The sequence below is a fragment of the Hippoglossus stenolepis genome, chromosome 1, assembly GCF_022539355.2.
Source record: "Hippoglossus stenolepis isolate QCI-W04-F060 chromosome 1, HSTE1.2, whole genome shotgun sequence".
NCBI classification, from domain to species: domain Eukaryota; kingdom Metazoa; phylum Chordata; class Actinopteri; order Pleuronectiformes; family Pleuronectidae; genus Hippoglossus; species Hippoglossus stenolepis.
The window spans coordinates 15,291,530-15,416,581 of NC_061483.1; the positions used below are offsets into that span (position 1 = coordinate 15,291,530).

The following is a 125,052-nucleotide window of genomic DNA, read 5'->3' on the forward strand; positions in this document are numbered from 1 at the left end:
CGTTTTCTCACAGTTGCTCCGCAAGCTCTTCACCTCCTCTCTGGTGTCCAATCTGTTCTGACAGTTCTCCAGAAGGGATTTCTGCAAAGGAGACTTCTTTTACTCATCAAGCCAACCCTTCGGTGATGGAATGCGGCCGTCATCCAGAAAGACTTCACAGGCTCGGCAACACTGATTTGTTACCTGCAGGGTGATGTTGTCAGATATGAGAGAGCTGTTCATCTGATCGAAGCTGTCCATGGCCGCCGTCCGGACCCTCACCTCTGACTCCAGACTCCTGCGATGTGAGTTTGCAGACTGCACAAACAAATGATGCAGATTTATTCACAGCTCACAGACAGAGAGAGTTTGATGAGGGAGTTATTTGTTGTTATGATGCTGCATAACTAATTACCCTGATTTCCTGTGAAAGCTTCTGCATGGATTGCTGCATTCCTCCAAACTGCCCATACATCCTCTCTCTCACCTTTTCCAGAGAATCTCTCACCTGTGTACACACAAAACAGATGGATATTATCAGTGCATCAACCCACACAGCCTTGCATTGTTGGTGGGATGCTGAAAACTGCCTCAGGGCTTGTTGTTGTTGTGTTAGTCTCCACTCACCTCCTTGATGTACTTCATCTCATCGTTAAGGTGAGTGACCGTCCACTCTCGCGCCATCACCTCCTGCTGTCTGTCCGAGCCCGCCCTCTGCACCACGCCGTACACTTTGGGCCCATGATGCTGCGCCGAGGACTCTGTCACCCCATTGGTCGTGTCTCCAGTGTGCTGAGGGAGACAGGATAGCACCGGTCAGGTTTCTGTAGCCACCCCTCCACCACAGCAAGACTGTCACGGTGTCTGAGTATCTGTGTGTTTATGCTTTTACTGTACAGACTTGCAGGCGGATCACGTGTTTGTGTACGGATGCTCATGCCTGCATATGTAAACTTGATCAGGTATTTCCAGCCCTACTGCTGCTGAGCACAGGAAACAGGAGGTCGGCAACAAACAGCTAATAAAAGTGCAGGGTGTATTGAAGGTGTCATGTTTCTGCAACCCAGTACATGAGCTGCTGCCGTTTCTGCCTATTGTACCTCTGACAGCCTGGACACCGGTGGAAACAGATGCAGAGCAGCACAGGAGCAGAGCAGCACTTTACACAATGAAATTACTAAACAACAAATGACAATTGTTATCGTGACACAGATGAATGACTTTGGCCTAGGAGTTTAATCTATAAGAATATATACTTCAATTAAAATCCCAGAGGCAAAGGATTTATTTTGAAATAATAAGTAATAATAATAATTATTATTAGAACTATTAGAACTATTTATCACGGCTGCATCCAATACTTACTAAGTTGACTTATTCAAATTTTCTGAGTTGTCCAACAAACAGCTTAAAACTTAAACATTTACTGGACAATGGAAGACAAACAAAAAAACAAATATTTACATTTTAGAAACAGGGACCAGATGATTGATGACATCTTTTTTTTGTCTGTTCTTCATTTTTACTCAGATAAAAAAAAAAACATTTTCCTGAACCGGTGAGGATGGATATTTAAAGTTTAAACTCAAAAACCTCTACCAACATCTGTTCATGCTGAATATCTATGAGAAGATTATTAATGACAGTCTGGGAGTACATGCACAGAGTCATGTTTTACAGAGGCATGTCAGTGACACACTTGTGTCGCGGCGTCGTGCCTATTACTCATGTGGTGGATGAGGCTGCCTACCTGCTGAGGTGACTCCCTGCCAGCTGGCCTCCCTCTTTGGGTCAGCCCATTCTTCTTCTTCTTCCAGGCGCCACTGACGTCTTTCTCTCTCTGAGCCTGCACACAAAACAACAACAACAAATAGTCAACACTGATGTTGTGTGCGGACGCTACAAAGTTAAACCACAGACACCTTATAATTAGCAAAGCCTTTGTTGTGATAATGTCTTCGAGTCTGTCGTGCGACACATGGCAAAGACTCAGAAATCATGCAAACACAGTTTCCCTCATGTTTGTTCTCCTCCTCTTATTATTATTTTTTCCTTTGCATGTTTGTTTTGCCCTCCTTTTATCTCTCTATCCTGCAGTAACATGTATACTGTAAATGTATGTGAAAGATTTGGTGATGGATGGATGGATGGATGGATAGATGGATAGATAGATAGATAGATAGATAGATAGATAGATAGATAGATAGATAGATAGATAGATAGATAGATAGATAGATAGATAGATAGATAGATAGATAGATAGATATATAGATAGATAGATAGATAGATAGATAGATAGACACTTTTTAAAAGCCTCTGCTCAGACTAAATGTTCAGATCTATTACCAAAGAAACAGGCGTCCACCTCCACATCTCTCAGAGATAAGAATGAGGAGAAACCAGAACAAAGACGCCAGTGTTGTCTCGGGGAAGGAGCTGAGCCTCACATTTTCTGCACCGCTCAATCTACAGAGGACATTCTGCAGAGAGACGCTGATATGTGGACGTGAGTTCCAGCCGATGGGAGGGAAGAACCTCTCCACAGTCATATTTAAGTTTTAACAACACTGCGGCGCGCTTCTCTGAGAGCTCAGAGTTTTAAAAGCTCTCTGTTCTTTCCATTCAGCTTTGGATTTTACAGTGTTTGACTAAACTGTGGGAGAATGTTGACCAGGTTTTTGTCGTGCAAACTGCAGCATAGTAATTTTGGTGTAAAGAGCACACAGGGTTCCTTTTGTGTCGTTCATAACCAACGTCACCAATTACCTTAATTATGCACCTGAATGACGTCCCTTTGGAATAATCACATGTCAGTGCATTGTCAAACATTTCTCTGTGTCATATATGAACTAACTGCTCCGTCCAATGACTTCATTGTGAAGGAGTCAACTGACTGGATTAGCTCCTGATTTCCAACACACACAAGGGTTGTATTTGCAGTCAGAACACAAAGACCCTCTCGTGTCGCTCCTTGGGATGAGTCGTGTTCACATCGAAGAGACATTCGGCCATTGTACGGACGAAATCTAATCCTGCAGGTGGAGAAACATCTAAATGCAGCCACTGTGCCTTTCCCTCCTGCGTGTCATGGCGTAGATCGTCTCATCCAGGCCATCGTCACTGGCTGGATTGTGTCCGTGACGTTTCAGATTGCAGGGACACACCCTTTCTCATTTCTGAGAACCGCGTTAACCAGCGTTTCTACAGACACACAATCTCTCTGCTTATCTCCATCAGAGGATGTATCAGTATCTTCCTTCCTCCTTGATTAACTTCCGCTTTCCCATTTCTGTTTGCTTCAACCCAAGTGACCTACGTTTGACCTTCGCTAAAGATCCAATGTACGATTCAAGATTGAGCAGCTTGTATGAAATCTATATATAAAGTATAATTAAATCTATATTTAAAGACGAGGTGGAGACTCAGTAAGTAAGTAAATGCAATAAAAATTGGACTGTTAAATCATGTTTAAACACTGTGTGAGTATTTGAATTGAACGAGTTGTAATTAACAGGAGCACCTGCACTCTGAGCTCAGTGCTGCACACACAGTGATCAGATAACTGAACCCTGATATTCCTCTGTCAATTCCTCTGTAAGGGGCTTTCCTACCTGTCTGTAGTTATCTTTGTGAATCACTATGTGAATATTTTCATGTGAAATATTTTTGTAACTTTAAGATCCCAAAGCAGAATGTGAGTAAGATGAGAAGACTGATTGCGGTCCTGGCTTAGCACAAAGACGGGGACACAGAATCAGCCAGTCTGGATCTGTCCAATGTGTTTTTCCTAATCCTCTCTCTCTCGCTCTTTTTACAGATACAACAAGTGACGTTCACAGTTGCTGTTTGTTTGATTCTGTTGCCTTTGCACAAACCAAAATATCCTGGATACAAACGCTGCCATTTTGCACATTTGGATCCAGAGTCTATGCGGTAACGATCGGGGGATGGAGCCACTGTAGCAAGATCCTGTTGATACTCAAGCTCAACCTATCACGAGACAGTGTCAGCTGTCAATCATGATGTTTCACCCTGTTTTTATCACAACAAATTCACTTGAACAATCATCACTATGATGAGAATAACTTAACATGACAGAAACGATCTCTGAGATTAGTTTAGTTGACGTGTTTTTTGACTCTTTATTTTAGTCCATGTCCCAGCTGCTATCATGGTGGAGGTGGGATTTTTGGGCTTCACTTTTGGTGGAGCAGTCATGTCGGCCATCTTTAGTCTATGGTTTCTTTATTCTAAGACGCATGCTAACAAGCTGATGGCGTTGATCTTCTCGTGAACAAAGTTATTAAACAAATGTACCAAAGTGGTCTTTTTCCTCGTAGGCCATTTCTTACCATTCGGTTTTCATTTTCAACGCACCATTTCTATTTACACTTTACATTTCCTCTTTTTATTTTCTCTTCACCTGAGGCGACTGAGTGTCTGTAAAACCAGCCTCTCTGCTGGTGATTGATTGGGGGGGGTGACTGTCAGAGACACACTGTCTGCACAGGGCTGAGAGCTGCATCCTCACTGAACACACACTGAAGTACACGTCATCGCCGAGCACATGCGATACTCTCCACTTTTGTGCGCGCTCTTGACCGGACTGTCCTCTGTCATCGGTTCCAGTAGTAGTGGGCACGCCCTCCCTGTCAGAGTTTAGGACAGCGTGCTATCTGTGGAGCGAGTGGAGGAGAGATAACTTGACGAACACCACACTCCTTGGCCAAGGTTCATTGAAAACATGCCACCAGGCCTCTGTCAGGATCCTGCGTTATTGCAAGCACCAAAAGCACCTCCTCAGGGCCAAGAACAAGTGCGGTATCACTCTCAGTTCTCACACTCTCACTGAGAAACTCTGGCATCAGCCTGTGGACCACAGATCCTTAACACAAACAAAGAGCGGTGCAGAGCCACCTACAGCAAACACCCTGCAGCGTGGACTCACAATTATCATTTCACACAGCAACAATGTGCAACAACAAACATGGATACTGTGGACTTTGAGCAAAAGCCAGTGAGCTTTGCTTGATAAGTTACCAGAGTGTGTTTTTACAGTTTCAGCTGAGCTGTCAGGTGTTTTTTAATATTTTCTATGGAATAGATTTAAAACACAGAGTCATGGAGGAGGTTTGATGTAAATTTGAAACAGCTGTATGTGCATTGTCTCTCACACACACACACACACACACCCTCCTGTCATGATTACGTAACTGCACCAGATGATAAAAACACATAAATCTCAGATGCGGCACCGTCTTTCTTTCCAGGTATCATGAATGTGTGTGTTATCTTTGAGAGACACACCAATTCACTTGGTCTGTTGAGTTGAATTCAGTTTACCAAGAGACAACATAAGGTTGAACTCTTTGCATTAATCGTGTACTTATCTGAGTAGAGCTGTCGAGCAGGATTTATGTGCAGGATGCAGCTTGATTAATAGCAGCGTTTCAATAAGAGCGAGATATGTGACTTACTGTGTCTGAGTTAGTTGTTTTTGGCTCGTTGCTCCCATTGTCTGCCGCATGAAGAGTCAATCTGAGACGTCTGATCCTCCTCTGAGAACAACAAACACACAAAAGGCAAATAAATGATCTGCGAGCACATTCATATTTGTTTTGAGATGTGTTGCTATGAGAAACCATTGAAGAGTTTACATGGAAACAGCAGCACAATGTGTTTTATTTATAGAAAATAGTTACAGAGCTGCAAACAAACTTCATGCAAATGCTGTGAGACGTGTTTGGTTCTGTACTATGCAAAAACATTTTTACAGTTGTGTATTTTGAAATATCTCATTTCAAAACATTATTTAAAATGACTGCATTATACTCCTCATATCATTCCCAGTGTAAAAATATGAACAGGTTCTGTCTTCATTTACAAACAATGGGGGTAACTTGAAAGTACAAAGGCCTGTTTTATCAGAGAGCTGTTCAAATAAACATGACAGCCTCCTGCACACTCAGCTCCCATTACACGCTCCTGTTAGTGAACACATCCCATAACAAACATGAACTTTCACAGGATCAGGGAACAGAAAATATTATCTGGAAGTGAGGCAATTTATCTCACAGTTTACAGATGAGAAAATCCACAGAGCCAGTACAACAGGGGACAAACAGAGGAGGAGGGGGAACAACCACTGAGCTGTTTTCAAAACACAGAGGAGGAGAAAGAAAGAGACACAGGGAGAGTTCCAGTGTCCTGACTTCTCTGGGACTTCTTACCTCCGAGTCCGGAGATTCCTCTGTTGTGGTGGTGGTGGAAACATTTCGTCCTGAACCGTAGCGAAGCATGTCTCCTCTTCTGTCCACTCCTCACTTCTCTTACTCTCTCCCTGTCCAGCCCTCCTCCCACCCTTCCTCTCCTCTCACTCTCCTTCCTGTGTCCTGCTCAAAGTCTGAGAGCGACCATATGCCCCCAGCCCCAGCCGGGGGGAAAGAGAGGAGGGAAATTCCACTCTGTCTAACCTGCTGCTGCTGGTGGTGCTGGTGGTGCTGGTGGTGCTGGGAGTGCTGGGAGTGCTGTTGCTGTAGCTTTGGTGGTGGGAGTCCACAGGACCCTGAGGTACAATCCAGACCCTAACTCAGCAAAACAAACACAAAAATGTCACTGTCTTGATTCCAAGCAGACTGCTCCTCTAATCCACTGGGCTGACAGGCTTGTCAGTCACTCAGCGAGCTCTCTGCCTGACTCTCGACTCTCCCTGTGTCATTCAGTTTTCTCATCAGACCTGTCGGGCCACATTTCACCTGCCTCCCTGGTCGCTCACAGGGCGGGTCCTGAGACAGGTGGAACACTTCTTATCTACAGGGGTGGATGAGAGGCGGAGCTGCGTCTCTCTGTGAACTTCACACTGAAAGCACTGGATAGTATCTCCCTGTTTTGCATGTTTCTGATAACTACAAAATGTATTTCTACTACTTGGTCACAGGCAATAAATCTATGATTTTTGTCCTTTTATCAAAAGATTGGTCTCCTACTTTGCAGTGGTGGAAAGTAACTAAATATTAGGAGGTTTTTGTACTTTACTTTAGTAATTCCATTTTATGCTACTTTATACTGCTAGTCTGGAACATCTTTTTTATATACGTACTCAGCAGTAATAGTTACTACATAAAAATGTGACCTATAGTGAATTATTACAGATTAAAGTATCAAACGTTTTTATTCAAGATAATGTTGTTTTATGTACATTTTGCATATTATTACATCATGGCACTGAGCAGAGCACATACCTCCACTTATTCCACACACTCATAGATATCAGTTCCCTAAACATCTCAGATTCATCAAGAGCAATGAATTAACAAATATGAAATCAACAAAATTGTCAGAATAACACCTTATCCCACCATGAGAGAGTGAAAGAAGAATTCCTGGATCTGCCCCCTGCTCCAGATCTGCTGGTGTCATGGATGTGTCATGGCAATTCGTTAATAAGTAATTTTTGTGTAATCTTACTAACAATCAAACTGACAGGGGTGAAATCATAAATCAACCGTGGAGGTAATTATGATCCAATTATATGAAAACATAAATACAACACTTTTTTTAGATACAAACATTTTGATGGCAGGACTTTTGTTGTAGGGAAATTTTTATGTGATACTTTTATTTAAGTGAATGGTTTGAATCCTCCATCTTTCCACTAGAAAGTCTGTAACATACATGCACATTTATACTGAAGCTGCAGGAGGTGTCTCACATACAGGAGTTGCCATGGCCAATCAATTATTGATCTTGTTGATGTTAGATAGCAAAAAATGAAAAGGAAGAATGTGTTTAATTCTACTCTCTGAAAAAGACACTGTTATTCATACACATCCGTTTAAACCTACTCATCCTGTCAAATACCTTAAAGAAGCTGACACACAATCCTCATGACAGGCAGATCACATTCCTCGTATGAATGACCTGCAGTCACTCCCTGCTCATAGAAACCAGAGACGCAGGGCAGGGAGAGAATCAAGTTGCCTGTTAAGAAGGTCGGTCAGCTGTAAAGTGTCCTTCAACAGAGCTCTGCTGTTATATCGTCAAAATACGACAGTATATAAAGAAAAGAAAAATTCTCGGGACAATGCAAAAGGTATGTTTACTGGGCCGAGGAGTTAATGAGTAGCCAGACATCAAACAAATAGTGTTTCTTTGCTTTTGCAATCAGAGAGTGAGTCTCTCAGCCAGGCCTCTGTCAAAGCCAATGTCATGGAAACCCACTCTCAGTTTCATATTTACATGTATTAATCTCTCATCCGGTCTGGATTCAGTATTTGATTCATTCCCCTGTGGTCAGTCTTACAAGATTAAGCAGCTTTAATTATCACATATGATTAAATTCAAACTCATGCACTTTGCTCCTTAACAAAGCTCCTGTATATTAACAATGAAAACCAATAAGCAGATAAACAACACGTAGACAACAATGATGGAATGTCAGCAAGTATTTTTGGACAAAAGTAAGAATTATAGGATTATTTGAGTCTTTCTATTTCATTACACTTTTGGTGTAGTTACTCCTCACGTTAACATATTAAACATATAAAGTACCATTATAAGATATTGCTTTTGGGAAACTGCACTTGGGTCTTATTAGAGCTGAAACGATGAGTAAGACAGTCGGTTATTTGATCAGTACTAGTTTGGTAACTCAGTTTCGGTCGTTTCAGTTGTTTTTCATGTAAACATGGCAGATGTTTCATGATTCCAGTTTCTTAACTCTGAGAATTTTATGCATTTACGCACTTGTAATTATAGTAAAGATCTTACAATTAAAGTAGTTTCCATGCGGCACTTTTAATGGAGAGTTCTTGATCTGCAGTATAAAGTTTAGTATCTGCTTACAGAGATAAATACGACTTCATGTTGTCCCAGGATTAAGATTGTTTATTTGCCGCGTGCATGTTGCAGTACAACTACCTGAGCTTCTCCCTTGTCTGGGACCAATTGTTTCACAATGAAAAAGGTGTTTAGAGCAACAACAACAGCATTTTTCTGCTCCGTGTCCCTGCAGCTGTGGAATTTAGGTTGGCCAGTGTTGTAGTGATTGCTTGACAGAGAAGAGCCATCACAACTGTTGACAGATACATGTGCTGCTGTAGTACAATGACACAACCTCACAAAGCTGCACTGTTTTCAGAAACATGTGACAAACTTAAAATACACCTCGTAGATGGGATTTGTCAACATTGTTTGTGAAACCTCGGACTTTAAGTTGATGGACAACTTTCTTAAGTCTTAAGCTGCACCAGTGAAAAACCTCCTGCTGTTTCTGTGTAAAATGTAGCTGGAGTGGATTTGGCTGAATTTATTTGAGGGAACATGTCCGCTGTGCGAGGGATCAATGATCTTTTTCTCCCTGTGTCTCTTTTATGATTCAGTTCTATGATAGAGGTTATGATTATGGTCTGATTGTTATAATGCATTCAAAATAAAAATTATTATGAAAACATATCGCTAACTGATGCGACACAAATCTGATGATCTTCTATTTCATCTGAATCTGAGGATTGTTTTACTTTGGTGGAAGAATTTACTATCATTTCTGAATGCTGTTCTGAAAACACATATGTTATAAAATATCAATTTCATTTGATACTTTACATCAAATGACTCAGCTGTGATAAAACACATAGTTCAAATCCAAGTGTAAAGAGTTACACCAGGACAGTGACCAGTACGTTCATTTACTCAATTACTGTACATTTGTAAGACACTTTAGGCAGAAGTGAACATGCAGCCTATGGAGGACTGAAGCCTCAGTACATGGGTTCTGCCAGGTAAGCTATACAGCGTCCTCAGGTGCTGTGCATTTTGATGTATTTCCATTTTATGCCACTGCATTTCAGATCAGACTATTTTGTTTTTTATTACACTACATAACTATGCATTACACAAATACTCACTCGACAGTTACATTTTATCGTTAGATTTACAAAGAAAACATATGAAAAGCTGATGAATTACAACATTTGTTTTTACTATTTTACTACTACTCAGTAGGTGATAAAATACCTAGAATTATAAAATAAAATAATAAAAAAATGGTAACATCAAGTAACATTATCTAATAATTACTTATATAACATGCAGGTATATACTTCCACTTCCTAATACTCTCAGTACTTTTTGCTAATTAAACATCATTAAGTTTACTTGACAGCAGGAATTAAACTTGGAGTGGATTTCTTTCTACATTTACTCAAGTGAAATATGTAGGAACTTCCTCTGTCACTGACTCCAGTGACACAGCAGCTGAAAGCAGGTTCATCCTGCTGCTCCGACACATTCACTGCCTCAGGCGTCCACTGGCTGTTTAGTTTGTGTTTGGGTTTCTGAGCCTGATTCATGTTGTTAGTGTCACTGAAAACAAAAACACAGTCAAACGTTGTGGGTGTTGGTCTAAAAACAAGCATACGAATGTGACTGTTAAATTCAGACAATAGAGCCCACAGGATGTGAAGGCGTCTGAATGTACAAACAGGTCTTCTACCACAGGTCTTCTACCATAATCTCCCCATCGTCACAATGAAAGCGTTTTAAGGGGTAAACAGGTATATAGACTTTGACCCCCTCATGTCGCTGTAGGTCTGCAGAGCACTGACTGGTGATAGAAACCAGTCTCCACTCCCACATACAAACCATGACATGATCACTTCTTCATTAGAAATCCTCGGATTTCTAATCAATCCTCAAATCAATCAAATCCTCGTACCAGGAGAAAACTAATGAAACACAGACGTGCCTCTAAGAATTCAGTCAAACACCACAGATTCTCTTTTTACTCCACTCAGTCTACTTGTCAAACAACAGTGACATTTTAAATGTATCTATCTATCTATCTATCTATCTATCTATCTATCTATAGCATCTGTCTAGCTATAGCATGAACAATGACCATTGCTGCAGCTAGGGGGCAGCACAGTACTGCGACACACGCACATAATCAGCAGCAGTTAATACTTTTCATGTCTGAGTTGTTTCTGGATCCTTGTAAGACTCGTAGAACTTGTTTTATCTGTGAATCAGTGAAACAGAGAGATCCGTGTGAAACAGAGAAGCTCCTCACAGGAGAAACCCCTGCACAGCTCTATCCATCCGTCTGTCCTCAGCTGTTGGGCCTTTCATTTCCCAGCAGTCTCTCTGGCTGGACTCACTCAAGCACATGAAGGAATCCCAGGAATGATCACCTTGTTAAGCACACACAACCTTTCCCTCTTAAGCCCTGCAGCCTGCGGCCTGTGTTACTGCCTGGCCCGACACACAGGCAGATCATGCTGCAGCAGTTAAGAGGTCGATTTGTCCGTTCCACACAGAACAGCAACAAATCAAGGTCACACCCCGACAGCATCCAATCACACTGCAGCAACAGAGCTTCATCTGTGCACCTCTGACCGCTGCATGTGATCAGCTGAGGATCTGAGTCTGGAAGAAACGTTTTTACATGCAGGTGAACACTGATCACAGAAAGATTTTATTCAAACAAACGCATTTTAACTGTGTGCACTGGACCCAGTGTCTCTTCTCCTTCTGAGCACATTACTGCTGTAACTGTCCTGACGTTCTGTGCAAGGAAGAACATTTGACTTCAGGGGATTTCCTGTAGAATAATAATGGAGCCCGTCCCGCGTCTGCATACGTCGTCAGAATGTGGAAACCATCCCTTTAATGTGTGAATGTGAACACATCTGCCATTCCATCGAGAGCTTCTAGATGAAGATTAGATTAGACAGCTTTATCAATCCCTAGTGAGGAAACTCATTTGCCAACAGATACAGACAAAACACAATAAACATTGCATTCACAGTGCACATTAAAATAATAAAAACACCATAAAAAGCCATAAAATGGGCTCAATGTGAAGATAGCTGACTTGAATTGCTTTGCTGTGAAAGATGTGCCTTTTTGTTTGTTTTTTTCTATTTTCTTTCTCCCCACTTCATTTTAGCTGTTCTAAGTTTTAAATATGAATATTTTTAGTTTTTGTATTGTGGAAAAAGTCAATAAAACATATATTTTTTTAAACTGTGTGCCCCTGCTCTTCAGCAGTTTTATTTTTCTGCCCCAGAGACTGAGGGACTCTGTGTTGAGAGGTGATCCGGCCCCATCACAGGATGCACATGCTTCATATGTTCCAGCAGGAAAAACACTGACCTGCTGAGCATGAGAGTGAAGATAAAGAGCTGCTATTGACACAGCTGCTTTGACCCTGCAGAGATGTGAAGTGACGATAAGTGAAGTCACTGATCAAATACTTTGTTCTTATAAGTTAGAGAAATTTTATACTTTACATTCCACATTTATGTGATTGTTTGAGTTACTTTGTAGATTAACCTTTGGCACGGGGCAAACAATACAATATATTGATCTTATCAAGTAAAAAACTTGATATTCTATTCCTTTAGAATATGAAAAAATCAGACATTGGAGTGAGATAACATCAACCTGTAAATCATCCTTTTTCGTATGAGGTGACATGTGTTGAAGGCTGAGTTTTATTTAAAGGAGGAAGAAAAAGTTCCCCCATTAAAGAAAAACTATTATCAGTATTTTCAAACTGAGACTGGAAGTTTTACTGGTAAAGTGCGAGAGTACATATTTCAACACTGGTTAAAACTAACTATATCTAAATGTCTTAGTTTTTATGATCAAAGTCAAAAGTTAGTTACTTCACTGTGCACACACGTACATGCTCCTTCATAGGCTGTTTCAACATTCATCTGCTACAGGAAAGTTTCTCTATATGTTTATTAGCATATTTATGTCTGGATTTATGAGTGTTGAATATCAGGAGCAGTCAGTCAGGAATGTTTCACCAAGGAAAAAGAGCACATGAGAGTAAATGAAAGTAACTTTATTTTAGTCTCAGCAGGATTTAGGAACATTTATGAACAAATGTGTACAGAGAGGTAGCGGCAGGAATTCGTTTCAATCCTCTCCCCCCCCCTCCGCAGGCGTCAGACGTGACGTCAGAATCGAGAACAGAGAGTGCAAATCATCACATCGGAGCAAAAACATCGATTGTCAGTTTATCTCATCTGAAGAAAGAAATTCCCTCAGTCTGTTAAAAAGAATAAATGTGAGGAGGTCCACATTGTGTATGGTCTTGGGATATGTACAGAGTGGCACAGCTCAAACGCACACCAGAGGTTAAAGACTTACATCATGTTGAGTATTAAAACTTCATCCATTCGAGACAGAAATCACCAGAGATACAAGTTACATTAAAAAGTGTGTCCAGTATAAAAAAGGTCTTCAGAGATGAAATGGTTTTGATGTTTGCAGCTTCGTTCAGTGTTGTAACTGTTAATTCCATCATAAAAAATAAAGTGAAGTCAGCCACATGAAGCAGCCTTTTCCAGTAGATGTATAAACAATCCTGTGATGTCACTGATATCAGTAGTAACCTGTGTGGTAGATTACAAATCATTTCTGTTGATAACAACTGAATGGAGCTCCAGTATTACATCAATCATATTCACTGTATAAAAATGCATGTGTACAAAGTCCCTCAATTATCTCTCCCTATAAACCTCACTGAGCGGTTTTCAACCATGAATAAATAAAAACAAACATCCTGGTCCTCACTTCATATTTTTGGATTTGCTCTTCATTCATTAAAAAAGCTAAATATATTTTATCTAAACAAATGATACAAAAATGTATATTCAGATACTGTATGTAAATTTAACATAGTTGATAGGCATAAAAAAGTAAGTGTTAATATCTTCATATTGTTCACAAAGGCAGAACTGATTTTGTTGTATTACAGTGCATTAAAGGGAGCGCGTTCAAGTCTACTAAGGCGAAAATCATTATAGACAAGCGTGTGTCCTTCCACTTAATTAACAAAAGGGAAATCCACTGACTGAATGTAAAATTATCAAATTAATCAGTATGTACATTTCATTTCTACTGGACAGAATAACACACCGAGACTCAGAGCTGCTCAAATAATACTGAGTAAATGTATGGACGTGGAGACTGTACGCAGATCTAATACCAGGACAATTTTGCAAACAATGTTTCAAATCATCTCACTTAGCTGGAAAGTCTCGGAATATTTAGGCAGATTTTCTAGTGTGAGCTACAGTTCCAGCTGTTCTCCAGCTGTTTGGTCCAACAGCGATGCATATAAAGCAGCTTCGTTCTCCCACTCAGAGCTCGTTTACAAAGCGAAGGTGGACAGGATGTTGTCCTGACTGGAGGAACGTTTGTACCCGGACGACGAGCTGAAGTAGGTCTCCCCGTCAGTGCTGATGTCGTCGTCGTCGTCATCGTCGTCCAGAGTGTTGAGCAGCGGAGCGGAGCTGCTCTTACGCCTGCATGATACGGAACAATATTACAACTATGAAACTGAAAAGGTCTGTGAGAAAATCCTAAGACTGTATTTTGTGCGTGTTTTACCTGATCTCGCTCCTCAGAGCTTTGAGCTGACTCTGGAGCTGCTCGTTGGACTCCTGCTGCTCGTCCAGGTCTCTCTGCAGCTTCTTCTTGCCGTGCTCCAGTCGGTCGATCTCCTCCTCAGCCTCGTCCATCTGCCTCTTCAGGGCCTTTAGACGTAGATTCAGCTTCGAGAAGCAAACATGGAGCACACGTTAAAAAATGGTTAAAGATCGCCAAACAAATATTGGACCTATTATTTAATTCAAGGTGTTTGAGTGTGAATTCCATACCTGGTCCTTCTGATCTTGCATCGAGTTATGCTCTTCTTCAACACTCATCATCGTCTCTTTAACCTTCCTTTCTAGTCGTCGGTTGACCAGCTGCAGGTTGGCACGCTCCCTGTAACACACGCAGAGCGACATGTTACCACACTGACTGACACAAATTTTAAAAACACAAATGAGTAAGAGCTTAAAAAAAGACCCTGAATTGCTCCATTACCAACAGATCTGAACTTCAATAAATCATCTAGTTGTGATCTTTTTAAAACCCACACGTCTAGAAGTCATCTCCAAACTAATGAACCGCTCTACTTTTCAATCACCCTCTCTCTCTCTTCTCCACCACCTCATCTTTATTCCCAGTTGTAGTCTCCCTCTCACCTTTCCTCTCCCTCCAGCCTCTCCTCCAGCTCCTGTACGCGATCCTCCAGCTGTGCTACCAGGCCCTCTTTGTTGGACTTCTGGGAGCCCTCCATATGAGACACTCGACTCTTCAGGTCTTTATTCTGGAGAGGTCAGAGAGACACAGGTTGTGAAGTGTTTGACCAAGTGTTTGAAGTGTTTTTAAACCACAATTATATCTGTGTGTAAAAAAAATAAGAAAATAAGATGTGAGGATGGATACAATTAAAATGAAAATGGTGAAATGCATGAATGAATTGAATGAGTGTGTGCTTTGAACTGAGTTTGTAGAGAAACACTGTGTGTAGTTGTTTTCCTCAAGACAGGAGAGTGTGTACCTGTCTCTCCAGAGCCATCTTGTCACACTCCAGGTCCTGTCTGCTAGCTCTCTCCTGCAGGAGTTCATTCCTCATCTGCTCCACCTGTCAAGCCGAGTCCAGACACTGTCATTGCTACGCCCCCACACACCCACACACACTCGGATGACAATTATTATCAGACACTGTCTGAGTCTCACTCGCAACAGGAACCACTGTAGCTCGCAGTGAGTCGAAACGCTAAACAATACGAAACTTAATGCGGAAAGACCTGCAGTTAATTGGTGTTCTGGATTTTCTTGTTTGGCTGCATTCCACCTTTAGTTGACATCCTCAACTGTCTGTGGAAACTGGTTGTAGTAGAAAGAATCACCAAAGACTGTAGTAAAATAAATGTCTGTTGGCTTTCAAATTGTGAAGAAATGTTCATTTTTAATTCAAGTTCACTTTCTTACCAAGAGTTAACATCAAGATCCCTGGTGTCTGTATGGAAAAGTGGTGAGATGTACTTAAGTAAATTTTTGTATGTATTTGTACTTTGTTTAAGTAGATTTATTTCCTGGTATACTTTTCACTTTTACTCCACTACATATGACAGCAAATATTTGTACTTTCTACTCCACTACGTTACAATGCATTGCGTTACATGTTCACATAGCTTTTTATATTTCTAAGAGTAATCAATAACGAAAGGTTAACTGGTTCACTGATCCAATGTGGACAGGAAGCATTAGACCTTGCCTCCTGCAGCAACAGCAAGTACTTTTACTGTTAATACTTTTAAGTTAAGTTTCTTTAAAGCAAGTACCTACTTACTTTCACTCAAGTACTTTTAGGTTCACATGAGTACTTTTTGGTCTATTTGTTTGTACTTTTACTTCAGTAAAATGTTTGAGTACCTTCTTCACCACTGGTGTGCAAAGAGTGAATAAGTAACTACCAGCAGCCGGGCTCTGTCCCATGCTGATGAAATCCACCTACCAGTATATCTAAAACTCACAGATTAACACATCATAACTTGTTTGTGTAAAAACTTAAGCTTAATGACACGTTGTGCTTATGTGTGTATTGTAAGCTTTAGAGGTGCTGATAGGCAGAGTTTGTTACCAGGCTACCTTCTTACCCCTAAATCCTGTCTTAAGTTAACCCTTATGTGATATGAGACATTAGATCTCATATCATTTTCAGTAAGAATGCTAATAAGTGTATTTTCTAAAACCTCAAATTATTTCTTTAATGCTGGTGTCGTCACCGCACATTAAATCAGCTCAGAGAGGCCTGACTGCTCAGTGACATCCCAGCTCAAAAGGAGGATGAGAACTAATCGATACAGTGGTGATGCTTCTTTCTTTGTGAGAGGAGCTTTGGAATTGGTGATATTTTATGCCAATTAGTGGGTGACAGTGGGCTGCTCTGATGAACGATGGCCCCTATAACTGGTGCACCCAGCACAGTGCTTGAGGGAGCTGAATCAGCAGACTGGAACATAGAGCGAAACTAATCTGCTTTGTGAGAGACGGCAGGAGAGGAGAGGGGAGATTACTCTCATTTAGACAGGAGAGGAGCACCTGGTGCCAGGAGAGACGCAGGTGTTCTTCCTGCTGCCTCCGCCGCAACCCCACCACCCCGTCGCCATTCACCACCCCCACCTCGCCTCCCCACAGACATGAGAGCGCACACACCGGCACATACCCACGTGTATGCCTGTGTGTGTCTGTGTTGGTGTGTGTGTGTGTGTGTGTGTGTGTGTGTGCACCACTCAACCTACTCCATCCTGACTGCACAAAGCTCCAGCGTTGCCTTGACAACCGACCCCAGCCTCATGCTGAACCAATGCCACTTTGTCACAAAGCCACTCTTCTTCTCTGGGCCAAACATTTTTTAAGAAGGAAACCATTTAAGGAGATTTAAAAAAAGAAAAAGTCCACTCATCCAAACTAAGCTTCTGTAGCCGTCACTAAATTTTGGTCAGAACCTTTGAATCTGTGTCAGTTCCAGACCGAGAGGAACCTGTAACCAAAACGAATCACACCATGGTTTCACATGTGATGGAGCTTTAAAAGGTGCCATGACACTAACAACTGGATAAATGTGCTCCACAAGACAAATGCATTAGCATAAAATTAGCGAGGTTGCAATAAAATAGTGTCATTTCAGAAACTACAGGATCAACATCCTCCCGCTGATTAGTAAGCACTCTCCCACGAACAAACAACAGTCCTACAAGTCAATGTACTTTATCAAAATCTTACTTCACAGTGCCTCCGTCAGCAGCTTTATCACACAGGAAGGGAAAGTGGAGCAAGGATAAAAAAAACAAAAAACGAATTCAAGCCCAAGAAGTGGATTTGCTTTCGAGATGAAGTTACTGAGCCTAATTTCCAAGGGAACCCCCCAACCTGAAAACTTGAGACATTTGGCAGCTCACGTATTTTGGCTCGGGCGGTGCATTAAGAAGAGTCTTTTGTGACTGATGCACGAAAAATTGGATAGACGGCGCTGAGACCACGCTGGCAGGCCACCAACCTGACCGATTATGCAAGATCATCTTACAAAGCAATAACCCGTTCACTTCATCCACACAAGAAGTAAACTGGGAGTGTGGATTTTATGTGTAAAAAGAACGTAAACTCCAGAGTGTTCTAATGCACCAAAGCACCGATGCAACACACCAACCTGCATATGAATAATGTGAACTGGCTCTTGCACGACTGTATTTGAGACCTGAATTTGTTCAGCAGAGGTCACTTGCTCTTCGTATGTAGAGAGTAGCAGGTGCAGTTATGATGTTAGAGATGGAAGACGAAGTAACAGGAGGTCTGGATATAATTTACAGATTGAGATGGAACAGAGACACTTCTATGAGAGGATATGAACAGCAGGTCGTGACACAGGTGAACACTGATTATGAGAATGTGTGTGTGTGTGTGTGTGTGTGTGTGTTACCTGCTCTCTTCCTCGGTCGATCCTGTTCATCAGCTGGTCTCCACTTTGATGCTCTTCAGCCAGGTCCAACTCCAGTTGAGAAACCCTTTCCTGCAAAATGAATGAGGTAAGTGTTGCCATCTAAATACTTTTTCAAAAAATGTAGCTTCTGGTGTGTTCATATATCCTAAGTGATCATCAGAGGCTTATTTTTTCACAATTTGACATTAGTTACGATATCTGCTAAGGACAAACCCTGTATCAGTGGCTTTACTTGGCATCATGAACGTACCTCCAAGATTTTGACGTGTCGCGTCTTGTCGTCTTTAGCGTGAGCGTTGGTCTCAGTCTCCGCCTCCAGATCGTGAACCTGGTTCTCCAGCGTCTTCGCCCGGAGCTCAGCCTCATCTCGTTCCCTCTGACACTGCCGGATGTCCTCCTCACGGCGTGACACCTAAAACAAAAGAAATCCACATAATTCAAAACATTAAAAATAACTTTGCTTACATCATTTCTTATTGATAATAATAATAATAATAATAATAATAATAATAATAATAACTGCTCCTAATCGTGACACATTTGATCCCTGAAGATCAGTAAAACTCTTTGGGGCTCAGTGTCTCATTAAAGGACCCGTAGCATGTTTTAAGTACCACTGCAGTTATGATGTATTAAACTGGCACTCATGTTGAACATCCATGTCACTGTTATACATGACACCCACTTCATATCAAGTCTTATTATTATGTAGTGATGATTGACAATTTAGCTGCTGCTTAGCTAAATGATTACATGGTTCTCCTGAGTGACTAATGAATCCAACATAGCTACTGTAGTGTTTACCTCAGCAGCAGAGCCCCCAGAGCTACAAACCTGCCCCCACTCCATCATGCTTATACAATGAAAATTAATCATCTGGCCTAATTTCTCGCCGAAACAAATATCTGGCCATTAGCTCAGAATTATTACATATTTCATCTTGTAAATACTTGGGTTAAAGCTAATTTAAGCAATGGAGCTGAAGCAGAGCATGCAAAGACTTATTAATAAGTGTAATGGGATAATGGCACAGTCTCCCTCAGGCCCTGGATATCCATGTTTGTAAGAGTTTAAGTGAATTAATGTGATGATCATTCAATGAAATAGATTTAGGGAATGAAAATGATTTATCGCTGTTTTTACGCGGCCTTCTTGTCCTGAGCTCAACATCTACTTGGTTTAATAAAGTAAAAAAGAAGAAGAATGTGTTCAGCCTACACTTATTATTTTTACTGAAGGAATGCCAAGTTCACATGGGTGGAGATCTACTGGGCATTTCAGAGAAACTGGAAAAGTGGACTCACTAGGCCAAATCCAGAGCAATCAGTTTCTCGGGAGAGGCGGTGGAGGAGGATGTGAATGGAGCCAGCACAGCTTTCACAACAATGATATCACAACAATGACATCCTCCTCTTCCTGAGCAGCAGCTGCACCGAGATACATTAACTTGGACATAGAGAAGAAAAAAGGAAGGACCTAGAGGATACTGACCTCATCCTGACATATATACTTTACTTACTACCACATGACATGTCCAGCTGTAATAACTGTGAAATAGAGTGGCAGCTCATTATGCGTGATGAGTTTAGCAGCTTATGACAACAGGTTCCAGAAGTTAGTTCCTCCCAGAGAAGGAAATGTGAGGAAAAGCGTAAAAATCAAGACAGAATCTATAAAAAACATTATTAAAAATGTGCCCAGTGAAGCTCTCATTATAAACGGACCTTTGTGTTTTCAAGTGTAGAGGGCAGGGACATTGTGTGTATCCTTAAAGGCCTGATTGAGGCTTTTTTTAAATCTCACAAAAGACTTGTAAATGTCTTTTTTAAATATTTTGAAATCTTCATTGTTAACATCGACCTACATTACATTTACAGTCAATTCTCTTCATTTAACAGCACATTGCTGCCTTGTCAACAGGCGACTAGAAGACAAGACAGGAACAACCATCTCTTTTATTTTCTCTTCCTGTCTAAAACAGGACATTTAAATTCATTAAAAAAACTATCCAAGAGTGATATTTGCTCTGCACCACTGGAAAACTGAAATATATAAAAAAAACAGCTAGCATGTCATGATCAATTATATCTTAAAATGTTCATGTCAAATCTTCAGGGTTTCTGCTGGGTCTAATATGTAATAATCTGAATTTTAAGGTCTTAAATAAGTCTTTAAAACATAAAAATATTATGTACTAGGTTTCAAATCCAGTCTTACAGGTCTTTATTATGTTTGAATTCTTTTAAAGCAACTTCCTTCTTCCTTAACATTTTTTTTAAGAGAAATGTTTTGGCAGCCTGCATAGATTGTAATGTCTCCATGTGTTGTAGTTCTTTTTCAACGATATTAGATATTAGCACTTTGTAATGAAATTTAATACAAAACTGTGTGGTCATTCTAAATAAAGTCTCAAATACCAGAGTATTTATTTTACTGCCTTAAATAAATGCTGATAAATGAATAAGAGTAATCTGAGCCACTCCCTTTCTGACCTATATTATCAACATTCATCAAGTCCCCTTTTCAACCAAAACATTCCTCACATTCCAAAGTGCTGACAAGAATAAATTGACTCAGGCAGAGTGGTTTCACAATTATGACGTGACGTCCTCACAAAGGGATTTGGCACATTTCCATTTGAATTCTACCACAAAACATAAACATTCATTTAAATAAAGACCAGAGAGTTTTCTGAGACTTGACTCGGCTCACAGACTTCATTTTAATACCATGTTTTGGGTTTGAGAGGACGGCGGGGAGCAGAAAATACCAAAGTGATGACATCGCTTTCTGAAAGCAGAGGATGATGTGCGTGGGAGGAGATAAACTGGTTGAGTAGGAACAATGGCTCGTCATCTGCTGTTCTGCATGGGAGGGCTCAGTTGGCCTGACTAATGATGGCCTTGATTTGACCACTCACACCAAGAAAGCAGTGTCAGCATTCAAATGTGTGTTTCTGCCGTGAGTGGCCACTAAGTTAGAGGAGGCTGATGCAAACCCACTGTTACCTCTTCCTGCAGGGTTTTGGTCACCAACAGGTACTTGTCCAGCTCCTGCCCTCGCTCCTTCAGCAGCCTCTGCAGCTCTGTCAGCTCCCGACGGTTCTTCTCTTTATAAATATCAATCTGCTCCTGCAGCTCCCGAGTGGACGACTGGGACGCATCCACAATATCATTCATCTACAGGCAGAGAGAGAGAGAGAGATAGATAGAGAGAAATAAAGAGATAATTGTGAGAGAGGATGAGAGCTGTAATGACACTGAAGTGGCTCAAGAGTAAGTTTAGGATTTTCATAGCAAAACTCAATACCACATTGAATTGATTTCAATTTAGAGTCTCCAATCAATCTAACCCCAGTCTGCATGTCATGACTGTGGGAGGAAGCCGGAGTACCTGGAGGAAACCCATGCAGACACAGGGAGAACAGGCCAACTCCACGCAGAGAGACCCCAGCCAAACCGGGATTCAAACCTTGCTGTGGTGCAACAGTGCTCATCACTGCACCAACATGCTGCCACCTTTAGCACACTCTTGTCTTAATAACAAAAGTTAAATAATTGAATGGTTATAGACGAAAAACTGTCTATTTCCACCCCAATGAGGTCAAACAGTATCATTGGTTTGTCGTTGGTCTTCCTGAGTGAAACCATGTCCTCCGTCGGGTTAAAAGTATTTGTAATACAACTGACCAAGTCAAGACGCCCACTTATGAGGTGACAGGTGGTTACATGTTGAAGAGCACTCACCTCCTTCTGAAGTTTGTCCACTGTTCGGTCCAGCAGCCTCCTCTCATCCTCGATGTTGTTCTTCATGTTCTTGAACTGCTCCTTCTGAGTCTTCTCCTCTTGTAACCGCTCCTCCAAATCCTTGTGTTCACCGCTCATTTTTGTCAGGTTCCTCTGTAGCACAACACAGTATTGAAGGTGTGAAACCTTGCTCATGATATAAACCCACATTCCTCTATATGCAGTGTAGTTTCGTGCTGCTCATCTCACCTGCACATCCTCCAGCCGCAGGGTCAGTGCTCTGTTGGCGCGCGACATCTCCTCTTCTTGCTCCTTAATTTCTGCCAGTGACTCTTCAAATTGCTTTTTCTCTCTCTGTTAAGTGGACAAGGTTAGATATAATTGAAACTTTCATTCAAAATAACATGTGACCAGCCGTCCTGAGTTACTGACTCCCTCTCCATTCATCTTGACCCCTCACCTCCAGCCTGCTGGCTCTGTCTCCCAGCCTGCTCTCATGTAGCTTGGATTCATCGATGATGCGGTTGAGTTTGGCCACCTCGTTTTCCAGCTCCTGTGCTCGCCTGCGCAGCCGCTCGAACTCCTGGGTCAGCCGTCCTGCCTGGCCCTCCACTGCACCCTTGGCTGCCTCCACTTCAGCCTTCTCACGGACCACTGCTGCGCTGCTCTGCAGATCAGAGCGGGGCACAAGGCTTCAGTACAAAGGAAGCAGGAGTCTGTGACACTAAACATAAAGTGGAACGATGCATGATGGAACATTTGAGACTCCCTCAAATGTCTCAGGCAACAAAAAGCTGTTTGTAGTTTTCTCACTGAGCTTTTCATTCTGTGGAGACACAGAATAATAATCTCCCTCTGTAATTCTCCAACACTTCATAATTGACCAAGTGATGGCTGAACTGAACTAAATCGGAGCTTGTTGAGGCTAAGTCAGTAGACAAGCAAGGCAGACCTGCTCATCTCCTGTGTCACTATTGTGATATTCTTCTGGGAAGATAATTTTTTTAGACATATTTTGTGACCAATTCCAAAGGTTTTACAGTGTTAGTCTGCATGTTTGGCAGTGACAGAGTTAATGGAGAGGGCTCTGAGATCTCCCTGTGCCCAAATTTATGAATGAAGTGTCGGCTTTGTCTGAAATTGAGGTTGGAGAGACTGAAGCACAAGTCTGCGAGGGAAGGCGACAGAGAAAAAGAAACCTGACGACAACCAGGTGACTCAGTCTTCACGACAGATAACAGGTTTCGGCGGCAGTTACATCCGTCCCGTGAACGGCGACATTGGTTGACAACCATCTTGCATGGAGGTGGAATGTTAGGAAACTGGTTTGGCAATTTCATGTTTTGGACAGGGGAGAGAAAACTGCTGGCAAGCACAGGGGCAGAGAAGACATAGAAGACATCTTTGTCATCTGAAGTCTCTGTTGGAGTCATCAGTCACAGGTTTACAATGTAACACAACTGAAAAAGCTGAAAAACTTAAACGCTCAATGTTTATTTGAAATAAAGTGCAATGCTGTCCTGCTGTGCATTCAAACAAGACATAATGACTCGTTTGTGTTCCAATCAGTCAAACCACATCCGACGTGCAACGCATTGATTCGCCCACCCACACACACACACACACACACACACACACAGATTGACAGTGAACCTGTCTTTCATAGTCAGATTGGCTAGAAACAACACTGCATCGCTACACCTCCTGTGCAGAAGGGTAACCGGTGCCTCCCTGTTTCAGTGCTGGCAGGCCAGTCAGACCTGTTTTCCCTGTCACCACAGAGCTGCCTCATCTCTGTCTCTCTGGGTGATTTACACTTGTTCACACTAGCAGCTCAAAACCAGGCATTGGCATATCCAGATTATCTCTAGATTGATTTTACAAAGTCTAGAAAGTAAAAAAAAACAACAACACATGAAACATATTTTCTACAAGTCAGATCCAAACCACATTTGGAGATAATTTGACATTTCATTTGGACCGGTGTGGGTGTGGGTGTCTAAAAAGGCTCAAATCTAAATTCAGCACAACACACAACAACATTGTCAAATGCAAAGTGATGGTAGTTACGTAGACATGACGTCTATGTTGTTACCAAAATAACTAAAGTTGATGACGTCTGGACTAGAGTGTCGGTGCAGAGTCTGATGTACTTGTTCTTCTACAATAATCTGCCATTGGCACAGAGGAAAGATACCACAGACGTCATAGGTACTGGGGATGTCATTAACAAGGGCAGCATTTGACTAACCAAAAGGCAAAATGCAAACAGTGTTAACAGTTTGCAAATGAAACCCACATTTGCAGTTTTCCGAATTGAGGCACATCTAGTTTGGACACAGAACGCCGTGTGTCTTGAGTTAGTTTGTGTTACAGCAGATTCCTCATGCTGTTTTGAAATTCTGTTGACTGCAAAATCTGTTTACGATACTGCACCAAATTTTGATGCAAATTGCTTCAGTACTCTTGTGAAAATTTGCTGACAAATAAACAAACAGACAAAAGTGTAAGAAGATGTCATTGTATGGTTTGATTATACGTGGTTGGATTGGAAAAGGGGGTTGGGTGGGATGTGGGACTAAAAACAGCTTTCACTACAATAAAGCTTTGATAGTGTGTGTCAGCATTGTGCCAGTGCTCCATTTTAACAGCATACACAGATAGTTCAGCCTTCACACTTCTCTGCCTGTCCCACTTCCCACACTCGGTCATACGAGTTAAAAACACCTCCGCCACAGAGAGGGAGACACTGCTGCGTTAAAAAAGGACGTGCGAAGAATCCAGTGACTTCAGCCTCTTTTACACGTGATTTACAATCCTGTACATGAAGACCATTAATAACACACATTAGCTAACTAAGTTTGTATACACTAGTTTTTCAGTTTCATGTAAATCTTCACAAATTGATTATTAACTACAAAAAGTGAAAATTCATTTGAAGAGTTAAGTCCTTGTTAAAGTTGACCAAACAATCACCTATGGATTAGCACTAACAAAACAAATCACTTCATCAGCTATTAGACAAAAGTTTGTTCATTCGTCTATTTATTAGAATTCTTCATCAGTTCTTTAAACACAGTGATTTAACAAAGAGACTGACAACACAAGCAGACGTCACTCTACAAGTACAACACCACTGAACAATATGTGGTAATATCACACCACTTGTATATTTCGGTTTCCTTTGCCTTAACTCAAAGTTTGACTTGGGTCTTTCTGTGTGTTCACACTGTTTGTCTAAAGTTGCACATTAACTAACTTTGGGCCGTCTTTGAAGCGAGACATGAAAGTGGAGCGTGTGTCCCGTGGTCGTGTGCTCTTGGCTTGCAGTCATTCCCATCAAATCAGATTCAAGCAGAGCCGTTTGTCTAAAAATAAATTCAATGTATATATACGAATATAGGAATCCTCCCTATAGCAGGTATACTGGGTTCAAAATCATCAAGTTGAGAGTTGTAATTGTGTATTTTATGTTTATTAGACAGTCAGTTATTGACTACTAAGTAAAAAATGCTTGAGGCTTTGGAAATGGTTTATCTATAATCAAACATTAGTTAGTGAAATAAAACTGACCATGGCTGTTCAAAGTACAGGTAACTTCCTGAACAGCATCAAATTATAGAAAAACCTGCGTTGGCAGTGTAGGTGCCTTGATTTTCGTTGCCAGCACAAAGTATGAGTTACACATACAACAGCTTCACTCATTAAAAACTGTGCCTGGACCTGAGGTTAACTGGAACAGAAGGCCTGTCATGGTCTGAAAGGAAAGACTGAAGTAGAAATGAAAAGGTGACGGCTGAGAAGCTTTGGCATTTCTTTGGTGGAAGGAATCAAATCTAGTCTTGTTCTCAGAAAAATGGAAACAAAAACCTACTTTAAAAATCTAAGCTGCATGTTCTCCAGGGTGTATAACAGGAAATCACAAAGACAGATCTGTGATTATAAAACTGTACTCAGAGACTTTGAAGTTTATGATTAAAAAAATAATCATAAAAAGCACATTTAAGAACTTTTTTTGGTGAAAAATCCTAAATCCTTCACAAAGAACCAAATTTGACTCTTTGGAATTTAGCTGTTGACGCCACAAGCATCTCAACTATGGCTGCAATCATCATGATCAGTCACTGCCGACATCCGATATATATTAACTACTTTAGGGCTTCTAGATATTAAACATTTTACAATAATTGGCAAAATCGTTAATTATTGCACCATGAAACTGAATCATGGAATGTGACGGCAGAAAAGTTGACTTGGCATACAAATAAAAAAGAGTTATATGAAGTACACAGCATTCATCAAAATAAAGGATGTTAGTTGACTCAAGACTTTGACTTAAGGGCCTCACAGAACCAACTAAATCTAACTCAAGCAAAGTCTGAGCAGAAAAACAAAGAGGACAGAAAAACCCATGTTCAAGTTTTCCAGGCCAAAGGCCAAAGAAGACAAGGTTTGTATAAACCTGGGCGAGAAGGAACGCCCAAGATCCACATCCCACACAACAGCTTGAAGACTAACAGCACAAACAGAGATCTTATCCCACACTGTACACATTTACAATTAAGTAAGTAAATATTTTTAAATGTACAAAAAACATTCAGATTAATTTCATCTTGATGCGACAGAACATTGTAAAACAAAAAATCTGAAAAATGTGAACGATGTGAAAAAGGAACAACTACACCCTGACAACCTTTGAAAGCCTCAGATGTTTTTTTTCATCACAACAGGAGGCGCGTGTTCAACCCGACTCCTGAAAGTTATTTTGGCAGAGTAGGCTTCCACCACCTCAGCTCTCAGAGGCAGCGAAATAAAGGAGAAACAGAAAAATCTAGGCCGCTGCCTGTTTTCACACACACCTGACCCCGATCTGATGCAGCCACTTTCAGAACTGCAGCGTATTCACTTCATGTTTTTTTTGCGTGTTTGATGTCATCAGTCTATAAAGTTATCATTAAAGCCATTTGAAGAAGCAGTATTTCTGCAAGGATAAATAACTGTTTCCTCGCCGTCTCTGTCAAGATCCAGAAACGCTCTCCATCATTTCCTTCCACGCTCACTGCCCTGCGTTTCCTTCCTCGCTTTTCCAGCCACCTGCTAAATCAGCTCCTAAAGCTACGCTGGGAAATACAGCGCTATCATCAAACACACAGACTCACGCAGGAGTCCTTACTTTCAAAACAAGCCCGAGGGGGAACTCTTCTCCGGCTACGTACTGTAAGTTTGATGATCAGACAGTGAGGCTTCAGTTCACACACCGGCAGAGATTAGTTGAGAGGCAGGCTGAGATATGGATGAGAACGGCACGGGCCAGAAAATGAACTGGCGAGCGGGAGATCACTGCAGAGTCTTGTGTGGATACTGTGGAGTTAGCTAATGAAAAAATACAGCGTTTGGGATTGAGGTTACAGATGAGAGTTTGATAACAATGTGGCCGTGTTGCACACTGAGGCTGTAGGTGAAACACAACCAGAGCTGGAAACAGGGAGATAAGCACAAAGCTCTGTCTTTACAGGTGGGTTAGGGAGCGCACGGCCGAGACCAATTAAAGCCTCAAACACTGAGAATCTGGAACGCTGCAGAGATGGAGATGCAACTGCATCACCATGAAGAGGCAAAAAAAACGAAAAAAGATTGGAGTCTCTCCCGCAGGTCAGAGCGGGTACAGTGTAACGGAGCTGGAGCGGAGGGGAGAAGGAGGTCTCCAGGGAGCACATTCTCCACTTTGACCCCGACATTCCTGAAACAAACCCCTCTCACGACTCACCACACCTCATCTTTCCACATTTTTTGTATTATAGTAGCACATGCTGACAGTGAACAAAAGATGAAATCTACTTCCAAAAGTGCTGAGGTCTCGGTCAGTAATAGTTGTTCAAATAAACAAAGTAATATCTTCATTAGAAAGAATGACTAGAGATTTTTTTTATCTTAATACAATTCCACTTATTTCAGCTGAATGAAAAACACAATGCAGCTTTCAATTTAAGACACAAAACAGGCCCCCTACTCCTTTCAACTGGGTTGGCCACGCATCCCCTTTCCTACAACATACTGACCCACTTATTCAGCAACCCCCACTGCTATTATTGTGTGAAACAAACTCATCATTCATCGTCGACTGAGGTCCACAATTACCCCCGCTCTTTCAGGGCACAAAAAGAAGAGGGGACACGACGCAACTCAAAAATGGCAGCTCATTAGATTAGTGATGGCTTGCCACTGCAATTAACTAGTATACAGAGCAATTTAGTGCTCCAGTTTCCAGCATTCTTCTCCGCATGGGCTGCTCTGGTCAGCGCAAAATGTCAGGGCCACACAAAGACCAGAGGCAAAAAGAATGAAAAGATGTACAGTTCACTCTGGCTCTAATTTTTCACCCTTACGCAAAGTGGAAACGTACGTGAGACCTTCTCAGAACCTGTAGCTCAGACTGTCAAACGTTGGACTTCAAAAGAGATTTAAGTTTCATTATCTCATTACTCTGCATGATTTGTTTTGGCATTTGTGTCTATCACACAGTGTATTTTCATTACACAGAATGATAATGTATAATATCTTGAATAACATGGTGTTTGTTACTTACATGTTTTCAAAATCATGCTTATTTCCTTCAAAATTAGATAACCAGTGTGTCTTTTAAATGCAGATTTATAAGATCTTATCCTCAGTTTGCACACTGTCCCAACACAAACAGCATGTATAAATACATAAAGCACAAACGGTGTCTGTAGAGATTACTTTGAGTTGATGTTTTTTTCATAATAACTGATATGCTCAGTCTTTTAATCTACAAAAGTCTCACAAAGTCTAACCCGAGGAGAGAACATCAACTCAAGGACATAGAAGAAAAGGCTCCAGTGCTTGAGAAGTCTTTTATATCTTAAAAGAGAAACAAACAATGACTTCATCTCACCAAGTGTTTACAAAGCACGGAGGGTAAAGCCCTGATGACATACTCCCTCGGGGGAGCAGTTCATCTGTTTAACAAAAGGAAATGTTCTAATAGACTCTTGCTGCAGAGACCTGCTGCATGTGGACCCCCAATGAGCCGACAGGAAGCCGAGAACAAGGACGACTTCCACTCTTTGGGACAAACAGGACACATGTGAGTCACAGACTGACCGACTGAAAACAATGTGTCCCCAGTCCTTTCAGTGTGCCGTGTCCTGCCATGCACCACTGCTTGACTTATCTTAACTAACCTCCCACAGTTTCCACAACATTAGCTCATAGAGCCTCACTGCTTTTTCTAAAACTAATATTTATATTTATTTACTTTAAATCAATGGCTAGTTCATCACTGGTACTGTTCTCCTAATATCTCAATTTTCATGTGCAGCTTTTCAGGGATGTATTTTTTGCCGATGTGAAAACAGAACTGGGTGTTTCCAAGTCTGTCAGGGCCTTTCATTGAGCTACAACAGTGACCTTGTCAGGAAAGTACAGATAAATGTCTCTAAATGTTATCATCAAACTTCACGTACAATGTTCCCCCATAGAGCAACAAGCTGAGATAGGAGAACACGTCCACACTTGACCGGTTTGAAAGAAAAATGATGACAAGCTACATTTAACTGTTTGTTCTGTTTATGCAGCTTAAGTGTGTGAACTCGAGTAGAGTTTAATTTCCACTGTCATTTGAAAAAACATCTAACACTCTAAAGCAGTAGATTCTATGCAATCAGTGTTTAAAAAACTTTGTGTGCTATTTTATCATCGTTGTTATTTGTCATCAGAGTCTTTGAGCAAACCAGCTAAACCAAATCATGGACTCACTGATGATACGTACAACAAGTTAATTACCTAAATACAGGTCTGGGACATTATGTTGTTGAATGATAATATTATTAATTGCTTGGTTTATAATACTGGAAATTCTAGTAATACTTTGGACATTTTTCCCCCCCTGATCTTTGACCACAGAAGAACAGCGGTTCTGGTTTAAAGGGCCGAGCTTTTTCTGGACACATTGTATCTTGTCTGAATATTAAAACTCTGTGTCGCATCCGTGAAACTAATCAAAAGATGTAAATAATGTCACTTCAAAGCGACGCCCAGCTCTCTGATGCACCTACAGCACAACGTGCATGACAGATATGCAAACACAAACACAAACAGTTATAGCTCCCCATGATGAGATGCTTATCTCAACACTCCTCTGTGACAGGGTGTGTTCCGGGAATGGGGGAGGGCTGGAGAGCGAAGGAAATGAGGAGGAGGGGAGGTAGAGAGACAAGGGGAGGGAGGGGAAACATACGGCAGGCTGATTACCTGCTTGGCCTCCTCCAAAGATGTCTGGAGCCTGCTCATTTCCTTCTCATACTGGTCCCTCATCTTGTCTACCTCCTGATCATGAGCAGCAACTTCCTCCTTCAGGGCTCCTTTCAGCGCTGTCAGCTCCCTCTCTCGCCTCCTCAGCACTTCCTCCTGCTCCTCTTTGGCCAGGAGAACTTCCTGTATGTCCACCTTCAGCTGCATCATGTCCTGTGGAAAACAAGGGCGGTTTGGTGACTTTTCATTACGGCTGAATCTGCAGAATCAAGACCAGAGTTGATCAGCCACGTATGACTGTTATTACAGTATTTAAAGATAAAAAGATGCAGTGTTAACATTTAAGACGAGAGAATGTAAACATTTGGAAATAATCAATATCAGTTTAATCATTATTTAGATGTTTCAATATTGTAATCCGGTTTATTCCGTAGTGTCTCCAGACCAAAATCCTTCAAAACAACCTTCACCATAGAGCACTAAACTGACATGCGAACATGATGCTTTGTGTTAGTTCATTGTGACAGAACAATGAACACTGAGCATTACCGCCATCATGATGTCTTTCTCTCCATCGTCTGCTGACTTCTTGGCCGAGTCGAGCTCGTCGTGCATCTCCGACAGCTGGTCCTGCAGGTCTCTGATCTCTGTCTGGTACTGCTCCCTCTCCATCTTCACCTGGAACAGCCTGGCCAACCACAGAACACGTCACATCACAGCGCGGGAACCCTACATACTTTACATCTGCACGTACACACCCACACACCTGCACCTTAATTCGCACATACAGATGGGAACACCTGCACTGGGTCTGAATGCGAGGCATACATACTGCAGAGGTTGACATGAACACCTGACCCAAGGCAAACCAATAATGTGTAAAATGCCTCTGCACGACCACACCGAGGGGGAGGGTGATAAGTGATGTGTAGCACCTCAAACAACTCACCACACGGTAATGTTGACTGAAGAGGAAGATCTATAGAGGGGAGCGACCAGCAGCTGAATGGCTACAGCTCATGCAATATAACTGTCCCTTGTTAAATATAAATCTGGTCATAGCCCTGTGTCCTCTTTCTGCCTTTTCAATATCTAGTGTCCAATAAAATACAAAAATGCTTTAAATAATAGTGAGAAAATTAGAGAATGTTTCCTCAAACCTTGGATCCTGGATTCAAGAGATCAACACTAACAGAACAACAGGTACATGATAAATAAACATAAAGGGGGTGGAAACTGAGCTGCGTGTTAGAGCGGACACTTTGAAAAGTAAATGAATCACCTAACTCATATTAATGAGAAGGGTAAAAGATAAACCTAACAAACCAGAGAAGACACAAAGGTCTGTATAAGGAAACGAAGGAGGAGACATGGTAACCACTTCATCAACAGACGTCCTACACTGATCAGTGAGATAGCACGTGGAAAATAAGGTCTAAATAAGCAGCTAATGAATAACACCCTAAGCTAATTATTATTATTATTTATTATTATATGACCTGGTGATGTTAACAGTAGTAGCATGGTTCTTCATTTCACCTCCAAACAAGGAGTTTCACCAGGAGAGTGTAAAGTACAAGAGATTCATGTTATTCCTCCCTGTTCCCAACTCCTTCTGTGCACGATCCTCAACAAATCAGTTGGAATCAATAGTAAAGCAACAAGAGAACGATCCCTCCCCAGTTTCCCAACACAAACATCACCAGATGTGTTCATCGAGGCTGCATAGAAACAAAACAACCAAGATAGAGATGCCACTAAAGGGAGCTGAACTTAGATGTTTTGCCTCCAATCCACCAACTTCTTCAAGCTAGATTTTAATATTTTATTATTTTACTGATAATTCAAAAAGTCAGCACAACATTCTGGAAATGCTAAATATAGCTAATCTAAGGATGCATCTATGCTGCTCATTACTGCCCGGCCACTCTCCAGTGTCGTTTTGCACTTACTCTTCGACTGTGTTCTGCAGCTCAGTCTCAGTTTTGGTCAGTTTTGCCTTCAGACGCTTGCACTCCTCTAAGCTCCACTCCAGTTCCTGTTGCAGATCCTTCAACCGTGCTGCTGTCCTCCTGTCCCCCTGACTCCTCTGATGGTGAAATATTAAATAAATTACTTTTTGGCATTTGGACTGAATTGATCAGACCACCTCAATGAAGATAAAATAAATTTTACTTAGAAAAATCTGTTTTAAATATTGCAAATGACAGGACAGGATAAAATTAACTTTATTATTTCCCAAAAGGGAAACGGTTTGGGATATAGACTTAGACAAATATATAAAATCAATGACACCAGGTAGAGTGATTAAAAGGAAGTACATAGTTACAAAAGTAAGATGATCAGTGAAAGCCAAGTATATAGCCGATAGTTAAATAAAACAGAAAATCATAAAGACCAATAGAGTGATGAGCAAATGTAAATAGAATCCAGACAATATCAGCATAAGTAATTGCATCATAAAACGAAGCTTCCATCTCTATGAAAGTGCAGTTTATAAAATGTGCATGTGATAATAATTGACTGAAAATGGTTTCATCCCCAAGTAAAATGTATTCCAGACACTTAAACTTAACTTTTGATGCAGCACAAACAACAGGGTTTTAAATTTCTGTTTACTCTATTTGAAGTTGAGATGGAATTTCTTGCTTCATATAATCATTGCGACGTGAATGTTGATTGCACAATATCATTGTTATAGAAGAAAGACACCACTGGCATTTAGATTGGCCCACTGTAAGCCTAGCTTTGGTTTGGAAATCCGTCTGGCACTGGGTACAATATCTCTGGGGAAAATAAAGGTTTGATTTACAGCACAAAGAAAGTGCATCTGTCATGGCACAACCAAAACAGGAAGGGCAAATAAGGCAATGAAGAGGAAAAGTGAAAATAAGCAAAGCAAGAGTGAACAGGCATTCATTCAAGTAGATTCTAGATTCACTTCAGCTCCAGGGCTTGAGCGGGTTCAGCACTGGGTTGGCATCATTTCTTCTAGATCAATAAGTAACATAACCTGATGACTTATTAATACTACTGGATGTTTTACTCTGCCTTTATCCTAGCACTCAGTATGGAAATCGAAAACAAAATAAAACCATTGCCCATTCGCTTTATTTTTCAGTTGATGAAAATGTGCCTTGGTGCTCAGCTTAGCCAATCATAACTCCGACCAATAGTCCCAAAATGTCTCTCTAAATTCAACAAGTTGCACAGTAATCCCTTAAACCTATTTTCCAACCGAGATTAGAGGATATGCTGCTCAAACAACAAGTTCAGTAATAAACTGACATGCCAACATAAACAAGCATGGTGTTAGGAGGCAGAGTCAGACGGCTGTTACCGTGGTTTGATCCTCAAGTTGTCTCTTGACTTGGACCATTTCTTTCTCCAGTTCGTCGTTTTGTTCCTGCAGAGCTTTGGTCTGTGCCGAGACGTCCAGCGACTGAGAGAAGATCACAGAGATTTAAGAACTGGTTATTTCTTCTTTGTTGATTAGGAATAAAAATACAGATTATTTCGACTCTGGCGCTCAGCGATTTAAGTAAAAGGTAAATATTTAATAGCTGAACAGTGATGTGATATAATGATATTCAAAGTAAACAGCCCCACTGCCAAAGCCTTGGAGGCTGAGATAATATGCACAGTTTTACAGGTTCTCATAAAATGGATCTGAAACAACAAATGTCTTCAGTGCTTTGAAGCAAACCCGGATGTTAGGATAGCATTTAATGTTTACTTTGAAATTTCAAATACATTTGTTGCATTTATCTTCCTGTTCAATATTCAAACATTTAACCAGCCAAAACATCTCACACCCAGTTACTGTAAAATCATGAAGGTGAAATTTAACAACCCCAAATCTATGATTTGAATATAAAAATATGGAAAGATCCCCTTTGATATGTAGTTGGCAATTTCTCACTTTGTTGTCGCCTTGTGCACTCGTAGTGGCCCGAGACTTCAACGTCTGTATCTTCTCAAAGACCAGGTTGACCTTTCTCTTTGTCGTTTCATCGTTATCGCTGCTTCTGCAGACACACACACACACACGCGCGCACACACACACACATTTTAATGCACACTGTTTACTTTAGGTTGAAAGCAACCCTCTCTCAGTGTTTGGGGGTCAAGAATAAATCCCAGACTGTTGGGTCATGAAGGCTGGAGCTGCTTTGAAGTGTAACCTCACAGCACAAACAACCTCATGACACCCGTCTAATGAAACAGGAGGCACGAGAGTGGAACAATCAAATGTACACGCTGTTAATAATTGTTGAAGAGTCACATTCCCTCACCTGGTAAATTAGTCGGAACCAGATAAAAATGATGGAGCAACTGTCCTTAAGAAACATAACAATTTCAAGTGATTTCAAATGAGACATAATGTTATTGCTTGCTCCTGATGTTAAATAAACACTGACAGGCAAGAAGTAGTTTTGTTCATATTATCATTAAATCGCTAGAACAAACACTTTATTATTAACAAACTTTTTGGAGTTTTCTAAAGAAGCCTGGATTCACAGCACTTGGTCTCAAACTGGCCACACCCATACATTACTTCAGGCCTACTCTCTCAAATGGAAACATAGTTTTTCTTATTCTTAAAAAAATAACAAATAACAGTTGTTCTAGTCAGAAAAAACTTCCCTACATATCAATTTCTCTGAAAGTTGTTTTTTGCCTTTGCTGGTGAACAACAGTTTATCAACAGATGTTTGAAACAATAGATGATGTTCTCAACCCACAGAGAAAGAAAAAAAAACATTTAATCCTTTACTTAAAGTGAAGAATCAGATTCAACACAACTGGAATTTCAGCCCTTTCACACGCCAGAAGTGACATATTATTTCAATAAATTACAAGGCTGACACAAAAAGCCAAACCAACCCCCCCAAAAACTCCCATCTCCTCATACAGATGATTTCCATTAAATCTTTATAACCCCTGGTGGCAAAATGTTTGTCTTCTGGGCCTTGGGAATGTAGGTCTGTTTCAGCCCCTGCACTTCCATCTGTGCTTCCTTTCCTTTGTCCTGTGACTCCTGACCTGTGGCCAGACACACCCAAGGAGTTTCCTGTTCTTTCTATACTTTACCCCAAGCCTGTAGCAACCGCAAAAACTGTGGAAACCTGCAAACTGTCTCTCACTTTCTAATCATGTGCAACTAATGCAGAATATGACTTAAATAGCATTCGAATTCAACCTACTTATTCAAAGAGAATTGTTTGACTTGATAACTTAAATAAAAGCAGTGTACAGTATGCACAGATCTTCTTATATGGCCTCTTCTTTGACCTTTTAACCCTTTTTAAATGCCTTACAGACAGTTAGCGTCTGATTAAAGAAACAAAGAGAATGCTCACACTGCAGCTAAAGAGACAGCCGAGAGAGAAAGTGGGATTGGGTAAGAAAACATACTCCAGACAGCTGGATCCCTCACAGCCCTAGATGCGAGAGGGGGGGGATTGAGAGGAGCACATTCCTTCACTTTTATCACAAACAGTCGAGCTCTGATAAAAACCACATATATGTGCTCCCCCACACAACCAGCTCTACCTTCATGACGCATGGGCGTATGGTGCAACGTGATGATTAAATGCTTCAGTTGGAACAAAATGCTCAGTTCATGATTCAACTGACATCCAAAACATTTTCAAAACACATTTTTTGAAGTATGAGTAAATTAAGAGCCTAAGAAGCACATTGATGGGATCAGAAAAGCTGAGAGAACTCACCCATCCTTAAGGTAACTGAACAGAATTTGTTTGGCTGTTTCTTCATGTGTTTGTTGTGACAGCTCTTGTTGACCTTTCAGAAGATCAGGTGTCGCCTGGATATGAGAGGAAATGAAAGAGATCTTAACAAAGCAAAAAGAGGGTTCGTCTCTCACACATCTTCATTTAAAAGAGTTAACATACAATGATGTGTTGGACTGAGGAGGGTTAGGGGACCTGAGGAGGTAAAATAAAGACAGCAATCAATGGCCTCATACCTGAACATCTGCATCTGTACTGGGTTTCTTGGCTGCAGTGGTCGCAGAAGGTTTGGATAGCGACGTTGACACTGATGTCGTCAAAATCTTTCCAGCTGAAGAGGCACTGTCCTCACTCTCTTTACTATTGAATGGAAATGAGGAGCGAGTCTGTGGCTTTTTGTAGCCCTGGATGTAGCCAAGACCTTTAGAGACGGTGCTCTGTGGTGAGCCGGGCGCGCTGGTGACGCGAGATGAAGCCCTGGAGTCGACCTTACCATCTACAGACATGATCCCGGATTCCTGACTGCCCGCTGTTTTCTGCAGCCGGAGCTGTGAAGGCCTCAGGACATGCTCCACTGATGTGCCTGGACTGCGGCTAAACTCGTCCATGTAGCTGGAGCCAGCTCGCAGGCCAAGGGCACTATCAACACTGCGGGAGCGTTTGCGGTCCTCTGGATTGATCCTGTTCCGGCGCCCAGCCCTGCCCCTGTGGTGGTGGCTGCCGTCTTTGCCATCAAACTTCTCAATGAGTTCATCAACGGCAGGGATGGAGCCTGTGTCGATGTCTCTGCCTGATCCAGGGAGGAAGGGGATGTAGCGTCGGTTCTCATGGCGGTTGATGCTGTCTGCATACAGAGCCTCCATCTGTTCATCCACCAGAGCCTTAGAGCTGGAGGATGATGAGGAGTGACGGGAACGGGAAGAGGACTGGAGAACTGGGCCACTGGAGTCCGTCCTGCGTAGAGGAAGGACATCAGGCTCGCGGCGGGCCCGCTCAAGGCTGGAGTTGGTGCTGCTCATGGAACTGGGAGATCTGCAAGAGGTCTTGCTCTGCCCACCATCACTCGTGGGACTTGACACAGCAGAGGGCTGAGGCTGGGCTGGAAGCACAGGCTGGTGCAGAGTTTTGGAGGCCGGCTTGGACTGAGGTGGATTCACGTTGGGGACACGAGATCTGGACTGTGGCTGAGGTGTTTGTGATTGTGGCTTGGTCTGAGGCTGGGCCAGAGGCACAGACTGAGGCTGTGTTCTTGGCTTTGGAGGCGCTCTCTCACTCAGACTCTGGGATGGAAGTTGTCTTTTCTCTTGCGACACAGGAGCTTTATTACGATCCATGCTCGATGACCTGGTGTTGGACGGAGCAGGTTCAATGGATTTAGATGAGAGACTGCGGTGTTCATTCCCAGTCTCAACCACAGGCCTTGAAGGCAGGCTGTGGAAACCTCCAATGTTGAGAGAGTTGCTATCTGGATCATAAGGCTGCAGGAGCTCAGGGTGCTTCTGAAAGTTCAGAAGGGCGGATGACTTCTTTCCTTGTGAATCTGAGTCACCATTTTGAGTACCAGCATTATGCGTCATCTTCTGAGACCTGTACTCCATGAAGGGGCTGTCGGATCCTGCCTCCTTGCCTCCTTTGAAATCATACTCCTGGTAGTTCTCAATAAAAGAGCCCTCTGCGTCAATGTACCCATTACTGTTCGGGTCGATATAGGGTTGAGGACCCTTTTCCTGGTTGTTGAGGACTACATAGGGGTGTCCATCTATACCCTGGACGCGGATGCTGAGACCGTATTTCCCAGCTCCATTACTTTGGGGCCTGGAGGAGCGGGACTGCTGAGTGTGGACCCGCTGCGTTCCATTGTCGGGAATGCCAGTCACTCTGTACGACTCCATCAGGAAGACAGGAGGATAATAAATCCCTCTCCCTGGATCAGGTGGCCCACCTCTGGAAGCAAAGATTGACAGTCAGAAATGAGACACTGCATAATTAAGCAAAATCAACAATTGATTGACGGCTCCACAATCAGCCTATAATGAAACATTAAACCCTTGCTGCATTTAATTATGTCATAAAATTTCATTTTTTCTTTTTTTGTTTTGCATTCTTAATGCTCTGATTTGTCTCCGGGGAGATCTTGGTTGTCAAACCTCTCGGTTAATCTGCTCTGGCCAAACGGGACAATAAGCTCCCTGTGTTGCCTGAAACAAATCAGAGCCCATAATATCGCAGACAAAAATATGACTCAGCATGAGCCACATTCGTTTTAATGACAAACACTGTTTAGAAAGGCCTCACAGGTGAGTGACTAACAGGTATGGTACAAGAAAATGACTGTTTACTGTGTGTGACAGAGAATGTGGCTTAAACAGGTTAAGACAAAGGTATCAACAGAAAGAAAACGCTCAGTCAGGCCTGAGAAAAATGCGAGAGGTCTGACAATTTTGGAGGGCATGAGGTTTAGAGTGGATGTGCATGTGTGAATACGCAGTGTAGCTGATCCTTGCACATGTAATTTGTAGTCTCCACACACATGGGAAAAAGATCAACAAAACCTAGTTGACTCAACTCTGTATCATAATAATTGATAGGGTAGACAGGGTTGTTGGAGTTGACAGATTTGCAGTCGCACTGTGAGAACCCACCTGGTAATAAATATAAAACTGTTAATATCAAACCGAGCTGTTAAATGTTCATGAGACAAATTTATATCTGGAAAGTTGTTGAAGACAAAGGCATCAGCAGCCAACATGTGTTTCACCGGACAATGGGCTTTTCACAGGTTCCTGTTTACCTTACTGATAAAGTCCCATTCTATCTGGTGTTACAATACAAAGACAGACTGAGATGGGCCAGGAGGAAGGACACTGATAACACAGACAACAAAGGTAAAAGCAGGATATAGGACATTAAGACGGAAAAAGGTAAAACCAGATCTATGGGCGGCTGTGGAGAAGATCTGTCAGCTGACACAGACCATGTCACACTCTTTGCCTCTGGTTGCATTGTGGGTAAAGATGCAAAGTGCAAATCAAGCAGAATAGCTTTGAAGTGTTACTGAATGTTTTGCTCCATTATTTGTTGACGTTTAGAAGTATAATGATTTATAAGCCATTCAACAGCCATCCCTCTTGTTATTGTATCGATATTTCATCAATGTGTGATCTGCTGGAACAGGAAAGCACCCTCAGACTTTTGAACCCTATTGTATCCACTTCGAAATCGACTTTCTGGAATTTATTAATAGGTTATGCTGTTTATCAATTCAGAACATTTCAGGATTTGCCACCAAAGTAGAAAGCCACTGAGATCCTCAGATCCTCAGATCCTGATCTCTGGATCATAATCGATTTAGTCTGTGCATGATGGCGGAAACAAAACAGACAGATTTGTTTTAACATCTGGAGTTTGCTGCATGAAATAGCACCTCTGTTGTTTCCCCACGGGGGGTGGACATGTTATTCCATTAAAGTGTATTATCTTTAGTGACAGACGCCATCTTTGTCTCAGGTCAGGTCGACTGCCCCTGCTTTAAAACACCATAAAGACTAAAACATATTATTGAATACATGCCAAGGACAAAATGATCCAACCCTGCTTGTGGTTGGTGCTGGTGCTTCAATTAAACGTAATCATTTGGCCGACACTTTTGTGCAAAGCGACTTCCTGCTGAGGGAAAAACACTGAGGTGCAAGAGCTTGAAGTATAAACTAAGACAAAGTGTAGAAGATCTTGCTATTTAGTCATCTTATTGTTCTCAAAACAAACAAGGGTGTACGGGTGTTGCCAGGGACCGGTTAAAGCTCAAGGTGGCACAGCAGACTCTTCCATCCTCATAGTTTCATGTGCATATGACTCACAGGGACTCCAGCAAAAGGTGCAACCATTTCCCTGCCATTGTTTTGGTTTGGTTTCTAACCGCAAATGGAGGAAACGCTCAGTGAGTTACCCCCCCACTGTCTCCAGGGGCCGTGTTGCCTTCACTGCCTCCGGAAAGGTCAGGGCTGCAGCACAGGTTAAGGTGTCGAGGCAGATATTGAACAAAGCAGAGGTTGCATCCGCTCGTCGGCCCTGACAGTGAGTGTGGAGCTGCTCACATGACTCCAGGAGGAGGACAGAGCAGCTGAGGACAGGGCGGGAGAAGGTGAGAGCTGACAGGAGGTCAGTCGCTCTGCAGGATTCACTCTGTGGGAAAATATTGTAAAGTTACGCAAGAGTTCACTGATGTGGGGCCGACGTGAGCGCGCAGCAGCAGCAACAAGTGTGCACGCGTTAAAAAAAATCACCACCGCTGATGTGTTGAATAAAAGAAAAACTACAAACATGGCACCGGAGGGAAAACTGCACTAAAACAGCAGCAGGTGAAGCAAAGTGGAGAATCGGCGCAGTTTGAGTTGACGCAGTTTGTGAGCAACAGGTGGACAGAAAACACGGAGTCAGTGTAAAAGTCAGTGCGCTCACTTCACCTCTTATCACGGCTCATGTGTCACAGTCACACGTTCAAAGTGGAGTTTCTGTGGAGTTACGCGACAGACGGAGCATCTACAATCAACAGTTTGCTAGTTTACTAGTTTACTCACCGGCGTCGTTTGTCCCTCTGCTTCTCTTCTCGTAAGATTTCACAGGTTTTGTTTGAAAGGGTTTTAGTCAAGAGGAGAACAGACGAACAGTTGTGCGCAGCGGCCTCAGCACAGTTGTCCAACTTATCCGCTGCTGTCTTGTTTTCTGGGACACTCTCAGAATGGCTGTTTCCGAAGGACGTCCGACCCTCCGGGCCGCTCCGCCTCCTGAATCAAGCGCACCAAACCCGCCCACCCAAACCCAGTCGGCTGGTCCTGGATCACAAACACTTCACTCAATAAACATTACTTTTATATAGTTTAACTTATATAGATGTACTAACTCCTGTGTAGAGCATGTATATGGCTCTATTGAACTGCCATAAAGTGATGTTACATCAATACTTCACTTAAAAAGAGGAAACATGAGACAAAAGAAGTATTAAAAATAACAAATCAATAGATAAACCTTGGCACGGCTCGGTTCGGCCCAGCAGAGTCTGTACAGGCTGCAGGACACAGGCTGTATGTGGGATCTGATACTCACTATATGTTTATTACCTTTTTATGTTCTTTGAACTATATAAACTAAATATTAAACTACAGACAGACTGAGAAAGTAATGCCAGGTTTGCGTTAGGAAGACTCAGGCCCAACAGGTTATTTTTGCTATTTGGTTGTTAAAAAAAAAATAGGAAAACAAGAATATTTTTGAATTATTAAAACATTTGGGAGAATGAAATAATAAGTTACACACTTTAACCTCTTGAATTCATGTTAATTTCTTGTGCAGACTAATGTTTTTATGAATTATTTAATCCCCCAGGGGCTTTTATACATGAGTTTGCTCGCCTCATGCAGGATGAAGGATTAATTATTTGCACTCTGCATAAATGCATAAATGCAGCTGCATGTCTTTAAAAGCGAGAGCGTCATCTAGTGGTTAGTAGGTGACCTGAGTGAGGTCAGTTAATGAGAAGCTGTGCTGCGGGTGGGGCTGCTGCACACACACACACACACACACACACACACACACACACACACACACACACACACACACACACGCACACACACACAGACACACACACACACACACACACACACACACACACAGACACAGACACACACAACCGGACACACACTATAACAGTAAATCATCACAACAGATAGACCTGGGGTGCTCAGGTAAATGGTGAGAGTCCAGTACAGCAACAATAAAAAACAGGAGGAGTTTTTTGTTTGTTTTGTTGTTGATGTTGAAAAGCTGTTCTCAAGAGGTTTCTAATAATTCACTTCCATAAAAAGAGCTGAACGAAAAATCACACATACAATAAATACCACAGTAACACAAAGGCAGTTTTCCTTTACAAACATTTCAGGTACACAGCTTTAATATTTCCCAACCCTATCATACTTTACACTCAGTATAATTTCCCGCATAAGTACCTCCAACTTCACAACGAGTATTTTGAATAAAACAACTTCTCTAAAGATTTTGCAGTTCCTGAAAAGCAGCACTGTAACGCTCACCCTCTTACGCTGAGATCATGAAGAAATGATCATACCAATATTGCTGTATTGAACTGCATTAAAATGAAGGCCCTGCTGACCACTAGCCTTTGTCGTGGCCCACTGTTTATATTTGTGTCCGCAGAGAGGCCGAGCAGCACCACAGCCTTTAATCTGAGCTCTGTGCCACTGTGTTGAGTTACAGCAGCACACAATGAGAACTCTGTTCTCTGCAGACGTGCCACAGCTGGGACCTCTGGGCATGCCCAGTACGCTGCTCGCTCTTATTCTGGTCAAACAGTAAGGAAGGTCACAGGGAACCAAGCTGTAGTGTTCATATTGAGTTTGCTGCATTTATTATTGTTCCATTGTTGTGATTTTCTTAAAAACAACGTAATGGAAAAAATCTGTCACTGAACCTGAGTGGGAGGCAAAAGTCACCACTGAAAACAATGTGGTGAACACATGGCCCCTTCCCTCATAGTCTTCCATGTTGTTTCAATTAGTCAGTCAGTCAGTCAGTCAGTCAGTCAGTCAGTCAGTTAGTTAGTTAGTTAGTTAGTTAGTCATCTAGCTCTGGTCATACATGGCAAAAGTAATTCAACAGGTGGAGAATTACAAATTTGGTGTGTAACAGTTTCCTCTTCTTCCAAGGGAGGCTAACTCAGCAGGGAACTTTCTTTAAGACACATCAAAATAGTTCTCCATCATGCAGGGGCGGATCCAGGGGCAGGGCCAGGGGGCTCTGGCCCCATCTGAAATCGGATTGGCCCCTACAGTGCCCCTGTCCTGTCGGTCTTTGCAGCGAACAGTGAACGAGGAGTGACTTAAATGTGCATCTTACTGAATCAGGACTCGTGCATGGACGTTGGTCATATCATCTGCCCCTCTGTGTAAATTGTGGCCCATTTATGGCCCCAGATTCCAAATCCAAGATCCACCACTGCCATCATGTGAAGATACTATTTCAGCTCAGTCTTTCTATCATGAAATTCCCTCTTTGTGTTACCACAGCTCAACAAGACCTTAACTGTTCGGTCTGTGAATGTATAACTACTTGTTTTGTCTAAAGGAGACAGATGAAGCCTCCTATTGGCTCTAGCAGAACGCACATGTATGTTATACAGAATAGGGCCTGTGGAGTTTGTCCCCTATTACTTACAAGAGATCAATGATGACTTCAATGTACATTATGGCTTGTGAGCTTTGTTTTAAAACCAACCTGAACAATGTGAACCTGTCCTTTAATTCCTTCAATGTGCTGTTATTGGTCTTGTAAATTTTAATAGTATGTCAACAATGTTTGTGGTCTGAGAGCATCCACCATGGGCGTAGGCCTATTGTAATGATTTATCACTTTATTACATATATGTTTTATGGTTGATTGTGATTTTATTGCTTTACTACACTATAGTTTCAGTGTTGAATCTTTAAGTTGTGATTAGAAACTGAAACAAAGAGAGAGAACAGAAAACATGAAGCATGTCTGGTGGCAGAGAAGTGGATGATCTAACTGTTCGGGGGAGCAGAAGGAGCAGGAAGCTTTTTTGGTCGCGCTTCAAGGACGCGAGCCAAAGACTTTCTGTCAGTTGGCCCAGCAGCCATGACAGGAAGTCAGCCTTCAGACTTGGTGGTCCCACTCCTACAGAACACATGCACACCCACCACCGTCACCATTGGCCCAGCACACTCACATCTCCTCTGTTTCTTTCTCTGCAGGGAGTTTTGAGAGATGACAGTCATGATTTACGTTGCTTCACTGTGCTCACCACAGACAGAACAGCAGTCAGCAGTTTTCCTCCCGAGTGTCACCTCTGACAGAAAACTGAACTGGGATCAGACCCCTCAGGATGTGATGAGCGATCTCACGCTCGCATCTGCAGCAGCGTAATTCTGTGCAGATGTACATGAGGCTGAGATTTACAGCACCACAGTCCTGCAGGTTCAGAGCAGCATTCTCACAACACTGTTGGGATTGATTAGCAGATTCAGTGAGGCAATTTACGGCTGCGAGTATAAAAATAATTTATTAGCAACGACAGTTTGTATATTTCATAATGGCTGCATTCAGTTCATTCCTGCTTTTCAGCTCATTTACTTGTGTTTTTTTGCTTTTGCATTAAGAGGATTCATGTCAAAATATTGTGAATGTGAATAAAGTCCCACTGAAACATAAAAAAATCAACTGGTCCCTAAATATCAATTTTATTTCTATTGTTGATAAATATTCATATTTTTTGCCTTTTGCTGGAATGGCTTTCATACAGATATTTGTCTTCATCCTGCATGAATCTAAATATGAACAACAAAGGAGCATGGCAAATGTACAGTACACTGCTATCACACTTTATTAAAAATAGAAACATATATATTCATAGTACTTTTCATACAGACTACAATGGTCCACTGGCATTATTTAAAATAATGAGACACATACTATAAAACACTCGTTTGGCCTAAATTCACTGTAGAAATGTCTTTAAAAAATAAAACAAAAAGATAATAAGAAGGGCTAAATCCTCCCCCGTGTTTCTGAGCTCACCCTGCTTCATCCTTCATGTTTATTTCATAAAATAAAACTTTATGGAGAGGAGATCACTTACGCATGGAGAATAGATGACAGAAACAGAAACAAACATGTTCGCTCAGTGAGAGAAATAAATGCACATACAACTGAGTTTAAAAAAAGATGGCACATTTATTGCAACATAAATGTTATATACATTGTTTTTCTGTTGAAAAAGACATAAAATTCAAATTTCCGTTGCCGCAGTTTTGTTTTGAATGTGCATCGACAATACCTTTTAATTTGACACAAGAACAATTCTTTTATCATTTAACGAATCTTTAACGAGACTGAAGAATTAGATGCAAGTCGCACTTTTAGGAATCTGGAGCTCGTACAAAGCCTTTTTAAGTTCAAGACTACGAGCAACAATTAATTTCATGCTCTTGAGATGCCATTTGTATTTTTCTCATAATAATGGACAGGTTATGGTAAATAACCGTACATTTTACTATCTAATATAGTAAAATAAAGTAAGAAACTTTTTACTCAAAACCTTTGCTTTCAAAAATCTAGAAAGAGTAATATTTAGAATTCAAGAAATATTCTTACAGTATTATTGTATAAAAGACTAACTACAGTGAAAAATAAGCCAAATGTTTTTTTTTTCCTTTTTTGATTTCCTTTTTTATATATTATACAAGGGAAAGCATCTGGGAATACAGCAAAGTCTAACTTGGCAGACAGAAGCAAAGAAATGAAGGACAGGAAATAAAAAAAAATGAGGAAAGAGAGCAGGAAGTGACAAACATTATACCCTCAATCAAAGTCTGCCAACATGAATACAAGCTTTTGAATACTGAAATGAAGAACAAGGCCATATTCAGTCTGATGATATACAAAAAAAAACTGCTTAGGTTTGTTTTACAAAAACAAAACATTTGTTAAACGGTAAATATGTCATGTAAACTCTTGTTGTGGCATCTTTTGTAATTTAAGTCCCTTATTTGTGCAGAATACTTATTCTGAATGTGGCAGCCTTGTTTAAGGTGTAGATAATGATAATGACAGGAGACAATATACAAAGAAATAAATGGAATATAAAGCAAGTCTTAAGACCAAAGACTTAATAAAAGGAGAAACGTAAAGCATGCACACGCATAGGAAAAAACTAAAGAAAGCCATGAGCAATGTCTTGAAACAAAAAAAAATCCTGATAACTGTTTTTGTTCAATATTATGTTACACTATGATATTTAACAAAAACAAATGATGTGTCGAGTCTGGTTTACTGTATCGAGTATATCACAGCTTGGATCAAAACACTGAAAAATAACTTAGATGTTCTCTGTGTATTATAAAGCTGGAAGCCTAAAGAAAGGACCGGTTAAAACACAAATAAGTATAACTAACTGTAACTGCTTTTAAAATTGTATGTCTTGCGATATTAACAGAAAAGAAAACTGAAAAAGTGGATCTATCTTCATCAGGCCAGGATAAAGTGTGGTCGTCGTTTTTTATTTGTTTAAATTCTTCTTCACTTCTTCATTAAGCAATCTTTCTATAGCTAGTGGCGGAAAAAATGTAAAAAAAAAGAAAGAAAGAAAAAAGCCTCTTGTGTGCTGACGTCAGGAGCGTGTAACTGTCAGGAGGCTGAACAAAGACGTGAATCAGAGGAAATGTGTCACCGCTTACATTTAACACTATATGGCGACGGAAGCCGAAGGGCGGTGAAGTCCACTTGTCCTTTAGTTAAGACACTAACAATATGCAGGGAATGCTAAGGTTCTGTATTTTCACTGCTCACTACCGAGGAAAAGAGACGGACTAAATCTGAGCTTTCAGTCAAACTAGAGTTTGCCACTTGTCTGTCACCTACAATATTGTTGATGCTAATGCAGTCGGGCCTATTGCTCCACTGGTCAGTAGCACGGAAACCCATCTAAACTATGCAGAAATAGTTTTGGTAACAGATGTGGCCGGTGGCAGAATGAATAAAATATAAATATAAATAATATAGTCTCTTTTTTTTTTGTTTTAATGGGGCGCTTTAGTCTTTCAGTTCTAAAAGCTAATGATAATTTTTAGTCATCACTCTAAACTGGCCAATAAATTAATCTCAATCTCGTAAGTGCCCAAATATTTCCCCCTCATTCAACCCGGACTCGCCGAAGATCTAGCAGGGTGGAGTGCTCCGTTTTAATGGTGACACTGGCAAACTATAGACTGAAAAGCTGCATACTTCTTAGATGTACTTAACTTTCCCTTTAGACATACACTTTATAGCTCAATTACATAATAAATAGAAAAAAAAGAAACAGACAAACAAAAAACAATTGCTGTTTTACAATGCATTCGTCAATTCAGTTTAGGCACGAGGCAATTTCCACACAGGGTTTGAGGAGATTGCGAGTCTCTGATTGTTCAGAAGCAACACACTTCTTGCAGACAGTGATATGTGCTGATGATTTTTCTTTGTGGGGAGAATTTTTGCGAATGGAAACTGGTCACAGGGAGCTGGATGCTTGGTTCTTTCTCTGTCTTATAGGACTGGATTCTGTTAAGTCTTGTGGTTTTGCTTCAAGTGGTGTGTCTCCTCCAATTGGTGTCACAAACTCCGTGAGTCCCGCCTGTCGCTGGGAAGCAAGGTCACCGACTCCAAACGGGACCGAAATGATGTGGATCACTTTGATCTGGAGAGAGGAGATGAGAAATACACTAATTAGAGGTGATCATCAATAATCACACTAATAATAATAATAATAATCACACTAACTACATTCATAAATATCATCAATATTTTATGTCAAAGTGCTACTGATACTGTCTGACATATATATATATATATATATATATATATGTACATTTGTCAGCATAAAAATAATCAGCAACTAAATGGTGAGTTGATAAAATCATTCATCATTCAACAATCAGCCAAACACTGTTTAGCTACTGTGGAATCATGAAAAATAAACAAACAAACAAAACAAATCAATAAAATGACTTTACAGATCAATAAGGTCTACAAATTAATTATAACCAACATTTAAAAAGATAAAAATAATTCAAAATAAAATGAGTTTTCGAGAAGACAAAAGAAGATAATAACTTTGCCTAAAATTCTCAGATTAAATTATTTAATTAATGAATAGTCCCCAGGTGAATTAATACTGAAAGTAATGGTGAGTTGCAGGAGGTGAGAGTTACCTGTCTGCTACTCAGAGGTGGCCCATGGGGTTGGATGCGTCACTCAGGCCTGGATGACCTCCTGTGTGGCCGTGATGGGCGTCACCGGAGCCCCCAGCAACCTTCTCCTCCTCCCTTCTCTTAAGGCAGGCTGCTTTGGGGTTCAGATTCCGCTCTGTAAGTTCATGGGGACAGGAATCAAATTTGAGGATGTGACACACAAATTACCACATGCAAGAACATTATGAGGAAACATTAAGCGTTGTTGAAGGATCAGCATTTGATGTTGTGACAAAGCGTGCGCTAGCTGGACACTGACCCCTGACTTGCTGCTCCAAGCTGAGTATGACAGCCACAGCCTGATGGAGGATGAGCAGTTTAGTTTGGGGCTTCTCGCTCTTCAGGTGCTGTTGGCACATGCGCCCCAGCTCCTTGAAGGCCCCGTTGATGTCTCGCACCCTCAGCCGTTCACGGGCGTTGTTAGCCATCCTTCTCTCACGCTCACGTTCTGCCTTCTGCTCCGGATTCAGCCCCTCATCTTCATTGATACTGTGGGTGGAGGAGAAATCCAGCTGAATGTCACATCTGGTTTATAACTAAATGCTCCAAACAATACATATACTGTAAATTGAGACTAAGGAACAAAGAAGTATTCACCTCTCTCCCTCTGACTGAAAGTGGAATAATAGTGCTATCAGCAAAGATAAATGAATTTGACACTCTCCTGCCCAGGCTTTATCATCACTTTCTGCAGTGTTACTTTTTTTAGAAAACATCAGAGTGAATTGTGGATTGAAAATAAAACCGAGGATCAATCCTCAAGGTTTCAGTTCAAATAATAATTTTCTGACACCTAATCAAACATTAGATAATTTCTAATTGTTTGACTTTGGAAAATATTTTGTGTTTGCGTCTCGACGTGTTCGTACCTCGTGCGTGTGCCTGATCTGGGGGTATTCATATCTCTTCTATCGCTCTCGTCATCCGACTTGTCGTCTGCGGAGAAGCTGTCGTGCATGTCGTCCTTGTCATGTTTCTCCATCTTCAGCTCCAGGCCGGCGGGCAGCTGGCCAGCCAGGGCTGAAGCAAGACCTGCTGAAGACAATGTAAACATAGACATAAAGAAATAAACTCATCAATGTCTATATAATGTTATGTCTGAGACACTGCTAAGTTAAGTCTGCAGGGTTGCACCAGACCTCTGAATGTTTCCAATTGGTGGTTGAGTTCTGCGCTGGACGTGGAGCCGGCACTGGGCAGGCCTCCATGGCTGTTGTTCAGGCTGGCAGCATCGTCAGCGTGGGCACCACCCTGCTGCAACACAGACAGGAAGGACATGTGACAGGAAGCAGACACGCTCAGGAGAGGGGGCACAGAATAGTCAAGAGCGGAGCGAACAAGCAAAAGTAAAAGATCCACTTGTTCTAAACAGAAAAAAATAATCATGGCGATGCCATCGTCAGTGACATGGTCCATCCACACAGGTCAAGGATTTAACTTTTAATATTAAATAACAACTAATGGCTTTTGAAATGTTGATAAAATTCAGATTGGATGCTATTTGCAGTCTGTATCTATTCATATGAAAAGTTCATGATCTACTGAGTCATACAAATCTATCCTTCTCAACACTTGGGCATGCTTTGGTGATTTGTTTCAAAGTAGAATGCTGTCCCATGCATAACCATGAGTGGAAAACATAAAAATAAAAGCAAATAAAAGACCCATGTAACAATAGTTTCAAAGAAAATATACTTTATTACACATTATGGAAAATGTTCCCTTTTATGTTACATTATACTTCACTGCTGTGACGTTCTCCGTCTCTTGGACCACAACAGAGAACATGTCTGTTTCTCATGTCTCCAATGAGACAAATCCTCAAGTTCATCCCACTCAGTCCGACTATTTCCTTTTTTTATTTCATCCACAATCACAACATAAAACTGGTCAGCTCCCACCATGTTATACCCTCCTACTTCCTGAGGTTTACCACATGTTCTCCAGCTATTTGATTCCCTCTCTGGGAAACCAGGGAGAGGCGGGGAATCCTCACAGAGGGTGGAGGGAATCTTCCCCGTTTCTTGTGGAATGTGATCCCCAGTCACTGTTGGCCTCTGTTAACCCCACCAGCCCCCAGACCCTCCCCTTCCTCAGCGCTACGCTAATCTTTGCTGTGCTCTCAACAGGTGTCCAAACAACTCTTTGTCTGGTGAAGGAGGAGGGAAAACCGGGGCTCTGGCAAGAAAAGAACGCTGCCATTTTCATGGCTGGGCCTGATTAGCATACAGCTGAGGAGCTCTATTTGGGTGGAGGCCGCGGGTTCAGACACACGTTTCCAACGATTCAGATCTCCTCAGTTGTTAAAAAGAAGCAATGAGAAAGGGAGGAAGGGGTAGAGGGTGGAGTGTCAGTCGGAGTAAAAAGCCTTGGGCTGTGCTGGTCAGTCCCGTCTGACGGGACCTCTCTCCACACAGGAAGTACTGTTAGTGCAGACACAGTATGTTCTATCTCACAGTCGCAGTCGGTCAACATCACTGCCACAGCCCAGCTCTCTTTAACAAATACATCAAACTGAGCTCTTCTGACAACCACAGACAAATTCTTGTTCAGGGACAAACCAAGCTTCTCTGAAAGATCCAGCAGCTTCAGCATCAATGTCCAAACAAGCAGAGACCGAAAACACACTGAACTCCAACAAACCGAAACTTTAGAGGCTTTTCAAATACATTCATACTGGCAACACTGGACCAGAGGCAGGAAGTGAAAATCCTGATAAGAAGAAGGAACAAAATACAGTTCACCTTTATTGATCATGAAAAGCCCAAATGACAGTTGAAATTAATTAAATATTTTTTAAATTTAAAAACATGTTTGTTGCACTAACTTACAGCTGAGCATCAGAAGGGAATATCTTATATCAACGTGTGTGTGTTGAGTGATTATTTAATTCTCCTTACAAGCAAAATACCAAACATTCTTTAGCTCCAGCTTCTTGATTGTGAAGATTTGCTGCTCTTCTTCCTCTAATCTGATCACGAACAAGCAATTTGACAATATAATCATCGAAAAAAAATTGTAATGAGCATTTTAAATTTGGAAATTTTGCAAACTAAGCAATTAATTGATAATGACAATAATAGTATAGTTAGAGCTTTTAAAAGTAAAATAAAAAAAACTGATAATACTTGAATGGAATCATTTTAATAAAGAAATATTTAAAATGAATATGTCGGTGTTTTCATCTGATAAAAAGCATAAAACTGTGCAGCTTAACTTCTACAAAACCACATGTAAATTTGTTCTGTATCTGATGGTTATATCTAATTTAATGTTTATCATGGGAGAAATAAATACGACTTAAAATAACAAATTACTAAATCTGTTTATCTTTCCTTCTGTGACTTTTCCTTTCATCATTTGATACCAGTAACTTCCCAGTAAAAGTAACCTGATCATCTACTTATTAAAAGTGAATCAGCATTGTTTCTTTTTGTATTATTGCATGTGACCCATATTATTTTCAAACACCTCCAGATTACAGTTGGACGAGCCGTAACGCTTTAATTTCCACTGCAGATGTCTTCAAATCTCTTGGCTTTTTAAAGTGAAATACCTCAGATGGAGGATGAGTGAACACATCATGATTTATACTGAGTCCTGCTCTCCCCTGAGTCTCCGAAAGGCTTTGACTTTGACTCTAAAAAGAGTGCAACACACAAACACTTCCTTCACCAAAGCTCAACTTCACTCCATTACGCCTGTTTTTCTCATTTCTCTTCCACCCTTGTGTAAACAGCCGCTCTCGAGAGGAGGTTGAGGCTTCGGCCAGCTATTACACTTATGGAAAATATGTCAGGATAAATTCGACTGTTCATGTGTGGGAAAATGTCTAGTTTTTACTCATGCTAGGAAATCTGTTTTTAACAGGTGGGTGGGGCTTCATTTGTTGATGAGTCAGAAAAATACCAATAAAAAAATGTGTTTTCTCTCTGGCCTCATGCAACACTCTAAACACACAGAAAACTTTCTCATACCATCGCTGCTGTCCGACTTGGAACCAATGCCGAGGCGGGGAAGTTAGCTCCAATGGCTGCCATTGGCCCATTTTGCGCCTGTCCCAGCAGACTGTGTATGTCGCTGGGCAGACTGGTAGTGGAGCCCACTGCATGGTTCCTCAGAACAAGGATTGCATCATCCAATCTGTCCAGACGGTCCTCCATTCGAGACTGGAGGGACCGGAGGGATTGAGGAGCGCAGGGTTAGGGAGAGGGAGAAGAGAGGAAAAGAAGGACAGAGCAGCTTAGTATAAGCACATAAGGACTAAAATTGAAAACACTGATTGTGTGGTGTGGACTTGGAAACAACAACAAAAAACTGAAACATAAGATAAAGAAGGCAATTCAAATGCAAGATCAACAGAGCCATTCCAGCTTGAGGTGTAGAAGTCGTCATGCATTTTAACTGAATAACAGACAGATGCGCTTGAGGTGCTTCAACAATTATTTAGAATTTAACTGCACCTAAGATGATTACTTCAAGCTGGAGAAGCTTAAAATACAACATAACATGACAATATGGCAACAAAAAAAAAAAAAATGAAACTGCATTTCACTGTGAGGGTTATGGACTGCAGGTCGAGCAAAATGAGGAACGCAAAGATGTATGAAACATGTAGTGATTAAAGGCTCTATCTGAAGAGTACCTCGCAGACATCCTTTAAGAAAGACATGGCATCATGGAGATGCTCATGCAACTGCTGATGAACTCTGTTTTTCTGGCAAAGTCAAATAAGAATGAGAGAGGATTATGAGAAAAGATCAGTATCTATAAATCTACGAGAAACACACTGTGGAAAGATTGTTTCTGTAAAGACGCAGACAAGAAGCAAGCATGCAGCATCAGACCATTCACTCTATGGACATTTTAGTTGTTTACATTTAACAACCCTTAAACATTATAGGTCACATCTTCAACTTCACATTTACTATCGTGCACAAACGTTTATTTGCACAACTGGCTTCAAAGCGTTGTGTTTTGTTATTTCTCTTTTGGAATAAATGTAATTCCTGTGTTGTCCATTGTCCGAGTCACCTTACGCCATAAATATAATGCATTTCTCTTGGTTATATTTCTAAAATCAAGCCATGATTTCCAATAAATCGAATTAATATGAAGCAATTGACCACTTTACAAGAAAGATTTGTGGCTACTTTTCACAATACAGAAGTCTAATCTAATATAAAATAGTGTCAGTGGCCCAAAACCACTAACAAGATCAGTCATTATGTCTGTAATCAAATTGTTCACTGGCTTGATTAGACAGTTGTGCATCACTTTCATAGAACTACCAAGACTCTCTAATGTCCCAAATAGTTCTGACTCAACTACCTATGAACCGTGATCCTTGCTTTTATTACAGTACACGCCCCCCCAAAAAAATCCTGACAACATTAAAACAGTAATATAAGTCATTTTAAACCACTAATGATAAATGACTCTGGAATATTTGAATACTATTTAATTCCATTAGTCATGCAGTTACGATTCAAATTAGGGGTTGCACATTTTTTCCATTATGGCCCACAGGTTGTCAACAGCCTGTGAGATGAGTTATCTAACACTATTCACTTTGATCGTGACCTTGACTTATCTACGGTGGCCACAAAACAAAGCTTGTGCCAGAGTGTGAGGAAACATCTACGTGGTTCATGTTCTGTGTCCTCTTCACAAGCCGTTGGCTGAGTGAAGGGAACTATGTGATAAGGCTGCAGCTGGACTCTGGCCTTATAAAGTCATGTCCAATATTATTAACAGCTTTGGGATTTAACAATAAATGTGAGTAAAATGTGGATTTTGCAGCAGTATCTCTCTGCATCCTCCCTTTATTGATTTTCAGGAATCACCAAAGCTTACAGCTCCGAGGACGTGCAGCAGAGCAGCAGAGTAACTAACACCAAGCAGCTTTTGAAAATGGCAGACATATCTGTGGGTTCAAAATGAAAATGGACAATATGTAAACGATAAAAAACACCACAATTAACACTGGTTAAGACCATGGTCTGTCTTTTTTTTATAGTTTATTTATTACAAAATCTGTTTGTACTGCTGTTATGTGAGCCCCATAATTAAATATTCTTACATTAAAGAGCAGGGGATGTAAATACATGACATGCATCACGGAGCAGGTTACATGAAAGGTGATCTGTGGCTCTGGCCGCGTGGCAGCAGAGGAATCCTGAAGATGTGGTTCAGCAAACAGCTGTCACCCCGACACCAGCCCCCTCAACTAAACCCAACCCCCCAACTGTCATCCCCGCCCTGGCGCTCGGAGCAGAGGACAGATGGCAAGCCCCAAGAGACAGGTATTGTTCAGTTTGGTTATTCCTCTAACCCCCCCCCCACCCCTTCCCCAGCAAAACATTTGTCGGACAGGAATCTCCCTGAAATGCTAGCTGGGTCCTTCATGAGTAACGGATCCAAAGTGAGCATCCATCATAACGTGGGCTCACTGATACAGAGGACAGCGATCTTACCAATGAGTGAAGGGAGTTCTCATAATTCGGAGAGGAGGGGGTCTGTCCGCTACCACGGGGCCACTGGTGGTTACCTAGGGAGAAACAAAAGAGATTTATCAGAGGTCAACTTTAGAAATCCCCTTATTCCGTTATACATCATCATGGCTGATTGCTGTATCCTTCCTCACTGGGTGCACCGATACACTGCTAACTGACACACACAATAACAGGCAGCCATCACACACTGACATCCTGATTTTCTGGTTTCTTGTTGTTCTACATGAGATATTTTTATCTTTCTGGACTCAACTGCATCACTTCCTGATGGCTGGACTGCATCCTGAAAACATGAGCCAGCGGAGAGTTTGTTCATTTCACGCCCACTTCCATACTGTGCAGATGTACGCTGCATCTGCACATTAATAAGCATTGCTATGAGAGCCTGGAGAACAATGTGACCACTGACTAATCTGACACTAGTTTTCCTTCACACTCCTTTGTGGAAACTTAAAGTCGATATAAACACAGTGTGACCAAAAATGCAGTGTTTGAACAGTGTTTCGACACATGGCCTTCATCAGGGGTTTTTTGATGAAGGAAATATGCAAAACATCTGGATTCAGTCAGCTGGTATTGTTGAGTTATGTTCCTCATTAGGTTTTCGTCAGACACTTATATGAATGGTGATATAGTCGCAACATACTCAGTGTGTCTCAGTGTGTATTTTTACAGGATTCTCATTGGGAGTATCGCTGCTTCATTTGTACTAATTTGTCTCATGAAGCCAAATCTACTTTGGCACATTCCCTATTTTCATTCCACACGAAAAATCATGCAATTTAGTCACATAATCTAAATAGAGAAATTTAAGATCCGAGGGATTACAATTTACCTTTGGCTGGAAGAAGTTCACACTGGATATAATACATTTACATGAGCCAGAAAAAGTTAATCTGCAGGCCAGTGCAGGGAAGCGAATCAAGCTAATTTGATCTGGTGTCAATTAGAGCAAAGGAAAAGGAATCCACATCTGCTGATCACATTTCCAGCTGCAGAATTTCTTTCTTTCCTCTTTCTGAAGCGCAATCTTCCAACTAACCTGCCTGCCACGTGCAAGAGGAGGCAAAGCATTATAAAATCAAATAACCTTAATGGAATTTGACAAAAATGAACCTTTCCAGGTTATTTACAGGATAGGATGTCCGTGGGCCTTTCCAGCTCGCAGCACTCAGAGCTCTTCTGGTGTCCATTATTGGTGAAAAGATGCCAAACCCAGCCTACATCCTGGTGAATGGAGTCCACTGTAGCACAAACTACAGATGGAGACTTTGTTTTGGGTATCTATTATTTAGTGTAACTCTAAAATCCCACTCTGCACTGTTCTCAACTTCTTCTAAAAGCAAGCCAGTGAAAAATGCAGAACAGGCTGAGGGGAGTCATTTAGGAGAGGGCTGGGGAATGCTGAGTGGGATCAAATTTTATTCACTCTTAATTTAAAGTTATCTAAAAGCTAAAAAAAGTGCAGAGTGGCATTCTGAGTCTCTTCTGTGAGGAGAGTGATGCAATATTTTAACACTAATTGCTCAGCGTTTGTCAAAGTTTTATGTGTTTATATCAAACACACAAAACCATCGTGTGCAAAAACCAGACTACCACGATAGAGAGAAAGCAACCGAGTATAACACAACTAATTAACAAACGTAAAATCACACCTCCGCTGAGCTCAAACTGTAAAACAAGTATTTCCATTTATTCATTCCAGTGAAATTTCTCACTAAACCTCTGTGGTCTTCCTTACTTGAGTTTTCATGTTTCCTCACACACTCAGCCTTGGAGAAAGAAGACTTTAATTAAAAGACTATTAAAAGTGACTTTGGGAGAGGAAATGAAAAAGTCTCCCTGCCTCAGCCTTCTCCCAGGTGAGTGAGACAGATACTCCACATGAGTCTCTACTGGCTGGCGGCTATGAAAAATTAGCCTGGGGCTTTAGTCCCCACGTGCACCGGAGAGGGCTAATTGAACAAACCAGTCGTGAGTAATGTGCTGTACATTGGTGTAATCCTAATGATGAATGGATTTGGTGGCTCACGTCAACAGCGAGCCAAATTTTGTGCCAGTTTTAAAGTTGTAAACCCAGAAGCACAGCTAGTGACACAATATCCATTTCCCCCCCAATTCCACATGTATTTATTTTAGGGTGCTGCTGTTGATTTATTCTATATAACATGACGGCCATTAATAAAAACTGACACTGCATTACATTTTCTTATCATAAAAACTTGCAATAGTTATAGCATGTATTTCCAGGTATTTTAACATTACATTGTAAAAAGTCTATACGTGCCATTGTTATGCTGTGAGGTGTGGTGTGCTGTACTGTAAAGAGGTCAAGAGGGAGATCTCCCTGTGCGGGGCCCTCATAGACCTCCTCATCAGCTGAGTCACAGCCACCCTCCCTTACCCACTGGCACATAAACAAGGCCTTTTGCAGCCTGGTTCGTGTTTGCGTGTCTGTCTGTCTGTGTGTGTGTGTGTGTGTGTGTCTCAGTGTGTGTTGGAGGGAACAGCTGTCCATGGGGCAGGGCAACAGCTGAGGATGAAGGGGGCACACATAGAGACAGCTGCCGCCACTCCATTACCACACATGACACAACTGTCCACTAAAGCAACACACCGGGCTTTCCCTTACTGTCTCGACTCATTTACTTTCCATTACTCTCTCCACGTCTCTGTCACCACATCAGAAAATGCAAATTCCTCAAAGACACATGTCTCTTGTTTTTTTAATGTACTAAATAACACAGTATATTACAAACAGGAACCTCCTTTAGTTGTATAGCTGTATAGGTTAGAAGAGACAGGGGTTCAGAGAGGTTAGTCTGCCTGTCTACCTAACATAAAAGCACAAACTGTCAAACACATATGTGGAAATGTGTTTTTTAAATGTGTATTATTCCAAAGTAGGATGAGTGCCATGAGCCACTGTTATGAATCATAAAAATATGGATGACAGTTTTGCTAAAGAGGAAAATATGAAAAACGTTTAAACGCTTTCATTACAAGATTTCCAAATCCCTGCGCACCCTCAAAACCACAGCCCCGGTCTTTTTTTAAATTTACACTGTCATTTCAGGGGATGGTATATTTCAAAGATTTTAAAATAAAATCTAAAACAAAACTTGTCTTTACACTGGATGTGATTTTACGAACATGAACAAAGCCCTCTCTAAAAAGCTGAGAAACTAGTCAGTGATTTCACCAGGAGTCAACATGAAGTACATCCAAGCTAAAGTTCTGGACACTGGATCAGCAAGTCATGGTGTTTTAAGGTGAAAGTGGTTTGTTAAAATCAGAACAAGTTTGCTAAACTGATTCATTATCAAGGATTTTCCTTTAGGGAAACTCACATAACTTTGTGTGTTCAGACATTGCAGATAGGAAGCAGCTGGTAGCTAAATATGGTACAAAGAACCACTTCTCTTTGTTGGCCTTGAGATTAATGTTTGATGTTTCTCATGAGAAACACGTTTAATAAAAGTTGTCTTGGTATGATCTGAAATACTAACTCATAACTGTTGTTTCCACGAATGTGCAGCCTCATCCCAGAATGAACTAAGCTGTCTTTTAGGATGGATTAATGTAAAAATGGCATTAACTGCCCAGGCATAGATAAAGCATGAGGATGAGTACCAAATGATTAGACCTACTCTAAAGCTAAAAGGGGTATTAAATTAAGTTTTGGGGAAAGTTTTCCAACTTCATTCTGCTTGGGGTTTATTCCGAGTAATGCAGCATGTAGATAAAGTAATTAAATGAATTTAAGTCATATTCATGAAGGCCTCCTAATTAGCTCGACTCTTCCAGGACAAGGCTTAATTCTAGCAATGTGATGTGTGTCTGTCACTGGCTTTACAAAGCAGTTTCAAAGATGTATATTTTTTTATCCTACAGCTGGCATCTAAGTGTACATGAGGTGTGTATGATATTAAAAATGGGAGGCGTGGCGGTGTACCTGGCCTTCCAGAGGGGGTGCCGGCTGCAGTCACCACGCTGCCAGCTGAGGCAGCTCCTGCTGTGGCTGTCAGAGGTGAAGGAGAACCCACTGGTGTTGACGGGTTGGAGGGGAAACTACTGCTAGTGTGGTCGGGTGAGTAAATCTGTGGAAACAGACAGAAAGAGAGAGTGTAAGTAAATAATAAAACATCACAGGTCGCTGTTTGGTTTTTACTTCCACCGAGGAGGTTATGTTTCCACCCCTGTCTGTAGGTTGGTTGGTTTATTTGTTGGTCAGTTGATTTGTCTGCAGGATTACACAAAAACTACAGGACGGATTTCCACGAAACTTGGTGGGAGGATGGGACATGGGCCAAACCATTACATTTTGCAATGGATGTGGACAGAGGAGCGTATCCAGGAATATTTTTTTATCTCTTTCTTTTACATTGCGAGATTACACTGCTGTTTTTTTAATTTTCACCGCTTTCTCAGGGTTTAATTTATGGACCTTGATGAGTGATATTTAGGGGATTGATATATATATATATATAAGTGTGTGCAATTTGGTTAATATCTAAATAAAAATCCAGATCTAGCCAGTTGTAATCTGGAGACTTTTGCAGTCATTTGAAATATTTAATTCATTTGAATAATTAAAAAAGCACAATTGGTTGAATTAAGTCTGACAGTCTGAACATGACCCACAGCTGAAAGGTCAGTGTTTTACTCATGAAGAAACCCATAAAAACATGCAGGTTTATAGGGGCAGTTTGTTTTTCACTTGCACACAAGCTCAGTCCCTCTTCGAGTGACTCCAGTTATTATTCCACTGTGGTTTCAAGAAGCGCAGACGCCCAACCTGGAAACCCTGTTAAGCCTACAACAGAAAATATCATGGGCTGCGTGTCAGCCTGCACTAGATTCTATGGTGAGCCAGCCATAGATCAAAATCTAGCAGTATTTCAACGTTGTTTACTCATCTATTACTTATCTATTCAGTCCCTATTTTCTGCATGACGCCACAAACAGAGTCAAATTTACTTCAGTTGTACTGCTGTGATAATCACAGTAATGTTATTGTGTCGGTGCATCCTCTGCTAGGTTACACTGAGGTCACTGAGTTTAAGGATGACATGTCAATCACAAGGGAACGAGGAGATTACATCTTCAGAACTTCTACTGGGATTTCATTTGTTTAAACAAATGCTGGATTAAAGCACAAACACATCCCTGATTCCCCCCCCCTCTCTTTAATAAGAGGATATTGCGCCATAATGGAACATGTCTCAGAGAACTCAGGGTATTATGTGTGGATCCTGACTAATTAGCGAAGAAAAAAACCCGGCAGATCCACAGAGATTTCTCCTCCAAGTTAAAATAAAATTGAGCTTGCAGGAAACCATTTGACTTGTGTGGGGATGACAGAACCCACTCATTATTAATAATCTCCTTATTCAATCTTGATCTCTGGGCTTTAGTTTTTCAATCAACTTGGAGAATCAGGATAAAGGTTTCATGGACGTGTGGAGGAGGAGGAGGAGGAGGAGGAGGAGGAGGAGGAGGAGGAGGAGGAGAGAGCAGCCCATGCCTAAAGGGAGGATGTGACTATATATGTTTTTCTACAATCTCAGTTTTTCTCTCTGCTGAGCATCGTCACTCTCACACACGCAATTCAATCATAAACTAAGAAGGATTATTAATGTGGTCACCACTGGGCCGGAGACCAATGAGCCTCAAAACAAATATTTCTTACTTTCTCAAAGGAAAGCCCCTTATAACTGTGACTTCTGACCCGACAATATATGACTTTCTATTCTTCTCCCCCACTGGCCGCTGAGGTTTGCATTCAAAGTGAAAGATGGCTCATTTTACTGGAATAAATGAAGCTCCACCTCGTCATCAGTTACGCTCCCACAGGCGGCACCGGGCCAATAAGCACGGCCAATTTAAAAGGGCGGAGAACAAAAGCGCCACAATGTGCGGCCCGTGGAGACGAGCCACAGCAGTTATAAACTCCCCTGTGCCCCCTGCTCCAAACACCCTCCCCCATCCACAGTCCAACCGTGTCCATTTCACTTGAGCTTTGTCATGCTAATAGAACTGAGTCTGCAAATATAAAGGACTTAATTTGTTATTACCATCCCCAAAATCTCATACTTTGGATTTTCGCCCCAGTGAGAAATATTCCCCCCCTAAAACGTCCAGCTGTGGCCAGGATGTGTGAAATTAAACTGTTGCTTCATACGTCTAATGTCAGTATGTTAATGCACACATTGTGTCTGTGTGACATGTAAAAGACTATATTGATAAGGTTTGGCAAAATTTATGACAAAAGCAAAAAGTAAAAGCAGCTCCTGAGATATTATTTTTTCCCAGTTGGACAGTATGAGGAGCAGTGAAGGATACGACTTAAAGAAGATAAGAAATACTCCATTATGTTATGTTCAAGTGCATTTTATACTGTTACAATTCAATTTGGTCCAGTTTCGTTAACTTTGACTTGTGTCTCAACTTTTGTTCTCCGTAACCTTTATCTGCTTGTGTCATAATTCTATTATGGAACAGTATAAATATCATAAAGGTTCATGTTCAAGGTTAAATGTTAAAGGAGTGAATGGTTACTCTCAAATCTCTAGTTTCATTTAAATGGCAAATCCCCCTTCTCCCCCATGTTCTCTACTGTATCTACTATGACAGAGCTGCAATAGAGCTTTAGGAACCTTTGATAAAGAAGACAGAATCCAACCATAATTTATAATAATTTATAATCAGTTGATGTGCGATGTGATCAGTTTCCTTCTCTAATGAACCTACAGGGGGACAAACACCTGTTATGATACCTTACAGGATGCAACAGATACCCGTGGATGGTTTTACAAAGTAATCCATTGGTTTAGAGGTATTTTTCATGTACAATTCTCTTTCTTGAATGCTCTTAGTTTAAGCCCACAATTATCCAGGCTTAGGCCAAAAAACAACTCCAAACAACTCCTCTGGGCTTTTTTAATCAGCATTCAGCGGAGCAGTTAATTCTTGGCGTGATTATTAAGGTCACCTTCTTTAGAGACAGAGACACACCATTATTCTGTCTTTGATTTGAGTATATGGGTGTGTTGAGGTTGGATGTCAAACTTGAGGGGATGAAAAGAGACTTCTGTGGTGGTTGACAGGAAAGCCACATTGATGCAACACAAAAAATATTCATTTTCAGATTAATAGAATGAACCATAGTTGTTTAAAATCCAAATGCTGTTAGATCAGGGATGCACATCTGCGGTGAGCCGGACTCAGACAAGTTAATAGTGGAGTTTTGACTCACCGAGGCTAAAGCCTTGCCCAGTGCGTCTCCAGTCTGTGAGCTTCCAGTGGCGTTCCCTCGATTTGCAGCAGCTAAGAAAACACAGACAGAGACACTGTAACAGCAAAGACAAATGAAGAGTAGCCACGGTACACAAAGCAGCTGTCCGACCGCTTGACTTGCTACCTTTACAGAATGCACGTACAGCAAGTGGATTAGAGCAGGTAGCAGAACTGTTAACACGAGAACGTACCCATGACCCCATCGGCTGTGTTGACGGATGCGCTGTGCGCTGCGTTGACGAATGGTGAAGTGCTGGTGTTGCTCCGATGGAAGCTGGACATGGGAGGAAGACTGGAGTTGATTTCTGGAGAGACCGAGTGTGTGGGGTAATTCTGGAAGATTAAAAAAAGAACAGAAAAGCTCAGATTTGGGTCAAAAATGTGCTTTTGTGTGTGTGACAGAAAGAAAAGGTTTTTTTTGGGTCTCTCAATTTGAGCTAAAGAGAGGGCAGGCGGCATCTGCAGGCTCCCTGTGATGCCCAGCCAGCTGAAGCAGGCAGGCAGACAAGATCAGATCAAACGCCGACACAAAGAGGGTCAGCGGTCCCCTGACTGATAATAACCAGAAAACAACTTAAGACGCACACACACTCCCACTAATGGAGCTCTGCTGTGGGGCGGCAGGACTGAAAAATAATTTACAAGCGGCATGTGCTGAACAGTACTCACCGGATACCTTTTGTAAGTGTGACTGCAAAACAGGCTTATAGCAATCAATGATCACATATATGCTTATTTATCACCTGCCGAGCGGTGCTGCTTACCAAACGGTCGTGTGAGTGCAGGCTGGTGAAGTTTCCTGACTGTGGCATGTGAGATGAAGATCCTGCGAGCATTCCCCCATAACCAGACTGGCTGATCCCATTGGGCGAGTTCCACGGGTCAGATGAACTGTGGGTACCATCTAAAATAATAACAATAATAATACAATAATACATCATTTTAGTATAAAATTCATTGAATTGACGGCCACAATTCATAGTTTAGTTGTGACTCAGAGCCGGACAGAGGCTAACCTTCAACCATACCCTTATAACTTTCAAGGAGGGGGTCATCCAAGGCGTACTTAATTTCAATTTTTTTTTACTCATGGGACTGAAACATGACCCTCGTCTTGAACACAGCTGACATAACACAAAGCTGAAACCAACAAAGAACGCTGCTCCTCCGTCTAGATGTGTGAGTCAGCCACACTGAAATAAAGACTGACTACAGACTAAATATTACTGAATACTGTCAAAACAACTGAGTCTGGCAACATCCAAATATTGGAATTGAAAGTATTTCGGTCCAATATTTTTGCCTCTTTATGTCAGTGAAAACTGGTGATGAATTAACAAACCATATTCGTGAAAGCAAAACAAGTCCTTTGGAAATAACACATTAACACACAGCAACAATTGTACACAAAAATAGACATAGGGAACACATTTTGAAACGTGCGTGGTATAAGATGACATTGAAAATAAAGACATCATGTTAAATTCTGTTCAGGTGCAACATCAGATAGGTCTTTGTCTTTTAAACTTACCGAAGAAAGTGCTTGCGAACATACTGCCGGAGGGTTTAGGAGAAGAATAAGACGGTGAATCTCTGTTGTAGTCTTCTGAATTTGGAGATGGTGCATACACCTGCCAGGAGAAAAATAAATATTAACATGCTGAAAAGCATTGAGGGATACATCTCTAAGTGTAGAGTACAGAGGCTTTTATACATAAGGTTGTTGAAATGAAACAAAGATTTCTTATGATTAATGCAAAGTAAAATCCCAATTAAGAATTTTGTCACATAAAAGTATGCTATCCCACAGAGTAAGTAACAACACATGTACTGAACAACACATGAACTGAAGATGTGGCTCTGAACACACAAACACCCACAAACACACAAACACACACACACTTTAATGACTAGCAAGCAGTCAAGCTCATGAAGGGAGGAGTGGATTATCAGGGGTATTTGCATTTCAGATCAACTCAGCCTCTAATGGAAGTATAATGATACCCGCTTACACGCGTCGACTAAATGCCTGGCAAATTACAGCATTTCCAAAGAGGCGGAAATCAAATAAGTGTTTCAAAATCAGCCTGCTTTACTTTCTTTATATTTTGGGCCTGCAAGCTGGTGGTAGATGGAAAGGGGAGGCATAATGGGCACGCTGTTGTACAGTGTGTGTGTGCGTGTGTGTGTGCGTGTGTGTGTGTGTGTGTGTGTGTGTGTGTGTGTGTGTGTGTGTGTGTGTGTGTGTGTGTGTGTGTGTGTGTGTGTGTGTGTGTATGTGCCAAGCTAGGTGGGAGGATCAAAGACAGTGGAAGCCAAACACCAGTGATGTGGTGACTGACTTCATCCACTCCAGATGGAGGGAGAGAGAGGGTGAGGGAGTGAGTCGGAGTGCAGAGGCAAGACTCGATGACCCCGCCGTAGTGTAACACTAATCAGAGGCAGACGTGCCAGCAAGGTTCCACCTGCACGTTTCCAGTCCGAGCCCATCCCTCCTTCAGTGTCCTAACATCACACTCCTCTAGCCCACTCCTCTAAGATTGTTTACCAATGCCTGCAGGTGGGGTGACGGCTACAAAGGTTGTTTACTTGTTTAAGTTGTTTTATGACACAGCGCTGGTGGGAAAAAGGCATCACAACCAAGGTTTATAAATTCAGTCCAATCACTCGCTCATTATATCTGTGTGGAACGCAGCTTAAGGGGGACTCGGGGCTGTTGGCTCTGCTGAGTGAGCAGGACTCCAGTGTGTTGTTGTCTGGGTGTGTAATTAAAGTGCTCTGGGAGAGGTGGAGCTCTCCTGGGTCCTCTGGCTTACACATGTGACCAGGGTTGATAGGAGATCCATGGAGATCTCAGGTTAGCCTCACACACGGGAGCCCAGGCTTTTGTCTTCCGCCTCTGTCAGACGCTCAATGGGCAGCATATGGCAGCGGATAATGCTAATTGTCCTTTTTACCCTGGGCTAACCAGTCAAGACATTAATAAACCATCTCAAACACTGGGTGCCTCATTCCGCCAGCCTATGGAGGAGAGGGCCCGCCTGGGTTTCCTTTTACAAGACCATTAATTAAAAGCCGTCACTCACACGGTTCAGCACAGCAACACAGACCTATAATCTGTTTGAGCTGCAGCGGGCATGGTTTATAAAGGAAAAACAAATATACAACTAAAAATCTGCACCAATGTAATATTCAGGAAGCTTCAATTTAACTTTTCTGATGCATCAAAGCTACATCTGTGAAGAGAAAATATATATTTGCAGATTACATTCCTCCTCAGCAATGGACATATAGCTTTTTAAAACTAATTACTGCCACCCTAACATTTTTCTGCCGACTATACTATATTTATGGTACTACTTTGTAAACTTGAGTTGGCTCTGAGATACAACATTTCACTACTGGTAATGATTGCACTGCCATAAAATATACGACAATAAAAATATTGAAATCTAATTAGACAGTAAGAAGGACATAACTTTATATTTTGGTCATAAAACCTTGCTTCAAATAAAAGACACTGTATTGAGTTATTGGCTCAATCCTGTATCCTGACTTCACCAGACCTCACTGAGACTATATCCTGCACACCTTGTCACACCGTGTCTCACAGCCTTGCGGTACCCCCACCTTTGAAGTTTGTGCCACGCCAATCAAACTATCACATGTCAAAACACAATCTGTCAGCCAGTACTGAGGGTAATAACAGGAAGGGAAGGGAAATATTAAAAAAAAATACAAACTTGGGTAAAAAAAAAAAATCGGGCTATTAGCCAAGAAGCTCAAAGAGAGAAGTTCAAACGCACCCTTAATGGGCTGTCCTGTTTCTGAGCTGTATGTCATTACTTGGAATCGAACCATATCTCTGGGGCATTTTGTTTCAAGTCTAAGTCTAACACACTTCTGTGGTTTAGTTTGCAAAAAAGACACATGACACCTTGTCTTATTATGCAAATAATAAGATTACACAACAAATAATCACAGGTAAATACAATTTTAAATGTAACAGAAGAAAATAGATAAGAAATCTAACTATCTGCAATCTTCCATAAACACCAGTGACACACCCCACAACATTTAGGTCAAAGCATATAATGTTGTATCTGCATCAATATGTAAATGTATGCATGACTTTAGTTGTTATGTAAGAAAAACAAGTAATTTAATATATTTGCTTTTCTCCTTGTAGGAAAATCTTTCATCCAAGTGCACATAGTGACAGAAGAGCAGCCTTCTGGGAGTCTGCTTCTCTAAAAATAGAGTAACAACACAGCAGAATACCTTCCAGTCGCTAGAGCCACAAAAATGTGGTTTTGGCATCGATGCAACCTCATGAACTCCTCACAACATATGTGTCTTATACGTACGGTATAGACACTATGATAGTTCAACACACAGACACCCCCTCACCCCACACCTGACTGTGTTGCACATGTAGTCAAGCGCTCATGCTTGAACGAATGTGCAACATATGTGAACATGAGGGAGATGTAGGGATTAGCTTCTGTTAATGTAAGCATGATATAACCTGTTGCCCTGCGAAAACAATAACAACAAAAGCAGGAGTGTCACATCTAAATGAACACATGTTGTGTCTCTTGTGTTTTTATTATTTAAGATGAAATCTGATGACATTCCACTTGTTGTGGTGGCGACGGCGACGGCGCTGCAGGTCTCTCGCTTCATTTTTATTATTTTTCACTAATAGGCAACGGAAGAAAGATCAGTGAATTTCTCCATCCGTATTGGTTCTGTGCCACCAGCTCACAAGCCAACGGCCCACTGTGAATTCTCCCAGTGCTCCAGATGGTGAGTTTGCTGTGCAACTCTGCCTTACAACAAATTAATGTGGATCAAGTTCATGCAAAGAATGAGTGCCATATTTCTTTTCCCCTTGCAGGGAAACAAAAAAAAAAATTGATGCCAGTTATTTAACAAGTGCTTTTGATCATAAATTTTGCCTATTCGCTCCACATGCTATCAATTTTCTCCCCATCACCAACTGTAACACAAGCCTGTTAATACTTATGAAAAAGATCAAAGTTGTCTTTTGTGCACAGCGAACAAAGAGGAAATGCTGTAATGGCTTATAAGGAAAGTTGAAACACAAGCTTGAGTAAGATGACCTTTTCAATAGAACATCGTTAAAAACCTAACCTCTTTATTGTTCCGTTAGTTGCATATGCCCTTTATGTAACAGCCGAAACAGCACATGCAATGACAGGTGGAAATGTGCCAGTGTAATTTGCTTATGACAGGATCATTACTTAAGGATTACTGAAATGCACGAGAGAGCTTATCTCACTATTGTGAGACTATGTCCTTGAGCGGATTCATCATCCCGCAGAATTGTTTTTTTCAAAAACTTAAAAAAAAAAACAGACTGATCACCTTCTCAAAACTTTCTGCAGCACAAGCTCGACCAGTAACTCAAAACAACAGTGTCACCTCGGTGCCTTCAAGTGCAAGTGCAGGAGAAACACGCATGCACAGATTTACAGGAAAAGATGCATGTATTTACCCAGAAAATAAACATGCTCACACAGAAAATGTTTTCAGAGTGACAAAAATCAAAGAGGTCATTACAGAGAAGTACAGAAATCACATTAGGCTCCCTGTGGCGTCAAGAATGCCAAAATGATTAAAAACAGCTGGAATAAGAGCAACATTGGTGCTTGGAGCTCAATCTGCAAACAGGAAAGTCTAACCTCAACAGGCTGCCTCTTTCCCTTAATCATTCCCAGACTCCCACTTGTTATTATTTCAACCCAGTCTCGGAGCTGAAGCAACCAGCCAGTGAAAATAAATTCAAGGCTGCAAAAAACTTTCTTATTCCGCACCGTTTGATTCTGAGTGTGAGAGAACTTTTTTTTTTTTTTCTAAATGGCATAACTTCTTTTTAAGTGTAGCCCAGAGTGTTTACTTGTTTAGCCGGGGTACAAAAAAGAATATAGAAGCATGCTTAAATAAGTTTATAACACAGTAAAGAGACTGGAACTGCAGCTTTAACTGATGTAATGGAAAAGCCGTAAGAGGAGCCTTGGGTACATGCATCCACACTCTGACTCTGACACACACACACACGCACACACACGCACACACACACACACACACACACGCACAGACATAGGGAACACAGTGCTTTCATTTTAAATAGATAGAATAAGGACAGTCAGATGGACAAGCAGACTGACACCAACAGTCACACTCTCTCTCTCTCACACACACACACTCATTCACTTCTTCCAGATCTCCTCAGTCCAAAACACACACATTCCCAAAGAGACTACTCACCGATTTCCCGTTGTAGTAATACATTAAAGAGTTACTGCCCATTCCAGGGACAGGGTAGGCGCAATACATTATAGCTTATTTATAAGCAATAGAGGTAACACTACAGCAGCACACTGGCTTCCTCTCTAGACATACATCCAAATCGTTCAAAAGGGAGTAATAATTCTTTCAGTACTGGCCTCCACACACACACACAACCCACTCAGAGGAAACTTATGCAAAGCAGGAGTCTACCATTCCACACTGTGGGAAGGGGAGGCTGTCAGAAGGGAGTGGCTCGCGTGGTACATCCCTCTCTTAAGCCTCTAAGTGCTGAGGCACAGAGGAAAAGGACGAGGGGGAAGGGAGGGGAGGTGGGTATGAAAAAGATAAAGGCAAGTGGGTGGGACGGAAAACAAATGTGTGAGCGGATTTAGACAGAGAGAGAGAAAAAAAATGTTTAATTCCGGGCAAAAAAAACCCATGCAGATTTTCTGCATGGGAACCCCAACAAACTGGAACTAAAATAATTTCATTCTAAGCAGGATTTCATTAATATGTGTGATTCAAAGACGGCCAAATGAATGCATAAGTGAGCACAGTGAGCCTGTTCTCTTCAACCTTTTAATCCAGAGCGTCTAATCTTTTTGTTTTTGTGATGATTTAACACGTCTACAGGCAGGCCGGCGTGGGGAAATATGGCTTTTGGGAAAGACAAAAAAGAAACAACAACAACAACAACAACAACAACAAAAACAGCACAACCATCTGGCAACACATTTTACCTGTTCCCACATACAGCTCACACACCAATTAGGAGTCATTAGTGAGAGAAAGAGAGCGGCTCAGGAAAGACGGAATCCAAATCCAGGTAATGAGAGAGAAAAAGAGAGGGAGGGAGAGCGAGAGAGGAAGGAAAAGAGAGATGGACTAAGTATTTATGAAATGTGGAATATGAGAGTTTTGGTGTTGGCAGACCTTAAGCTGAGAAGTGCCTGTAAACACAGAGTTGTAAAGCATGCAACAGCTGCAAACAGGCCGGCATGTGACATCAGAGCAGGCCGGAAAAAAATATGCTCCATTTCCAAAACCCTGGGGGCCTCAGACAGGGGATAGCACTGGAGAGGGAGGGGGGGGGCAAAATCATAGACAACCATTTTACTATAGTTTACTGTCACTGCACGCCACACAGCTCCCCATTACCTTTATCATGTGGGAGGAGGAGGAGGAGGGGAGAGCAAAGGAGAGGAGAAGAAAGGGGAGGCCAGATAGCATTTTCCAGCGAGAGGCCGGTCTGTACAGTCCGACTGGAGCCTTTCATGTCGACCACTCATAGCTTCCTGGACTAAACACAGGCCTGTGGACTCATTGAGAACATCATTGTTATAGAAAGATGAAAGCTCCCACTTCCCTAAGAAAACTAGGCCCTTATTACGCTTTTCCTTTCAGTGCTGTTATTATTTATCCCCCCTTTCTTCTCCGGGACTCTTTAAAACTCATCCAAAAACACTGGCTCGACATGCTGTTACCGCTTTATATCTGGCACCGTTTCAAGATGATGCTCTGAGGGAAATGGTCATGATAGAAGCGTTTGAAGGGGCTTTAAAACAAGTCCAGACACGCAGCAACAGTGTTGCGAGGGAAAAAACACATGAAAGCAGGCAGAAATTGGCAATAATTTGGGAACTCATGCTCACACACATCATGGCCTATTTCTTTGAATACTTTTAATAGATATGCAGGGGTTTTACGTAATGAAACCCTGTGAATGGATGACCCGATGTTGTGGAAAAAACAGTCAGCGTTGGTACATTAAAGGTGGGCGCCACCCACCTGTTCACACCACCGTCTCTAAAGATAATCGAGTCGTCACAAGGTGCTTTTGTTGGATTTTGTTTGGGTGTCAAGAAATGCAGAGCAAATCCATGGGGCTGAGGTCACCCCTGTCTCACTCACGGATTTAGAGATGATGTCATCAGACAGGAAGATTGTTTCCTGCTCTGCTTCTAATTAGGGGAAGGGCTGCCAGCGAGGGGTCTCAAACGCTAGACTGTTTCATCAATGTATTGATTTCAACACACTGCAGGGTTCAGTGTTAAGTTTAGGACCTTATTAACACAACATTTAATGTAATTTACTCAGTTAAATGGTCATATTGACCGGGTTTAAAAGTATGATGGTAAATCATCTATAGTTTAATAATAAATATCAATTAGTATATATCAGTATATATTTATATCAGTATATATACAGCTCAATACAGGTTGTACTCTGTATCCAGAGTAAATGTATACTCTGTATTGTTCATGTTTTGGATTTCAGGCTTATCAGGGTTCTTGTTTTAATTCAATGCTATGAAATCCTGTTATTGCTTTTCCTGTTTCTCCTCCTCTTTACTTGTTAATGTCCGTTAGTGTAACACAATAATCAGCTCCTCATAATCCACAAATAAATCTTCAATCCGTGTTTTACAACTGCACAAATTCTAAATTTGTGTCTCTAAGCGAATATGATATAAGAGACAAGGGGATTTGCAATAAGTCATTTGGTGTCATCAGTTAATAGCAGTTTTATAAGCGTCTTACAGAGAATTAATTTGTGTTAATCCGTGTTAAAGTTCTTTCTCTATCTTTCTGTATCTAAGGTGATCAACATGAGTACAACGATCCAAACGGACAAAGTGCTTTTCTTTCTTTTTTTCTGTTCATACTGATGAAACGTATTTACCCACAGCTGTCACAAAGTTTTATAAAGACTTCCTCATATAGTGCACACAAAGAGATCGTTGAGCTTGTTCGGATCCACTCAGAAAGAGTAAGTGAAGAAACATCACAAACTTGATTGACTGCCTCCTACTTCAGATTTAGAAACTGTCGACCGCGGCCGTCAAACCAAACATTGTCTTTGCTCTCCGTGAGAATTCCTCAGCTCTCATCGGGCCGGCCCAGCCAATTAGCTCGGCCACCCACAGAATAAAGACATTAAGCAGAGAACAGCAGATACTTGGATGTTGTGCCAATGTTTGAACTTAAATGATAAGCTTAATAATAGGCTTACAATTATTTTTAAAAGGAGGAAAAAATGTTTCAAACTGATTTATTTTAACAAATGAATGTAAACAATTTACATGCACTTTATCCATTGTATCTGGTTCTGTTGTGACCATTCATTTGTTTATTTAGCATTTTTATCTTTAAATGTCATATAACAAGAGACACTGCAGTTTGCCATGTGAATGTGTTTAATTTTTAAGGATGAACGATGGTTTAAGCTGTGGAAACATTCTTTTTAATTTAGTGCAAAAAAAATATTAACATTGGTAGGAGTAAAAATCCTCTGATGTCAGTAATAAAACTCTTCTCATTCTCACTTAATGAATCTTATTTAACTGATTTGCATTTTTTCGTATTTAAATTAAATGAAGCAGAAGTAAATAATGCCATCACTTGCAGATTATCCTGTCCTCTGTCATTATACTGGATATACAAAATTGTGCACATCAAAGTCTAAAAATAAAAAAATTTATAAAAAACATTATTTAACAAGTAAATACCTTTTTAGAGTTGTAGAAAATTTGAATAAAGTGGTCGATTAAAATGTTACCATATTAGGTCTAGATATTTGCAGAATTAAATGAATCCAAATTAATTTATAAAATTGACCCATAAAACCGGTTGATTTACACCTTTAGCTGCTGATATCTGTTTAATCTATAACTCCAGGAGTTACCTTTAGTTCTGTTATGCTGCCACTGATAAGCACTGAAATGTGGTGTTGCTGTGATTTCCTAAAATTATATTTGTCACAAAAATTGCCGTAGCTTGTTTTAAACATTGTTGTTTGAATATATAAAGAAAAAGTTCATGCTTTGGACAATGTCTCATTTAAATCATTTCCTACTTATAACAGTATATCATTTGGCAGCAAAACGTTACCATTCCTGCTCATCATCATTTTACTCATGTGCATGTTGCATGCAAGCATTTACACTCATGCCTTCAAGCCTGCAAAAGGCTATAGACACCATAATGGGCACAGCAGTCTTCAAACAACAGCTATTACAAAAGTGTGTCTGACGGCTGTAAATGAATGTACTCTACTAACTACATCCATCCTCCAAGCTCACAGAAATAAAACAAAAAAATTAAACACATCACATTTGTTGGACATCTGCTCTAAACGGTTCACGAGGAAAACTAAAAGTCCTGAAATCTAAAAATATTTTTCTTCCTGACACACAGTTCGCTTTGTTTACATTCTCAGTTTCACACAAACAGATTTGTATTGTTTCACACTTAGGATAAACGTGACAATGAAAATAAGAAGTTGAAAAGAGATGTGAAGAAATAAAGGCGAGAGATAAAGGAAAGTGACGACCGGGTTGATTCAAGAAAAGAACATATGACGGCACAATATCACCGTTTTGAAAATAATATGATTACCTTACCAAGGAGGTTGTTTCTGTCCCTGTCTGTTTGTTCGTTGGATTATTTTTGTTTTGTTTGTTAGAGGGATTACGCAAAAACTACAGAAAGGATTTCCTTGTAACTTGGTGGAAGGATGGGACAAAGGCAAACAAAAAAAACGGTAACATTTTGGTGTGGGTCCAGATCAGGGGGCGGATTCAGGAATTTTTTCAATTTCTTTGAGATTGTGAAATAGAGGGTTTTTTTTGTTGTTGAAATTTTCTCCAATTTTCCAGAGAATTAATGGATCTTGATGGAAAAAAAACACACACATGCACGCAACATATTAAACATAACCTCTGACCTACAGCTGAGTCCTGCATTTAAGACCCTCAGCCAGGACATGAGCTTCATGTGGTTCAGTGATATGTTTTCCTGGTCAGAGCAGTCTGGCTTACAGTGTCTAAATAACAAACACTCTACCTTAGTTATTGCTGACAGGCCGTGTGTTCCTGAGCCTGCCAACGATCTGAAATCAGGTTTTACATTAATGTTGTACACTCACGCAAAGCCCAACGTGAATAATTTACAACAGGCCAGAATGTGAGTAATGACTTTAATCTGTGCATTATTTTTATACTCGTTTTAACTCCTCGCTCTCCTTCCACATGAAAGAGGTCAGGTCTCCGGTTTGTCTGCCTGCTCCATTATCTGCAGCCTCTAACGTCAGTGGTAAATTTCAGCAAACTAAACAAAGATAAACACCAAGCCCAGGAACCCAGGGGTGGCAGCGACTGTTCAGCATCATCCATGTCAAACCACGGGTGTCTATCTAATCAGCCATCTGATGGGGCCTTCTCTGGGGAGCTGGGGTCAGGGCACAGTCTAAACTGTTCTTCCCTGGCAGCTCAAAGAGCTGAACAATTTTATCACCTGCAAATAACACACACGGCCAGAACCAACAACCCTGACATCTGGGAATACTAATACACATTAGTCCCATTCTGTCATGCTTCTACTGAAAAACTAACCCACACAGAACAGTATATTTTGGATACATATCTTCCACCTAAAACAACATCAAAATCTTTTCGGCTGCACATGGGCATCCCAGTGAAGTCTCCACTTGATGACAGCAGATAAAACATTCACTGAAACATTCACTTGACTGTCGGCACCAATTTGAGCTGGGCAGCATATACTGGGTTTGTCTGAGCTTGTTTGCTTGATTTAGCTGCTTTTATATGGATGAGACCTATATTTTAAAAACAACACAGGAATGAAACAAACATCTAAAGGCAGCAGCTGAGAGCTGCAGAGACGGTTTTTCATCTTCAGTGGGTTTGTCAGTGTGAGCAACCCTTACATATCACGTACAGTATTTGTTCCAATGTTAATATCAAGTTCCTCAGCCATTAACATTGGCAGACATATAAGATGTCTAAATGTCAAATATACAATTGTTCTTATTCTCAATTTTCAAATGTTATTTTACTGATTTGTATATTTTCTGCTTATTTCAAACAAATGAGGCAGTTGTGATAAATGTTTTAAAAGCAAATAAACTTGTGGACATCAAGAAAATATAATTCTGGGAAAGGCTTACAATTAAAAAAATAATAATTGGAATCAAGTTACTGATCTTAAAACATTAAAATTACAGTTAGTAAACTAAATTTGATTCCGATATTTGTACTATTCGCTGGTTATTGCCATTTGCTCTATAGTTAAACGTTTGCCCTATTATGCTGTAACTGTTGTAGTCATGTACAGAAATTCCACTTCAATAAGAATATGATAAGCACTGATACATGTGTCACTTCTGATTATATCAAACACTTAAAATAATCTTATCACATGATTAATTGTAGTTTTCAAAAGTACAAAAACAGTTAACAATCACTCTGCTGGCATGCAGATCAAAGTTTGGCCTTGTTATTCACCTCCCGTGGCCTGTTTTAGTTCATTATGCTTGTGTTTGGATTGGCCGCACCAAGAAATAATAACAGTGGACTGGGGGAACAGTGCTCTGTCTCGGGACTGAGCACTGTAAATAATTCAGGATGTAATGGAAAATATTCGTATATTTATTAATATCATTTAACCCCATCAGTGTAAAAGCTAATTGCATTTTTACAAACTATTAAAATTGCATTTTATTTTACATTCAGCTGGGTAGTCCTAAAATGTCATTTAGCCCAGAGACTTATGAAGGCCATTGGCGATCCTGGCTGTTTACATTAGGCTGCATTGATGCATTTCAGTCGCAGTCTGTTCATCAGGTCCTTTTTACTGCGAGTTCTCACGGCCATTGCTCAAAAAGAAGAAACAAAAAGGAGCTGCTCTCTTAGCACCAGGAACATTAGGTTGCTGCTGTAGTACAATACTATGATCTCTTGTCTTTGAGCTGTTAAAGACAGATGGAGAGAGAGACACACACAGAGATAGAGAGAGAAGATATATCTTCTGAATGTCATGCACCAGACAGCGCCGCAAGGAACATCTCTGGGTCTTCAGATTCAAAGCCTCGAGCCCACTTCCCTTCTTACAGCTCACGCAGTAAAAATCTCTCAGAAACAAGGGTGTGTGAGTGATCTGTCAAAATCAAATGTCAATCTTTTTTGTCATCCACACACAGGGTTCTCGCTTGCACATGTCCCTGAGGGGAGCTGAGTCTCAGCCCACCACTTTCCCTCTCTCCTCCTGAAGTCACCGTCTCCAGAGCCAGGGAGGAAGTGTCACATCAAGCCGCTGCGCCTCTGACAAGGGGTTCGTAGACGGGGGGCAAAAAAACACTATATACACAAACTGACACACACAAAACACACACAGACACACACACACACACACACACACACACACACACACACACACACACACACACACACACACACACACACACACACACACACAATGCCCTTGCAGCTTGCCATAAATATCCTACAAGATTCAACTTTCCACCACGAGCAACAACCTCCCACCACCGCCTCCCTCTATCTTCAGTCCTCCTGCCGAACAGGTGCCCACACAGCTGCCCATCAGCATCCCTCAGCATCTCGTCCTGTCTGACCAATGGCAACATGCTCTGTCCTTCACTCCCAGTACAGAGTTCATACAGTCAAGTAATGCAGGCAGACAAGTGTAGCCAAGGTTTGTATTGTAAGGGAAATAAATGGATAAAAGCTTTGATGCATGATTGCTTTAAAGAATTTCAATGTTCTACCCCTGCATTTGGCAAGCCTGAAACACTACTTACAATAATGCTACATATAGCAATGATTTATTAGGTGTATGCATCACACAATTACAACCACATCTGCAGTATCCCATGTCTGCGAGCACACATCCAGCAGAGCACAGAGGAGAGTATGTGTGTGGCTGAGGGAGGAGGGCGTCTGTATATGAGATGAAAAAGCCTTATAAACATTTAAATGTTTGCAATCACCAGCTGGCCCGTCTAGATAGCCTTCACATCCTGGTGCACTGCAGTGTCAAGACCTAAATGCACAGAGGATGTGCTCCCGTAAATATTTTGATTCAGCTCCATCATGTCGTGTACACACACACACATCGCATCACATCATTGGACTTGCAACTTGCGACGCCCATCTGATTTAAAACTCCTACATTTATTTTTAGCCTGAGCGTGGAGAATACAAGCTGCAGGAAAAAAGGGATTTGAAAATGAAATAAATAAATATGAAAATTCCCAGCAGTAGACATAATGATAGGAAGCACTGTGTTGAGTTTTTTTTTTCCTCCAAATCAAGCAGCTATTCAGGTCTCTGGTGAGGCTCTCGTGCTTGCTTACACAAGCAAAAGCTTTCAGTGGCATCTGCAGCTGCATTCAAGCTTTACAGGTACGCTGCAGGCTCTTCACACAGCTGCCTCCGGGAAAGTGGCTCTGGCTCCAGGTGCGCCTTCGCCCCGACACATCTCAACACCACCCTCGCTGAGAGCAACACAAACATGGGTCTGGCCTGATAACCATCCTCGGACATACAGTGATCACCCTCTACAACTGTCACAACACACGTTTCAAGTAGCCCTTAACACCATTTAATAGTTCAGGCATGGGTACCTCACCTCTGACTCCCATTAGCCTAATACCACTATCCTCGAACCTCCTAAAAGCTGCCAGACAAACTCCCACTCAACATTTTCCACATATAGCACCTATCAAAAAAACTGGGTTCATGTTTTCCTTCCTCTGTCGGCAGGTTATAAGAGACCTACAGCCCTTTATTCAACGCTGCCATCGTCATTCTTTCAAATGGGATCAAAGACTAACTGGGATAATTCCCCCAAGCCGCAGGCTTTATCTTCTGAGAAGTACTGAGTGACAAGAAGAAGCTGTATTTTATCCCATGCTCTGTCACTGTTTTTCCCCATCTAGCATTGTACCGCTTGATTGTACTCTTATGAGTCACAGAACCGCACCTGCGCCCATGTGTTAAGTACTGACAAATAAAAGCCCAGCGTCCATTTACACAACAAAGAGATGTAACCCGCGAAGCAGCCATTCCGTGCCCCCCTCCCTCCGCCTGACAAGACCTCAAATATATCACTTACTTAAGAGGAAGGCAGCGCACGTTCCTGCTGCTGCTGCTGCCAGGGACTGCTTGTCTCCCTCATGCTCTGACAAACTTCTTTTCAAATACAAATCCAGAAACAAAACACATGCCAGCCTTTTATGTTCCCCGGCCTGTTCCATATTTGATTTCAGAGAAACAGCAGCAGAGGTGACGATTATCAAAGCTCTAGAAGGCAAATCCAGTCTCAGACTCCCCCACCACAAAAAAGAGACAGATAAACCTTTTCATTGTTTAAGGAAACAAAAGGGTGGGATTTTGGTAAACCAGTTGCTTTTCATTAAAAAGGAAAAAAATATATCATTGTCTGGTACTAGTTTGAGGAATTTAAGCCAAGGCTTCATAAAGCCTTTGCCAATCCGCCATGGTTTTAACAATGAACATCTGACTTAGTGATTTATGCATATTAATGAACTCCGACACCCCCTGTCTAAGCAAATGCAAGCTGAGCTCCACACTTTCCTGCATCCTAATGGTTTCTGCTCCACCGGGATCATTACCAATTGAAATTTCAGATATTCTGTGCTATTAATCTCTGTCTGTCCTCCTGTTCGGCTACGTAATGACTAATTAAACATCAAAAGAGCAGAGCTGGGGATCCGCTCTGACAGCCTCTCTTTCTCCCAGGAGAGGCTGAGAGGAGGCTAGACTGTGACAGCGCAGCACTGAAAATCAATCACCTCGAGGTACACATGTGTACGCACGCACGCACTCATTCGTGCACGTGTACACACACACAAACTACAGAACTGTACACTACAATGTACCTCACAGACACTGTTACATACAACGATATAACTACAAGCATGTTTACAAGAAACATGAAAGAATTTTAAATCAACAAGCATCACTGGTGTCACTTTGTTCAAAGACCCAAGAAAAACAACACAACTGAATTCCCATCCAAGAGGAGTGGTTAGTGATGTCAAGAGCGATCTTTGTGCGAGAGGGGGTGAGTGTGAGGAGCAAAGATGTGTGTGTGTGTCTGCTTAAGTAAGCTCACTGTGAAATCTATTTATATGAGAGGTAGATGATCTTCCACTCACAGATGAAGGCAGGCCAGGAGGGACCTTGCGAACCTTTTTTGTTTGTAGAGGATCTGTGGAGAGATGAAAGCACATCCACTCATTCACAGGCGAAAAGGAAGCGACTGTCAATGTGCCCTAAACAAGCCCTAATTCTGTTTCCCCCACAACACGGCAAGAAAAAACTTGGTGAATACATTATGACTCCCCCACACAAACAACTGCATCTTACCAGAAGTGTTTGCTTTTACAAAAATGTTACATTTCAACTTGTCTTATTTAATTCATTTTAATTTAATTTTTAATTCATTTTAAACGAAAAGAGCTCAGCACCGAAGACAATGTAAGAGGTTGATACACAAGCTGGCAGGAGGATTTTTTTGATGATTCAAATTTTCATTATTTTTGGAGCCTTAGGTCCCATTCAGACTGGATTTATTTCTCTAGGGCAGGTGGGGTGGGCTTGGCTCTGGTCAGTGATTTTAATCCTGTCTAGAAAGCACACCAGTCAAAATTACATTTACAATTACCTACTATTTTAGCAGATTTACTCATGTAATCTAAATACGGTGTCTTCAAGAGCGACATACTTTTATTTTTATCTTCTTCTTACTATTTCTACTCCTTCTGCTTTTTATTTTTGATTTAAATTGACTTTTGAATTATGTTTAAAAATTTTAATTTATATTTAAATTAAAAACCGAATCCCAAATTTTGCATTCCCAATATGAAACAATGGGTTAAGGAGCACAATGAGTGCTATGTTACATAAGATAACATTTTCTAAACACCTAAAAGTTTACACTCATTCCTAGAGACACTGCAGAAACATTTTTAAACTAGACAATTATTTCTAAGACATTTGTTGTCAACACTTTCATTGGAAAGGAAAGGAACTGACCAATGGGTGGTGGGTCTTGTAGAGAACGTCTTCTGGGATTGGCCCCCGTGAAGGAGTAGAACGGAGCAGCTGACTTCCCCGATGGAGCGACTGCACTAGGATTCGCCAACCCAACGTCCGACCTTAGAGAAGACTGCAGGATAAAACACACACACAGCTGCTTTAAACTAAAAGAAAAATAAATAATCTTGTTTTTTGTTCACTTGACTGTGGTAAGAAAATAAAACTTTTATCGCCAGCTGGCAACATTAAGCTGGTATGTCAGAACATTTGTTTCCTGAATATTGCAAAATCCTGAAAATCATAAAAGCAGTGTACTTTCTGTAAATAACAAATATCCTAATGTCCTTATAAAACACTACATGAAAATGAAACCAAAAAATATTGTTATTAATGTACAAATGTGATATGTTACATGCATGTAAATTCGGCATCATCTTTGCCAACCTTTGAGAGTTTACCATGTCCTTACATCACCAATATCTATTTGACCTCTCCAACCCCAACCAACTGGGTTAAGCGGCCAATTAAGAGCTTGGTCTGATTAGAGTAATCGGCTGCAGACCCAGAGAGCAGGGATCATGTGAGCGATGTGTAGTAGTTGGCTCAGAAACTCCCCTAACATGCCCTTTTAAAACCTCAGGATTGACACAGTGACCTTACAGACCTTTACAGTAGATGTCTGATCTTCAGTCGACGTTCACGTCAAACTTCAGAATGACTTTGACATGACATCGTTGAGTATTTTTTTGTTGAAACAAAAAGCGGCCAGTGAGCTGTCAGTGGGCAGATGGAAACTTTTTGATGAGAGAGCTCAGAGGAGAAGGACCAAACAGAGAAACTAAAGTGACTTCTAACCACTATTTTTATGATGAGCAGAAAAGCATCTCAGAAAGCACAACACATTGAACCTCGAGGCAGAGGAGCTACAACGGAAGAAGAACATGTCAGATTCTACGTCTGTCAGCCAAGAATAGAAAGTCTCAAGCTGCAGTGGACACAGGCTCAGGACCCCGGACAGTTTAAGACTGGAAAAATGCAGCCTGGTCTGGTGAACCTGGATTTCTGCTGAGGCTGCAGATGGTGAATCCATGGATTCAACCTGCCTTGTGTCAACAGTCCAGGCTGGTGGTGGCGTAACGGTGTGGGGCAGACTTGCTGACCATATGCATTCTCTTTTGGCCACACGTTACTTTCTTCTATACTTCCAACAAGATAATGCTCCATGTCACAAAGCAAAATGTGTCTCTCAAACTGGTTTCCAGAACATGACAAGCTCAGTGAACATTAGCCGCCTCCCCAATCACGAGATCTGAATCCAATACAACACCTCTGGGATGTGGTAATGAGAGACCGGCAGCACGAAACTGCAGTGAAGTCAACATGGACCAGAACCTTGTGGAATCCACACCACGAACAATTGAGGCTGTTTTGTGAACAATTAGTCTCTAATAAAGGGCTCAGTGAGTGTGCACATAAAATCTAAATATGCTATAGCAATTTTTTTTTAATGATTTCTCTGGGTCAGAGTCAACGTAATACAAATGTAATCTTTGTAATCAAAAATGAAGCCCTGCAGCAGCACAGCATCTGTTTTTTTATATAAGCTGTTCAGACAGGAACCACCAAGGTGTCATGAAAATTTGACAGACTGTCTCTGACGTAGACTGAGAACACATGTGAATTAGTTTTATTAGCCAATAATGAATTAATGAAGGTGGTTGCACTTGATTCTGAAGTATGTCATGCAAGAATCAGAAAATCTAATTCCTGCAGATTGAATCATTTTTTATTGATAAAACTAGTTTAACATCTTAACATCTCAAGATTGTAAAATTGTTCATGTAATATGCAGAGTGTAGTCGGAGAGTTTGTGACACAAAAATCCAGAAATTCACATCTGAAACAAAAATGATTTGCAGCTCAAGTGAAGGCGTCTGAGAACTGACAGGCAGAACTGAGGGAATGAGAACATCTGACTTATAACCTAGCAATGCTCTTCTTGTGGACTCAGAAATCACATGACACATTGGGTTATTTGTGTGTCATGATGTGCAGTGGTTGGTTACACATGGCAACCTGCCAGATGGCAAGTGGATCGTAAGATTAATTGCCTTATTAAACTATGAGGCTTAACCAATTGACACACACTGACTGCACCGTTATATATCGGGCAGAAAAGCAGGATATGAATCAATAGTGGGATTCAAAATGTGTTGTGTAACGTAACGGTTGTTGTTATTTATTTTTATAATGTTCTATTGATGTTCCTGAATTCTTTGCAGTTTTTGAGTTGAAGTTTAGAAAGTCATCCTGTTTCTGTTCTTTGACCAGAGAAAATCTTTATTCTCAGATTTCAGCAGCTGCAGGCGTGATCTGTACAGACTCTGCACAAAATGTGTTTCTTAAATTTTCTGTCTTTCTAGCATGATTATGCAGAGTCTTGTTAGTGAAGACCAAGTTTGTCTCACACCGAATTGCAAAAATTAATTTTCTTAAAATTAGTTTTTTTAATTTTTCTGAAGATACCTTTCATTTGAGGATCTGAGTCAAACATGCAAAGAAAAATGTTGCGGTAAAACAAAGAAAAAACGTTAACCCTGAAGTTAAAGAGTCTCATCTCTCGATCCTGGTTAAAGCCTGACTGCTGTGTTTGTGGTAATTATAGTGACGGGAGCTTTTATTTAGACAGGAAAAGAGGGATTTACATTAATCCAGTCTAGATTAAATAATAGTAAGGTTCCCTTTATAAAACCAATGGAAGAGGACAGGGTGTAATTTTTGCCACATTTTTAAGTTGGTCAAACCTGAAATAAATCTTTCAGAACCAAGAATCAAATATCAAAGATAAACTAATGTTTTTCCTTCTAGCTATCAGGAACAAAAGATTAATGTGGAGGAATATCATCTCACTGTACCTAAATGTACAGATGTTATAGCTACTCTATTGTTTCAAAGATTTTGTTTGACTTGTTTTTAAGAGAACAATGTTTGTTCAGTGGAGGTTGTATGATATCATATCCTGTATATAGCCATCATTTGATAAAACCATTGGAGCAAACAGGAACAATAATAAAACCTAAGAAACTCACCTGGGAGCCAGATGCTCCAGGTTCCCTCCCAAAGCCAAGAAATGAAGCCCTCTCTGATTTACCTGTAAAACACATACAGGACATTTTCCATTACAAACGGGCACACATATTGATTATTACCAGACAATAGAATACATTTGGTCTCCTGCCTGTGTTGATTTAGTTCACACAAATTAGGATTCAGTTATTTTTAACATTGTGCAGTGAGGGTAACTTCACATGGAGGCTTTCAAGAACAGAGCCACATTGCAGAGTATTGAACAGCTACATTGGGGCCACGAAAGCTGTGAATCGCTGTAATTCCAAGCAGTCAATGAAAGTTCAAGGAGTATAGTTTCCACAAACATGTAAACGCTAATCTTTAACACCAGGTCTGCTACTATGTTGATGTCTAAACAGGGACATTTCAAGAAAAACTGAAAGCTTGAAAAGTGGAGATTGACAAGTATTGTAAAAGGATATGATGTGACTCATATTTATGTCATCAGGGAACAAGTAAACAATTATAAATACTGTAGTATGATGACATAATATGTAATAACATACGCAACATACGCAACGCACAAATATCTGCACATATTGCAAATATTACGTGTGTGTGATTGTGTGTGTGTGTGTGTGTGTGTGTGCTTGCATGAATGAGTGCGCGTGTGTGTGTGCTTGCATGAATGCGTGCGCGTGTGTGTGCGTGTATGAGAGAGAGAATGTATTGGAAAAAATAATGATTTCTACTCAGGGACAAGGACAGGAGTGTTTTTTGCAGTACAGTAATAAAATATAACAATGGCAAATCTTAGAATTGGCAAAATGTAAACAGCACAGTTATGTTTGTTTGATTATACTTTTGATATAATCTGGTGCAGACTGGAAGCAAAGAGGGGTAAAAGGGAAAGATCAGTGGACGGAGGAATCCACTGACTTCATTGACATTATTGGATATAAATGTACTGTATTTGGACTCTCACTCACCAAGTAATTATACCTATAAAAAAATACATTATTGATATACTGTATTTCGCTGCCCTTGCTTCATTAGCTTTTAAAACAGTCATACCAAATGAACTCAGACTTCCATCAATACATTTCATAGAAATGTGACACCCTCAGGTTCTGTTATAATGAACTATATATAGTCTATAAAATATAAACTATATGAACTATTTGACAGACACACAGTAGTTTAGACCAGACAGACCTTCAGTTGTATAAGTTGTAGCAGAATGGTTCCTATAGTTTGATGACTTAAATGGTGCGTGTGCCACAGAGTTTTTACGATGCAAAGTTTGTTTTCAGTGAATTAATTACTGACAGAGTGATAATTGTCAGAGTCTTTTTGTCTTTGTCACATCCAGTGTGCAACTCTCAAAGAAAAAGCCACCGAGCACCCTTCAGGGGAAAAATAAAACCTCTAGCACGCATGAATCATACACATCACAATATCCAGACTCAGCGCTTTTACTCCCCTGGAAAAACAAACAAACAAACAAATGAGAGCTCCACGGGGAGAATGATGAATAACTTTAACGGCATCGTACATTATTTTTGTCAGACCTCCAAATATTACAAGCACAGACACAAGCTTTGGAACTAAATTCTGTTTACTCTGGGGAAAGGTAAATATTTTTTTGTGAGTTAAAAACTTGCATAGCCGGGATCTTTTGTAACACAATGATGACTGATCTGTGCGTTGCTTTCACGAGCGCAGGTGAACAGAGGCACATCTAAGAGAACCCACTTGTGCTTATCTGAGCGTTCCTGCAGGAGACAGTTGTTCTGCATCTGTGCCGACTCTCTCCGGGGACTAAAAGAAGCTGAGAACATCACGCAAGATGGTTTAACTGGCAAAGCTGCTTCTCATCTAACAATAATGTGATACCGTTCTGAGCCGTCGCTCTTACAAAAGGAAATAGGATTAAGTTGTCGACTACCACCGACGTTCAGCATCACGGCGGGATGATCAAGAAGACAGGGAATTTTAATTTCTATATTTTCCGTCTAATATCTAAAGGTGGTTTAGTGAAATTCATTTTCATTCCCCCAAGAAAAGTCCTCTGAGTGAAAGGTGCGGTCAAGTGCTAAAGTTAAATATTTAGTGGCAGCATGTGTTTTGTCAAACACACTGCGTCTGATGTGAATAATTAATGCTCATTGCTTGAGTTTCAGGCTCCACCGGGACACACAGATATGTTTGTGAAAACAACGTCTCAGTCCACACCATGAGACACAGATGCAGCCTCACAGCTCCTCTGAGTGTTTATGCGGGCAGTTACTGTGGGATAACTCTGGTTTGAAATGAGCAGATTCTTTGGCATCATCTTAAACCAGTGGTTTTCAAAGTGGGAGGTGGGCCTCCTCGGGAACGGGGGATTCAGTTTCAGACGAGGCTCAGTGAATGGAGTTTAAAAACTGTAACATTTGTAATTTCATTGGTTATCAGAGGGACATCACGCAGAACTGAGTCTTCTTCTTGGATGAGAGGTGAAATGTCTTCAAGAGACACAGCAAGTCCACTTGCCTCTTTACATTTGAACAATACATTTTTACATGGTATCTTCCCCTGAAGATACCATGACCTGGATGACTGAGAATCCTCAGAAGCAAGTACTGTAAGGCGTGGTGAGGGGGTGTCTGAAAGGGGGACCACAGTCCTAGACAACATTTGCATCCAGGAAGTAGCCAGCTACATCTGTGGGACCACTGGGCATGGCAGGCCGTCCCTCCCTCCGTCCCTCCCTCCGTCCCTCCCTCCCCCATTCAGACCTTACTCCACCTCCCATGACCTGAATCAGCCAGCAAGAGAAGGATGCAGTACAGAGCTCAGGGGACAGGCCACGTGGCAGCGTTGGGGATTAACATGTACAGAGGTCATGGATGAACAGGTCTCTGAGTTCATTCACACTGTGCTGCTAAAGATACAGCAGCTCCAACCACTTCATCTCATCCTCTCTGCCCTTAAAGGTGCTCCAGTGGTGATACATTAGCTGGACGCCTTGATTAGGAACTATGCTCTCCTCCATCTTCCTCAGTAGTATAAAAAATAGATATTAAATAAACACAGAAGCCCCCAAATCCGGGGTCAAAGGTTCAAATGTCCATCGGTTATTCACACTGTATATTGACAAATGCTGATCATCACTTTTGAAGTCAATCCTTTATGCCATTGTGCACAGAGACACGGTTTAAATCCCATTGTAGCCTCTTAAGCCTCGCAACAAGCAGAGAGTAGCTCCTGGATACGAAAGATTTACAGATGTAAAATTTACAGTTTGGAACCATGTGGATGGCTTACTATTCAGATTCCAGGAGAACACATATTCATGATGATGAGGTAAAGTAGAACAAAGTGATATATCATGTGGAACATATTGCTGGGTTGGCCAGTTCTACAGCCAGGAGCCTAAATTAGCTGAATAAAATATATCCTGAACAGGCACTGACACGATCCCCTGTCACACGCACAAATACTGTAACTGATTTTAAAGAAAACAGGTCACTGGAATATTTTAGTTGCAGGAAAAAAACTCAACTCAACACAAGCAGTTTTCTTTTTTTAAGTCCCTGAAATAAGTTCAGTTAAGTTTGAAACACTAGTTTATAAATCAAAACACCTTTACTTCAAAGAGGAAAGGAGGAACTAACAGAGGCACTACTCATCAATTTCACATGAGTACCAGGCCTGTTTCTTTTTGTGATGCTTTGTTTTCCCTCCTCTGAGCAGCTCTGCGTGATCACAGCCCCACAACAACAGCCACTAACACTGTTATTATTATTTCTTCAGTATGCCCATTTGTTCTGAGCGGGAACTACATTGGGAAGGGTTGTGTGTTGTGTGTGTCACTAATACCTACTAACGAGATGTACAGTACAATGATTGACAAGAAGCAAAATTCATTATCTGCCTTAGAGGTCATTGGTTTCTCAAACACTTTTAATCTTATTTGTTGAAATCCTCTTCACGTCCTGATAGACATCAATAAATTAAGTCATCGAAGCCTCTGTGGACAACTCTCATGAAATCATTGACTAGATTTTACACAAGTCACTCCAGTGTTGCTTCAGCTGAAAGTTTAACATGTCTGAGCTCAGAGTTTTGTCAGAACATACATAAATTATCAACATACAACATAAACATAGATGATTGTGCCACTGTAAAATGTTTGCCTCAGTGAGGCAGGATAATCTTAATAATTTGCCCTTATCTGCCAAAGTGTTTGGCTCCTCGCAGCCTGGCTGTACTACCATCATGCTTTGTAGTACGAACGGTGTCATCTGTGCCCAGTCTCTGCTAAATATAGCACTCTGTGTTTCAACTCATTTCAACTGTGGTTTAGCCAGAGAGTCTTCTTGCCCCATGATATTAGTCTTTGACTGTTTCTTTTCATACTCCAGGCTGTTGTCATGTGACTTATTAAAAGTGGTTTGTCAATTTGTCATACAGCCCAGTTTTTATGTATACACTGATATCTCATTATTCAAGCAAGGCCTCTCATTGCAGTTAAGGAAGTGCAGAGTTTTTTAAGTACCAGGGTTCTCAGTCTCCTTGCCTGGTTGCTCAGGTTGATTGGGATGAGAATCTTTGCGTCTCTAATTCTATTTTTTTATTTTCTGATGATGAAACCTGCTGTGCTCTTGCAATACACTGATATACATTGACTCCACTGTCCCACACAGACGTTATCCTGCTGGCTTTTACATTGCTGCCTTACCCAAGATGCTGGTTAAGTGCTTTGCTCAAAGAGAATTTAACTTAATTGAAATAAAGACTGCTTCTCTTTCCTTAATGTTCTCTAATGTTATACAAGTTTAAACCAGCAACCGTGCACATGTGAGTTTGATCTCAAACTGTTCTGATTTACACACAATTCTGCAATAACCACAGAATGAGTGGTGTCGACCACATGATCAATGACATTGAGATTGACGATATGTGCAGTGGTCATCTTCTAATCATCCCCGTTCAACCACAGCACTGAAGTGTTAATGTGGACTTAGTGCATACTATATTAAGATAGTTAAAAACACAAAACATAATTTAATAATTATATCTTCAAAACCTTTCAATGTAATTCCTCTGCTAACTTTATTATTGAACTAAATTGAAAAAGAAATGTGTCTGGCTCGTCATCAGTTAAAATGTGAAATAAAATGAATGCTTCATGAGGTCAGGGCATTTCCCTATTTCTTGCCAAGACAAAAAAAACTTTATTTTATTGGCCAGTGTTTGTATACTCAACATTTGACTTTGTATAATTAGAAAAACTGGCAGATATTTAAATAGATTGAAATTTGCAATCAATTTTTTTATCCAGTTCAAAGTCAGTCACCTCCATGCTGAGCTGATTAAGTGAATAAACAGTATGTGCTGGAGAAAAAGGCAAACTGGCCCTCATTCACGATATGTGCCTCCTTATTGATCACAGGGCTGCAGCAAGGCACAGCACGACGCAACGTGTTCAGCCCCTTATTCTAATAATGTGAAAGGTAGTGACCTAAGCGTCTCCAGGGATCAATTCAAAACCCTTGCCACAAAAACAGCCAATTAGTGAGCGTGCTTCACTGCCTCTCCGACGCATTCCAAGAGCCTCGTTTTTTTCCCAACCAGAAAACGCGTCCATTTTCCGTGCCCCGAGGAAAAGACCATGAAAACAAACACATACTACGTGACGGGGAAATGTTATTGTAGAAACCAAATGAACTTATCACACACCGGCTCACTCAGTTTGTTTTTGTTTCTCAGACCGCACGCGTGTATGCTGATGGTGTCCCTGTGTCCTTGCTCATGTTACCATGTGATGACTTCCATGCCACCTGACCACAAAACATTATTCCTATCAAGTTAATGACCATTTCTTCATGTCAGAATGTTAGCTGGACTAACTCAAGGCAAAAAGAAACATTACATTTTCCAATCTCTATTGTTAAAGTAGGGGAATACAATGATCAGGAGCTGCGGCAGATTAATAAATAAACTGCCAACGTGATGCTCTACCTTATGTAATTTTATATCAACTTTTGGCCTCCGTAGACACCTTGAAATTAAAATTAGACAGGCTCTGTGGCTTCTAATGACACTCCTCTTGCAACAAGAGACAAGGACAAATCAGAGGTGCACTAACCTCCTCCCCCCCGTTGCTTTTAAAATGCCTTCTTTTGTGTCCTTCTCAAGATAGTTTGTGTACATTCATCCTGTGAAAGCTGTCTGATGCTTCTACCAGGTGTGGATGATTGGACATGGCAGGGAGGTAGTGTACAAAATCAGTGTCTTCCGCGACCGAGGGGAAGAATATCTACAGTCCAGCATCAGGGACGACAGCAGGACAGAGAAACATGATGGAGCCACAAAACACTGAGGAATCGTTCCTCCCTTTGCCCTGAGCTCAACATCAATTTCTGCGTGCAGCCTTGTCAGCACTGACATTATTCAAAACAGCAAGAGCAAATGTTAATGAGTTCTTATTTGCATATTTATTTTTTTCTTTGTTGAAATGTCACTGATTATTACGTACTATGATGATAAATGCATCTGCTCATGCAGCCTGATGTGTAATTAGCCGTTAGGTGAAATGAACAGATCAATTAAAAGGCGAGAGACCGGGATCAGGAAAGAAAGAGAAATCAAAGGAGGAAAACAGGAATGAGAAACACTGGGGCTAGAAAAGGTTACCTCCATTGCTTTAAGAAATCGGCTGTAAATCACTCATTTTACAACACATTTTTTAAGCCCTCAAGATATGAGTGGAAATCAGAAGCTGCTGCCCAACAGTTTGTCCTAAAATCCTCCTCTGTGTGCGAGAGGAGATGTGGATCACATTTATCCCCTCCCAGGATAATCAGGTGCCATGGCTCGGTCTATTTGAATTTTTTCTAACGCGCTAAAAAGGAAAAAGGGGGAGGTGGAAAAGGGGAAAATGTTTTCGCTTGGCCTTTGCCTTTTTCCTCGCCCAACTATTCTCCTGCCAGTGCTTGTTATTCACAAATGAGGAAAAAAATGCATTACTGCGGACCAGATGGGAACATTCCACATGACCAAACCAATCAATCACCTTGGTGGGACGCAGGTGTGACACAGCCGTGCAGCAACACACCATTTCACAGTCTATCAGGCACAAACACATGGTCACCAATCAATGGCACCCCGAGGACCCATGAGGAGGGGTGCTTCCTTGCAGCCTCACTGGTTCATGGCTGATGACTTCATAATCACACATCCATTCTCTCAGAGGAGAAATGCGATGAGCTGCCTAATAACCTCTCCCACCATGTGAACACCAACACTGTAATGGATGCTGCTTAGGTAGGAACCTGCCCCCCACCCATTCACATGTGAGCTTCCTGCCATCGTCCCTGTCAGGTTGCAAGAGCAACTGTCCGGGAGAACAAGAGCACATTTAACAAGAAGAACAATTGCCCCCCCAGTTGGGTTTTAGAATGAAGTCAGTGTGTAACATCAAAGTACGAGTAGATGTTTGGTATTAGATGCCAAACAACTGTTGAGCGGTGAAACAACAAAGAGCCGAGGTGAAGGACAAGGAAGGATACACACATGGGCCAGGAATGCCGATCCAGCTCCAAGCACTGGGGGCATATTTCCTTCTTCAGTTAAAGAACACAAGCCTGCACTAAATAAAACACCAAAGCTGCGTGGAGAGGATAGATCATTCGATGAGGGAGCTCCGGGGGCATGGCATTGTATGTGGGCAAAAACTGTGGCAGCCATTTAAGAGATTATTTTATTTCAAGTTTACAAAAAAGTACCTTCCCACCCCCATATTCCTGGCAGTGGAGAAAAAAGTCTCACAGAGCCGTGTTTGTCTCTACACTTCCCACACTTCCCACTCTCAGGGCTGCGCCGGTGCAGGAGAAAATGTCAGGCATCGTCAAGTGGGAGTAAAGGCGAAACAAATGTTTGCATTTTAAAGGGTGTGTATTTATATAGCTCTTTTCTAGTCTTGATGGCTATTCAAAGCGCTTTAAAGTACAGTTTTTTGCCATTCACACACATTCATTTTTTTTTAGGGGCAATTTTGGGGTACAGTATCTTGCCCAAGGACACTTCGGCTTGACACAACCGCTCTTCCTCCTCAGCCACAACCGCCCCAATCACAATCCTCTAGAGTCCAGCAAGAGGAGAGAGCAACATTATATGTGCAGTTGTGACTGTGGGGGAAAAAAATGGAGGAGGGAGTTGGGAGTGGTGGGCATGAGAATTAACCAGCAACTGAGAGCCAGGATTTCTGTGGCTCATCTCCACAAGCACTCAAAATCTGATGTGAAACTTTCAATGTTCACCTACAACCTAATTTGACAATGTTTCAAACGTCCTGTCAATCAGGGGTTAATTACATGCATTCTCTTGTGACACTTGGTTTAAAAAGACTAAGGAAGCAAGGAAGGAAGGAAAGAAGGAGGGAAGGAGGACTAGAATGGCTGGGTTCATACAACGATTCTCCTGGGGGGATTTTTACTGAAATCAGCCGGGAGGTTGATCTCCTTTGTAAGTTACACAAGCCGGCCGCTGCATTCTTATGCCCTGTCCCAATTCACCCCTTAGCCCTACCCCTTCGTTTTGCACGTGGCCACGAAGGGGTAGTGTTGTCCCATTTCTCTATATGATGTAGGGGTAGTGGCCATCTAGCTCTCCAAACACCCCTTCAATAGTATATTCAGGACCCCCCTAAAAACAAATGGGGTAGACAGAAATTGTTGAATGCTTTACAAACAGACGAAGCGATTCAACATGATGGCCGCTGCGGGTAAAATGCTCTATGTAATTATAATATCTTGCAAAATAACCATGACTAAATGTTCAAATCCAGTTAGCTTGTGACTAGCCATCCAAATTGTTAGTGTGTGATACCATCTAAATTATACACCAAGTTTAGCTTTGTTTACTCAGCATTATTAGCAAAGCAACATCAAGGGCTTAAGTCATCAGAGGTTAACTGTTCCGCTAAAAGGGATTCCTCTGAATGGATCATCTCCTTTTAGCTTTGCACTTGTAAATCACGAATAATGTTATTCTTGTCATCAGCTAAAGGAAGCAGCAGGTGAGAAGGAAACGAGAGAACAGAGGGGGGAGGGGAGAAGAGATATACTGAAGAAGATACAGTGAGATTTAAAAAAAGACGAAAAGGCAAAATGGGTCTTAACCACAGACTTTGGATAGGTTATTTTATTTTTTTTAAACCTTAAATGAACTCTTCATGTGGTGCATTTGCAGACACCAACTGTATAAATGCACAAGTCACTTGAGGCCTTTTGACCATCAAAGCTGCCTGTCCTCAGTCTTGCCACCTCAACATGCATAACAATCATTCTCTCGCACGAACTGCAGTGAAGTGACAGAAACATGCTACATGAAGACATCTTTACACTTATTATAAATACAGTCTCGGGGCTCTGACCCCTTGCAGCTAGTTCCTCGAGACTTGTGTCATCGTACCTTGGCCATGCGCGAGCCTTTCTTATTCCTCTTAAGAGAGACAGCCCTCCAGGCCTACTGAGGCTACAGCTGATCCTCTGCAGCTGGGCAGCCTCACCAGTCGCATGCTGGGGGCCAGGGCCTCAGGATGACAAGGCAGGGGCCAGCCAGGGCCAAGATGGGCTGAGAGAGAGATGAGGGCAGGGAGGGCTGGGATGAGTGGGGGAGATGTGGGCGGCATGGGGAAGGAGAAAAGGGATTTGCGCCCCTTTCAGCTCGTCTTCAGCTCTTCATGCTCCACTGACCGCAGTAATAGATAAGCGCACCCTGCAGCTCTGCATAATGACCAGCTACATCCACTAAACTGTACTGCACCAAGCTTCGTCTTCCCTTCCCTACCCTCTGCTCTTGTCATATGTGCAGTGGATATATATATATATATATATATGTACAGTTTGCAGGGATCACTGTTGATAAGATGATCCCTGCAAAACAACTGTTGGAGTTAATTTTGTATTCAGTGTATTCAGCTCTAACAGGGAAAGCTAACAGTATAGTGTGGGTGTGTACGTTTGTGCGAGCGTGTGTATAAATGACAGTGAGAGTGGGAAGAGGGAGCAGCATTGGCAGCACCTGTGACCCACGCAGCAGTGGAAACACACCTGAACAGCACCTGGCTACAATCGCAGCCGGGGGCAGAGGAGGGTCTCCCATGGGACAGAGCATTAGCACATGACACCTGCCCCAGTAAAAACACAACGGGGATGCCAGTGTGATGGAAGGATTTGACACTTCACAAAAAGCCTTGAGGAACAATAAGATATGGAAAAGTGAAAGACTGGAAGAGATTGATTCCCCCAACGCCATACGCAACGCAGAGTGGTTGCATAATGTATTTTAAAGTATTTTCAAATATGTACTGGCACATCTTAACTGGAGGAAAGAAACTTCATTATCATTATCATGTCACTAAAGCTACAAAAAGGTCATATCATACAAAAAGACAATAATGCAAAAATGCTGGATACACTCTGCTCGATGCACCGTCAACAACAGGAATGTTGAGACTGCATATTAATCAGCGATTATCAGCGACACTATATCTCTCTCTCCTGAATAGGAGAACAGAGTTCAAAGAGGGAAACTTCACTTGTAGTCCAGGCCACTAACATTTCAGAAGACTCAGTAGATTGTTTGGTTGTTCTTTGTTTTTACTAATTTGTTTGTTGCTATGTTCTCAAGTTGTTAATTTGTAACAGAACAACAAAACATTAAAATCTTTAGTGGCTGTCAAAAATAAATCTGTTGAGTATTACTGTCTCACCAGCTCTGGGAGGAATTTTGTCTTTGGAAAACCCCAAAAAATGTTTAGATGTTAAACATCAGTAGCTCGTCCTTACTTCTAATGTTTTGTTTAGACAAGCCTGTGACAGTTTGCAGTACAGAGACTAAACAGGGCAGCTATTGAACTAACACCTCGATTCCACTCAGGTAGTCACAGGGATGATGGGCTGGTGGGGGCAGGGTGCATGCGGCTGTATGCGTGGGTTGATGACATCATTAAGCTGATTAATTTTTATGCAAGGCTAAAGCTGGATGAGTAATATGCATGAAGCACACCAGAGGAACGTGAGCCCAATATTACAACTCAGCAGTTGGGATATCACGTCCTCAGGCACATGACTGGAAAGAGCTGATGCAAAGCAGTCGTCACCATAGCTACCAAGCGAGAGCCAACATCAAACCCATCTTAGTTTTTAAAAACATCTAAAGGAAAAAGTTATTAACATGGTCATTACACTGCTTTATACGGAGGAACTGTCTTTTGGGCTGTGGAGAAGAAGTGATTTCTGGTAGTGTAGCCAGAGTTAGATAAACCTCAGCAATTTTTTAAAGCACGTAATTGCTGTGTACTCCTAGATATATTTATCTGTATTCTTTTTCAGTCATTACTGTCAAACCCTATAACCCTAACCCTAGATAATAATAAAAAGCATTAATTCTATGCATGTATATATGTATGTGATAGCAATCATCACTTCCATACAGGGTTGGTAGCATACTGCTGTTAAAATACATTTTCTAAGTTGTTATTTTTTTACGGATCGGTACTACGGATCGGAATCGACATCAAGGAGGGAAAAATGTATCATAACATAGTGAACAGCAACATCAACCCTGTCTTACTGATCATCCCAGTGACTTCAAAGCCTTATCTGAAGTTAGGTCTGAGAATCAAAAGGCTTTCAACACTTGGTGGAAATCAGTACCAGGCCATTAAGTAAATAATGACAAAAAAGCAAACATTAAGAAGCGGATACACACACACACACACAAACACATCTACAATCACAATACAGCGTGAAATAAAGGAGCAGGGTGCAGCTCTTTCAAATGTAGCTCATCACCTGGTAATTGCCCAGATTGCTTGAAATCAACATCCCCCACTGACTTCTCCTCATCGAGCTGACACCACAAGAAAAAATCTCAGCAGGTAATTAAATCTAACCATCCCTTGTCAGGGCTATGGGCTGTTGGCTAACAACCCTCCACCGCAAGACCTACAGAAGCCTTGAGTCATACGGAGAAGGAAGCGAGGTTGAGTGAATTACACTCATTGAACTTATCAGCTGCACAGGAACATGATAAAATCAGGTACAACAACTAAGTACGTTTAAAAAGAGAATTGTTGCAGGATAAAACTATTTTTGTGTTAGATCCCAACTACCTCATAGTTTCGAGTCATAAATGATCGTCACATCCTTAAGACACATTAAATGATAATTGAAATTGCCAAATAATCAAGAATGTCGTAAAAATTACAGATTTGGTTGAAGTAACATCATCAGAAATGTCCAAACTACCACAAAGCTGTATGCTCATTTATTCTACATGTAACCCTAAATAAAAGACAGGCAATGGTGTTGTAACTGCTCAAATGAAAGACTAGGTAGGACAGTGTATATAAATGAGTAACTGTGGTTACCGCCTATCAATCAAATCATTGGATTTAATGTTTTTATTAACAGCAAAAAAAAATACATAATTGAAGGCGATAAACTTTTATGTGGTGTGTCTCATCTCAAAATTACCTAAACCACCAGACACTAAGGGCCAATCTCTCCAAGTGCTGTCCAATGAGACTCACTGACTGACTGACAGAGTTGTCAGGAGTCACATATATTAGTTTAATGTGAGGCAGCTACTCTATAGGAGCACAGGACTGTACAGAAAAACACCAGTTATAATAATTACAACAATTTACAGATAATAAAACACAAGAGCCACAAGAACATGACGGAAATGAAAATACAGACCTCGAGGGAGACAGGCACTTCCTAAAAGTGAAATATTCAGCCTAAACTCTCTAATTGAAAAGAAAAGCCCTAGTAGTACCAAAGTGTTTTAGAAATAATTTGAAACAGACACACTTATGTCCATTAGGGTAAACAAACAATCCATCAAATGAACTACTGTAATTCATTATCAAGCAAATGTTCATCATATCTGTGTGACAATCAATACTATCAATAGTCTTTGTCCGTCTATGGGAATCACACATTATATAGCCACAAATCTCTACCAATGACACGTCAGCAGACTGTCAGAGTGTAGCCACTTTCTGCACATGTGACGAGCGGTTGAGTCAAAGGGACTGAGACTGAATAAGTTTGACCAGTATAAACAATGCGGCGGCCACCTAGCACCTGTCGGGCAGCATGTTAGTGGATGGCGTGAGGGTTAGTAAGAGGATTGTAGCCAGAGGGGGTGGGGCTAGGACGCACGTGAGACCCAGACCAGCTGATCCATGCACTGCTCTAACATGGGAGCCGGCCCCCAGGGGGGACATAGTCATCGTTAAGCAGTCAGTTGCTCCCCGGCATTCAACCGAAACCCCCCATTCTTCAGCTTCAAATCCCCATACACTTCTCCTGTGAGACCGGGATAAGACGTTGCCATTTCACAGGTCTGATCTGTTTTATGATTACTTATTAGAGGCATAGTTAATGTTCATGGTGAAAAAACACATAATCAGACATGTAAATGAGTTGATTTTTCAGTTGATGCAAGTTTACGTAAAAACAAAGCTGCTATCCAATACGCACTATGACTTCAAATTCACCTCTGACTCGAATTCACAGAACCTATTGCTGACATTTTCTAATCAACATGTATCTCCAAGGGCAATGTTTATTGAACTGCAAACAAACTGACATGATTAATGTTTTTCATTATCTGACTGCGTAAAAGGAATTCCTGCACAATGTGATTCATTTGATTCTGTGAACATTTAGAAATACAGACGGTATATGACGTATTTACACTGCACCTCATGCTGCATGTGGTACAACACAGTGTGTTCACCGGTACATTTGCACGAAACTAAACAGTGTGTTTTGTAATCAGGTGTAGTTGCAGTATCTGTAGTACAGAGGCCTATTGCTCCAATGTGTTTAGAGAGGATTATTAAAGTCAGATATACACTAGTGAGGAAGTTTACATCTCGAAGGTTGTAAAGTGGGGTGAATGACAAATTTGGTTAGAATAAAAAATTCCGGGCCATGTAATAAAATCCATGATATATACGTCAGTACTTTCTCTTCAACATGCAGAACCAATTTCAACCACATGCAACTCGTGATTATACAAGGTTAGAACATGATGTAAAACATGGCCGGCTTTTGTTTGTCTCTGGTTTCTTTGATCTACAATATTACTGTTATTTTGACATTTGGTGGACACATGAAACAGCAGCAGTATATTCCACAGAGGTCGCAGAAGATCAGACGTTCACAGCGGATAGTGCAGTGGAGTGGCCTGTTTTTTCTTAATCAGATGAGCGTTCTTTTTCCTCCAGATTGATGGTCCTCATTGTCTTCAAACTCTAGAGATCTCAAAATACCATTAAATTAAATTTGCAGCTATTTGGTGAAGCAGTAGTATGACTGTTCAGCTCAGTGAATGGGCAACAGGAGAGAAATTACTTGACAACAATGAAGACTGATATTCTTTGTAATAGCGAGAAAAAATAATTTTGTCAGATATCTTTCCTGTGGGAAAATCCTTGTCTGTGCTGCATTCTCTATAACAAAGCAGTTCAGATCCCCTGTGCTGATAAACTAGACTTAACATTTCCATAAGTTTTTATGTCGTAATAATGTAATTTCATAATAGCATCATCATGACATTCATACCAGCTAAATAAGATTTAGCTTGTGTCTCAAATTGTATTGGTTGCAAACTTAATGCATTACTACATGATATAATGTAATTTTCTGACTTCAAATTATTTTCTATCCAAACATGTCCTGGGTTGTGTATGTAGTCCCATATGATGCAGAGATACATGATGTTACTAACATGTAACATGTTACTAACAATATGATATCAGCTTCAGTTTATCTTAGACATACTGAAAAAAATTGTTTTTCAACAATATTTCTGTTGATCTTGACCTTGACAGTTGATCATAGAGGAACCCTCCAAAGTAATAAGATTGGTGAAATCATTCAATGTGTTGTTTAGTTATTTTGTTCAGACCCAGACAGCGGTGAAGAACAATACTCAGCTTGCACGTATAAGCAAACTGCTGCCTCCTCTGCGTCTTCTCTGAACGTCTGCAGCCTTTCGTTGTCCGTCATTTCTGCGATACTGTTCGTCTGACATGATTCACTTACAGTCTCTGGTCAGACCTCGCAGCAGCAGTTTGGGCCAACTCAGCACGATGAATTAACAGTGGAGGACATCGCTGAGGCAAAGCTCTCTGACTCACCTTTCAGCCAAGTAAACCAGTGATTACACCACTTTAATGCAATCTCTCTTAAGTTGTAGTCTGTGCCTTGGCCACAAGCCATCCACTTAGCAATATTTTATTGTCCATTAGAGTGAGTTAACGATCTGGGTACATCCTGAGGCTAGCCATTTGCTCAAGAATTTCACACACCTGACAGGAGGACTGTTGGCCAACTCAGAATTACAGAAACCACTCGGTATTTTGACACGAAGCCTGACTTGAAAAAACCCATTCAGCAGTTCAGAAATTGTAGAGACCGACTGATTCAACCATTACTACTTCTATCCACCCTCTATCCATTTATCAGATATACCGCTTATTCTTTGAGGGTCATGGGGGACTGTTACCATCCCTACAACCAGACAAATTGAGGCTCTACATCTAAACATCATGGTTTTGTGATTGTTCATTGATGAGGAATAACCCTCCACACATGATTCAATGAAGGTGCTGAAAACTTCATAAACCCATATAACGCCCAGATATTGCTGTTGAAAAATCTATCGAATGAGGCCAGACTCATCTTGAATTCCAGGGTTGAGATAAGCACAAGCAATTCCAGTTTACAATCATACTGTCAACATCTGACATATCACTGCATCAGATCGCATCCATATTCCACAGCTCATTCGCATAATTACAGACGCAGTTAACGTGGGGAGGGATACACACTGTATGTAAAACAGTCACGTGATCAACTACAAGAAAGATAACATTTCACTTCAATTCAGCAGCACCCATTCATGAACTAATCACTTTGCTTGGAAACCAGTCTCCAGGGTCCTTACGTAATGAGCTTAACTTAATGATCTTAGCCATAAAACTGTTGACTGGTTACACATCGCAATGAGGCCAGTTCTAATGTTACGATGGAATAACAATTTGCCAGTCGGTAATAAGAGTATGTAGTTGTGTGAGGCCGATCTTTCTTTTATGTCACAAAAAACAATAAAATACAAAACTGATTGTGATTGATAGACAGCTGAAAGATCCAGCTTCTGCTACTTGACCACACCTACTGTACTGAATAAAGGAATCCTTTAAATTAGCAAAATTTACTTTGATACAATTAATAGTGTTACATAACGTCCAGTTTGAAGTATAACACCCTTGGAACATGGCGAGTGGTGTTGATAACAGGGGAATTTAACTACTATGATAGGGCTTTGTGTGCATATCAGATGATAAAGGTTAAAAGTCACTGATCTGTGAAACAATATAATAAATGCAGGGAATCTGCATTGTTCTGAAAATTTTATACAAAACGCAAAAATCAAAGGACGTGGACTATAGCATGATTTTACAAATCCAAAGGAAATGACTCCAAAACAATCTAAATGAAATTATCTAAATGAAATTCTAAATGTTTGATGTTTTAGTGAGATGCTGTTTGATACAACTGTCTGTTTATCTTTGCAACTAAAAAAACACAAAGCCCTGCTGCCAATGGAAGACACTGAGGGCAGTTTTGATGTCTCGGAGACAGCTTCTTATGACGGAAAGCTACACTGATGGCGTGACTTCTAGCCTGGGGGAGGGTCATCGCAGGAGGAGGAAGAGGGAGATATAGAAAGGGGAGGGGGATTGAGGGAGAGAATAAAGACAGCAGGAGCTGATAAAAACTGCCCTGTAGCCTGGTAAGTCTTTCAGTGGTGCTACTTCCAGATGTATGAAGTGCCTTAACCTCAATCAGACAATTTTTGTTATATATCCACTACCAAAGGGCATGTGACGGGAGAACTGAAGAGAATCATTTACTTACCCATTACGTTCGAGTTCATAAAAGGTGTTGGAGACAATCCTTCATGGGACACTAATCGACTGTCACTCAAATGATCGCCGTAATGAGGGCTGTCTGCGAAACCCTGGGGGAAGAGATCAGAATATTAGCCACTTTATCGGGCAACTTCACTAATTGAGTGCTATGACACACCACTAATTAGGAAGAGGAGAGCACAAATGGTCGCCTATGCCAATAAACTGTCCAATCTCTTGTGCATAATTGCTCAAAAAAATTAAGAGAAAAAACCATTGTCTCTGTAAGTGGCATTTAAATTCTTAAACATTAAAGGGCCTATATGATTGTCAGGTTTTTCCCTTTCCTTGAGTGTCATGTAGCTTTCTGTGCATGTTAAAGTTTTGCTTAGGCTACATCCATACTTCTACATTTTCTTAATAAATAAAAATAAAGTCTTCTCCATGGAGGACAGACGTCCTGTGCTCTGTTTTGCAGCGAAAAAGAATAAAAAAGAAAAAAACACTATGAATGAAATCATGCGTAATAAGCTTTTGTAGCACGAGCTGCAGGTAAGTTAGATAATTTATTGTTGTTTTTATTTGCAGCTGTACAAGTACTCAACATCCGGTCAGCTTTCTTTCATTGGCTATTTCTGGCAGATACGTTTATCGTAAATATCAAACATGTTTGATATTCACGAGATCTGGGAGGCTTCGACCGAAAGGCCAAAGTCTACATCACAGGAAGTCCATCTGTCTCACAGACAACCCTGCTCATCAAGTGCCTGGAACACCTTGTATTCATCCCTGTTTTTTATACACAGGGCATCTATGTCACGAGACAACATGTTTATCTATTTGTTAATTTGATCGTTTCCAGGTGATTAGGAGGCCTCTGGGTAAGAGGCGTGACATCTCCCACACGCACTCTGACTGAGCACTCAACTGTATGCGTTGCTTTAATGGTTGATGGTGGGCATACCTGACGCTTGGGGCTGGCACGATCTACATAAGGACAACAACCAATCACAGTTTAACATTATCGGCTTACGTGCCAATGTGCCATGCTAACTGTAGCTGCTGTATAGATGATTAAGTGTTTTCTAACGAGATGTCAGTTGATGCAAAGCTTACATCATGGCCATCTATTTCATAACCAGGCTCTGGTATATTGAATATTCCATTGCCATTAAGTAAATTTGTAAATTCAGCTCAAACAATTTCTATTTATGTGAACTCTATTTCCAAAACTAGTCGTCAACAAATAAGTGCTGTTAACATTTTCAAATGTTTGTTGATCCCTGAGCTCACAAAAAAGAGCCGAGCCTGAAGCCCCTTTATCTTTGTTAAAATACATCTTTAAAACAAGCATCCAAACCAATATTATTACTGTCAAGATTTCTTTTGGGTTCTACCATTTTATCTAATGATAAAAGGTTTTTATGCCATCTCTTGCACATGGTTCATAAGACGACATCGTTTTGTAGAAGGGGAAGAAACAGAGAGATGCAATCCTACATCATTCCCAGGTACCTGCAGCTTAAAAAAATTGCCTTTTTCTCCTGCAGCTTAACAGTGCCTTTTCATGACAGTTATCAGCTTCCGGGGCTTAGGTCTAAATATCGGTCACAGTATGGTTTTTGAAAACTCTGGGTCCCATGTAATAAAAGATATTCCGTTACAGTGCTAATCCCAAGCCCTGTGAAAATCCTACTGTGCTCCAGTCAAATACATCTCCCCAAACTACATTAACTCCCACCAGAGAGACCGAGCAGCAGTGGGCTTGCATTTCTATAAAGCTATTTTCTCCAACTCATACCCTTTGCATTCAACATACAGTAAAAAAAAAAGTAAATCTTATTATCCATCTTTTTTTTTGTGAGTGGATGGTGATGGAGTAATTTCAAAGGCAGTGGAGTGCTGCGCTGTGTAGAGGGAATCCTCAGAGATTCCCTATTGTGCTCCTGCCAGGCCGCACACACTGTTAATCACACCATGAACAGACTCAATAACAACAACGGCCCCGTGAGAAGCACCAGCACATACGCACACACACAGACTTATACATACACACCTAACCTACGCAAGCAAAAGACATTTCCTCTGTTCTGCACCGAAACGGGGAAAGTGCGTCACACTGAACCCTTAAAAGAATAGTTCAAAGTTCTGGTAAACACATATATTTTGGCAATGGTTATATAAAAAGGGTTGATACCCTCTTATATTGTCTATTAAATATGATGGATATGTTAGATTAGCTTAGTATAAAGCATAAAAGCAGAAGGAGACAATTATCCTTATTCTGCCCAAAGATAAAAAACACAGACAAGCTCACTTTAAGTTACCATCGAGTCACAGTCAGGGTGAAACGAAAAACATACGTAGTTGTTAAGTGTCATGGCTGACAAGCATCTATAGAGACTATCAAGAAAACAAAAGGAGATGCTGAATGTTGCGCTTTCCAAGATAATTTTTTTTTTTTAAAACACGGAGAGACACTGAAAGAAAGGGCACTGTTGTCAATGAGTTTTATAGTAGGGAGGAAATCCAGTCTTTGTAAAACCAGCTGTGAGAAGCATCGTCGTCACTACCGCCCGATATCAGCGAAACCATCCCAGCCATCACATTAGAGAGGTTAGTGTGATTTGTGTTCAATAATTTAGTATGGCCCACAGAGGATGTTATAAAAATTGAAATGGCCCTTGAGAGGAAAAAGGATCCCCACCCCTGCTTTTGAACTAGCTGTTTGAGCTAGCTCAATGTTGCCTAATATTTACAGGAAAGAAATGAGAGTGGTGTTGATATCATCATCTAAGTCTGTGCCATAAAAAACAATAAAAGTATTTCCAAAAATGATCAAGCAATTGTTATTGCAATAAATCTTAGAAAGCACCTGGGACCAACACTTCGAGCTCTCTTTGATTGTTGTAATTACGGCTAACAGGGTACGTTAGCAGAGTAAGAAAAAGTGGAAGGGGGTAATGGTCAATCCAGGTTCACAGTTTATGTTTGTGTGTCAATGTAACCACACTGTGTTTGCTCCTCTGGGAACATAAGATCATCAATCACAGATCCCTCATCATTCCCAAACACTGGTGGCCTACATCTCTGTGAGACACTAACACGCGCTGTCATCGCTGCCACGGGGCTACATTAGTACTACTGGCTAAAAAACTGTCAGATCACCGTGGCAGCATGCAGGCCGGAGCTCACGCCCTGTCCCCCAATCCCTCGACACAGTGTTTAAAAAGTCATCTCTTCCACACTCTGTGCTGCATCCCAGGTGAACGTGTGGCTGCATGTGGCAGCTTTGAAAGCTATGATATGGTCATGATGGATGTGTGTGGGGTCGAGTATCAAGCCGGGGCAGGGCACTGGGGAAGTGGGGGTTGCAGTGCGGTGACGGTGGGCACAGCCCTGACTGTCAGACCGCCAGCCTACAGCCACAGCTGCCCAGGATACAGCGGCTGGCTGGGAGCCAAGGTCAGCACGGCAGAGCTCGGGACTGTTCACAGTCGACTGCTCACACACTCGTAGTGGAGCAGCTCAAACAAGCTCAGGGACAAGACTGAATTCCCCCTGTAACAGACTGAGAGATGAAGCACTTTCTTCCAAGGACCTTGGACAAATACAGGGAATACGGCACAAATTCTTTCTTTTTTCAATCACAAAATCCTCGTTCAACAAAAAAAAGAAAGAAATTAAACCAGTCACTTTTAAAAACATTTTTTTTGCCGTGAGCAAAGCTTAAACTTAGGAAACAAGTTTAACACACTGGAGTGTGTCCAACAGTGCAAGATTGTTGTAACCCCAGTTTTAAAAAATGCTGGGAGGTTAAAAAAAGGTATTTTCGGTCTTGTCAACACAGCGGAAGTCTTAAAATCTCAGAAACGCACATATCCAAGAAGAGCTGATGCAAGACTAACTGGACTTAGATTTAGAGAGGGATAGGAATCCACAACTAGTTCCATTTGACAACTGGTTCCAATTGTTCAGCTCATTGGAACCTGTGTGTTTTTGTGACAGTCAGATCAGGCAGCACTATACACAAGTTTCAAGATAATTATCTTCGGCCCATGTCAATGTTAATGACTTCAATAAGAGGACGAAGTGGAACTAACTAACTATGCGTCTAGTTGCGAAAAGAGAGAGTGAATTCTACAACAGCAATCAGGTAAACTTGCTCCAGGGCTTGACACTTCTTTGCCAAAGAGCACATATTCTAAGTTAAACATTTAGGTTTAACAAAAGGATACAATGAGACATTAAAGAGCAAAATGGTTTTAACCAGTGAGAAAAAGTATGTATGTTTAGCCCAGATCTAGATCAAAGTTCTTTAATATTGGGTGTCGGCTGATATCCATTATTATATATTCATTATTTAGATGTTGATTAAACAGCCTTTGTATCAGACATTTTACTTCTTAAGAGCTTCTTGATTCAAAAATCTGTGTAAATTACTGATGTGATATGAATGAAAGTTCAGTTTGGAGGACGCCACCCCTGACAGTGATGTGATCTAGAAAGATGTTTAAGAGCTGAAACAGCACAGAGCTCTAATAAAGAATGATTTTATTCCTCATTGATAAGACAGATGATCAAATATTGACCAAAATATTTATACCAGATTCAAACAGGAAAGAAATTGTTCTAGATGGTTTAAGATGTTTTAACACCTATCGGACATTGTGTCAATAAGAACAAGTAGCATTCATTGCAGAGTTATTGTTATGATTTGCACCATTAAAATGAAGAAATGTTGCCATTTTTCATCATGTAATTCTGCTTTAAGATAATTCTTTTATTTTTCACTCTTTTTCATTTGCCACAGATTTGTCTTCACCACTCATGACTCCATTTTTTTACTCACTCACTGATGACTGGAATACTTAATGATCATCAATGATTGATTGTCATCTATAACTGGAATACGCTACTTTTCCCTGAATATCATTGTGCCAACATTCACATGGTTAAGCATATCAAATACTGTAAATTCATATTGAAATCCTTTAACCGATTGTCGGCTACTGAGGTTCATGAGAGATGTCACTCACTTCTCAGAGCAGAATAAATATAATATTTTATAGGTTATATAAATCAAGTCAGTATCAATACGTGGCACTTTCACAGCTGTGTGTTAGTGTGGAGAGAGTGGCATGGGAGTGTTTGTGTGCACGCTTTATGGAGACGCAAACAGCTGTCTGCTGGCTGATGCTGTGCCTTGCAATGTCAGAAACACTCATTTATATGCACCTGGAGCAAAGATATCTCAAGCGTCTCAGTCTTATAATTCAAATCAAGCTGCCTATGTTACCATAGCCTGTAGATGTTCATTCGGGAAGGGCACAGAGGAATAAACAAGGTAACTCAGCCCGAGTGGCTTTGACATTTAGATGTGTTCTAATAGAAAGTGACAGGAGATTGACATTATATGAAATTCATACAGGGCATCAAGAACAACCAATGTGTGAGGGACAAACAAACAGGGGGGAGAGCTGTTCACACTTGCTCACACAAACAGTGAGATCTTCTCACTTAAACTCAACAACAGAGGAGCAGCCTTTTTAAATTATCTTGATACAAATACATCACACTAGAAAATAACTATGACCAGGATGGCTACCCGTAAAATCAGACTATTGAAATTACAATTCATGTCTAACTCAAATGTATATATTTGTCAGTTTCAAGGCGACCAAAGACAAATTTCTAATGAAATTCTTATTTTCACTACAGTGTAGATCTGTGATCTTTAACAAAATGCCATTTTACAGCCTGATGTATTGAACTAATTGCTCAGTTGCTGACCTTCCATACAGAGTGCACAATTAAGTGCAAGACAAAAAAAATGTTGCTTCAAATATCATTTTGGACGTACAACAAAACAAAAAAGAATTGTACAATTCTAGCACAGGAAGTACGATTATTTTTTCAATATGGCTGTGTATAATTTAGTTCAGTTTGGTTCAAATTAAGGGTTGCTGCTTCAGGGCAGAGGGTCACATTGCCTCACATGCAATCATAAATAGCTGGTTGCCACTTGCATATAAATACAATTAACCCTTGGGGAGATCAGGAGAGCTATTTGAACACAGAGCTTTCAGCCATCATATATTTCACTGCAGTTTCAAACAGGTTGAACATATTTACAGAAGACGAGGCAGGTAGAGGAACAAACCAAAGGCTTGGAGGTTTGGGAAACACAAGTCAGTAAATCCCATCAAACGTCTTAAGAATTATGAATTGGCTGCACTGTCACTAAGGGCATGTTTCATCACTGTCAACCCTAAAACTACTCATGCTGCCTGCTCAACAGAAACCCTTCTAACTAGAGCTCAAACGATTAGTTGAATAAACAATTAGAAAATTAAATGGCAACTATTTCCACAACTAATAAGGGACAAAAATACCAAATATTTTGGGGGTTTGGATTGTAAATTGTATAAAACGAGACATTCAAAGATGTTGCCTGGGCTTTTTTAACATTTTGAAGATTTATAGAAATTAAAATAAACGCAGTTGATGTAGTTTCAAAATATCAAAAGTGTGCAGGGATGAAATTTGGGGTGTTGTCTATTATTTGTCCTTGTTATAACACCAATCAAAAGATGATTTATCATTATTTCCTCAGTAGCAAAACAGGTGATCACATAAAAACTGCTGAAGAAAAATACCCGGGGACAATAAACACTTTCACTATTTTCAGTGATGTCCCTTGAGGTACATGGTGAGCACCATTAGTCTATATTTGAGTAGAGATATTTTAACAAATCTCTATAAAGGTGCTCAATCTATCAATAATATCAGGTTTTCTCTGCCACAAAATCAATTCCACCTGCCATCAGTATAGTCACAGAGAAATATGTCCATTACAGGTCCTACAACATGGCATTGTGATTGTACCACTGTGATGTAATGAGTGTTAAATGATGTGCTCTGGAGCATAAAGGCCATTCAGAGGCGGGGAGGTGAGGGTCATCTTACCCGGGAGGTCTCACAGGAAGGACTTGACTCGCCACCTGGGGCCCAGGATGCTTGGCTGGTCCGCTCATCCATACCTGTCAGAGCGAGAGATGCACAACTCAGTCAGCAAGACGAGATTACTCTTAGAGTGGAACGTCCAGGGAGCATATCTTCATTCTCTGTATCCCTCTCTCTCTCTCACTCACTCACTCACACAACTGAAGCACAAAAATAAACATCATCTCCAAGAGGTCATCCGTTTAAGTCAGGTCAAATCAATTTATATGCAATGCAAAAATATATTGCGCAAAAATAGATGTTGACCAAAGCACTGTACAGCTAAAATAGGGGAAATACCTAAAACTATAAAACCAACAGCCAAGAGGAGGGAAAAAAGGGACATTGAATTAACAAATTAAAAACAAAACAGTAAGACTGTAAGATAATAAGATAAAACTGCATAAATAAATCTCAACTTCTGGTTTTTAACTGATTTAAAAGCCAGAGAGTAAAAATGGGTGTTAAACAGATGCATAATAACTGGGATGTGATTTTATAACTTCCCTATGTTTTTACTCTTTTAAAAATAAAAATAAATGTGACTCATTAATATCCTCAAAAAATACCCTTCCTGAGAGGTTTTTTTTTTTGTAATGGTGTCATTTATTTAGCTTAACATGAATCAGGAGCCAAAATAAGCATTTCTTTGTATACCTCATTGTAAACAAAACAGGAACTTATGACTATGATTTGGCATTGATGTATGCCAGGCTAATTGCAAACAGCTGAGCACTGAAACTTAATAAAACTCGTTTTTTAAGTTAAAGAAAATCTCTTTGCTTAAAAAGTCAATGAGACAGACAAATAAAATCAATAAATCCAACCAAACTGCAAAGCTGGACCATCTGGCATATGTTGAAAAATATAACATCTGATCTTTGCAATCTAATTTAAGTGATATAGTCAGTGGAAAAAGAATGTGATGCCTCAATTGTTCCTGCTGTTTGAGACAATATTGTGCAGCAGAAACAGCCAAATTCCCCACAAACAAGACATAATTGTAGCGCGGGTGAAGCATCAACATTGTCCAAGTTATTGATTGTCCCTGTCGTAATTTCATCTGTCTCAATGCAATACCATTTGTTCACTTTCAACTTCAAATAAAGAACATATGAGGTTGAAAGACATTGTGTATTCTCAGGAATATAATAATATGGCAAGACAAACAAAAATGATATTTTTAACCTTGTAATTTAACAAATGATTTTCAGTGAGCTGCCTCCGCGCAGCAAGGGCGGAATAAACAACTCCAATAAAAGCACGAGTCTGTAGTCATTAATCAAAGCAAGTGGACTCTGATTCAAAAAGTTCAAATATGGCTCATCACGTTGCTCTAGATAAAGACAATAGCAATTTATCAAAAAGAAAATTGTACTTATCTGGGTTTAATTAAACTCTACTCGTGATTTTTTTTTCAAATAAACCTCTTCAGTGCTACAGAGACATGATGGAAGGGTGGTACGAGGATGTATATGATCACTGTCACAGTTTGTACACATCATATATTTTAATTCTGTGTTTTTATAAAACATTTATTTTCTACTGTCTTGCTGCCAAAACATTCTTTCTCAGAAACTTCCGTCAAAAATCGAGTTATATACTTAACCAGGGAGTCTCTAACCAGACCTCATGCTCCAGTAAGCAGAGATATAGATGAGTTTTATCAACATATTGTTTTGCTGTTAAAACACAGCAGGATTATTTCTCTTTCTTAAAAGTCCTTTATGGAAAAAATATATAGTTAATTTGCCTCAGATTCGTCATTGAGGGGGTTTACCATGGTGTATCATTCCTACTCATTCATAACAGTGATACTTGTGTTCAGGGCACTCAGAGAGTGCATATACCTCCATCAAGGCCCAACGGTGCCCTTAAGAAACCACATTCAAATTCCCGATATAAAGATTTTTGGGGATCTGCACCAAATTGCACACATCTTTTTCATCAAGATCAACGAATTATTCTCGGAGAAATCAACGAAAATGATGGTAAAAACCCTTATTTCACAATGTTGAAAAAGTGGGAAAAAAACAGTACCTGCCCCCTGATCTGTATCTGCACCAAAATTGTATAGACTCTTCCCTGACCCAGAACACATCCTCCAACAGAGTTTTGTGGTATTCTGTTTGGTAATTTTTGTGTAATCTTGCTTACAATCAAACAACAAATGGACAGGGGGAAATAAATAACCTCCCTAGTGGAGGCAACAATAATTGAACTACCTCTGCAGTAACTACTGCCTGTGTTACTAAAGGCACATGGGTTTTCTTTGTGTGACAACACCAGTGTGACATATTGTAGCCCAACTGAGGCCTTTCACGCAGTGGATGTAACAATGGTCAGTGTTTGCTCTCCGGGCCACTGGCTGTCATCTCGTCTGATTACCATCTCTTACCAGCGCTCAAGGGTCCCTTCTCTTCTCCCTGCACAGACAGCCAGCACAATAAGATTACTCACTGACACAAGAAGCTAAAGTAAAAAAAAAAACACAAATTCACTGGCTGTAGCAGAAAGATAATGAATCAGGAGACCCAATGCTTTACTGTTCAATAGTCTGTCTGACGTACAATATCACGCCTTTCTCACACAGTTTGTTCAAAGCTCCAAAAATCAACATTATTGTATTTTCACAGTGATTCCAATACGGTTCAAGGGGCTGGCAGTGACACACACACATGAATCATAAACTAAATCAACTGAGGTTTTTGGCGTCTTTTAGCTGCACATTTAAGTCACATATGACCAGCAGCAGCAGGCAGCTGGTTTCAGCTCTGCTAACTCAGCCCAATGCATGTAGACAATGGTAGAAAACCTCATGGTAATCTTTGAGGATGTAGCTTGTGGTGCTGTTGAACTGTTAGAGAGGTGTTTCTACAGTTGACCTCAACATTTAAACCAGTGAGGATTAGAAACACAATTCAGTTGTGGTTATTCAGGAACATTTAGTAGGATATTCACTGGAAATATAGAAATGTAATATTATCGAAACATCTGATGGGTTTTATTCGTTTTTACACAACAAATAGTAGTGAAATAATATAGATTTGTAGAAGTACAGGATGTCACTGTTAAATTCCCAATGTAAAAGCCTTCATTGAAAGATATACTAGCAGGAGTAGGTAAGTATATTCAGCAACTGCATTATCATCAAGCTGACCTGACATCAATTATGCTTCTCTTTGGCACAAGATAAAACCAATTGCTGAGTGGAACACATCTCCCTAAACAATACAATTAGCAAAGGAATAATTCATAAACGGGATCTCTGCTGTGCAGCATTCTCCAAATAAAGTCTATAGATATGGCAAAGAATAGAATATGTCAGGAAAATAATGTGAATGACTTAAAAATAAGATGAATAGTGTTATCAAGTGATCAGTATATACAGAGTTAACTTTTCTGTAAAACCTATGGTGAGAATGTGGAGGGCTGACAGAGTAAGCACAGATGTTGGCGATCACAACTCTCTATTGAGTCATTCATAAAACAGCTACACCCTTCCCAAGCCCCCAGTTCATTACAAAACTCATCCAACAGGAAGACTGAGTAGGATTTTTTTTCCAGTAGAGAAATTTCTATTTTTCCCCACTTCTGTTGTAAGATCATGCAAAAAAGACTGAAGCATTGTAAAGTGTCAGCTTAGCAAGCAAAAGGTCATAATTTCAAAGTAGTGCTGCCTCATCCCTGTATCCACTGAATAAGCAAGGACACTCAGTCCCACACTGAGGAGAACATCTATTTTCTCCATTTAAAATGTTTTCGCATGGAACCTGAATGGTTTGGTCAAAGCAAACTCTGGTGAGTTTTCACATTTAGTGTGGTACAACTCACTTGGGCTGGTGAGTTAAAGGTTCATGCAGTAATCCTGCTATTTTTTAAATGCTGTACAAGACAATTATTTGGTCATCACACGCAGTCAACATACAGTCTAAGAATACTATTAATGCTCATCAGTTACTTCTCCATGATGTCTTTGTACCAACATGATGTTTTTGTTTTTTTCTTTGTCAATTAATTCATGAAATCTGCATCTGATTATGATTTGCCACAAAAATCCTCAGAGGATGTTTTATTCATTTGGAAGTTGAATTGTACAGACAGAGAAATTACAGACAAAACCAAATTAGCCCTGGATTAACAGAAATGTATCTTGAAATGAAGCTTTAAGGATATTAAAGCTCTCAAAATGCTGGATTCATTCTGAAAGAAAACATGTGAATCAAGCAATACAAAGCATAATATATTTACAATATGTAATTTAAACTCTTTCAACCTGGATATACAGTGAAGTAAAACAACAACTTACAGATACAAATTTGATAACCTTCCAACATAAACTCTCAAATATTATTGAATACCTTCGGACAAAAAGATCAGATTCATCTATGAACACCTGAGAAAACTATAAAATCCAAATCCTTCTGGTTTCTTCTGGCTGAAAAGAAAAAAGAGAAAAGCTTCTGGTCCAGGCAGCATCTTGAATGAAATGAGAAATATCAGTCATTTAAAAACCAGTTAACCTGATTCCCAGCACAGATTCACTTATTATTTCCTATGACCCAGGATAAATGTATCATCCCTATGTTCAAACACCCTCCCTGTATTCTGATTATTCCTGAAAATTCCTGTAATCCTGGAAATCCTGGAAATCCTGGAAATCCTGGAAATTTGTAATTATTCAAGACCAGCCACCTGAAGTAAATCATGTATTGAATGTATAAATATATTGGGTTCATGCCTCAGTATCTCACCAGTTTTAATTGACATTCATGTTAATGTACACAAATCCAAACCACACTCCTGTTTTGTTGACTCGCAGAGAGCTTCTGGCTCTATGTGGGAAAAAAAGGTTTGTTGTATAAATTAACAGAGCAGCACAAATGGTGAAACCGAGAATGCATCAACTACATGTTTACAAATAAACACTGTGGAGAAAAGCTGGACGGAGATTAAATTAACAGTTTCGACAGGGGTCAGAGAGGGTAAAATGAGGTTTTAGCCCATATTCCATTTCTCTGTAAAAATTATATTAACTTGTCCTAAAAGAGAGAAAGAGAGAGTGAGAGTGAGAGAGTGAGAGTGAGAGAGTGAGAGAGAGAGAGAGAGATTTGATATTGTTGAAGATTGTCAAACTGTTACATCAGATAGTGCCCTAAATAATTTTTGTTTTTTTTCATCAAGATCCATCAAAGTATTCCCTACAGAAAATTCCTGTATCAGGCTTTGTGTACTGATCTGCACAAGAGTTTTGTCTTTTTTTTATTGGCCCATGTCCCATCCTTTCATCCAGTTTTGTGGAAATTCATCCGGTTCCTGAGATTGGTTGTGGATTTTAATTTGGTTTCATAAGGGAACTGTTGGGCCTTGGCGGAGGTATGTGCTCTATTGGGTGCCATTCTAGTTCCAAATGTTAACATCCCCCGTGACTGTTATACGATTAACAAGATAAAATAATTACACAAAAACACACAAAGTTGACAGGACAGAAAATGATTGTCCATTAGGGCTAAAAAGATATGAGATTTACTCAGTGTAACCATCTTAGAAAATATCACATTTTCACAACCATGATTATGATCATCAGTCACAAATGGAGGAGGTAGATTACTCATGCATTAATGTAAAAGACGAATTTCCATATATGAGACTAATTTTTAACTCACTGCAACTAAGGATTTTATTTTTGCTTAATCAAAACTATTATCTAAATAGTTAATAATTTCAGAGTATGAATTGACTCAAATGCCATAGGACTGCACCTCATGCTCTCTGTTGTGATTGGCAGTTGGTTTTACCATTAAAACTGATCACACAGTGAGGCCGCAGGGGGGCTCTCTGTAGCTGCTTCCAGCAACAACAACAAAAACTGTTATCAGGGCATTTTTCTTTGTTTTGTTTTAGGACCCAACTGATGACAAACCAACCAGCTCCGGCTGCTGGTCACCGCTAACCAATGTACCACTTCATTACACTAAGAATATATCCACACTAAAATATATATGTTTGAAACAGCTCCATTCAGACGAGCATTATAATCTCTTCCTGGAATAACACACCTGAAAACGAATGACCACTCGCATACACTGGGCATGCGAGTGCCAGTATAAACAGGAAGCTGAATCTCCACTCTGCAGCAGGACATTAGTCATAATTCAAAGATAATGCCGTTTGTTGTCTTCAGGAAAAGAGTCATGTGACAGGAGCGTGACGAATCAGGGAAGGATATGTTGTGAATGATCATCAGGAAGCAAGCATGGATTGTTTTTTTTAAGGGGCTCGAAAACTCCTGAGTAATATGAGGACCAGGCGTAAACGTAGTGAAAGAGACGCCGTTCAAAACTAAAAATGATTATCATGGATGTAACCTAAATGAAAATTACCCATCTAACAACCGCCATCTACTGCCCCACTACACTAAATAGCCTCATCAAATTTGCATCATCAACACAGCTGGAAGGGAGAAGTGATGAGTCTCTGTTCGAGCCACACTGGCTATTTTTTCCAATCCATCTTTCTCTGGCGCACTTCTGAAGGGTCTCGCTGGTCCCACTCTGTCTCAATTATCTGGCTATACCCAGCTGAGATACAATAATCCAAACTCTCATTCCCTGCAATTTCCACACTTGTGTCTGCACACTCACTTGCCTTATGTTCACAATCGCTTATGAACGTGCTCCGTCCTCTGCTGCGGGGATCAGAGACCCAGGAGTCCACACTACCGGCTGAGGAGGATGGATTTACCCATGATAGACCTGATACACCTCAAGGTACTGGAGTTCATTTTGACAACTTTATCTAAAATATGATGAGTTTTGCAATATTTGTCAAGAAATAAACGACAACTACCTGAGATGTCAATATGATAAATTTTCCGTAGAAGCTCACATAATGTATGCATGCAGTTGTAGACTAAAGGTTGCTTTGTGTTAATATAATCCACCTCAGGAGACAGTCAAAGTTATGCATGTGCTTGCCTAATGAAAAATAATAATAATACATGTACTAAATATATGCAGTTTCCTCAAGTTATCAACATCAGCCACAAAAACAATAAAAACTAAAACAAAAAAGTTATATTAATTCCTTTCTGTTCTTCTGATGAATTTAGGTTTTTCTATAGATTTTTAGGTCTTGACCTTCTATGTAAAGTGTCTTGAGATAATGTATATTATGATTTGGCGCTATACAAATAAAATTCAATTGAATTGATTTTACCACATTACCACCATACCAGAAGCAATTCACCAGTCTACAAAATGTCCATTGTCTGGACTTCTTCTGTGGTGTCATCCAAGTGTCCAGAAGCCCCAACACTCAAATTTGACTTGAAACTGTGTCATTTAGACCATGTTTTTAAGCCTAAATGTCCTCTGATATCCTCCTCCGGATCCGCGATTGCCTTCGCACCCACACACTGCACACAAGCTCTCGCCCAAGTGAAAGTCAGCATTTCCACTCGGGTCTCATGTTTCAATCATGACTGGAGTCAATAAATATCCATGACTAGTTGACCACTGCAACATCAGGGGCTTAACAATTAACAGCTAGGCTGTTCTTCTTCACCAGTGTTTCTCATATAACAAAATGTATCCAACATATAAATCATCATGAATGCATAGAAAGTATCATCTGCAACACAATTATCAAATTATTGTGGCTGCTTTCTCAAACTAATCAGGTACAATTTGTTTAAGTGGCTGAAAATCAACTAGAGCCTGGAAAGTTATATGTTTTTTTAGGCACATAGTGATAATTCACATTAGGAAAATAATAAACAATATATAATATGTACTGAAGTTTTAATTTTACTTATTTATTTTAAATTTTAAATTTTAATGTTATTATACAGACAAAAATATATGCCAGAATAGTTGAACAGATCAAGAAACAGTTAACACTAGACAGTACATTTTAGCTGTAATATAATAAGAAGACTTTATAAATAAAACCTTTTATTTGCATAAAGCAAAGTATCTTGTAAGTAGTCATGTACACATTTTTTGATCATTTTTGCTGGAAGTGGTAGGAAACCGCAGTCCACATTTAGAGTGATAGGTTTCTAAAGGATGAGGCTGGTGACCAGAGAACAAGCAGCAACGACAACGGGCTTTGGCTGTGACACACATTTCTCCTGACAGTCTCCAATTCTTTTCTATTTCACAACAAGCACCATGCTGATGCTCTTCTATTTTAAAAGCCACAGAGTGCAAGGCCCAGCCTAAAGGTAGCTGTCAACATGATGAACACATCTGACTCCATCAAATCATAAAACACACATCAATGCCATCTCAATACAACACATGGCTGAAGTCAATTTTGGAGATGGCACTCGTGGCAGTCCTAGTATTTTGCTTGTTTATGGTTGATGCAATCTGGCTTTGAAAAATCCTAGGTACTCGTTCGCAAAGCAGGAATCAAAGGTTTCATTATGCATCATCAGGTTTGTTTTAGATATGACACAACAAGTGGGCTTGTAACAACACTTCATGACCCACAATTGGAAAATAAACACTGAGTTGCCAGTTTATTACAAACAAACTGTATGATCTAATGCAAACAAAGCCCTGCGATACATCCCATCTTCGACACTTGAATGGTGACAGAAAGGATGTTGTAGAGGTTGCAGTTACAGCTGTTGTTCTGCTGGACTGCACATTAAACTGTAGGTTTATATTTAGTCCACAAGTTAATAAAACCCCCTAAGATACTCTAAAAAAAAAACAGCTAGCGCAATGATCCCCTGAACCATTTGTGTCATGTGTACATAAAATGAGTTCCATTTGGGATATTCTTTGTCATTTGTTTTACTGAAGAGAGCACACGCACTCCCCACTTGAATGATTAGGTTTTCTAAAAGCAATGCTCACAACTCCACAGTTCATGTGTAACAGCTCTGTTCTTGTTCCTTTGTCTTTTTGTTCAGTTTCCACTACATGTGTCTTTCGTTTCACAGATAACTGACAACAACGAAGCTTTGTCGATGCACACACAAAACATGCTTTGAGAGGACATAATGCCTGATTGTTGACTTTCTTTAGTGGCACATCAGACAATAGATGCGCTTCGGATTAATGTCCTGTCGCATTTGTAGCCAGGAAGTGATCCAGAAGCAGGGAATCTGAACTCTGGTTAACACAACCAAAACCATCCACAAACTTGTTCAATGACAAAGATGATCAAAGATAATCTCCCAAGAAACACCAGCGAGCGGCGAAAAAGAACAGCCAGTGTGTGTGCGAGTATATGAGGGTTGAGACTGAATAATTATCAAACAAATGTGTCAATGAGAAACAAACATAACTCAATGAGAAGATGTCTCACAATCCCATTAAACTACAGACATTAATTCAGCGGATTGAATATGTGCCTGCAACACTCCTCACACGCCCCACAAACCGTGATAAGAGCACAGGCAATGTTTCTGTGAACACTTGCTGCACTGACAACAACACACCTCGATCAAAGCAGCCGATAACGCCTTATTTATGCATCTGAAGGTAAAGGACTTTCACTGTGTTACACCTGCATGTTAATAAGCTAAATAAAACATCTACACACGTCTATGGCCTACATAGCGCTTTGTTCCACATCTTTACTACAGTGCTCTGCTACAATTCCAGGTGGGAAGCTCATGTTTCAAGCACCAGATGTGCACAGCACACACAAGCCTCACTCAGAGGAGGGAAAAGAATTGCATGCAAGAAACTAAGACCATTTTCCGTCTGCCTTCCATTCAGAAATAAAACCAAACAGCATTGAAAAAAAATGAATTAGTCAGTAAAAATGATTTTTATGTGCAGATCGATCAATGCATGCAAGCAGGAATAGAGAGAGCGGAGGGTTTACTGAGTGAACGGGTCCTACCTGATGCACTGAACTGACTGCTTCCAAGTGTGGTGGGCCTGTTTTTCCCTCTGCTTACAGGTGGAGAGAACATCTGAAGGGAACAACAGGGACAGTCTACAATTAGAGCAAAGACTCAACTGTGTCAAGGAAAAGAATCACTTGTAATCATCCTGAAAGCAGCTCACAGTTTCAATAAAATCAAGGACAGCTTGTAGAATCCTATCAGCCAATATAGATCAATTAGACTATGAAAGTCCTCACACCTATAAGACCTCAGAGCTGGGGGAAAAGAAAGAAAGAGTGAAAAGCCATCATACCGCACTGAAATCCAGCAGGTCACTTAATTCCTTGTCTGTTCCAAGAGCGGCAATCCGCTGCTGAGGGTTCATCCTGGCGATCTAGAAACCTGGAGGAAACACACAGTGCATCAGGTCACATCTTCGGGGACTATTTAGTGCCTCGGAGAGGGATTTGTTGTGGCTGCGGAATAAAGAGCATCACTGTGGAGTAAAGTTGGCTGTGGCGGAGCCTCACGTAGAGACAGTGACAGGGCTGCCACGCAGCGATCGATCACACGGCGCGGAGGTTTATTTGCGCTCATTCAGTTCTTTCCTGTGATTAAAAAGGAGAAGTCCCCGCTGCTGGTGAACTGCCGCTTGTTAACCCGCAGCCTCGCAGTGACAGCGTGTCAGTGCGCGGCCGCTGACACGTTTACACAAGTGGCTGGTTCACTTAACACGGACGATGTGAATGTCAGTGATTTATGAGGCTGCTTTTCTGGACGTGTCGACGGCTGATGTGAGCGCAGGCGCCCCGCGTCACTTAGCGGAGCGGCTAACGCTAGCCGCACTCACGGGTCCGTCTGGATGGAAGACGGCTAGCGGCGTCAGTCCGTGTGGACATTAGTGGAGAGCGGACCGCAACACAAATCACAGCCCGAGAAGTAACACACACAAACAAACAGTGCACATGACAACGCCAGTTCCCAGCTCCACCACACAAACCCCAATTAGGCTCTTTCTCAACTCCCAACTTCTTTCGCAGGTCCGACAGCTTCCCACTAACTCCTGCAAAAATGTTTTACCTTTTCCCGATTGAAATCCCAACTAGGGTGATCTGGTGGCGGCTCGCGTTGCTGCGACACGCCTCGAAACAGCGGAACGCGGCTTTAATCGGCGGCACCTGTAAGAAATATCCTCTATATGTGTCAGTTACGAGTTTCCCTTAGGCAGACATTTTTGCTTTTTGCGAAAGCCTCAGCACCACGATGGCACTGGTTATTGTATCCCTCCGCCGAGCGCAGTGACATGCTGGTCCTGCACAGCGGGAGATGCTGCGGGACTCAGCGCGCGCTCACGTTCACTGACACACCGACCATCGGCTTATCTTTACTGGTGTCAGGAGGAAAGTCAAGTTTATTTCACTGTGTAAATAATGAGCGTGTAAACACAAATATGTTAATAACTCAACTGTCACATTATAAACACACTTTCATCCCCACAGCATCCAGTTTACTTAGAGACATCAGTGCCTTAAAGAATGCAACACAGTGTATTGATTTTATAATAATAATACACTATTTACAGTTTCAAAGTGTTTCAAATGAAGCAAGACAACACAAATAAAAGGGCAGAATTAGAAAAAACAAACAGTGAGAAAGGCTTTCTGTACGTTTTTGAGCTTTTTCCACCAGTGTAAATGAAATAATTCAAATTAACAAACAACTCAGATAAAATCCAGAACGGTTTTCTGTACAAACATCGGTTAAAGTAGATAACTTTTCTCAATTCATATTTTTAAACCATTCTCCATGATTGTATTTTTTTTTTTTCACTATAAGCTATGTGGCTGCGGGAAAAGTTTCTGCAGAGTACGTAACCTCCAGATGCCCCCAAAGCCCCTCGATCACTGCATGTGAGTGGATTTGATGGTATCATTTCCATTGCCATTACACTGTAATGTGATGTCTGTTTTAAACTCAGCTTACCCAAAAAGAACTATTCCAGCACAGAAATAGTGGAGGCACTAAACTAAGAGAGGACAGGTTACATACGCACTGCACAGGGGGCAGTGGGGTGGAAGCCTCCAAACAAGTCCATGGATGTCAGCTCCACATGCCTGCAGAACTACAGAAGGACCAAAACTCACTGTTTGCAATTTAGTTATCAAATGTTTCCAAAGTAATATAACAAATCGTAGTAATCGTAGCAAGTCATAGTAATCATGCTGTTTCATACACTTCATACAACCATACACGGTTTTAGTTTTATTGATGTGTTGGCTGATTTTGCACATTTCTTTTTAATTAGTCCATTTGGTCTACATGCATTAAATCTCTTACATCATCCATCACTGATTGTCTTCTAGAGTGAGTTTTCTTACATGCAATTAAACATATATGCTTATCAGAGAGGTACATTTTAATACACTGCAATGTATTGATCCAGGTAATAATTGCACTGCTGACCTCTATATAGTACTACATACTACAGATAGATAGATAGATAGATAGATAGATAGATAGATAGATAGATAGATAGATAGATAGATAGAAAGATTCCAGTCCATTTTTTGAAAAGTTTAAATTCAATTAATATATCTTCATGACCCACTACCTCTAAGTTCTCCGTGTGTGTTGAAAAAAATGTGGATTTAACTCTGTAGATCAGAGGTCACTAACAGGCGGACCGCGGTCCGGGTCAGGACCCAGAACCGTCCCGTACGGACCCGGACTTACAGCCAAAACAGAAGGTTATGATTTAAAACCTGACGGGGCGCTTCTATTTGTAACCGGCGCAGCTTTTGTAGTCTATACGGTAGTGGTTTAGCGGATGAGGAAACGCACAGAGCAATTGCATGCGAGTTAAGCCATCCCACGTGATAACACTCAGCCAATCAAGTCTGTGCATTCCAGGCGGTAAACATTGCGACTCTAAAGTGCAGACAGATGAGAGAGTTAGAGGCAAGTTACACACGAAAAGACGGTAGAAAGAAAAAGACAGATAGAGATACAGGTAGAGAAAACAAAGGGAGAGATACAGAGGAGTGAGACGGAGAAAGGGAGAGAAACAGAGGAGTGAGACGGAGAAAGGGAGAGAAACAGGAGTGAGACGGAGAAAGTTGAGAAACAGACGAACAAAGTGGGGAGTGGGATATAAGAGGGAAGAAAGTGATTCTAAAACTGTTCAATTGTTAAGATGTGTTGAGATTTATTATCTGTAAAATTGGTTGAGACTTTTGAGTCAAGATGTGAAACAGAAAAAGGAAATTCAAGCTTTTGCTCCCTTTATTTTATTTTTCTGAAGTTAAAATTCTGAAATTTTTAACTGTCTGGACAGTTTCTGGAGTTTACTTTTCATATATGCAAAACACAGCAGGATATTATCCAGGTCAGATGTGTTCACAACAGCAACAGGGATCAGAACATTATTGAAAATATCCAGGTAGAGCAGCAGGAGGCAGGACATGACGTATGACGTGTTTTTTTTTATGAGCCCATAGACACCGAAGTTGGCCCCTATTGCTAAATGCTCTTGAATCTTGTCTTTCTTTCCAAGTTTACAACTTCGTTTGTGTTTTCTACATGTATGGTTCCTCATTTTAATCCTGGGATATTTATATTGTTCCAATTTTACGTCTGTCGCCTGTTACAAACGTCATCAACACGCTCACCCGCTATCTTCTCCAGCTGTATTTTCACAAGGACTAACTTGGGGTCTGGGAGGAAAAGTTCCAGAAAATGTCTGGAACAACAGACAAGTACATTTGCTTTCTCAAACACAGCCCCTTGGAAAGATTTCAGGAAAATGTCTGGATTCCAGTGCATGTCTGAAACACTTGTATGAGTGTTTAGCTGCTTTCACATACAAAACAGAACTGGAAGCAGTTTGTTAAATAAATCTTCATTTTATTCTACTATTATTGTATTGTTATATGCAGATTTCTGCATTTTCATTGAAATGAAGATAAAATCTGTTGCTGCTGCTTCTTTGTTCGGTTTATTGGCAGGTGTCAGTCAACCAATGTCAAGGTGCATACTACTACTTTGCATTTATCACATAGGGCAATAAGAGATACCATGTGATAAATGCAATAGAATTAGTTGAACCAACAAGGTGGTCAAGGTGTATATTACCACATGGCTTTGAACTAAAGGCCAGACTAAAGGCCGTTTGCTATGACCTTTAACATGCCTTTGATGAGTGGTGGTAATATCCTAAGATGTTGGTTGCCACTCGCCTATAAACCGAACTAAGAAGAGGATTAATTAAGAAGAGCTTGTAAGACTTGCAATAAATAGATACGATTTTAGTTTCTGAGTTTCTTAGAAGATTCAGCTTCACAATGGATACATCTACTGAATTGGAGCTACCCGACATAACAGTCAAAGCTGGCCGCACATTGACAATGTCTTCACCAAGCTTACTGCGGACGAGTGGAGGCAGTTAAAATTAGGGGCACCGAACAATGCCACAAAGTTTCTGTTGGCAGAACTTGTGATGAACATGACATCGACTGTGTCCTCCAAACTGCTAACGACTCTTGGATATGACGGCATGTCCGTGACTGTAGAAAAGGTCTTGTCCAGTCTGGAAGACGCACTCTGCCAAAGTTTAGCACCGGGCAGCTCAACCAGCTCTGAGAGTTTGGATCAATTCACAGAGTTGTTTGCAGAGGAGGTGACAGAGAGGGTCAACGCCAGCCTGCATTCCAACTCCACCAGCACAGAATCCGCTGGACCGCCACAGTGTCACCAGACCACACCCAACAAACTTGAGAAAATGGTCAGTTGTCTTTGCAAAGTGTTGAAGAAATCTGCTTGTGACATCGAGGCTCGTTCAAGCCAAGACTGCGTAGTCAAAGGACATTTGATCTTTTAAACAAGCTTCCTCGGGGTAAAACAACCTCAACCTCTTCACGCACTGACTCTTCATCACGCAGTTCTCGCTCTGACAGAGCATCATCCTCAGAATCATCAGTCCACAGCAGTGACTATAGGACAAGTGAGGCCGTCCAGGAAATCATTGGGAAGGAGGTGAGCGACATCATCGAGCCCTTTGTGGATGAAATGTCCGAATCTGACCTGAGTGGGCTGATATCTGAATCTTCTCTGGAGTTTAAAGCTGCTGCAGAGGAAATCTATCAGATAATTAGTGAAGAGGAGAGCGTCAGATCATCTGATTCGAGTAGAGGCTCCAAATCCTCAAAGAGCAACAAGAAGTTTTGGAAAGGAGTGGGGAAGAGGATCAAAGCTTTTGCAAGCTTTTGCGACAGCATCGATGCTCAAGATGGGGACACAAGTCAGGAAGAAGTTCGGTAAGGAGACCCAAGTCCCGAGCAGTGAGTCAGTCAAGTCTCTGATGGATAGTGTGGAGTCTCTGCTTCTGACAGAGACCAAGGACAGAGTTTCACCTGCAAACGCCCTGCCTTACCGATGTCCTCTATAGGTACGTCACAACTGACATTTTAGGGGCGAGTCCAGCTGAAGTGACGAAAGTGTCTGTTCCTAAGTCCCACAAAAAGATGTACGCGGACATAAAGGAGAGAGTGATCAATTTCCTGCCATTGATGAACTGGTGGTTCTCAAAACAGGCCGGTGTCTACACCAAGAGGGTGACCTCCGCTTTAATGGAGATTGATCCCATCATAGGATCTCCGGTCTCAGAGATCAACAGTGCAACGGAACGGGCAGAGCCCCGCAAAAAGATGTATGTCAATCTCGTCATTGACCAGTTCGTCACTCGAGTGTATGCAAAGTCCAAAGTGAACTTGTGTGACGAATCAATACACCTCACTCAATACCTGTTTGAAAAAACATGGCCCGAAGTCCAAGACATTGACTTAGACATGTCCCCAGAAATAATCAATGTCCTCCACAAGGCCGTGTTCAAGGACTTGTGTAAGATGTGGGACTGTCCAGAAACGCTGCTGCTTTCCATTTATCGCAAAGAACCAGAGGTCGAGAAAAGAATCGCCGCCTCTATGGAAAGCCACATGTCCAAAAAACCCGGCAGAATGTCCAGATTCTTCTCCTCTTTGAGCAGATTCTTTAAACGGTAGAAATGCTATTGCTTTAAATGAGGACGCGCATATACGTGTCTTCTACTAAAGGGGTGTGGATTCACTCTGGGAGCTCCAGTTTACCACATCCAAACAAAAAAAAAAGTCTGCATGAAATGTTTTCTTGAACCATTTTCTGTCACAACTGTTAATAATGAATTAAAAAAATACTCCACTTAGTTGTGTCTGTTCTACCGATGTTTCAGTGTATATGATCGAACAATTATCAGTGGTGCTGCTCGTTACAGCCAATCAACAACAGGAGGCGCCCGTGTTCCGGCACAGGACCACGCACAGGAGGGAGAATAAGAAAAAAGCAGGTTATGGAGCAAAGCAGCAAATTTAGCAGTAATAATATGCTCAATTCCACTGTGTAAGCACTTTGCATGATGGCCTGTAGACAACGAATGACTTTAGAAGATAAACAGAAGAAGAAGTTACGTGACAAGGCGAGTAATAAGAGCCGCATTTACATCGGTAAAGCTTTCCGGCTTTGGAAAGATATCCGAGGGGCAACAGGCTTGGAGACGGACGCGCAGTTTGCATGGTTTCTGCTCCAAAGGTGGGTCCCACCAATTTAGACTGGGCAGACTGTGAGAACATGAAATATCCACAGTCCAAGCAACTCACTCCTCCTCCTCGTCTGCAGAGAGCCAGGTCAGTGCTGGATTCTGACGCTCCTCTACTCCAGGTTTTACGGTACGGGTACTTGGAGAGGCCAAAAAGGGACGGATGACGACCCTTATTTCAGCAATAAGTCGTCATTTGATATAACACGTTTAAAACAACATCGTGTTTCACATTAAATGCGATCCACATATAATAATAATACGTTAATAATAATCTTTATTTATACAGCACTTGGCAACACAGTTACAAGGTGAAACAATAGGAAACAGTTAAAAAGCAAGAAACATTTACACAGCAATAGAGCAAACATTTAAATAAAAGTTACACCTGAGAAAATAGTAAAAAAGAAAAAGTAAAACATAAAATCTTTAAAAATATCCAATAAGATCAGAATTAGGAGAAAGCACAGCGACATACTTTAAGGAGTTTTTAACTGGTTATGAAACGGTCTCATTTTATTAGCGCTGCCTCTTTAGATAGATGTACTTAGATAGATTCACTTTATTGATCCCAAATTGGGAAATTACTGAATTTTATGAACAACAAAAGCAAAGGGGACAATCTTAAAAAAATACATTTTGGCTTTTTTTAAATAAACTATTCTAAATGTACTGAGTTAAAGTAGGAAAGATATTTACAGATGTGGATTTCACGTCACACATGAATGGACTCCTCGTGGTTAGACTACAACCCTCATTATGGAAAAATGTGCCTTAGCATAGTTTTTTGATGTTTTTTAATTATTGATAACAATTAATAACTCACCCCTGGGGAGTGAGGGTTGTAGACTTACCAGGACGATACCATTAATGTCTGTATTGACTTTGGTGACCCTACGTTCCACAAGGGTGGAGTTATTAATAATTATGATTAAATGTTCAGATGTGGACCAGAGTGACAGACATTTTTTATTGGTCAATAGAAATTTTTAAACTTTAAAATCAGAACCAAAAAGCCCAACAGTAGGAAATTAAAGTAAGATTTTTCATCTAAATCAGTTTTTCTAATATACTCAAGCATGAATCCATGGGAGGCACCTGTACCCTCTATTATTAATTCCAGACTGCCACCTGTTGGACAAACACAGATCATCTCAAATTCTCTACATCTGTTATTACTAATGATTATATCTATTCTTTTACAGTTATGAAAGAACATTATCGAGTCTTGGAAATGAATCCGCCCCTGAAAGGTAATAAGTCATATCTTTGCCTTGTTTTTAACACATCACTTGCACTGACTAAGTATGGCCATTGACATTGTTTTGGCCATATATATATATAATATTTAACTATAAAACGTCACTCACACATTCCCTCTAGTATGTTTCAACTAGGCTCAGGGCCCCCTGACCACGACAGATAACTTAATGAATCATAAAACATACATTTGCCTTTGCTTAATCTAAAGCAAGGAGAGACAGGACGCATGGGAAGGATGAAGGTCAGAAGGACAGATGTCCCCACTGTAATGTCATTTTCAGTGTTGTGGAGATGGGGGTCACCATTGACGAGGATGAATGTACCATTCAAGAGAGCAGCATGTCATTTTACACAATATTATATTGCAGGTTAATTTGTGCTCGTGTGTTTCATTTGATTCTATCATCATATGTTGTTTTTTTAGATCTGACTTGGATAATCGTGTCGAAAACATCACAGAAACGACTGAACAGAGAGCAGCAGGAGCAGATGACGATGAGGACGTCTACGTTCCACTAATCGTACTCAGAGGTACCTGAACGATGCCTGAAAACCTGCAGCAAGACCAAAATAAAACTCTCTAAATGGAAAAAGTGCTAAGAGTGAAAACAGCTGATTCATTAGTTACTGAACAGAAGCTTGGTATTTTCTTAATTATAAGCAGTGGCAAAAAAGATAATGAGTAAGTACAATAAATATATTATTTATTTGAGTCACTATAGCTATACAGGGGACTGCACGCTGGAGCAGTAGTTAGCAGTATTGCCTCATAGCAAGAAAGTTCTTTGTTTTCGAATCCCTGTGTGTCGAGTTTACATGTTTGCTCCTTCTGTGGGGGCTTCGTCCCACATTGGGTTTAGCCCCTGTGTGTGGGCTCTGTGATATGCTGGCGACATGTCCAGGGTTTACCCTTCCTCTCGTCCAATGTCAGCTGGGATGGGCTCCATCTCCCCTGTGGTATAGCTAATGGATGGATAGCTACACATCTGCTGCACATCCTCAAAATCACAGATGATGTGCTGAACCTCTTTTCCTTTATGCCTTCTTTACTTATCTTACACATGAGGATTACTTATACGTTTGTAAGATATATAGTATAAAAATGTTGACAACTAGAAAGATATCCATGAAGATTTGTCTCTTTTATTGTGTCACATGTTGCTTTTTTTCTGTTGCAGCTCCACAACATCTGAGCTGTTACTGGATTGTGAAGAGGAGGAGCTGGAGCCGTGCCAGAAACCAACTTCACAAGTTCACTCGAAAGATGAGGATGATGTCGGAGAGTTGAGTATGTGACGACATTTTTTGAA

General features: G+C 40.8%; 3 protein-coding genes across 10 annotated transcripts in view; all 3 read right to left on the reverse strand.

The window, feature by feature from the left end:
* The window catches only part of LOC118110537 (myocardial zonula adherens protein), a 12,712-nt gene extending 5,994 nt beyond the window's left edge, over positions 1-6,718 (reverse strand). For 2 of the 3 annotated variants that reach the window (XM_035158405.2, XM_035158378.2), the window contains exons 1-7: positions 6,210-6,718; positions 5,457-5,537; positions 1,730-1,825; positions 607-771; positions 395-487; positions 184-297; positions 1-93 (exon numbers count right to left, since the gene is read on the reverse strand). The exon at positions 1-93 is cut by the window's left edge and continues 72 nt beyond it. In XM_035158405.2, the coding sequence (XP_035014296.2) occupies positions 1-93; positions 184-297; positions 395-487; positions 607-771; positions 1,730-1,825; positions 5,457-5,537; positions 6,210-6,278 (711 nt within the window). In that variant the 5' untranslated portion in view covers positions 6,279-6,718. The remainder of the gene's footprint in view (positions 94-183; positions 298-394; positions 488-606; positions 772-1,729; positions 1,826-5,456; positions 5,538-6,209) is intronic. The other variant, XM_035158387.2, reaches the window with a different exon arrangement.
* Positions 6,719-12,817: 6,099 nt separating this feature from the next.
* On the reverse strand, positions 12,818-40,877 carry cgnl1 (cingulin-like 1). Of its 2 annotated transcripts, XM_035154606.2 has the most exons (19): positions 40,685-40,877; positions 36,344-38,051; positions 36,087-36,181; positions 34,274-34,379; positions 33,692-33,793; positions 32,304-32,440; positions 30,901-31,039; positions 30,352-30,564; positions 22,538-22,744; positions 22,327-22,431; positions 22,078-22,230; positions 21,340-21,510; positions 18,582-18,743; positions 18,311-18,400; positions 15,386-15,469; positions 15,027-15,151; positions 14,655-14,763; positions 14,386-14,549; positions 12,818-14,300 (listed from the first exon to the last, which is right to left on the reverse strand). In XM_035154606.2, exons 2-19 carry the CDS (start codon positions 37,997-37,999, stop codon positions 14,147-14,149), a joined length of 3,972 nt encoding a protein of 1,323 aa, XP_035010497.2. In that variant the 5' UTR covers positions 38,000-38,051; positions 40,685-40,877; the 3' UTR covers positions 12,818-14,146. The 2 variants fall into 2 exon arrangements, with proteins under 2 accessions (XP_035010497.2, XP_035010504.2); XM_035154613.2 differs by lacking the exon at positions 15,386-15,469.
* Positions 40,878-44,850: 3,973 nt separating this feature from the next.
* On the reverse strand, positions 44,851-117,130 carry tcf12 (transcription factor 12). Of its 5 annotated transcripts, none has more exons than XM_035152077.2 (20): positions 116,935-117,130; positions 116,168-116,256; positions 115,869-115,941; positions 105,966-106,039; positions 99,004-99,106; positions 82,027-82,088; positions 78,935-79,067; positions 78,055-78,107; positions 63,269-63,368; positions 62,502-62,641; positions 61,929-62,070; positions 61,697-61,767; positions 58,394-58,538; positions 54,400-54,473; positions 51,901-52,092; positions 49,063-49,174; positions 48,793-48,955; positions 48,183-48,412; positions 47,885-48,038; positions 44,851-47,370 (listed from the first exon to the last, which is right to left on the reverse strand). In XM_035152077.2, exons 2-19 carry the CDS (start codon positions 116,237-116,239, stop codon positions 47,896-47,898), a joined length of 2,082 nt encoding a protein of 693 aa, XP_035007968.1. In that variant the 5' UTR covers positions 116,240-116,256; positions 116,935-117,130; the 3' UTR covers positions 44,851-47,370; positions 47,885-47,895. The 5 variants fall into 5 exon arrangements, with proteins under 5 accessions (XP_035007968.1, XP_035007957.1, XP_035007948.1 ...); XM_035152066.2 differs by having other exon boundaries at positions 48,793-48,958; XM_035152057.2 differs by having other exon boundaries at positions 49,063-49,177.
* Positions 117,131-125,052: the final 7,922 nt, after the last annotated feature.

Bases quoted from the DNA above. Each gene is read 5' to 3' on its own strand.
- cgnl1 (XM_035154606.2), bottom strand. From the start codon at position 37,999: ATGGAGTCGTACAGAGTGACTGGCATTCCCGACAATGGAACGCAGCGG. The intron at 32,441-33,691 runs GTAACAGCCGTC...TTTCACCATCAG, and splicing joins AACTTGAGGATCAAACCACG to AGGAGTCAGGGGGACAGGAG. The intron at 31,040-32,303 runs GTAAGTGCAAAA...GTGGTTGGCCAG, and splicing joins CTGCAGAACACAGTCGAAGA to GCTGTTCCAGGTGAAGATGG.
- tcf12 (XM_035152047.2), bottom strand. From the start codon at position 116,239: ATGAACCCTCAGCAGCGGATTGCCGCTCTTGGAACAGACAAGGAATTA. The intron at 63,369-78,054 runs GTGAGTGGAAGA...TTCTCCTGGCAG, and splicing joins CTCCTGGCCTGCCTTCATCT to GTGTATGCACCATCTCCAAA. The intron at 54,474-58,393 runs GTACACCGCCAC...GTTTCTCCCTAG, and splicing joins CACCCCCTCTGGAAGGCCAG to GTAACCACCAGTGGCCCCGT.